Below are 143,182 nucleotides of genomic sequence, written 5' to 3' on the forward strand. Positions count from 1 at the left end.
CACACATAATGAATATAAATCTCAAGTTGATCTTCAAGTGCCAAACGATCTTCATCCGAAAAGTCTTGAGGATAAAATTGAGCAAGACGAAGTAACTTTGGTTTATCAAAAGCTACAAATGAATCTTTCGGACTCAAACATGTCATACAAATAAGCAACTCGGTATTTACCTCATTAAAGCGATCCTCTAACTCCGTAATTTGCTCATCAATGACATAAATAAAGAGCTCCACACGATAATGATGACGATTTGTCTTTATTGGAGCATAACGCCTTGACCTCCCTGGAAGTATAAATGCCTCTTCCATGTTAGGAACATCAATATGATGTTTTTCACAAAAAGAAGATACTTCATCAACCAATGCATCGAACCCATTATTCCTCATCCAATATAGCTTTTCCTTGCATGATTTCACTAAAGCCATTGCATTCACAATTTCTTGATCTTTCCTTTGCAATGCTTGTGACAAATCATTTGTGAGTCCCAATATGACTTTCATCAAGAAAAGGTGAAACACAAACTCAAAAGTAAGTATCACTCTCATTAACGTATTTGCTTCACCCGCACTTTCATTAGGATTATCATCAATAACCATTTAAAGCACATGAACCACGGATGAAAACATAGAAATGATGCTAATCAAGGTACCATAGTGTGAGTTCCATCGTGTGTCACCGGCACGTTTGAGACTTGTTTCTTGATTTAAGCCTCGCCCCGTTATAAGACAATCATTTTCAAAAGCTATCACAAGCTCTTCTTGAAGTTGCCCTCTAAGTGAATCACGCCGCTTACAAGATGCTCCAACATGATTAACCACATTATTAGCCATTGCAAAAAAAGAGGCAATGTCTATATTATTCTTTGCTACGGTAACAAGAGCTAGTTGAAGTTGATGAGCAAAGCAATGAACATAATATGCACAAGGTTGTTCTCTCAATATCTTTGTTTTAAGGCCATTCAACTCACTTCTCATATTGCTAGCACCATCATAACCTTGTCCTCGTAGCTTGGAAATGCTCAAACCGTAGCGAGAAAACAATGTGTCAATAGCATCCTTTAGTGAACTTGAAGTAGTGTCGGTAACATGTTGGATACCCACAAATCTTTCAATTACATGCCCGTTGTCATCCACATAACGCAACACCATAGCCATTTGCTCTTTCACAGACACATCACGTGCTTCATCCACCAATATTGAAAAGAATCTATCTTTTAGACCATCCATGATAGCATCAAGTGTTTCAAGGGCACATGAATTCACAATTTCTTTTTGAATGGAAGGAGCTAGTAATTTGAGATTCCCCGGAGCATTTTCCATCACAACTTCTCTAACTTTATCATTATTATCTGCAAGGAATTGCAATAACTCCAAGTAATTTCCCCTATTGCTTGAAGTGGCACTTTCATCATGGCCACGAAAATGAAGACCTTGTCGCAATAAAAACTTAGTGCACTTGATTGAAGCAATCAAGCATGTGCGATAAGCCTTACGAGCTTGGTCAGAGTGTTTGCTCACTGCCGTTTCAATATGTGTAGCTTGATTCATCAAATTTGTAGCAGCTTCTCTAGCCTTATTATGAACACTCCCAACCGGTCCAACATGCATCTTAAATCTTTCTCTCCCTTTCTTCCAATTCTTAAATCCATCTCCAGTGAAAGCTTCACTACCCACTTGTTCAAAATTGGTTTTAAAGAGATAGCAATAGAGACAAAATGCCGCATCTTTAGATACACTATACTCCAACCAATCAAACTCATCAAACCATTGGGGAATGAAGCGTCGATTAATTCCCGACATATTAGTTATTGGGAAATTATGACCTCTAGGTTGACAAGGTCCTTTTTTGTAGATATAATCTTCGGACCTCATCTCTTATATTAGCGTCATAATCTATTATTCGAGTTCTTAATCCAGGATCCGCTTGAAGATTACCCAAAACATCATCTAACTGACTTTGTCTTGAACTTGGAGTTCTTGATAACTACCGACAGTATTTGAACTATCAACATTATTCGAACTACCCGAACCCGATGATGACTTTCTCTTAAAAAAACCGTTCCATAATAATGCTTGCTACATATGCAAAATATTCAAAATAAATACTCACAATATAAACAAACCATAAACATAATCAAAATAAATATGAATTGGATTTCAATTAAATTAAATATCTCATCTTGCATTCTACATATACAAAATAATGAAAATAAAAACTCACAATATAAACAAACCATCAATATAATCAAAATAAATATGAATTGAATTTCAATTAAATTAAATATATTCTACATATACAAAATATTCAAAATAAATACTCACAATATAAACAAACCATAAACATAATCAAAATAAATATGAATTGGATTTCAATTAAATTAAATATCTCATCTTGCATTCTACATATACAAAATAATGAAAATAAAAAATCACAATATAAACAAACCATCAATAAAAACTCACAATATAAACAAATCATCAATATAAACAAACCATCAATAAAAACTCACAATAAAAACTCACAAAATAAATATGAATTGAATTTCAATTAATTAAATATATTCTACATATACAAAATATTCAAAATAAATACTCACAATATAAACAAAGGGAGGAGATGGAGTTGGAGCCGCCAGCAGAGGAGCAGCAAGGGAGGAGATGGAGTTGACGTTGAGGGTTTGGGAGCAGCAGCAGCAAGGGAGGAAAGGAGTTGAGGGTTTGGGGGAATTGAGTTAGGGTTGGAGGATGAAAAATTGGGGCTTTTGATTGTATAGGAGTCGGGTAGGAAGGCTGGGACTGGGGGGGACACGGTGGGAATTTTTTTTTTTTTTTTTTTTGTTCGGCCTAGCCCAAAACGACGCCGTTTTGGCCAGGTCATTTAAAAAAATTTCCTGGGCCAAAACGACGCTGTTTTGCCCGTCTGTTTTGAAAAAAAAAAAGCGCGCGCGAGCGCTGCTTCTTCTTCCTCTTCCTGCCGAGCTTCGTTCAGGATTTTTGTCGAACACTTGGCGTGCGAGTCCGACCCCGACGACCCCGACGACCCCAGCTCCAAGAGGTCGCATATGGGAGCTTCAAGGTTGTTTCCATGGTTTCCAAGGGGTCGTGCGACCCCGACGACCCCACTGTGGATCCGCCCCTGGTAGCAGTTATTGTTTTTCACGTAAATAAAAGAGAGGTTCTTGGTCTCTCTTCTCGGTGTGATTCCAAGAAGAAAACCAGTCCCATTGAAGGTTGTATTGTATCAAACACCAGAGAAGAGAAGGCTAATCCTAGTACCCATGCAAGATGTCTTCGACTATCATTACATGTTGATTGTAGTTCAATGGCTTAACTGATCATGTTTTGGCTGTGAAGTAAGAAATAAGTTTACACAGATCCCTTCACTTATCATCTTATCAAGATAAACCAAGGCCTCATCTAAACCTACCCAATTACAAACGCCCCACACAATATATACTGGAATAAGCTACTCCATCTGGTTGCCACTCCTTTTCTGCACCAACTTTGTCGAAACTCTAGCAGTGCTTATCGAACCTTGCTTGCAATTGGCATATTTATCGTGTTATATGTGATGGCATCAGGCTTCGTTCCCTTACCAGCATCTTTCCGAAAGCTGCATAGCCTCCTTGGTCATTCCAGCGTGGCAAAAACCATTCAAAATGGTATTGTAAGTTACCAAATTCAGTCCACTCCCTATTTCCTCGATCTCCCTAACAATTCCTTAAGCTTCTTCGAATCTGTTAGCTTTGAAGAGACCGTCCAGTAACTCATCATACGTTGTAAGTTAGGCAAACACCCATGTTTCCTATACTATCGAGCATCTTGCCAGCCCAATCTACCTTTCCATCGGCGCATAACCCTGTGATAAAATGTGTTACATGTAACTGTATTTGGAGGACAACCTTCAGCAGACATATCTTCTACAGGATTATGAGCTTGATGAAACATAAAATTCCTACAAAGAACGTCCACCATGCTGGTATACGCTACAACATTAGGACGGCAACCACACGGTTCAACATGTTGTTCCAAGTCTCAGATGCACCTACCAAGACATTTACCGACGAAGTGGAAGCCAGGGCCCGGATAACTCGATTTTGTTCCATGAACTATGTGTGCTAATGGCTTAGTTCGACCCAAAACTTGAGATAATGAGTGTAATCTGAAAAATGATTCATAAGTGGTTGTTAATGGGTGTAATCTGAAGCAAACTTCAAAACCCTAATCAAATGACCGCTAAAAGATCAATTTTTTGTGTTCTGGGACGCTCGATATCCAATTAACGTTGAAGAATTTGAGGGCTTTTTATGGTTGGGTTGCAGAGAAGATGGCTCCAAAATACAGTCCAAGTGAAGAAGAGGAGGACAGAAATGGGATTTCATGTTCAGTAGGTGGGCAAATTATGAAATTTGTAAACTTTCGGGGCAAGATTGGAAAATTAATCAAAAGAGGATTGACGGGTCGGACACTCCGACTTGGACTCGGTTTCCTTCAAAGACCCATAAACCCAATTAGGCAAAAACAAAGCTCTCATTCGTTCTGCAAACTGGAAGAACAGAGCCCTCCGATCGCTCCTCACTGTAAGTTCATCTCTGCAATTTCTTCAATTCCTTTGTGTTGGATTTCAGCAAATTGGATGATAGTTCACAAATATCAGATCTTGTACCACTAGGTTTTCGATAATTACACTGAATCTGGAGTTTGGGGGCAAGGTTTTAATTTTTGTAAATTTTAATTCCAGAACAGGGGGGGGTGGGTTTTGAATTTGTAGAAGTTCAGGGTAATTGTTTGGAGTTTATGTGACTCTGTTTCTGTTGATGTGTAATTTTCATGGTGTGCGATGTTAGTGGTTGACTTAATCTGGTTACTTTACTGTGCCTATACTATGAAAAACCCTAGACCTAGAAATCTTTGGGACACTAATGGCTCGTTTACTAATCCGTAAGCACACTGTGCCTATACTATGAAAACCTTAGACCTAGAAATCTTCGGGGCACCGAAAAAACCCAGTTCAGTTCCTGCTGAGTGATCGATATCAAGCGTCTGATTTGGATTTCAGGTGCGAAGATTGGCAATTTGCGGGACTTGTTTTAGCTGTTTATGTGCTGTTTATGCATCGAATTCTCGATAATTTAGTTCATCGTAATCTTGCAAAGCAGCAATGAGTCTTCTATGTGATTGTAGAACTTGTACTCTATAGATTTCCCCTCTGGTGGAAATTTCAGATTTGCGATATGTTTGTGAGTGTAGCAAATTCCTGGGAGTTCCGTACCATGTGTTCTGAAAGTTTTGTGTATATTTGCTTCCTCCACAGTTTTACCTGTTTGAGCTTGTGTTCTTTTTCCCTATTACGCTATGGTCTGTGTTTTTATGGACTAGCTGCTCTGTTGAACTTGCATTAATTACTTATTCCAATGACATTAGGCTGATGGTTTATACAAAACTGAGGGGAAGGTTGGTTCGTTTTTGTCTTTTTCTTCAGGAATTAATTCTCAGCTCACAGAAAGAAGAAGGTATGGGTGCGTCTGAGAAGAAATCTAGCGAGGCCGCATTTGATGTGCCAACCCTCAACGCTGAAAATTTACAAAGCAACATGAAAATTATATATTACAGGTTTGTTTGACAACCTCATGGCCCATCATGAAACCTATTCTATGTCTCCCATGTGTTGTTATGTGGACTTGTTAAGCCTCAAAATGTTGCTTTCTATGTCAATCCATCAGTAATCGATGATAAATTATCTTGCTAAATGTTGGGAGGGATCACAGTTCCATGTATTACTCATGTCGGTTTCACGTCTGGCTAGTGTAACTGTGTGACATAATGACCTTGTGGATGAATCATATAGCATGCGGGAAGATGTCAAACCAAATGATTTTTTATCTTCAAAACGTTTTCATGCTAGAAAATACATTCTTATAACTTTCCAGGTTAATACTTAAATGTCTCCATTTTTCCTTCGTGCAGCCGAACATTTATGTCTATCATCGGTGGGGTCATTGCTGGAATTTTGGGATTCACTGGCCTTACTGGATTTATTTGGTATTTTCTTATCATGACCGTCACCTCGGTTGGACTCATTGCCAAGACAGGGTTTGCAGTTTATTCATATTTTGATAGCTGGAACCAGATTATACTTGATGGCTTTCTGGGCGGGCTTTTGTCATTCGTGTTGTTCTGGACATTTGCATATGACATTGTGCACATATTCTGAGGGATTATCAGCTACACCTCGAATGAAAGGTACCCTGTGCTGCTGCTAACTATTTTCTATTTCAAGAAGGGTCTGAACCCAATGCTGCTTCCTGCAATGTAGTCTTTTGCTGCCCATTTGAAAATGGTCTTTAGTTATTTGTACCAAACGAATGTCGTTGTAGGCTTTGTTCACCCTTTCCAATGATTACCGCTTAGCTAAAGGGCATAGGCTGCTTGGTGATTTCTGGAGAACTTTTTGTTTTAGGTCATGTTTATGAAAGCTGTTTTTATCTTTGGATTTAGTTTTCTTTTAACCAATTTGAATGTTGGACAAAGGCTATTTTGAGGCCGCCTTTGAGCCTTAGAGAGCACAGCGGCAACTTTTCACGGGTGATGAATTATTTAGGACTAGGGGCTTGTTTGAGATTGTATTGGAAGAACGAAAAGCGCTTTTTGCTAATAAAAATGCTTCTTACGTTAGTAAAAGTGCTTCCTACATAAGCAATTTCAAACAGGCCCTAGTTACTTTGCAGGTGTTTAAAATCTTTATAACTCCAATATTTAGTTTGTCTCATACAATATTGTATGGGAGAGATGGAACATACGTGCTCGAGTGCAGAAGCGAATGCTCTGTTCAACTCCGAATGCTTCAAATGTTTGCCGCAAGTTGCACTCCATAAATTAACGGGAAGGGAGTAAATTGCACTCAATAGTTCATATCTACACGGTAACAGCCATGGCTCCAAGTATTTTTGCAGTAGCAAACTAGTAAAAACGTCGACATTTGGTAGTATTAAGTATGACAAAACGTATATCCTCCTGATTGGAGGTCAAATCAATTCAATTACTCACCCTTCCCTATACAATTTAGGTACCGAAATCTAATACTATTACAACGTAGACAAAAAAAATGTAAAACAGAACTGGTACAATCATCTGCATTTCGATTAACAACCCAGTGTTCTCATTAGCAGCCGATGAATTGATATCCCCACCGGGCTACGGATGCAAGAACTCTTGCGGTCGAACAGTATTTTCCCGTGACACAGACACCTTGAGAAGCAACTGGCCTTGTTTTGTTCTGTATCTTTTACATATTTGATTGCTCAAGCCTGTGGAGATTGAAGAGTAATAAAATCGCAGAGTGAGATGGGAACCATGTGAGAACTTTTGGTCTAAACAAATGAAGCAGGGAAACACCCGTACTACCATTTTGAACAATGTGAAATGGGCTCGGACTTAATTAACTAACCAATTCGGAGGCATAAAACTTACCAGTATTTGGGGGATTTTTAGGAAGACGAAAGAGATGAAGTACAACCCACATGAAACTGCGGTAGCTGTAACTATGTTGGAGACGAGGCGCTTGTTATCTTTACTAGGTACAAATGCTATTTTCAATGTATTTGTCAGGTCGAAGAGCCTGTAAGAGATCTGCATTATAGCAAAGTTTGAACCATGAGAAATAGAGTATCTTCTTCTGATTACAGCAAATAACGTCATTTACTTACAGCAACGTATATGGCAGAAGTGAGCATGAAGTTCAACATTGGGTAATCCGGGATGATAGAAAGCAACAACTTAGGCTGAGCATCAGGGGTACTTGATCTGCAAAGTCACACAGAAACCAGAGTAAGAAAGGTATCTGCCAACATAAGTATGTACATAATCGGAAGTACGTATACAATGCGCCACCACTTCTCATTGACCAAATATTTGCTGACAAAGGGGGGTACTTGAAACATTTGCAAAGCCGGTCTTATTAGTGAAACCTCAAACGTGCTGCAGGAACAATTAAACGCTTACCTTAACCAGACGTGGAATTGCAAGATGTAGGTCTCCAGGGTGATCTTTCCAAGCCATCTGATAAACCAAAGACAATGTCACAAGGACAAAAAGAACAGAAATTTTAAATATAAAAGAACCTTCAGAAATTACAGACAAAGGCGCATTTTCTAACTAAAACTAAAAACTGAAGCTACCATAATGTTTTAGAGTTAAACCTGATGCTGTCCAAAGCAAATAATACTCTAATAGGTGAGATAAAATAGATTAAAAACAGAGATATCACAAGACAGCCACTCACGCGAAAAGAGTCAAAGAGTAGCTGCGGAATTGCTGCGTGACATTTCGCAAACATATGTAGACCCTGATAAACAAGAACAAGATGCTATATTAGTAAATAGGATAACTTACATACAATACAATTTGTTAAAGCATTGAAGGAGAGATACCATACGTTATAGGAATCCATGAGGTAAAAGGATGATATTTATTGTAAGTAAGCTTGTCCATCTTGTATATATACTCAAACCATAGGTATCCCACCTGGAAATTCAGACTGTCAGAGATCAATATTTAAGAAGCAGGGATTTTCCTGAATACGACATTATAATACCGTTAAGGCTATCAAAGAAACAGCTGATTTGATCGATGTTTTACGCTTCCATTCTGCTTCCTCCAGTTTCTCCATCCATCTCTCAACCTATAAAGATATATGCCAATTGGTTAGCTACTGACTCAAAAGAATGACAAAACCTAAACAGATGCTCTCATATTGAATCCACCAGTCAAGTACGAAAAATTACACCAATGACAAAACTGGACTGGAAAATGGGGGAAATGGACAGGATTTTAATCAAGACTTACAGTTGGATGATAGTAAGCATATATCATTCCAATTATCCATATGTATCGATCAAGGCCCGACCGAAAATGCCATTCATGTAAGAGGGGTAAACCTGGTTTCGCAGGATCTGTGTAGCCTGCAAATTTGTTTAGCAATTTTGGTCAGTGGTCTGCACCATTTGACATGGTAAATAAAGCTGTACCAGTTACTTACCAAGGAGGAATGTAAATGGCCACCAAAGCAATTCAAACACTCCAGGTATTTCCCACACCAAGATAACAACCAAGAAGCAAGCGGCGATTTTCACACCTATCACTGACCCAATTTCATTGTACTTGTTCATAATACCAAGTGCCCCATAAACCATAAGAGTGAATAGAGTGTGCATCGGACAGATGTAGTACAGCACGTAACTGTTGTTAAGGATAACGCAGCAAAACAGTACCAAGAAATTAAGCCGCCACATCATCTACACAACAAAAAGGAATGAGATGAGTTATATAAATGCTAAATATGGCAAACTCACCCACGCAATCTTAGAGATCTAGGAAACCCCCAATACCTGTGCAAACCTTGCTAGGCTGAAATCTTTGCGAACATAATAATAAGAAAAGTTTCCAAACCCAGTCATCCAGACATATGCAGCAATAAATACCCGGATTGCATTATAAATTTCTGTTGCAGCAAAATAGTGGTACAACAAAAATAACACCTGTGACATAGAGCAAAGAAGAGTTAGACCTCAATGATGATAAGACCGACATGGAAAGCCAGATGACTTGTATTATTAATCTCTATGACAAAAGCATGGTTTGGTGAACATACGTAAAGACCTAATGGTTTTTATATTGGACATAGGTACCAAAAAGTGCACATTTAACAAGTAAACATCATAAAAGATTACAAAATGACCAACCTGCATCCAGCCTTTCCACTCTTCAGTTTGATGCCTATTCAAGTAAAGTATAGCTTTCCCGGTTAAGGGAGACTTCTCATTATGTATCGTGAAAGAAGTCATTGCTGAAACTATGATGAGAAGGAAGTATAGAAATATGAAAAGATCCCGATTGTAACTCTGCACAAACAGAAGACATTCAAGAACATAAGGCTCATCACAGAAAGATATTTAAAAAAAGTTTAAATATAGATGATTTTTGGCAGTACTTTCTTTTTATCAAATATTTTGTTGAGAGACACTGCTTCGTTCGAAACCAAACATTGCCGATAATGAAGAGTGACATGTTTAACATAATATGACTAAGTTATCAATGTCACCTTTGTTGATGCATTGAAGAAATCCGTACGGTCGCATAAGTAGAAGTATGCTAACAGGACACTAAATTCAGATCTGTAAGAGAGACACAGAGAGGCAAGGTCATCATTCTGATACATTAAAAAAGGATATACCTTTTATTCAAGCCATGAAAAAATTCACTTACATTGCCCTAAGCGTCAGCCGATTATCAAGCAAGAAGGACGACTCCATCAACATGAACCTAAACACATATAATGACCGTTAGGTGTTAGCACATGGCTTAGCAATCATTAACTAACAACTCGGGGTCCAATGAGTGTCATTTACAAACCTGAAAATTGGCGGATATCCAGATGGAGTTCGAGCTTTCGGGGAGGCAGATTGAAGACCTCCTCCCTCCAACAAAACAGCTCTGTCATCCTCTTTAACCGCCTCCTTTTCCACTTCAACCAAATTCACCTCGGAGCACCTACTAATGTTAAAAACCAATCTCACTCAGCACAAACCCGAACGATCTCATTTCGATTACTCACATCCACAAAAACTACAAAAAATTTACACATACATATACATACAAAGTTTGAGCTTTCGGTAATGCAATGCTTAAATGCATAGAAATTAAATGAGCTAAAGCGCAACAATTGTTCAACTCACAATTTGGAAGAAAGTGAATTCTTCTTGTACTCCAAATACTCGGCATAAATCCAAGCTGAGATTATCGGAATAACTCCGAGCAAGAACGAAACCTGCAACCACACGGAACAGAATCATCACTATCTTTCAACAAAAATCACCACTTTATACCAAAATCAGTGACAAAATTACACTAATCCGAGAAGCAAGGGCTTGAATTCGAGCAAGATCTGGAAGAAAACAGTAGAAGCTGAGAAATCGAGTACCTGGCCGACAGTTACAGGGCTAAAGATCATCATCATCTTTGGAAGGCCGTGGATCGGACGGAGAGGAGAGATCAATGAGCAAGCATTTCACAGATCCGATTCGATCAGCGGCTGAAATCTGAGGACGCAAATGCAATGTCTGCGTTGTAATATACGCTGCGATGCAGAGTATTCAATTTAGAGAGAGAGAGAGAGCGTCGGAGGGAAGAAGAAGGTGAAAAACTACTGAGGAACAGAGACGCAGTGTGAGAGAGAGAGAGAAGAGAGAGAAGAGAGAGAGAGGGTGCGAGTTAATGAGTGACAACTGACAACCATACATGCTTGCAATTGTTTTCTTCTATTTTTCCTTTTTCTTTAGTGATAGCACCATTTCTTCTAACTATTAAATCGTTTCATTAATTAAATTTGTACCTTTCGATTTTTATGGGGCGTTGGATTTGGATCCGACGGTGTGGATGTGGATTTGCGGGTCTCACTTCTGATTTTTCATGAATTCTGCCTAAACGTGTAAATAGATCGGATTAGACCAAATACAACTTCATACAGAAAGAGATGGTAGCGTCCATGTCCATTGTTGCATTATCATGCGAGAGAACACCGTTTAGTAGCATTATAAAACGATATCGTGGTTGCAAATCATATCAGAGAACACCGTTTAGTAGCAAATCTAACAAACTTGATCCACTCACCTCCAGTTTTCCACTAGGGTACTACCAAATCGACCTCACATTGACCAAACTGGCCTAAAGGGAGGCTTGACAACTCATATTGAATTTTTATAATTACTGCAAACTACAAAGACAACTAATTTGATTTCACATTGCACAGAACGAGCTAAGAGTGATTTTCGGACGAATCATATTAATAACTAGATTTTCAATTTCCATTCCAAGATCAAATCATCTCACATTTTTCAAACTCACCGTAAATTTCCCTTTTTGTGTTGGTTGTCTTATTTATGTATTCAATTTTGAAGAGAGAGAGAGAGAGAGAGAGAGAGAGAGAGAGAGATGCAACACTAAACTTGTACCATCCAACCTTGCAATTTGGGTAATATCCACAAAATTCTATTATCTATTTAGTTTGAGGAAGCACTTGATTCAAGTAAATGGAACCATAATGCTTATAATAAATGTTTCCAATTTTGGGCTCTACCCACCTATCAAACATGTCCTATCATTTTTTTATTATATTTTTATTTTTATAGTCTTATCCTATTTCTATATTTTTATAATTTAGAGAGGTTTTTAAAACAATATGAATTAAAATAATATTGATAAAACTCCATATTTTAATACAAATTTGATTGGAGGATCCAAGGACCGACCATCGTCAAGATTCGTTTCCATATTTTAAGCAATGCCATTGCCATTGCCGTCTTGGATATTTTTATCAAATTTCTTTTCCTATTTTGTTTTTTATTTATTTTTTTTAGATTTTCCTATTTTATTTGGTCTACTAATTTTTGTCGGCGGATTTTGAAGAGTTCGGATCATTTTTGTTCACTCAACAAGGCCCAACAAAATCGTATTGTGCGACGAAATCTTAATAAAAAATATTTTCATTTTTTTTTTTAACTTTTCACGTATTTTTATTTATTTATAATTTTATGGACATAAAACTAAAGTAATTAAATAAAATCAATTCATATTTAACTTCAAATTACTCATATGTTATCAGCTATTATTCTTTAATTTGCAAATATTTCCTCTCAAAATATACTAATTGTGTTTTTATTTATAAACCCACTCTATGTCTAGTCATAGTTTAAACAACAAAAGCTCTTACTCAACGGATAATTATAAGAGCTGCACAAATCATAATCAGCAAATCTACTCGACTATGAAATTCATGGTAATCTAAGAAACTATTTTTTTTTAAATATTTTGAATTCTAAAAACACTTCATGCAAAAAAACACCAAATATATACTTCTTGATGCTTATTGCAAAAAGCATTTTGAATTTTTTTTTTAAATTGACTTGCATTTTTACAAAAAATTCGTGCCGAAAATATTTTCACTAAAAACAATTTTAAAAAAACTTCCAAACCTATACCTCCCCGTTTCAACTCTCAATCTCATCAATCATCATTACAATTTACAATGTCATTTGTGCAAAAATTCATATAAATTGATGATGGTTTATTCATTCACAAACTAAAAATGACGGTCCACCATTACATATAGAAATAGAATCAACCATCATCGGATTAGACATTCAGATCTACCAACCTTTCAAGTTCCAAGTCTCAACCAACCAAAAGTTCAAGAGTTCAAAAGGGTCCTACCTAATAAACCTGCAACCAAACCTACCAGATAAAAAACACAAGAGAATACTGAGAACACTATCAAGCTTAATCAAGTTTCTTAAACTTAAACTTACATTAACTTCTCTAACACCAACCTCTTTCAAATTGACTGAGCATTAACCACATATGAAAAGCTTCTTGTAAACCTACGAAATTTACTCCACCATCATACTACTACACCAACATAAACAGCACCACAGAATTCCGAATTCATCCTATCCTTCTTTCTACATGCGTGACGATGAGTTTAAGCGAGGGTGAGAGAGAGAGACTGACCCATTTTGTTAATGGTCCGTCCTCTAACCCCTATCGTTTGGAGGGTCTCTCATCGTCCTCTCCTCCATCACCATCGTCGTCGTCATCTGAGTCATCTTTGTCCGATCTCTTTCTCTTTGGGGGAGCCTCCACCTTCCCACCAGCATCATCGCCCTCCTCTTCATCTTCGTCAACTCCATTCTCTTCGGGCTCAAAATCGCTTGCATCTTCCTCATCCTCAGCGCGACCTACTGGGCGGACGAGGTACTCAGTTCCTAGCTCATCCTGCAGATTTTCAAAACATGTCAGCAGCAGTTGAACCAGCACATACCATAACAAAACAGAAACATACACAACGGACAAATGAACCGATAACAGAAGCTGCCATTCAAACAATTACAATAAACGAGCAACTACGACAGTCGGCATAAACATAGCTGGTAGCCTGACAGATCCGTTAGGCTTGTCGCTGTCAAATTCCGACAACGGGTAACTACGAAAGTAGACATAATTTGTGAACGAAGAACGGTAATCTCAAACGGCTTTAGGCCGAAAATCTTTTCGATTTAAAAGCAACACTAGCCACAGCGACAACAAAAACATATAAAAAAGCCAAATTTACACAAGGGTAAAAAGGAAAAGCTCTTCGATCTACTGAAAATAAAGGATCACATCAACAAGCAACAAAGAAACCAAATTAATCTGTACCAAAAAAGAAGAACAAAATTAATAAAAGGCTTTAAGAATAATTTTAAAAAGTTTTATGACAAGCCTAGCAGAGGCAGAGAAATAAAAGCTGCAAGAAAATATGATGGAGGACTTTTCTCTAAATTTGGCTAAAAGAGAAATCTTCTCACTGGAGGAAATAAATATTTAGAAATCTCAAATATAATACAAATTAATAAACTATATAGCCATGCTTCACTGCAAATACACAGACTAACAGATCGCAGAAAAATATTGGAAATCTAATTAAAATTAAAATATATATATATAGGAAAAAATCAAAAGAAAATTTAAATCCAACTTGAATTTCAAGGCCAGACCGCTAGAAAAATCATATTAATAATATCAAAAATTATTTCTTCATATAAACACAACAAAAACATATAAAAATACCAGATCTGTTGAATCGAAACCATAAATGAATAAATAAAAAAGAAAAAAAATCGAAAAATGTAAAGCTTGTGTTTATACCTCTTCCTCAGGCTCCTCGTCGTCGTCGTCGTCGTCGTCGTCGTCATCTCCCTCGCCATCGTCGTCGTCGTCACCGCCTTCGTCGTCCTCGTCCTCGTCATCGTCGTCTTCGTCGTCCACCGCGTGAACCGGAGCGCCACCAGACGACTGTACGACCTCCTGAACATCGTCGTCGTCGTCCTCTTCGTCGTCATCGTCGTCCTCTTCGTCGTCATCCGCGTCGTCGTCGTCGTCCTCATCCTCGTCAGCGTCCTCCTCCTCATCGCCTACGCTGTCGTCGGACTCGGACTCAGATTCGGACTGCGACTCGTACAGCTCCAATTGCTCGGCAGTCAAAGGCTTAACTTCGTTTTCCTCCACAACTTCCTCCATAGCCTTCATCTTCTCAAAGCTCACACAAATTTCCAGAGAAAATATGCTCTTTGTATTCTCGAGAAAACGAATTGGGATTCGATTTGGAAGAGGGAGTGAGATAGAGGGAGAGAGGAACGAGAGAGGAGCTGCTTGGTTCGCTCAAGCAGTAGCTCTGCAACCAGCGATCTGAGCCGCTGAAACGCGGGTTGACGCGGATAGGTGACGTGGGGGGAAATCGGACGGTCCTGGTGAGCCAATTTGTATTTCTGCGCTAACAGGGTAACGTGCTGCGGCGCTTCATGTTCACTTTTGTAATCAGATGCTTTGTCACGTGCAAGGAATGGGGTAGTCTGAGGTCACTAGGGTTAGGGTTTCTCTTTGGGTTCTCCAGATTCTGGGCCCATGTTATTGGGCTAGGCTCTTGGTCTATTTCGATTATTTTCTGGCCCATCGTTTTCAGTGGGTCATATGCTGTGGAGCCCCCACCTCCTCCTCGCGTTGTCTTTGTTTGTTTTAACTTTTGCTCAAGTTTTTTTTTTTTAGATATGAGATTGAATACTTTGGTAAAAAAAATTGAGATTGAATAAATAAATAAATAATTTAAAGTTGATATCAGGAGAAGTGCGTAGAAGATGAAAATGTGTGGATAATTATTTCCCTTTTTATTTATATTTTTTTGGGTTTTTTTTTTGAGGTTTTTATAGGCAAACTAGAATAAATATCGTCACTTAGTACTACATTATAATGGTATTTCTCTTTATTTGTAAGTGAGAGATCTTAGCTTTGGTTTTCATTAAAAGCAATTTCGAACCTTATTATTGGTTAAAATTGAATTTGAACCATATTATTGTTAGTTATTGTAAGATTTAGCTCTCTCTTACTTTTTTAGTGTAAATAATATCGTTTTGAACAAACATCATGTCACTTTTTTTTAAAGGAGTGTGCTATCCACACATCCCAAATTACTTCTCGCACACCCCTTGTTAATTTCTGTCCGTTGATCTTCTTCAAGTCATCCGATCCGACGGTCGAAAATTAGAATGGTGTGTGAGAAGTAAAATAGGGTGTGTGGATATCACACCCTTTTTTTAAAGTGCGGATATACTTTGTAAAAATCCAATAAAAATGGCAGAAAAGGCATGCATTATATGTTGCGCACTAGAGCATTTTCTCATGTGTACTTTCACCCATCGAAGATCCGTAGACAGTTTAAGGTAAGAATTTTGTTTACGACAACTTGCTTTCAAGGGAGCAAAAGATACAATATGTCCTTTTACCAAAAAAAAAAAAAAAAAGATACAATATGTCTCACGAGCATTAGTCAAAAATAACCATGACATGTTCACACTAAACACATGAGTTTAGTGGTATTAAGCTGGCAATATTTTATTTGGTTGCATTTGCACCACTTGTAATAATCTAAGCGCTGCAACCAAAAAAATATATATATATATATATTTATGGAGTCGTACACTTATTATCTATTAGATATGATTCATCAATGTATGTAGATTTCATCTATATTAGAAAAATGATATAAATAGACGATAAAAATAATATTTTAAGCATTAATATGAAAGAAAGCATGAATCTTTAGATGTGGTGGATATTTTGAATCAATGCCAACTAGGGTTTGTTAAGTTAAGGATCGTTCTCCTTATTAGGCCGAAGTTTGAGTATAGCTATTGGCAATCTCGCTTCGTAAGCGATCTGTAAAAACCAAGAAATGAGATAAGTCCCCATTTGTAAGTCCTCATAAAAACTTATAGTGCGTCTTGACCTTAGAATAGGGTAGCCTCCCCTCTCTCTAAACATTCTATCATTAAAATATTTTGAACTAGTTGAATTACAATTCTCTTATGAAATAATAGACAAATTACTAAAGTTATATATCAGTGACATTTCGTCTTTATTTGGTTGTTCATGAATAGTCATATGTTTATGGTTTGGTTTTTAATTGTTAGTTACTTTTTGGGTATTTCAATCAAAGGTCTTCATGCTCTATTGACATTTTGGTTTATTGGTAAACTTTCTTTTGGTTTACAGCTTACTACACAAAAAAGTCCCTACGAGCCACATGTCGGTGTCCTTATCTAACTTGCAAAATCATGGCAAAACTAATTAGTGGGCAAAATCTGGCTTTTTTGTGGAACATGGCCAAAATTTTAATTGTTGCTTTCTTCATAGCAACATCGTACACGATGACGAGAAGACTAACATGACAATAATTAATAGTGAAGATTTCTGGTTCGGAAATGCTTCTTTGAAAAATATCATCGTTATAAGCGGTTTTGGTTATATTAAAAGATTTTTAGCCAGCAAATTCTAAAACTTAATGAGAGTGATTTATTTAGGAGAAGTTATATTCGTGAAGGAATTTGCAATGTCTTCTGCCATTCAAACCCGATTAGGTGAGAATTCCAAATTCCTCTGCAAGAAAAAGAAAATTCAAAATATTAAGTATAAAATAAAATAAAAGATTGAGAATGACAGGGTATGGTGTTCAAAGCCTTAGCTACCATAGTAGAAAACCTCCGAGATGAATCCGGATCCTCTTTGGATTCTCTCTTTTGTAATTAAACTCATGTCCATCTAGCAAAGTTGCATGTTGCATTGCATGGGCGGAGCCATGGGACTCGGATGGTCCCATGCCAATCCTGACTTCTTCTTTTTTCACATAGAAAAATGGGAACTTTAACGAAAAGCACCCGGTACTGTTCACTTTAACGAAAAACCACATTTTTACACTAAAAAGTCAATTATGGTACTATTCACTTTACCCTTTATTTTGTCCTTATCATTAAAACTCAAAGTTTTCAAGCCATTTTCATTAGTTTTCCTTAGAAAAATTTGGTGGCTCCTATAGAATTTAGACAATCCGTTTCTTGTGAGTTTTGAAGATGACTTTAGGCTAGAATCAACGGGGGAGAGAAGAAGAAATCATAATGGCTTGGGGTTAGGTTTAAGGAAAAGGATAATGAGAACGAAACTGTACCATACCTAAACGACGTCGGTCGGTTGCTCAAACACGACAAAATAATTTTTGTAAGATCGAGAAAACGTTACAGACTAAGACATTTGTGCCCTTTCTATACAAAAATTATGACTCCACCATTGTTGCATTGCGAGAACATCTTCTGTTTGGGTGCCCTTCCCATCTCATCTTATTTGTGCGGTTACGGTTAAGCCACGTCAATATGTTATATTATTATTATTTTTTATCTTATTATAATAATATAAAATATTAATATAACTTAACCGTGATTGCACAAAATAGTAGAAGATAGAAAAGGCATCCAAATAGGAGTGTAGACAATCTACCTCCATGATATAAACGGAGTAGAATCTATGTCACTGTATGTTAAAATTGATATATATGTAACCTGACAGTCGTCCCCACATCAAATTCTTGACACCACCCAAATAAATCGTAGCTGGAACACGTGTCAATAATAATATTACCTAATAAGCATATAATATAAGACATATCCTACTTAATATTCCAACTTTGTTATGAACATGCTAGAAAGCCCTCTGCCAGAACAAAGAAGTATTTGAGAGAGATCATCTGTTAATCCATCATGTGCGCAGCAAGGTGGTACTCGGCAGCTTTCAGCTGTCTGGATTTCGAGTTCTCTATGCCGTCAGTAGGAATATTCCGGCGGTCGTGGACCGAAATATTCAACCTGTCGTACTTCACTTCTGGGTGGAGTTTGAACTTGCAGAGCTTCGGGGGGTTCGGCTTCTCAATACTCGATGATGTGCTGTGGACGTTGATAACTGTGGTGGAGTCTTTGGCCTTGGCTTGTATGCTTTGCTTCTTCTTTCTCTTCTGTGGTTGTACCCTTTGATTAATCCATGTTAATTTCTTGATTAGTTCTTATTTATATATATGCAGATATTTAGGTTGTGAATGTGTTAGTAAAATTTGTCGGAATTTGCAGAGAGATGTTGGGTTCGTTGGCGAAATTAAGTTGATTAATCAATACAATTTTGCGATATTTGATTGAGATGAGTTGATTCTGGAATTTGATTTGTGTTAGGAGTGCATTTGTTTGGAATTGATTTTACATTTCTTTGTCCTTCAATTTTGTGTGTGTAAATTCTTAATTCATTGCTAATATAAACTTCCTGTAAACTTGTTAGGGTTAGCTCAAGCGATTAGGGAGGGTGAGATAATGTGTTAGGAATATGATAAGTTAGGTTTGGTACTTGTATTATATGCATACGTACCGTATCACATACTGTTGCGAGTGAATCTCACATCAAAGAAAGAAGGGGCTTTGCATCTTGCATGCTTATAAGGCGTTGGTTTTATGTTGAAACTTCAATTTTTTTCATTATATCAGAGTAGGTTATCCCATGTGTCAAGCCCAATGGTCACATATGCTCCACGTTATCCGATTTGTGTTGTCCACATGATATGCTTGAAAATTGGCAGCATGTGAGGGGACGTGTTGAGGGTGAATCATTTCCCTGCCTTGCTTGTGCTTATAAAGAGTTGGACTACCCCTATTGCCAATTGATTTTATGGTGGAAACTCAATTTCTTCACGCACTATACCTGTTTCATATTCTTAATAATTATGTTTGGTATTATAGAAATTTTGATGCCTATTTCTGTATGTTGCATTGCCTTCTATTGATCTAAGATGGTGTGTTTTCTTTAAAGTTGTAATGCAAACCTCTTTACCAAGCTGCTACCCAAAAAAAAAAATATCTCACATTCTTATGGTGATAAATATCTCATTTAACACCACAAAAAGTTAAAAAGTTCAAAAAAAAAACAGGGGAAGAAGAATGCTTTTCCCTGTTAATGCTTTAGCAGCCTACTATGGTCCCTTTTGATTGCTTTAGCTATAGATGGTCGTGCCTCGAGAGAATTTTTGGTAGGGCTACATGACTGTAAAGAACTTTTGCATTAGAGAAAATCAACTTGAGATCAAGTGAGAAAAATATATATAAAGTTTTATATTTTTGTGAGATGTGCTTGTAAATTAGCGTCCTAGAAAACACGGTCAAGAAGTAAGATTAGACTTGGATCCAAGCTTCGTGACATCTTCTTTCACCATTTTTCAAGGCGTAGATTGCTAAGCAGTTCTACGACCACCTCCTCGAGCGATGGTCATGCCAAACACACAAAGTAGAGGAAATGGACAAGATATTCTCTATAACAACTCAAAATTACCTAACCCGTGGCTGAAGTCTCCAACTTCATTGACTTGCGTAGCAATATCATGTTATTTTGTATGACTTAGGGTACGCTTGAATTTCATCGACAACGAGCTCTTAGTCTGGCGATATCCTTGTTTTGAAATGGGTCTTTTTAAGATTCTCTTGATCCACCATTGATTGATTTGGGCTTAGGGAAATGGCTTAGGGGGCTTTTGAAACTTGAAGTTTGCTTCTCTGTTGTTTGTGGTCAGTTTTGCGCCGTGGAAAGCAATTGTAGAGGCCTTGAAAGTGAGGGGCGTTGGAAGGAGATAAGAGGGTGGAGTGGAGTGGAGTTTGTTTAGTCATTCCCTTCTTAATCATGGTACAAAAATAAACACAACAATTATTCAATTTGTTTTTTAAACGAACAATCGATAAAAATAAACGGTTGAATAGTTGAAAGATATTCTTATGATCGTTGTAAATCTTAACAAGGATAACTGCACTGACACAGTGCATTTGCGCGGCCAAGGCTCTCGTCACAATATCCAACCCCATTAGAGTATGATAACCTAAACAATTTTTCACACAGCAATCTTCATCGCACTGCTCATTGCAACGGCCCAAACCATCATTGCATCTCCTCTCCTTTTGAGCACCAAGGTTGCAACCTGTCCCTTCACATGAACTGACGTTGTCTTGCAATATTTCTGTGTTCACCAACATCACCAATATTGCAACTACATGCATGCATTGAAAGGTATTAAATTTTTATCATATATGAAATCTCGGTGATCCAAATACATGAAATATTCTATAGAAATATCAACAAATTATCGAAATCTATAAATTGACAATAAAATAAAATAAAAAATATGATCAAACCCACAAAATAATGATTAAGATAAAGATGGTGGGTTCAAATCATTTAGTTCAAGTAGATCGGTCAATGTATACCTGGCAGGAGATGACAAAACTAAAAGAAAAAAGCATCAAAAATAAACTTTTACAAAAAAATAAGGGAGAAGGATGCCACAACTCATAGCTTAAAAAAAAACAATCTTTTTAAAACAATCCAAAACAAATAAAATTGTTTAGAAAATAAATTTTAATATAAAGGGAAGTATAATTGCTTGGTTAAAATTTGAAACATTAATCAGGGACGTATTGGAAAGAGAAGAATAAAATTCTCTACACATTAAATACATAGATGTAAGTGTAAGTTGATTCCACATGGCATAAATTGAGAGGAGAATAGAGTATTTTTCTTTAAGAAATGCATAGGAGATTCGTTCAAAGTAGAACATTTTATGGACTTTATGTAAGTTCACAATTTAATGTTAATTTTTGTAATCACATTATAAAATGGTAATGTTAGGAAGAAAAAAAATTATTGAACCAAATTTTGTAAACCAAATGATGTCGATGTTAATGATTGGATTATTACTTAAGTATTGATTAACGTGCTTATTTTCTAAGGAAAAATAATAAAAATGGCTTGAAAATTTTGAGTTTTAAAGATAAGAACAAAATAAAGGGTAAAGTGAATAGTACCATGATTGATTTTTTAGTGTTAAAATGTGGTTTTTCGTTAAAATGAACAGTACCACCAGTTTTTCGTTAAAGTTCCCTATTTTCTATTGGTGACACATAATTTAATTTGCAAATTTGGTTTAAAATTTTGGTCTCCCTAGCATTATCCTTATAAATAGAGTAATGCTAGGTAAGTAAATTTGTAGGGAAGATGATCCTCTCCAGATCCACTTTGTGGGAATTCTAGGGATCCTCACATCCTAGCCGTTTATCGTACATCGTGCGATCAGTTTTTGTCAGGTACTATTTGTGTTTAATTTTAAATATAAATCATTTGATTTTTTTCAGACTACATAATGCACGATGAATGACTAAGATGTGAGGATCCTTAGGATCCTCACAATTTGGATCCTGATGGCATCCAAATCCAATTTATAGACTAAATATGCAAACTGAATAATGTGTCACCAATAAAAATAAGCACGTTAATTAACACTTAACGGGATGTCACAATATCCCAAACCAAAGGCACTGCTATGTCGAAAAAAGTAAATTTCTCTCAAGTAGAATATGTTGAAAAACGTAAGTTTTTATCCTATATTCAATGACAATTTGAGTACTTCTGTTTTCAACCATTTAAAGAAATAGGAATTATAGCTCACCAAATAATTTCCCAGACCAAAAAAAGTACACCAAAGAAGGCATGGTTCATATATATAATATATGGTAGCCAAAATCAGCAAGATTTGGGAGCCTGCTATTTTTCTGTTTTCTGCCAATATTTGCATTGTATCTATACAAAACAAAATAGCCAAGATATCTCGCACTCCCTGTATATAAAGGGACTCACGCCTTTGCATTTTATGTGTAGAACTCATTGATCTCGAGCAAAAGCATCTGCCCGAATTCTCACAAACCCTTTTTCCTGCTCGCAAAGATGACGAGTTTCACATCTCAAACACTGATCATACTTCTCATTCAAGTTGCCCTTCTTCCAATGTTGCTCCACTGCAGGGTTTTCTTCCCAATGGATGAGAATCTCATCACCCAAACATGCCAGAAAACCAAGGACCCCGCAGCTTGCGAGGGTCTTCTTCGATCAGACAGTCGAAGTCTCGAAGCAAAAGATGCCACGGCCTTAGTCTTCATCGTGACTGATATATCCCAGACTAAGGCAAACCAAGGCCAGAAAAAAATTGAGGAGCTACTTCAGGCCCCAGGAGCGCCAACAGACAAACTTAACTCTTGCAATGAAAACTACCAAAATGTTATAGAAGATATTCAACAGGCCTCTTCGGTTTTAACCAACGGTGATTATCTCGCTGCTCAAGACCGCATACTGGACACCGTCCATGAGGCTGATTTATGCGACGAACAATTTGCAGGGTCCGATAATCCTCTGTCAGGTTACACCAAAGCTATTCATGATACCGGGACTGTAGGTTCAGAAATTGCAGGGCAGTTGACTTTATAAGTTTGATAAGAAATGTTGCCGCAGTATTAAGCCGATAATAATTCTTGTCACGCATTAATTTCAGCATTTTCTTTCCCAATCAAAGCAATGCTGTTGATGTGAGGTTCAAATTATGATTTCTTTTGTTACAATGTTGAAGGAATTGAACAACAACAACAACAACAACAACAACAAAGCCTTTTCCCACTAAGTGGGGTCGGCTATATGAATCCTAGAACGCCATTGCGCTCGGTTTTGTGTCATGTCCTCTGTTAGATTAAAGTACTCTAAGTCTTTTCTTAGGGTCTCTTCCAAAGTTTTCCTAGGTCTTCCTCTACCCCTTCGGCCCCGAACCTCTGTTCCGTAGTCACATCTTCGAACCGGAGCGTCAGTAGGCCTTCTTTGCACATGTCCAAACCACCGTAACCGATTTTCTCTCATCTTTCCTTCAACTTCGGCTACTCCTACTTTACCTCGGATATCCTCATTCACAATCTTCTCCTTTCTCGTGTGCCCACACATCCCACGAAGCATCCCACGAAGCATCCTTATCTCCGCTACACCCATTTTTTGTACGTGTTGATGCTTCACTGCCCAACATTTTGTGCCATACAACATCGCTGGTCTTATTGCCGTCCTATAAAATTTTCCCTTGAGCTTCAGTGACCTACGACGATCACACAACACGCCGGATGCACTCTTACACTTCATCCATCCAGCTTGTATTCTATGGTTGAGATCTCCATCTAATTCTCCGTTCTCTTGCAAGATAGATCCTAGGTAGCGAAAACGGTCGCTTTTTGTGATCGTCGCTAGATTGCTCCGGTCATTAGTGTGGATAAGTATATAAATGGATAGAGATAGGAAAGCAAACACCAGATGTACGTGGTTCACCCATATTGGCTACGTCCATGAAATAGAGGAGTTCTCATTAATTGTGAAGGGTTTACACAAGTACATAGGTTCAAGCTCTCTTTTAGTGAGTACAAGTGAATGATTTAGTACAAATGACATTAGGAAATATTGTGGGAGAATGATCTCGTAATCACGAAACTTCTAAGTTCTGGAGTGTGGTATCGTCTTGACTTGCCTTATCTGTCTCGTAGGTAGATGTGGCATCTTCTCTGGAAGTACTCTTCCTCCATCCAGGGGTGGTATCTTTAACTGGTGGAGATGCACAAGGTAATGTATCAATTTCACTTGAAGCTTACTTGTAGTTTCAGGCTTGGTCAAGCGCGATACAAACCATGTAGTAGGAGTCCTCCAAGTCGCCGAGCTAGGGGATCTGCTGAAAGAGGTGACAGACAAGGTAAGCAATCAGAGCTCCAAGCAATCAGTCCCAGATCAGAACTTTGATTTCGAGTTCCGGCTGATTGTTCACATTCTCCCTATCTTGCAGGCAGCATGAAGGATAAAGAGAAGAAAAATGAGAAGAGATGATATGGGATACTTTTGCTTTTGAAGAAGTAACTTTCCACAGGCTTATTCTTGAACTGGGCTGGAGGGTTTTCTGGTTTCCTCCAGAGTATAAGACCGACTGAAGAATTTGAGGGTCAAAACAAGTCCATCAAATCTATAGTACGTTCGACCCTGCTGATATGGGATACTTTTGCTTTTGACAGAGTAGTGGATGTATCAGCACGTGTGCTGTTACGCTTGTCTCCACATGCTTCCTTGTATCCTTCTCACTTGCCCTATATGTTCCTCAGGCAGATGCGGTATCTTCCTTGGAAGCATAAGATGTTGAAGATGAGTACTCGAGAGCAATGCCAGGTAAGTAATCAAGTAAGGGGTTCCAGGCAGTCAGTTCCTGACTGGAAGCTTGATTCCAAGTGCTGACTGATTGCTCTCTTTCTCCTTGTCTTGTAGGTAAGAACAAGGCCAAAGGAAAAGACAGGGAAAAAACATGATATGGGATACTCTTGCTTTTAACCCTGATGATATGAGATATTCTTGCTCTAGTATAGCTTGTTTGCAGAGGTATTATCGGGGGGAAAGAAATCTGAATATTTCGAAAGGCTTTTTTGGGAGTGCCCTCTCAGATATGAGGAAGGGTTGAGCATTTTTGCAGGTCTGCTTGTCTGTTGGGGATGGAGGTCAACATATATAGGAGTCTCCCTAACAACAAGTAGTAATGCTATTCCCTTACCCTGCTTGGTCATAACACGGTAGTGGGAGCTGCCAACTTCACATGTTTTAACTTTGTCAGAGCACTTTGAAAAAGTGGTCTGTGGTATCTGGAAAGCTGATGTTGCGTGTAAAGATTACAGACAAGCTTTATCCAAGGAGATCCGGCTCTTGAAGTTGGGAAAGTGGTGCCTCTTCGGTTTTCGAACAAGCAATCATGTCGGAGATCTGGCTCTCGAGATTCGGAGAACGATGCCTTTTCGATTTTTGAGAAAGCCATCCTGCTAGGGGTCTGGCTCTCGAGATTCGGAGAGCGGTGTCTCTTCGATTTTTGAGAAAGTAATCATGTTGGGAGTCTGGCTCTCGAGATTCGGAGGGCGGTGGCTCTTCGATTTTGGAGCAAGCAGTCTTGTTGGGAGTGTTTTCTCGAATGTGAGAAAAGGTTGGGCATGTTTGCTAGTCTATCTTGCCACGAAGCACAGAGGTTGACACACAGGGACTTTCCAATTATCCAGCAGTGGTACTGTTCCTTTACCCTTGTGGGTAATAATATGGTAGCTAGACCTTCAAAATTTATGTGTCTAAACTTTGTTAGTGCTGTTTCTTTGCTATTCTTTTACCCTTCTTGGTCAGAGCGGTGTAGTGGGAGCTGCAAGCTTCACGTGTCTCAACTTTGTCAGAGAACTTTGGCAAAGTTATCTGTGGTACCCATGAGCTAATGTTGCGTGTGGGAAGTGGGTGATTGAACAGTAAGATTCATGTGCTTTCTACTTCATCAGAAATCTTCGACATAATGCCCATAATTTCCGCAAAGCTGACAGGTGCTGACAAGGCTGGAAAAGTAGGTGCCTCTTCGATTTCTGAGATCGGCCCTCGTGGTCTCTGAGCAGCCCAGCTTTTGAGAAAGCAAGCGCCTCTTCGATTTCTGAGATCGGCCTTCGTGGTCTTTGAGCAGCCCATCTTTTGAGAAAGCAAACGTCTCGTGGTCTCTGAGCAGCCCTGCTTTTGAGAAAGCAAACGCCTCTTCGATTTCTGAAGCTCCGTCGAGTGCAGATTTTTATAGAGGCTGGCATTAAGTTCCAAAGCACACTTGAATCTCCACCAGTAGAAGCTCCATTCTTGCACTTCTAAGATCTTGATTTGTCCGACCTCTTCTCTCTTCAACACCTTTGAAAATGTTTGGCCCCTCCGACCGTCGTTTTGACTTGAACCTTGTTGAAGAGGCAGCCACGCCTTCTCCAGACAACATATGGCGCCCATCCTTCGTCTCCCCTACTAGTCCTCTTACTGTTGGGGATTCCGTGATGAAGAATGATATGACCGCTGCGGTAGTGGCCAGGAACCTTCTCACTCCCAAAGATAACAGACTACTTTCCAAACGGTCTGATGAGTTGGCTGTTAAGGATTCTCTGGCTCTCAGTGTTCAGTGTGCAGGTTCTGTGTCTAACATGGCCCAACGCCTATTTGCTCGAACCCGCCAAGTTGAATCATTGGCGACTGAAGTGATGAGTCTCAAACAGGAGATTAGAGGGCTCAAGCATGAGAATAAACAGTTGCACCGGCTCGCACATGAGTATGCTACAAACATGAAGAGGAAGCTTAACCAGATGAAGGAATCTGATGGTCAGGTTTTACTTGATCATCAGAGATTTGTGGGTTTGTTCCAAAGACATTTATTGCCTTCGTCTTCTGGGGCTGTACCGCGTAATGAAGCTCCAAATGATCAACCTCTGCTGCCTCCTCCTTCTAGGGTTCTGTCCAGTACTGAGGCTCTAAATGATCCCCCTCCAGTGCATGCTCTTTCTGGGGCTCTACCGACTACTGAGACTTCTCCTAAGCAACCTTTGTGAAGGCTCCCTCTTGTTTGTTTATTTTGATTCATGTATATGTACATATTTGTGACTTATCGGGGATATCAATAAATAGCTTTCCTTCATTTCAACATATTGTGTTGAATACACCAAAGCCTTCTTCGCTAAGTTCTCTGAATTTTCTTTTGTTGAAGCTTGTATGTTGAAGCTTTGTGAGTGGAGCATGTAGGTTGAGGTAGTATTCCCTTAATTTCCCGAGTGAGGAAAACTTCTCGGTTGGAGACTTGGAAAATCCAAGTCACTGAGTGGGATCGGCTATATGAATCTTTGAACGCCATTGTGCTCGGTCCTGTGTCATGTCCTCCGTTAGATCCAAGTACTCTAAGTCTTTTCTTATAGTCTCTTCCAAAGTTTTCCTAGGTCTTCCTCTACCCCTTCGGCCCTGAACCTCTGTCCCATAGTCGCATCTTCTAATCGGAGCGTCAGTAGGCCTTCTTTGCACATGTCCAAACCACCGTAACCGATTTTCTCTCATCTTTCCTTCCATTTCGGCTACTCCTACTTTACCCCGGATATCCTTATTCCTAATCTTATTCTTTCTTGTGTGCCCACACATCCAACGAAGCATCCTCATCTCCGCTACACCCATTTTGTGTACGTGTTGATGCTTCACCGCCCAACATTCTGTGCCATACAGCATCGCCGGCCTTATTGCCGTCCTATAAAATTTTCCCTTGAGCTTCAGTGGCATACGGCGGTCACACAATACGCCGGATGCACTCTTCCACTTCATCCATCCAGCTTGTATTCTATGGTTGAGATCTCCATCTAATTCTCCGTTCTTTTGCAAGATAGATCCTAGGTAACGAAAACGATCGCTCTTTGGTATTTCTTGATCTCCGATCCTCACCCCTAACTCGTTTTGGCCTCCATTTGCACTGAACTTGCACTCCATATATTCTGTCTTTGATCGGCTTAGGCGAAGACCTTTAGATTCCAACACTTCTCTCCAAAGGTTAAGCTTTGCATTTACCCCTTCCTGAGTTTCATCTATCAACACTATATCGTCTGCGAAAAGCATGCACCAAGGAATATCATCTTGAATATGTCCTGTTAACTCATCCATTACCAACGCAAAAAGGTAAGGACTTAAGGATGAGCCTTGATGTAATCTTACAGTTATGGGAAAACTTTCGGTTTGTCCTTCATGAGTTCTTACGGCAGTCTTTGCTCCTTCATACATATCCTTTATAGCTTGGATATATGCTACTCGTACTCCTTTCTTCTCTAAAATCCTCCAAAGAATGTCTCTTGGGACCCTATCATACGCTTTTTCCAAATCTATAAAGACCATGTGTAAATCCTTTTTCCCATCTCTATATCTTTCCATCAATCTTCGTAAGAGATAGATTGCCTCCATGGTTGAGCGCCCTGGCATGAACCCGAATTGGTTGTCCGAGACCCGTGTCTCTTGCCTCAATCTATGCTCAATGACTCTCTCACAGAGCTTCATTGTATGACTCATTAGCTTAATACCCCTATAGTTCATGCAATTTTGTACGTCGCCTGCAATTTTGTACGTCGCCCTTATTCTTGTAGATAGGCACCAAAGTGTTTTTCCGAAAGCAGCAGCTTTTGAAGCATGCTATATATGCATTGCATTGTTATGGTAACAAAGATTTACCTGCAGAAATTAGATGACACACAAATTTACGTGTTATAATATAAGTGAATTGGTAATATCAAGTAGCGGTACCACTATGTAGAAGTCTCTATTGTTACAAACACCACCAATATTGCATTGGTGTGTATATGAATAGTACAACATTTTTATATTTTATAGTTATTTCTAAAATTCAAAATATCTCATTCTCCCTCTTTTCAATGGCTAGATTTGAAACTAACATTGGTGCCATTCATACTCATACGCACACCAATCCTATGTGTCTATATTAGTGTGGAGCAAAAAATATTCACAAGGCGACACATGGGTTTTTGGATAAAAATGACAAAAATACCCTTGCAGTACAACGAGGTTCCTACGCGCAAGCAACGGGCAACACACTTTCAACCAAGACAGAAGTGCCCAAAATAGGTAACAATTTAAGGCATATTTCATCAAATCCTTTCTATAAGGTAATTCCCAAAACCTAATTTATTTAATATGTTTTATATTCCATTATTTAGCTAATCAATTAGCTAAATAATATATTTCTTTCAAATTTCCTAAAAATTGACTAATTAAGGGATTAATTACCTAATCAATCCCTTAATTATCAAATTGAAACACCCATTCAAACCTAAAAGTCACTAGAGGGCCGGCTATCCCCATTTCAAAACCTAATCGATCAATTTTTTCTACCTTTTTTCACCATTTCTTCCTTTTTATTAGCCAATAAATTCCATAACCACCAAAACATTTCCTTTTATGTTTAATTAGCCAATTAATTGCCTAATTAAACCAAAACAAAACCTAAAAACCCTACTAAGTGGCCGGCCACATTCCTCTCTAAAGTGAACCAACCTAGTCCTATAAATAGGCTCCTATTTTCACCAAATATTCATTCCAATTCTCTTACAAAAAATCCCAAATACTCTAAACACTATTTCTCTCTAAAATTCTAACTTTGGCATCGGAGGTTCTTCGGCCAAAGCCCCCCCATTCATCGTGGGTGCGTGAGGCTTTTGGCCTTAACCTAAGGTGCTAGTTATTTTGTAGGTGCAAAATTGTCCAAGATCGAGGAGGAGAAAATTTGCATCCACAAATTGGTGCTTTCATTGAGAGTTGAAATCCATACTCGTAGAAGACTCTCGCACAAAAAGGTTTTTTCTTTTTTTTCTAGTCCATTTGAATATTTTTCAAACGTTCTTATTATTAGAATTTTTTACTTGCAAAGGTTCTTTGATAAAACGTATAAGAAAAATATAATGGCTAGAAATTTAGAAAATTCCACAAGTGAAAATTCTAATATTCAAGAAATGGGATTATGGAGATCCGTGAGGCTAAATGTGACAATAAGTGGAGCGGCACCACCACCACGAGTTTCCACCACGGGAACCACCACGGTAGCTACCTCGGTAGCCACCCGTGGCGAGGTCCATGGTGCCTTCACCACGGCCCGAGCCGTACCATCCAAGGCTCACGGCACCAAGGCCACGACCCAAGCCATGTCACTCCAAGCCCAACGCGAACTCAACGTGTTGCCAAGCCAAGCCCAAGCCTCGTACCTATGTGCATCACACTCTGAGCAGCCTGCTCCCGCCGAGCAGCCCACTCTCGCGGCCCAACCTGTTCTCGTGGCCCAGCCTGCTCCCGCCAAGCAGCCCACTCTCGAAGCCCAGCCTGCTCTCATGGCCCAGCCTGCTCTCATGGCCCAGCCTGCTCCCGCAGCCCAGTCTGTTCCTGTGGATTTCCAAGCAGCCCAAGTTGGCCCAAGATTATCTCAACTATCCGGACCTACCATCAAGCCGGGGGCATTCTCACCACATTTTTTTGCGGATTTGACATTTCCCAACTCAAATCTCTCGCCCGGAGTCTACCACCCTTCCACTGCCCAAGGAGGTGTATTCCTTCCAAGCTCTTCCAATCCAAATGGCGAACAACACTTGTCTCGACAAGTCATAGAGTTGACGAACGCCCTTGCACAACAGACAACCTTGGTGAATCAACTTTTGCAACGCATCAGGATCCAACGTGCGCCGAACGAGATATCCCGAAGTAGGACAAGGGCAGACGAACCTTTCCAGCAACGTCCCGACAAGCAGCCACTCGACCAGCCACGAGCCGAGCATTCGGGCAGTATACATTCCCGATTGGGCCCCCGAGATAGCGTATACTTCCGTCTTAGCGTGCGGAGGAGTGTGAACTCTCGACTAGGCCCACGGATGAGCATTCATTCATGGTTGGGGTCACACTCCGATAGTCAACATGAGCAACCTTCAGGGTAAAGTGTTCATTCACGGCTAAGCCCGCAAGGAGCATCATCCACCTCACATCGGAGTAGGCAGCACGACAGACAGAGAGAAGCAGTCACTCAATCCAACTCAAGTTCAACCAATAGCCTGCGTAGAACTCGCTCGCCTGCTAGGAACGCACCACATGCATTGCATCCGCGGTATAGACGAGCCAAACACATGGACGAGCAGCCTAGACCAGCAAGTCATGGTTGGGGGCAGCCGAGAGCTCTGCTACCCCAACAAAGGCAAATTCAGGAAGAAGTAGAGAGACTCTTAACCAAGCGATTGCACGATTTCCAATGCAACGAGGTCACCGACGAGGCACTACGACAGAACATGACCAACATAAGCAGATCACCCTTCACGGACGAGATTGAGCAGAAAGAGCCTCAACGAGAGTTCAGCATGTCACATTTCACATATTTCAAAAGAGATGAAGACCCGGAGAGACACTTAAAGCGCTACCGAAGCGCAATGATCCTTTATCGAAACAACGATGATCTCATGTGCAAGATATTCGCCACCACTTTACAAGGCGAGGCGCAAGATTGGTTTTACACCCTACCACCATAATCCATCAGGAATTTCTACGAACTTTCTTTGGTTTTCACCAAAGAATATTCATCTTATCACTCGATCAAAAAGAAGTCTGACCATTTGTTCGATGTCAAGAAGAACCCAAAGGAGTCGCTTCACGACTATGTGAGGAGGTTCAAAGTAGAGAAGGCAAAAATAGTCGGATGCAACGACTCGATAGCTAGAGCAGCCTTCCAAAAAGGACTTCCAGCAGACCACCCATTGTTCAGAAAACTGATAATGAAAGAAGATCTAACTCTGGCAGACTCTTTCGCTCTAGCAAAGAAGCATGCATTTTGGGACGAAATTCGCCGATACCCATTTAAGGAAAATCCAAGCAATCTTGAATATGAAGTTCCCCACTACTCTGAAGGAGATTCAAAGTCTGACTGGAAAAGTAGTCGCATCTGAAGCAGAAATAAGCTCTACCATCATACGAGAAGAGCTGGGGGCCCGACTACCTGTATTCCACAGTTTAAAAGCTCTCATCAATGCTATCAGTTGTATTCCACAGTTTAAAAACTCTTATTGATGTTATCAGAAATTCAAAAGCTAACTTTGGCGATAGTTGTTGTAACCTAAAAGCTTAAGTTTTACCCTCAAACGCACGCAGTCATCATCATGATGCATTATTCCACCGAATCCTAACGAACGCAACAACTAGGCCCAAAAGACACGCCAAGGGTAGACGAACACTGGAAGGAACATTCAAAAGCAAGTTTTATCCTCGTCGCCCCAGAAGATTCTACATAAAAGCAACATGTACCGGCAGTTAAGCACTACCTCCTGCTACGCGTCACACGGCCCTAGCCAACCTTTGCTCCATTATTCAGTTCTAGAGTGGCCTAATACCAGAAATTGAGCATTTCCTACTACATGTAACATGGCCCCAGCCCCACGGCTCCTTACCGCGCCTTCACACCTAGCCTTGACAAAGCAACAGAGCGGCCCAACGACTCCCCGAAGGCAGCCGAGCACACTTTAGCTGCACCTGCTCCCTCAATGGAGATTTCTGGCATTTGCATGTCGATGACGTAATACCTAGAGAAAGTACGCAAGCAGCTTGAGGCATTTCAGACTTAAACTCTCACTCAAGTTCCCCAGGCAGACAACGCCCATGCAGACGTACTAGCCGGCCTAGGCTCCGCACTCGATCACCAACTCAAAACGCTCTATTCCGGTGGAATATCTTAACAAGCCAAGCATAGAGATGGAGCCAACAACCTAAGTGTCATAGCATTCTCATCCAAAGATCCCACACCGGATCACATATCCGCTGCCTAGCACCTCCCGACGACTTGAAAGTTCTAAGATCAAATCCAGGAAGGTGTATGTGGAAACCACTATGGATGCCAATCCTTAGCATAGAAGGCTCTTAACGCAGGCTACTATTGGCCTACCATGCACCAAGATGCTAAAGAGTTAGTACAAAAGTGCCTTAAGAATATGGCATCTAGTAGCACATGTCCACGCCAAGATATCTTCAAGGCGATGGGCAGGCCGAAGTATCTAACAAGACGATCCTCGACTGCCTCAAGAAATCCTTCACCAACAAGAAGGGAAAATGGCTAAACGAACTCTTCGAATGTCTATGGGCATATCGCACCACCAAAAGACGAACAACCGAACGGTAAGGAGATGGTCACAAGTTTAGATTTGGCAGAGGAGAAGTGTGAGCAGACCATCACTTGAATAGTAGCCTACCAGCAGCAATTCCTCCCCAGCTACAACAAAACCCGAAGACTCAAGAAGCTCGACGGGCACCACCTTACAAGCCGAGGACTATCTAGTTGTTATGCAGTTCCTACCTTACAGCTAAGTTCTCGTTCGTTTCACTCGTTTTTTTTAATGAGGAATTCAGAAGTAATCACAACTTGGCTCGGCTACATGCTTACAATAACTGATCACTCCTGCACTTCAAAATAAGACTGCGCCCTACTCAGGGACTTATCGCAGGAATTGCGCCCATCGAGGGACCAACCATGCTCTCTAGTGCGAGAGGGTAAACTAATTGCTCTCTAGTGCGAGAGGGTAAACCAATTCCCCGACATCCATATGGGTCAACTCTCCAAGACGGGAGGATAAACTTTACAGTCCGATTATCCAGACGTGAATGAGTCTGGCTGCCCTAGTATAACTAGATGCACGATGGCTTACGCCGGGATTCCTAGAAGTAGCCACAATGGTCTTTTTCAAGGCTTAACTAACTGAAGGATTTTGGGTCTCTTGGCTTAATCTGTAGGGAATCGGACCTCAGAGACGGAGGGGGCATATTATGCAGTACGCCCTACAGACGGCTGCCCTGGAACCCTAAAGCTGCTACCAAGTGCACTAAGGTAGCCTACGGATTCCGGAAGACTGCATACGGCTTGCCCTTCGAGCAGTAAAGCTGTGCTAGACTTATACAACTGCACATTCTTGTGAAAGGTTAAACAAGCTAGTGCGCATATACGAAGTTTTATCCACTGCCGACATGCTACGTAGTCGATAAGCTTCACCTACCAAGCGCGGAACAACCTACACCAAGTCCTAAAGTGTTGTGATACTTGCTACGCAACCTACAGAATTTGAGAAAGTCAAGGTTAACAGCCTAGTGGTTACGCGAACTTGTCTGCTTCTGTAAGTAAGGCATCCGGCTACCAACCCAATGGCTAACAACTTTGCAAAGTTCTACACCAACACATACGGCTGCATAAGCTACACGAGCTTGTCTGCTTATAAACAAAGTAGCATGCATGCCACTAGTCTATCAAGTTTAAAGGTTAGAGCATGAACAAAAGAAGCGAAGATGAAGAAAAGCGAAGGAAAACATGTTTATAAACAACTAGCAAAGGCCGAAAGAGTTCAAGCAAAACAAGAGCTACAAGGAAAAACAAAGAAAATCCTAAAGGCTACCTAAAATACTACACTACAGCAGCTTGGACATCCCACGACTACTCGGTCGCCACACCTTCAACAGCCGTAACGCTCTTAGCAGCGGCATCATCCGGCGCTTCACTCCCGACTGCTCAAGCTTGGGCACTAACGTCTCTAACTACTTTACCAATAGAAGCCTCAAAAGTAAAAGCAAGCAAGTCTTCCGGAGAAATAGAGAAACCTCAAGCCCATCCTTTTCACCCTTCAAATGCTCATTCTTCTCAAGCAGACTAACACGGACGCGCTGCAGCTCATCCATTCTTTTCAAAACAACAAGCTCATAATCCAACCTTTTGATCTCTTCGGCTGAGGAATAAGCTTCAGCTACCATAATCTTCGCCACCTCATTGGTAGCCTTGCTATATATGCATCATAGCAAGCAGAGCAGTCATTTTATATTGGGTCGTATATTTCGCAAAGGAACTTGGGTAAACAACTTTTCTACCACCATTAACAAACTTGGCACAAGCGTCCATGTCTTCAAGCAGATCTAGTTTCAAAAGCACAATGATCTCAGCAGCCTCCCTAGAAGCGGGCTTAGTGGATTTCTCACAGGCCCACACAAGCAGTATCTTCCTTCCTAGCAGGCGAATCAGTCTCAGCAGCAAAGGGAGTGGGCATTGGCGCCACTTTAACAACAAAGTCCACCTTACCACTCTTCATAATAGCAAGTTTCTCCAAAGGTGAACCAGACTTGGCTCCAAACGAACGTCCTGATATAGACTTCGGCACATGGGGCATGATAAAACCTTTACGCTGAGCAATCTTATCAACAATTGTACTAGCCATTCTCAACATGGAATGCGCCACATGCTCAGATCTAGCAGCCTCATTTTTCTTCCCATTGGAAGAAGTCATGCCAATCACAGGTCTCTCGACAGCAGACAGATCATCATGAGCAGCAGTGGAGAAAGTCTTCAATTTTTCTCAATCGACATCTCTTGAGTAGGCGGGGAAGATCTCTTCTTTCTATCTTCATTCATAGTAGGCTCCACGACAGCGATTAGACGATCCAATGCATCCGCCTTAATCCTCTTTACCTCCTCTTTCGGGAGCAGCCCACCTTTCTCTCGGTAAAAAGAACTAAGTATCCAACGCCATTCACGGTACTTAACAGAAGAGCTCAACCCAGCATTCTAGCAAGTAGAAGGCCTGCATGCCCAGCATTCCAGCAACCCATGAGGCCCACGACCTCCTCATTTCTTTCAGTCGCCAGTTTGGCCCGAGTAAGGTCCAAGAGCCCAAAGGACATGAGTCATGTGGCTCGCCTAGCATTGCACCCCAACGCCACAATCCGCGACCCCAGCCACACAAGTTGCCCTTGGTTCTAGCCAAGTCGAGCAGCTTAAAACAGTGGTCCCTGCCACAATATCTCCTCGGCCCATGCCGAGCCGACTCCTGACCCATGTCAGCCGACGTGCCGCACCACCCCGACGGCTGCCCCGCGGTAGCACCATCCAATAAGAAGACAAGGAAAATTAATTTTTTCTTACCTCAGTGCGGTACGAAGAAGACGAAGAAAACAACGAAAGACGATCCTTTGCACAGGCAAGATGTAGAAGATTGCTAGAGGAGGGGGAACAAATATCATCTAAGCTATCTCTCTATTGTGGGGTAGAATAAATGGCTCTCCAAAGTTGATTTAATAACCCACTTAAGGTGGACTTAAATAGGCTTTGAGAGAAATTTATTTCCCTTTCCTAGAAGGATCTAATTTCTTATTAAAGAGAGAATCTACATCAAAATAGGAAGCAGTCCTAAGTTTCCTAAAGCAAGAAGATCTCTACACCTGCTGCCCTTTTCTGCGAATAGCCCAACAGGTGTGGGGGCATTTGTGGAGCAAAAAATATTCACAAGGCGACACGTGGATTTTTGGACAAAAATGACAAAAATACCCTTGCAGTACAACGAGGTTCCTACGCGCAAACAGCGGGCAACCCTCTTTCAACCAAGACAGAAGTGCCCAAAATATGTAACAATTTAAGGCCTATTTCATCAAATCCTTTCTATAAGGTAATTCCCAAAACCTAATTTATTTAATATGTTTTATATTCCATTATTTAGCTAATCAATTAGCTAAATAATATATTCCTTTCAAATTTCCTAAAAATTGACTAATTAAGGGATTAATTACCTAATCAATCCCTTAATTATCAAATTGAAACACCCATTCAAACCTAAAAGTCACTAGAGGGCCGGCTATCCCCATTTCAAAATCTAATCCATCAATGTTTTCTACCTTTTTCACCATTTCTTCCTTTTTATTAGCCAATAAATTCCATAACCACCAAAACATTTCCTTTTATGTTTAATTAGCCAATTAATTGCCTAATTAAACCAAAACAAAACCTAAAAACCCTACTAAGTGGCCGGCCACATTCCTCTCTAAAGTGAACCAACCTAACCCTATAAATAGGCTCCTATTTTCACCAAATATTCATTCCAATTCTCTTACAAAAAATCCCAAATACTCTAAACACTATTTCTCTCTAAAATTCTAACTTTGGCATCGGAGGTTCTTCGGCCAAAGCCCCCCCATTCATCGTGGGCGTGTGAGGCTTTTGGCCTTAACCTAAGGTGCTAGTTGTTTTGTAGGTGCAAAATTGTCCAAGATCGAGGAGGAGAAAATTTGCATCCACAATTAGGATCAATGGCTTTGAAGCACCAAAGTGGGTGTTAATTACAACATACAGATATCCAAATGGTTATATTTTGAATTGTATTACATGCATTTTAGTAATAGCTATGTACTATATTAAAACACATGTTCTTAATATAAAATTCACATGGAATTTAAATTTGCAAAAGGATTCACATTTCCAACCAACCACACTTTATATACAATAGATTTATCAATAACAAGGTTTGTGCTACATAAGAAAGCATATTACATTCAACGATATTGTCCAACACAACCAAGTATCCAAGGGTGATGATAGTGCATTTTATCCCACCTATGTAGCTATGCACATCCAATGCACATCAATCTGATAACTAACAAAATCCACCCAATTGGTTCTATGCTTTCCCTATGGCATTTCTAGTATATACATCAAGTAAAATTCATAAAAAATGATCATAGTTAACTTTTCACTTACTGATGCCAGTGACATTGACCATGCTCCACTGCACCTCCAGTCATCCTTCCTACCTGAAGCTGCCACATAAAGACACCATTTTAATATATTGCATATAACACCAAATCAAAAAACTAATAGTCAGGGCAATGCTTGGTTCAGGATTGAATGTCAAAATATACAAATATTTCCATATCCTACAATACTTTCATCTAAACAATACTTCCTATAACTATTACCTTAATCAAAAGTGAGATGTTATTACAGGAATTCTTCGAAGTCTTGGGCGTCTACATCGCTGCTAACTCGAACCTCATCATTATCACCAGTTGCATGTTCCACATTCTGTCTATCGCACAAATCATGATCATGTGTTGAGGATATATAAAAGAAATCACGTGGTCTCGTTTTGATTGCAACATGCCATTTAATATATGTTGGATCTTGTACATATAACACTTGTAGTGCTTATGATGCAAATGTAAAGGGGTCACTCGCAAACGAAATCTTATTCAAGTTAACCAATCTAAAGCCATATTTGTATGTTTTTACTCCCTAACCAGTATTTCTGGAAGTGTCATCAAACCAATTGCAGTTGAATAATACCATTTTGCGTTCCATATGGTACTTAATTTCAAATACATCAGTCAGAACCCCATAGTAGTCTACCAACCAATAACAGGGTTCGATCACGTGGGCTAGCATAACTTGGAACATATCTTCACTGGTGTGTCAAGACATGTAAAGCCTTTGCAAGCGAGGTGTAATAGGAAAATATGTTAGCAAATTCCGAGGTATTCTCTTTTTACCGCTTGGCACTGTGTCATCTACCTCGGTTGTATATCTGAACACACCACATGTATGACAAACATCTAAACCATTGTTATGTTTCCAATACAGCTGCAGTCATTTTCACATGCATGGATCTTTTGGTGAGGCAACATGAAATTTTTCAACAATGCCTTTGTACTCATCAGCTTCTTTGGTAACGAATGACCATTTGGGAGTACATGTTTGAAAAGCTAAAGATTAGCTTGCACTACATTTTCGATGGACCCATATAAGCACTTGTTTTGAAATACTCGTATAAGGAAATCCATTTTCTTCATACCACAACTCGGATATAATTCCATGTTGGCGTCTTGCACCATGGCTTGAAACTTACGTGCATATGCAAGTATTGGACTTCCTGACTAGTGTGATTATTAATAGGCATGCCAGCCATTCCACTGGGACCCGAGAAAATATCTTCAAGCAAGGGGCCTAGTTCATAATGAGGAGTATTAACACCAGCAATTTGTTGTGTAGCTTGGCTACTTGGAAGAGGGTCGCCAAATGTCTCTCCATGCCATACCCATGGGCCTTCCATGTATGAACGGTCCATACCTTCAACAATTAGATGCGCTTCGACTTCATTGTTAATCAACCAAAACCTATTCAAGCATTTAGCACATGGACATTTGATGTTGCCATCTTGAGAAGATACTTCCAATGAGTTTGAGATAAATTTTGCTAGCCCTATTTTGTAATCCTATGTAAACAAATTCAAAGTGGCCCAACTTTTGTCCATCTTTCTTAAATATAATCAATAGTTTCCAGAATTGGAATAATAAGGTGCCTACTGATTAAGAAGTCAAGTAAAATATGTAACTAAAACAAATTAAGTAAATATAGTATGCGAATAAAGAGACAAAAATTTACAAACGCAACTACAAGGGAGAGTATATATTGTACGAAAGAATCATTGGTAATAGGAAAATAAAAAATCAATCAATTTTATGAGTGACATTGTATGTATGAGACTTGCAATAGATTTTAAGGTGCATGGGATAATAAGAAGTTCATATAATTCACCAGAAGAAGGAAGAAAATATTTCATATACTCAATATTGTCAGTCAGGTAGTCATTAATATAACGAAGCTTACAAATGGGGAACAAAAGGGGCCAGAAACTAGAAAGCTGATAAGAAATTCTTTAGTTGAACCCTAAAACGTGAGTAATTGAAGAATCAAACAAATTAAGAAGCATGATAAACAAATTGAATAGTTTGACATGAATTTTATTGAATATTAAATATAAGAAACCAAAAATTACCTGCTGAAAATCCCCTAAATCACTTCTATGTCTTGCAACCCCAATTTGATAGTACGAAACCCAACTGAAAAAAAAATGAACCGAGGAGCTGTATCTGTTGAGGAATTGAGAGGGCAAGGTTTGAGAAGAAAATAACCAGCATCCTGCAAGTGGAGCTTCCGCTGCCACGCCTATCGCCAACTAAACAAGGCCGCTCACCGTCTTGCTCACTACGTCATGTTCGTATCCTGCGAGTGCTCCTAGTTCGAGGAACCGCCCGACTTCATCACTGATGTAATACTGGCCGAGAGATGCTATTAAGGTCGAAGGCTCTGTCCTTCTATAGGTTTTGGCCTCTATCTCCCTTTTGTTTTTCACTTGCATCTATAGGTTTTCTTCTCCCCTTGCAATATATATCGCAACTTTCAAAAAAAATAATAATAATAATAACCAACACCACTTTGATGCTTAAAAAATAAATAATAAAATTAAAATGCAGAAGAAAAGTATTTTTAAGAAATAAAGTTATTTAACAGACACCAATAGTTGGTGTCTCAATTTTGAAGGCCACCAATATCAGCGGCATCCAACTATAAAGACACCCAAAAAAATACTAAGAGTGCATGCTTTATGTCTGTGGTCACCAATTACAAATGGTGTGCAAATATCGGTGTCCTATAGCCATAATTCTAAGTAGTGGACATTTACCAAAAAACAACTTGGGAAATTAGCCAAAATGATCATATTCCAAATCTCAATTACTGAAATTATTAGTTTTCCAGTACTTCATGGATATCTGATCACTATGTCATCAATCTCTTATCGTTATACATAAATATCTAATTGATACATTGTCGATATTTAGTTTTTATCAATTTAACAGTTGAGATTTGATTTCTAATCATCTTAATTAATTTCCCAAAAAGGGGAAATCTTTCTGTACAAAATCCGGTTGGATTCACTCTTTGTATAAAGTGACAGTCACACCCAAAACTTAATGTCTAAATGCTGGTTTGGTATTACTATGCTTTGAAAAAAAACTGCTTCTGCTGTGCTATGAGAATAAGCTCATTTTTGCTGCTTCACGTTTTCAGCTTTTTTTCACCCAAAACTGTAAAAATAAGCTGTTTTTAATTGTTTACCAAACACATTTTTAAGCTCAGTTTTTTTTATACCCACTTTTTATAAAAGTACATCAGTACCAAATTAGTCCTAACCACCATTTAACTTCTCAAACCATTTATCCTGAAAAGATGAAGAGTTCAACCTCTCCAACACTCATATTTCTCATTCAAATTGTTTGTCTAGTTGTCTTTCTTCCAACAAGCCATTGTCGATCGGTTTTCTTCCCAAGGGATGATGCCAATCTGATCGACCAAACATGCCAACAAACACCAAATTACGATCTCTGCGTCTCTTCTCTTCAATCAGACCCTCGAAGAGCCGACGCAGATGTCAAGGGCTTAGGCATCATAATGGTTGATGTAGTTAAGGCTAGGGTAACTGAAACCCTAAACCTAATCGAGCTGCTTAAGAAGAGCCCGGGAGCTGAAGCCTTAAGGTCTTGCAACAGAATCTACAATGCAGTTTTAGGAACTGATATCCTAGTAGCCAATCAAGCTTTTGTTAAAGGTGACTATGACATAGCAGGCAAGTCATAAATGTTGTTGGCGTCAAGGCAGATGCTTGTGAAAATGGTTTTACCGGCGGCGGTGGCGGTTCTCCTTTGTTAGATATGAACAAAGCCATCCTTGATCTTGTAGCTGCGACAGCAGGAATTGCCAGGACATTGTTTTGATCTATTAATTTTCTGTTGCAATAAAGTAAATTAGATAATAATCAAGTTTCTTGTCTTCTAAAAGGGAAAAATAAATTTAAATTTGGTTCTAATTTTTTGAAACCTAACCTTAGTATGGAAATAAATTTTCGATTAAATAGCAATTAAATATTTTTCCTATAAAGAATAAACTATTTGAAAAGAAAATCACCAACTTAAAAAATGAATCAGAGCATTTATTGATCCTATCCCTATATATAATGTGGGTGTATCCGTGTATATATATATATATACTCTTATTGTTGACGTATTCGCTAATAAAGGTCGGCCGCATTAAAGAAATAATTAATTTTGTGTATTTAAATAGTGTTATTATTTGTATGATATTAACAATAAAACAGATTTTTTGACCAAAAAATAAAAGGTAAATTAATAAAAATAGCTTGAAAACTGTGAGTTTTAACGATAAGGACAAAATAAAGCATAAAGTGACTTTTTGGTGAAAAAATATGGTTTTTCGTTAAAGTAAACAGTACCGGAAGCTTTTCTTTAAAGTTCCCATAAAAAAAACAATACAACACATTTAAGCTGCTGGTTACCTTTGTCCACTAATTGATTTGTGCTGATATGCTAGCCTTTGCGAATAGCAGTAGATTTTGTGAGCATCTTAAAGACGACACACATAGGAAGCATCTCACAAGGCATGGTAAGAATCATGTCGGATTTTCTCATTAAGAAAGTTAATCAAACCAGATTTTTCACCATCCAGACAACAAAGTTTCATACTACTATATAAAGAGACTCACATCTTACCAAATGTTGTACTAATTAATCTGTTTCTCCATATATCATCTCCAAATCAAGCATCTACCAAAATTTTCTAAACCCTTTTTTCTTGCTTGGAAACATGAAGAATTTAATCCCTCTAGCACTCACTTTTCTCATACAAATTTCCCTTCTTCCGGTAAGCCAATGCAGGCCGGTTTACGTGCCAAATGACGCCACTCTTATTGACCAAACATGCCAAAAAACACCGGATCACAACCTTTGCGTCTCTTCTCTTCGATCAGACCCTCGAAGCTCCAGTGCAGACGTCAAAGGCTTAGGCATCATAATGGTTGATGTAGTTAAGGGTAAGGCAACGGACACATTGAACCAAATTAATGACCTTCTTAAGCAGAGGCCTGGTGACAAATCATTGAGCTCTTGTGCCGAAGTGTACAACACAGTTATAACAGCTGATGTGCCGGAAGCCAGTCAGGGTTTTAGTTTGGGTAACCCTAAGTTTGCGGAGCAAGGCATGAATGACGCTGCCGGCGAGGCTGTTTCGTGCGAAAATGGTTTTTCGGGGAGCTCTCCTCTGACGGATAAAAACAAATCTGTTCATGATGTTGCCGCTGTGGCTGCTGCAATTGCCAAAACTTTAGAATAGTTTGTTCCTTCATTTAGTTTTGTGTTCATCTATGGCGCCTTGGTAATTAACTCAATAAATCATTACAGTATCTAAAACCTTTTGTGTGATCTAGCTAGATCATCATTATCATTAACTTTATATGAACATGTTAACAACTTACCACACTCGAATCATTACATATTAATTTGATAACCAAAATTGCATTCCTTGGACTTGCAAATCAACGTTATTGTTAGAATGTGAGCATCCAACTTAAATTCAAGTGGCAACGAGGTGAATGCCCCAACATAGTTGAGGCTCTTATGACTTATGCCAGACTTCCATCCTTCGATGTGGGATGCTCTCAACACCCTTAGTTTTGTTGTGCCTAACACATGAAAAATACATTAGTTAGAACTTAGAACATGCTTTGGAACTGGAGAAATATATGATACTGATGAATAGAGTTTATTAAAGAACGGATTATGTTGCATTACTTGAACTAGTCCAACTATATATGGAACAAACATCAGTTGGTTATCAAAGAAATTTTCCATATGCTATTGATTATTTATTTGATATTATTAAACAAATCGACATGTTATCAATATATTTTTCTGCTTGTTGTTTAGCTTTGTTCCTTATTATTACTATTTCTTTCCATTGAGGCCAAAACTTGAGGAAATTAAAAATGGTGCTAATAACCGAATCATATATATTCCTCCAATTTTCTCATTACTTATACTTGAGCACCAAAGAAGAAGAATAACTTCCTGCTCAATGGTGACAATATTTCAAGCCAATCACGTACTGTCGTGTGAAAAAAATTATATAAAAAAGTGCCAATTTGTGATTGACTTTTCGAACCGTCTCAATAGCATCTTAGGCGTAGGTAAGTTTTTCTTGAAAATAGATGGCAATGCCAGAATGACACCAAAATACTAGACATGTGAACCAACACAAATGTAGACGCAATTGGAACTCATAGGCACATGATTACAAAAAGCGCCTACAAGTGGCAATCAATCAATCTGCCAATTGATGAAATTGAAACATGAGTATAAGTTGACTGCCAACAGAATCAGAACAAACAATCCCAACAAAGTTTCCATTTTTCTGTTCCCATCTCAGAAGATGAGTAGCTCAATCTCAAGATTCTCAACCCTTCCTTTTCTACTCATTGTTTTACTCATTGCACCCCCAACAACCCAATCATTTTTTCTTCCATCAGATGAAGGCAATGATCTGATACAAACAACATGCAAAAAAACACCCCACTATGATCTCTGCCTCTCAACCCTCCAATCAAACCCCGACAGCTCAAACGCCGACGTGCCGGGATTGGCCCGGATAGTATCCGATGCTCTACTGGCAAATGAAAGTGACACACTGGATTACATCCACGGCCTGCTGAAGCAGTCCCCGGAGGCAGATTTGCAGAAAGCATTGGCAAACTGTGCTGAGTTGTACATCCCAGTTGTGAAGTTTAGCCTGCCGCAGGCAATTGAAGCAATGGGAAATGGGCACTTTGGGTTTGCAAAGTACGGGATTTCTGATGCTGCAAAGGAGGCTGAGGCATGCGAGAAGGGTTTTGGAGGAGTGAAGTCTCCTCTCACTGATAGGAATGCTCTTGTGGATGATCTTTCTGGTGTGGCTGTTGCCATTCTCAATTTATTAAAGGGTTGATTTTTCCCTATCTTATTATTAGGAAAATGATAAATGATAACCGCACGTTCTTTTTCTCCTTCTACATGCTTTGGTTTTATCTATGTCAATTTTTCTTTAATTTGCTCAATTCAAAGATAAAAAATAAAAACGAGATAAAAAATAAAAACGAGTGTGCAGAAATCACTTTCCTAATATTATAGTTAGTGAGTATTTGTGTGATGTTGCTTTTCTTTTGCAGTTTTTGTTTGTACTTGTACCTGCTGATTCAGCCACTGAAATCAGAGTTATATTCTCTTCATGTTCCTTTGTGGGATAAGATGAGATGCAAACTTTTTTTCAACTGTTTTGAAGGGTAGGTTTGAAGAAGATCTTATATGAAATGGACTTATAGTTACGTGATATTTTTTATTCAATGATGCATTGTTTTTCTCTACGTGATAATGTGTTGTTGAATCAGAACGTCTTGTGACTGTAAATCCATTTTATGTAAGTTATTCTCGTAAATTCTAAACTGGATTGGGCCGAGTCAAGTTTCCGTAGTGACCCTATGTGGTCATGTCAGGTGCGAGGACATGACAGGCTATTAGGTGCTAGATCGTACGTGGCATGAACGAAGAAAGGTGAAATGCCTTATATGTCACATCTTCATTGTAATGAGGTGTCTGAGGATGAAGGCCCAAGAACATATGAACTCAAATTATAGATCAAGTTTTTTGTTTATCCATACGATTGAAAATACAGTTTCAAATTAGAACGGTAGAGGAAATGCCATACGCAGAAAGGAAGAGACACATAAAATGGTAAAGGAAAATAAAGCTTTTTCACACTTTCATTAATCCATGAACATGGTCGATATTGCAAGGTCGAGAATTTGAACATCGAGTGGAAGAGTAAACGCTCTTGCAGACTATAGCCTAATTTTCTGCTTAACTGGATCAAGATTTGCCATATCCTTGAGAATTATTTGTGATTTGCATTTATACATGTTGTATCATCTCAAAGATTTCCAGATTAAAAGATTTGGTTACTGTATACATGTGAAGGCAAATGGTATCTTGTGATGAATTGGGACCCTTCCTACTTATGTACAATTATTTGCCGGAAACTCACGGAGCAATTATACTGAGAGCCGCTTGACTACTAGAAGAAGCGAACACCCTGTGAAATCACATGTTATATGTGGCACCAATGCCTCAAAGCATGTTAAAAGCACACCCTGGCCAAAAGCACATCAACAAAAAGAAAATAAAAAGTTCAATGGGGGAACCTTAGCATGCTGCATGCACCCTAAGAAACGCAACATACGCCAGAATAACAACTGACACGTAACATTGTATTATTGGTCGGAATTCCACAGTTAGGGTTTATGCAAGCCGTTCCAGTTAAATGGGGTTTTCTATTGCCAAGTTTCCACAATCTTTCCCTTGCTAAAACTGTTTTGTAGCCAAAATGTGTACAAATTACATACCGGACAATGAAGAGATTCGTATTTTGGTGCAAAAAGAGGCACGCTAGCCTGACTAACTCGCCTCATCCACACATTACCAAAGCATCCCTCAAAGAACCAAAATTGACGTATCCATTCTACATTCATGGCATTCCATTCATAGAGGAAACGTTTGCATCTTTGGAGACAAACCAAACATCCTAAAACCCCAAATTCATAGATGGAAAATGCTGTTTGGATCCGATGCCTGCAGAACGGTAACAATGCGAATAAAGTATCACTTCAAATTCCGGCCAAAATAATGCAGCATTCGAAATGAAAAAGAGTCAGATTTAAGTGACTTTCTAGTCGGATAATTGCCACAACTTTATTAGAGGCCAAACCAGTTGCAAAGAAGGCAACTTTATCAGTATGCATCACCTACAAAACACAAAATGGTACTGTAACCTCTCTCTCTCTCTCTCTCTCTCTCTCTCTCTCTCTCTCTCTCTCTCTCTCTCTCTCTCTGTACATACAGGGTATCAATTACCTAGCTAGATTCAGCTTCTGTAATCATGCATACAAAAAAGTGCAAGCATCGATGGCTTGCACGAGGATTCAAAGGCATGTGGAATTTGTTGCTCAACATAGACTAGGCAACAACATTGTAATATCACCCTGCCCATCTTTTCAGCTTCTCCTGTGGATCCGAACCAGCAACCTGCTCTACGATACTGCAAGGTGCAATCAAAGTGGAACATTTTACTTCAGACCGTGAAACCAACATTGTTCATCAAGTTAGAAAAGTGTATATATCGATATTTATTCATACACATGAAGATGCCATAAAAACCAAAAAACAATAAGAAGCATTTTTTACTGAAGATAAAATGAATTTAACATACTTGGGGGACGCAGAACCAGGTTCGTTTGATGATGGATTTGGATAGTACTGAACTGAGATCAAATTGCCCTCTGCTCCTCCTGCAGACACTGGAGATCCCTCAAAGTTTACAGGTGAGCTTCTTCTATACGAAATTCCTGCATATAAACGCCAATAGAATGTGAATGTCAAGTAATGGGTAGGAAAATAAATATTTATAAATCCTTAATACAAAAAAAGGCACCGAGAAATTGTCCAATATAAAAAATTAAAATAAGAGAAAATAACCTTCCACTTCCATCCAAGTGTTTCAAAAGCCTAACTATTTCAATTTGATAAAGCCTAATGAGAATTAAGTAACTATTTAGTCTCCCTATGGTTGTCGACCATATGTAGTTAAGAGATTACGAATATCTGCGATATAATAACCTTATTTGACAACAAGACAAGCATAGTCTCTTGTTTCCTACTTCTCAGTTCTCACTAACAAAGAAATTAGTATTACACCTATCAAGAAAACAAAGGCATATCTCATTTAACAATATCGAAACAAATCTAAATAATAGAATAACAAAAATAAGAAAGTTAAAGGAAAAGTCTTGGGCTTTAGGGATCTCTAAAACAACAAATGTTGAGAAGCTTATTGAAGGTAAATAGAGTTTAATAAATATCTTCAATTGTAATAAGAAACAAATACGAATTATTTTGTGAATCACCTTTTTAACTAAAACATGCATTGCAGAAACAAACCCATTATTTTTCTGGGAATAACCAACAGAAATGTTAAAATAAGCATTGATGAGATACAAAAGTTCAAATTGTCAATCACAAAGAGCAAAAGTGATATGCACATCGCAAGTTCACCTTAACAGTTTGAAACTGTTTAAAACCATAAAACAACCAACAAACAAGTTAAGAACTATCAAATACCACAGATCTCGAGTTCAATAAAGAAATATTACCTTGTAAGATTAGCACGAGACAGAAGAGAATGGTGAGCAGCATGGCAAATGTGCTGCTATTGGAAGACGATGCCTTAGAAGCTTTCATCTTCTTTAAGGCTTTCATCCGCTCAATCCTTGCACGTTTCCACATGGCAATCTCAGAGAGTTCCTTGATTAACTTCTGGTCAGCCGCATCCAATGATGGGCCTCTTGGAGGTCTGGGAGGTTTAGGAGGCTTTTTATTGCTTGTCTTCTTCCGCTTGTCCTTCACCCGTGACTTCCCTACATGATCTATGCACTCATTCCCCTCCAGCACCTTGTTTGTTGCCACCTTCAAGTTATCGGGGCACACCACGCTGGAGTTGGACCCATTGCCACACAAACCGATTGTATCTTCAACTTTAGCTGTTCCATCCAACAGTCCGCCACAAACCTTAGCAATCAATGTCTTTGCCTGCTTCTTAGTACTCGAAACACCGCTATCACTTGAATCTTCTTCACTAACTACCACCCCATTTTCAAGATCAACTTCAAAGTCCTTTTCCCTTGGACTCTTTTGATCCATCACAAGCAACCAAACTCAAGTTAATTGCTAACTCCCTCCCCAGACTCCAAATGCGCAAAGCCACGTTACACCCCTCCCAAATGGAAACAACCAAATTTTGAATCTTGGAGTCAACCCATTAGAAGGAATGGCCTCTTCACAATATATATTATATTCAGAGGTGAAACTTGATAACAAATATATCTAGCTTCATCAAACAACAATTTCCAAATTAACTTGCAATTAAATCGAATACAGCTTAATTGAATGCAGTTTTACTTGTTTGACACGGCTCGGCGCTTTCCCAAAGAATAATCAACCAATAAACAACAGTGTCTCCCTCTTTTTTCCTCCCTTTCCTGTCAATCAACAAAACCCTCAAAGCATTAACAACAATACAAGCAAAACACAATACAATATACTAAAAACCCAAATGCAATGTGCATTCAATACTTGTCGAAAATCAAGAAATTAATCAACTTTATTCAATCCGAATGCGTCTCTCAGCTTCCAATTGCTTAAATGTACAAATTTAAGATTAAAAAGCAATGCTAAAATGAACCAAACCTGATCAAACAAAACTACATAATGAAAGATAAAGCAAAACCCATCAAAACCACAGCAATCGACACCCTTTATTATGCATCGCCATGAAATTTAACATTGCTTTCGAAAACCCAAAATTCAAAAAATTAAGAAATGATGGAAAAAAAATGCAAAAACTAAAGAAAAAGGAGAAAAGAGAAAGTAGAAACCTTCAAAAGAAAGCGAAGAAGCCCCAGATCCGATGCGGAGAAAGAGCTTACAGCGAAGATAGCGTCAAATATGGAAGCTTCAAGTGCTAATTAAAGAGAGTCAGAGTGAGAAGAGAGAGGGGGGGAGGGGAGGAGAGAGAGAGAGAGAGAGAGAGAGAGGAAGAAGGGAACGGACACGAGGAGTTTTAGGGGGATCACCGAGAAAGTGCAGGGCTTTTATATAATAAAATCAAATTTTGATTTCTGATTAAATATTGTGGCGCTATATCTTCGTCGGTTAAATACCACCGCAAACGACGCGCATCTCATGTTTTTCTTCTTCCTATTCCTCGCCCGCTTCACCGACACTTGCATGCCATTTTTTGAATCTTTGACTTCTCTTGTGGGGTTTTTTTTATTTTTTTTAAATCCCATTTGGCTTATATTTGGGCCAATTAAGGTTGTCCTTTGTGATTAGTGATAGTGAAGAGATCCGGTGCGGATCTCTCCCGTCAAAGGTCCAGAATCAAGTGATATGGACCGTTGAAATTTGATCAAATAGTTACAATTATTATAACTTTTATGAAGCTCCTGTTTGTAGCTGTTGGATCAAATTTCAACGATCCGGATCACTTCATCCTAGACCTTTGATGGGAGAGATCCGGACCCGATCTCTTCCCTTAATGATAAACACACTTCTTATTTTGAAACAAAGTGATGATCTTTATTGATTTTATAATTTGATTAGCATTTAAATCATGGAAATGGGTTTATGCTATACAATGTTTGTGGAATATTCTTTTGTTAGAAAGTCAATTAAGTTTACTTGTATGCATATTAGTCATTATGAAATCGTTTTAACGACAAAACGTATTAGAGAGTGTCTGATTATCCCAATAATCTTGTAATGCTAAGTTTAGGATTATATGTAGTTATGTAACTTTACCTAAAAGACATCGTTAATCTTATCTCTTTTTTACCAAATTCTCCTTTTTAATGGTAAAATCTCAATGCTAATGACGCTTTACAACAGTGTCAAAAAACAATTTATACTTATGCATTCTAGTACGGGTGATCTTCACTGATCCTCCTCCCCTAATAACTAACAAATGTTGGGAGACTATCTTAACGAAAAATTCTTTGGTCCTTGTATGAAAAGTTACCATCTCAATTATAAGATTAATTCAACAAGGTGTTTCACATACCATGTCAATAATGGTGTCTACAACTAAGAAAATATACGCACTTTCTGAATGAAAATTATTTATTTTTGAGATGACTAAGTATTATTTATTTGTTATACTTATACACTCACGATAGTTGCAATGAGCAAAAAAAAAAAAAAGGACGAACATAATACAATAAATAGACAAGAAAAAAATGTTCTTAACAACGTAAGTTATGCATACGAAGTTTTAGAATGGGTAACTATGAAAAAACCCCTTAAGGCAAAAACAATAGTCATTGTCCAAATATTTGAAAATGAGCTCAAGTTCTAATCATATTTGAGACTGACTTACCTACACCCTCAAAACGTGCATCATCAATGTCTCTTGAACCAATGAACATGATAATATGTGTTTTAAGTTTTTCACGCGCGCTCTTATATGATTGATTTAAGCACCGTCACTTTACCATCTTTGTCTCATATAACTTATTTTCTAGTGATGATAAGACATTGTAAAGAGAAAGACAACCGTATATAGTGTGGCTGGATTGAGATTTGAGAATTGAGACTCCCAATTTCTGGCAGTCCTCCAATCCATACGATTCAGAGAAGAATCCCTGCTGAGTAGTGCTGTCACCAAAACTTGATGAACAGAAGAAGATAAAAATGGAGGAGGGATAGGGATGGGTTATGGGGTTGGCCAACCATCTCACTCACTCACCAACTCTCTCCACGCCCACTATCTCCACGTGAATTAAAAATGGTGACACCCATTTTGTTTATACGTGGAGTTGTTTTTTTTTTTTTTAATTTTTAATAATTATGTGAAGTTGATCTGTTGATAATTGAGTTTATGTCCCATCGTTTAACATAGAGGACCCATTAGCAAAAGATATGAAACATTCATATGGATTTTGTGCTCCCTCATGTATGGTGCATGCATCGTTTAGGCGGGTGATTCCCCACAATCATATAAACATGATGATAAAATCTTTCGTATCATTGATTATAACTTGAATCTAATTATAAGTTTATTTTTTATTTTTTTATCACGTGATTAGACGATATATATGATATATCAAGTTGATAGTATAACTTGCTTACACATATGTTTGACATTTTATGTTTGTGCACAATCATGAGTTTATCTTTCTTGTGATATGACTAGTCACGTGATGAGAGAGATATGTAAGAGAGATATGTAAGAGAGAATTGAAGAAGTGGAAATGAGGAACTTGGGAGGGGAGAAGGGGTCTCGAGATCATCTCCGCTCATGCTCCTATTTGTAGTTGTACTCAACTAATTACGCATACGAATTTCTCATCACTACCTACCTTTGTTCCAAACCAAAACAACTTGTATATGTAGTAGTTGATGACAGGTTTTTGTTGAAGTTAGTACAAGCTGCTTTTGCGGGAGTGCTATTGTTGTAGCTATAAGCTGCTTTTGCCGGAGTGCTATTGTTGTAGTAGTTGATAAGTTTTGCTTTTTTACAAGAAAAGCTTAGGAACTTAAGACCATCTCCAAATGAAATGTCAAATTTTAAGTGGAATGTTATGTAATCAAATTTGAAGGTAAGAGCAAGCTTCAACCGATATGTGGATTGACATATGAGTTTTCATTTGTCAAATTTGACATATAAGAAAATGTGATGTCAAATAATTTTTAATTATTTTATTGGGTGGGTTTCATTAATGTACCAATTATAGATCTTGAAAATTTATGTTAATTGAATTTTTTTTTAATGGGTCTTACAAATATCATTTATAATAAAAAAACATATCGGTTGAAAAAAAAAAAATCTAACATTACCACATCAACCATCAAATTAACATTTAATATTTATTTTTTGACATCTCCTTTTTGAGATGCTCTAAGACTTGAGATTAATGATATGAAAAGGTTAAGAAAAATGGTTGTTGTTGATGCATAAAATCCGAAGGATCTTGGACCAACGTAAATCCGGCCGTGAATCACACAAACACATAAGAACACAAAGATGTATCGTGGTTCACCCCAATGTTTGGGCTACGTCCACACTGATGTTGATTATGTATGTATGTATGTATGGATTACAATAAATCGGCAAGGGAGCTCTCTGTGGATGCAGCCTTTGCCATTTTGCTCTCTATTTGTCTGATAGGGTATTGCCCTCTATTGTTGTGAGGGATGTATGTGAGACCCTGTGGATCTTAGTGAAGGGTGAGCCCTCTCAATGAGGGTGAGGGAGAGTTCCTTTTATAGAATAAGGGCTCCCTCCCCTTTTACATTTGTCATGGGCTTAGGGATGAGACCCAAAGACGAGGCCCAATATATGGTACCAACAGTTGTAATCCTCGGAAAGTGATCCTTTCCGGATCTCTTCCACCAAGGCCACTGAATCAAGTGATCCAGGCATTTGAAATTTCATCCAACAACCCACCTGTTTTGATCTCTTAATCTTAAAAGCTATAATAATTTTTTGCCATTAGATTAAATTTCAAAGGCCCGGATCACTTGATTCGGTGATCTTGATGGAGAGATCCGTCCTCAGCCATATTTAGGAGTCAAAAGGTCCACGTAAGATTCTGTCTGGACAAATATTAAAGAGATTATCTCAATTTTTCGTTGAATTTCTGTCACCTCATATTGTTTGAAAAATATTTTATATGATAGGAAAGTTAACGTTAAACTGTAAAATGGCAAAAAATCCATACAAAATCTTATTTTAAGAGAATCTCGTTAGCATTTCTCTTGTGTTAAAACTGCACAATCAATCTAAACAAATAGATCAGTTATATTGACTAAAATGTTAGGCCTCGTTTGTTTGACCTCCTTAGCTAGGACTGGATTAGCTAGGACTAATAACCCATGTTTGGTGCAAGCCGGGATTGAGTTTAGTGGGATTAAGTCGGACTCGTGCCGACTAAATCCTTCCTTAGCTGGGCTTAGTGAGACCCCCCGAGAAGGAGGGGATTGCTAGTCCCGTTTCCCTGTCTTCCCTCTCACGCCGCGTCCTCGTGCTCGTCCTGCACGACTGCACCATCTCTGACGACGACTCGTCTTCCTCCACCCATCCCTTGCCGTCTGCACCTCCAATCCCTGCCCATGCCCATACCTAGCCCCACCCACCCGTGCCGTCTGCAACTTCAATCCTCACCCATGGAAGAATAAGTGAAGTTGGACGGGAAAAAAGGCAAAGGGAAGAGAGAAAGGGATTTGAACGGAAAAACAGAGGGAAGAGAGAGGAAGCTGAACAGGAAAGCTCACCATGGTTGCCATTAAATTGGCGATGCTAAGCTTGAGAGGGAGGGGGTTGGGGTTTTTTGGGGAAAGCCGGTGGTACTGCGAAAATGAGGGAGAAAAGGCAGAAAAAGGGGCGGAGATAAAAATGAATCTGGGAAGAAGATGATTCTTCAAATGATAAAATAATAATAATAAAAAATTAGTAGATTAGATTAAATTAATGATAAAATATTGTATATATAGATTTAATAATATAATATTAGAGTCCTGCTTCTTAATCCGGCACTGCATCAAACGCTTCACTAAGTCAGTCTAGCTTAGTCTAGTCTAAGCCAGTCCAGCTTAGTCCCTGAAGCTAATCCAGTCCGAGATAGTCCGGTGCAACAAACACACCCTTATAGTCTTAACCTATCGAGCTAGCTTCGTGATAAAAAGCAGTCACCACTCACCACCCTCACACTAACACTCACGTACGGCCGATACATATTCTCTCCGCGGCACCTGAATATACCGAGGCTTAGGCCTCTTATCTCGGGTCCAATTAGCTTGGATACATTCATAACCATTCAAAGGCGGATTGGCCCATCAAAAAAAGGAGTTGGAAACGACAATTGAAATTCAAACTGTTCAACTGTTATGATCCTTTGCCATTGGAAATTTATCAACTTAAGCAGACATTCATGTTGGTTTATCGACAGAAATTTTACTAAAAACAGAGTACACTACAGTTCAACCCGATATATAAAAGCACTGCACAAATTGACATAGACTAAAACTTGAAGATAGCAGCGCCGCTCGACGGCTTGGAAGCAAAAACATATAGGCCGAGATCGTTATTGTTTATGACGCCTCCGTCAATTCGCGACTGGTAGAAGCGTTCCTGATATGGAAAAAAAAAAACCCCAAAGGAGATTTAGGTTCAACAAAATAAACAAACAAAATCGACAATGGAGGAAAGTACCATTAAGGATGTTAGCAGATGTGCAAACCTTTAAGTTGAGGATAAATTGTGGGACGATACTATCTTTTACCAAAGCAACTGCACAGCCGCCCCATCCAGCTCCCGTAAGCCTTGCCCCAAGAGCACCATTCTCCCGACAAATATTTACAAGTTCTTCCAACTCCGGACAGCTAGTTGATTGAAAAAGAAAGATGGTAAAGATAAGATTGGTAAAATTTACAAGATGTGATCAATTATTATTGCGAGTGTGTATCAGTAGTGTGCATGTAAATTCAAGGGAGATCGAAATTATAAATTTGTACCTGCACTCATATAACACACTGCAGCTGTAGTGGCTATCATTCATAAGATCCCCAAGCTTCTTTAGCTTATCCTCATCACTGCAAAGACAGTTCCAGTGTTAGAATAAAACCTTATATTTGTTCCCGGCACTAACAAGTTCTATATCGTACCTTAACCACACCCTAAGCTACCACCACATACAAAATTCCCATGTTTACTAAAGAGAACATAGAGTTAAGTTTAGTACCGATATGCCAATTCCATTCTATATCTTAAGCCATATTTATTGCATCATGGGTAGGGGGAAAAGAGTTCAAATGAACTAAGATAGTACACCACTGGCTCTAGTAACACGTGGTATCCCTCCCTACTTATTAAATGGCGGTAGGTCTCGAGTTTAAACCCTGAGAGGGGTATGATATAGAAGGGGGATTGCTATCCCTTTCTAGTTCTAGTAACCAACAGATTGGCACTTCCGCAACCAATATACAAACCTTACTGTTGATGAGACGGTGTCCTTGAAAGCATGTACCCGCTTGGCTTCAGAGTACACATGGGAGGCTCTCTGGTAAACAAGAGTTTTTCAACATTAAAACAAAATTCCCAGTTTTTAAGAAAAGAATCGACAAATTTAGCAATGACTCGATATAGCTAACAACAAAAGAAGTACCTGAGATAACTTGAAGTTCTTTGCAACGTTCAAAACATCCAAAGAAGACGAGGAATCTTTCAAGATAGAAGGCAGACTCTCCCTAAGGATTTCCTCTATTTCCCCAGCTGTATAAGGTTCTTCTTTTAAATTCTCCTGTAGATAAAGACAAACTGTTATTTAATTGATATAGATAGGGAAGCGATTAATACAGACCTACAACGAAAATAATCAAATGTATGAAGCACCGATTGACAAAATTTTGGCAGGCAATGAATAAAACTACCTTTACAGCCACGACAGGATCTGTTGACCCACGAGTACTAGCAAATGATATGCACAACCCTTCAACGTCGGAAAGAGTTTTGACACTTGATATTGCCTCTTGCGGTTTCATCCCCAACTTTATCCCAAGCACAATCTAAAAAAGTTTCCAAGTCCACAATGTGAGTACATAATATTTCCAACAAAAAAAATTAGTACACCCTTCTTGTGAGCTGAAAACCCAGGTTGATATTTACCCCCTGTATTAATAGCTCATAAAAGAATTTAGGATTTGGAACATAAGTTTTGGGTCGAAGACCAAAATATATCAAACTTACAGCAGCCAGACGACATTCAACAACTCGGTTATTGTAATTTGTGGCAGCAGTTACTGCTTTCTGAGAAACTGCCAAAGAATTGGCCACAACAAAAGTCCCACCAGCCGGAAGTTGCACATCAGTAGCACGAACAGGGTTGAAATCAATTAGTTCTGCAAACCCAGTCTTGGCCATCACAGAGATTGCCTGCAATTTGAACCAATATCAGGACAACCAAGTACGTGACAGATAACAGATTTAAATTAATCAAGAATGAAAAATTTATCGGACCTGATCCATTCCACCAGATTGTGTGCCAATGTGACGCTCACAATCACATGTAAGTTGGGCAACTACTTTCTGCACACAAGAAACAATGTCAGCATTGGAAACTTATCTATACAATATGTACAGCACCGGCACACAGACCACTAAAATACCTTGGGGAAATTCACATCAAAAGCAGCCATTATCGCAATCGTAGAAGCACAAACTAATGCAGCAGAGCTCGATAGTCCGGAGCCTATACAAAACAATAAATCTCAAATTTTACTCCACCATATGAGAAACTAGCTGCCCTGTACTTATATATAGATATTATCAATCTAATTAACCTTAAAATTTACAACATTAATTGATGGGAAATGCACCTGTAGGAACTGCTCCATCGATAAGAACATCAAGTCCAACTGATCCAACATTTTCTCCCTTCGATTTGGCAAATTCGTAAAAACCTTTGTACCTGAACAACAACATAAACCATCACTTTCTGCCGTACATTCAGAAACTGATAGTTTTAACGTTTGACCATCAAAATGTTTTCATCATCAAACAAAAAGAAAGGAAAAAAACTAAATTTATCCAAACATACAGATCAAAGCATGGATTTTATGTCTTACCCACAAATGAAATAGTGCCCCCATCTGCGATTCTTCAAGTCAATTTCCTTCAACCACCAGAAAAAGTTAAAAGTCAAAAACTTTGACTAAAATTGAACATCGATATCAACGGGGATGATCATGTCAAACAATTTGGTACCTGGGTCGGGTCGGCGGGATAAGTGCAAATTTGGTACTTGTCGTTGACATTGGCGATTCTGAGAACTTTCTCGGTGTCTCCGTCGTCGCGCTTCCGAATTGCGACAATGGTGTCCTGTCGTATGGCCATCGGCAGCACCGAGTAGCCCTCGTAGTCTATGTGCTCTCCGATCAAGTTCACTCTCCCTGAATCCACCGTCCGATCACAAATTCAAACACGTGCACAAACTCGAAAACTGAAAAATCCCCGAGAGAGAGAGAGAGAGAGAAAGAGGGACCCACCTGGAGAGCGAGCGAAGAGTTGGGGAGGTTGACCGAAAACCTGCTGGAACTTGGACTTCAGCCGGTGGAATCGGAGCCTGGCCTCGTCGAGTTGGGAGGAGTCGCCGTAGACGGCGTCGAGGCTGTCGTGAATTGGGATGGGGAGTTCTTCGTGTTTTGCCATTTGTGCCATCTACTTGATTACCCGAACGCTCTGCAACCACTTAAAAGAAAACTCAAAGCCCCCCGTGACGGCGACGGCGACGGCGACGCAAGCAAACAAAAACTTTAAGTTATCCAATTATTATCGAATAATTAATAATTAGAGAATAATTTAGGACAGTTTGAGATTCGGATTAAGGATGAAGGGGAAGATATAGGAGCGAGGAGTCGGAGGAGTCGGAGGAGTCGGAGTTTTAGAACCCGCTAGTTAAGGAAGAAGATTTTTTTATGGGGACGAGAATTAAGGAAGCAGATAAACATCCTGGTAAGATTAAGATTTAGATAAACCTGTTTTATTGTAACCACGTCGTTTGTTACCTTTCGAAGTGGTTTTATATCGAGAATCTGGAACCTTGATGGGTAGTTACGTGGGATTTGGATAATTCTGGATTCAGATATAGGAGTGCTCGTTGTCGTTTCGGATTGGTTTACTCGTTTTGTGAATATATTTTAGGATTTTTTATTATTTTATTTTGCTGTTACATTACGTGGGGTAAGGTGTAACCGCTGCCGGTATGCTTTTTACGGAGTGGGCGGCGAGGCACGGGAGGTGCGGTGGCGCGGAGGACTGGCTGGCAAAACAACAACAATCCTCATATTAAATAATAGAGAAATTTTATTTAAACCCATCTAACCTATTTTTACACCCAACTTATTCTTTGCACCCATTTAATTTTTAACTAAACTATTAACATCTCTTTAAACCCAAATTTAATATCAAATATACCCCATAAACCCAATTCAATATGTGGATTTATTTTTACACCCATTTGATTTTTAGAAGCTAAATTTGATGGGAGGATTACAACATTGTCAAGTGCAGAATTGCTAATGCAAATTTAGGTGCAACAGAAACAACGAACAAAATTAATAAAAAGCATGTATAAGAACGACAGATCTCGATGGAGGGATCAAGGGTTGAATGGGACCGGGATTAGGTTAAGAGGAGCTTTCTTGTGGACTGTGAGTCCGTAAACTTCATCGGTGTCCATGGTCTCGACCAATTCCTTACCACCACCAGGCAATTTCCAATCAAACCAATACAGAAGGTTGGAAAGTACATATTCAGCAGAAGCAACCCCAAAGCCGAGTCCAGGGCATACCCTTCTCCCAACACCGAACGGGATGAGTTCAAACTCCTGACCTACGAAACCAATGGACTTCTCCTCGAACCTTTTAGGCTAAAACTCATTGGGGTTGCCCCAGACTTTGGGGGTCCCTTTGTACTGAGTATGCGCTCACAAACACTTGCGTTTTTGCAGGGATGTTGTAGCCTCCCAATTTCACGTCTGTACTTTTTTCGCGAGGAAGTAAAAGAGGCGTCAGAGGATGAACTCTCATATTTTCTTTGATGCAACATATCATGTAGGTCATTTGGGGGATGTCAACTTTCTCATCTACAAATCCCTTGTTCCCCACCACCCTTCTTACCTCTTCCTGGACTTTCTTCATCACGCGTGGATTTTTCGCAAGCTATGTCATCAACCATATCATGGCAGTCCAACTAGTATCACTTCCTCCAATAAACATGTCCTGAAATCGTAAAATTAAGAATCCAAGTCAATCTTCAGCTATGCAGGATTGATAGAAAAAAAAATTGAAATTGAACGAACAAAAAATTCATAAATTGAGTCATACCTTGGTTGGAGGATTCAAAACTTCAAAATCACCACCTATCAATAGAAAAAGTTATTTTTCTCTATGATTAGGGTTTTAGCTAGAATGAACGCAGGATAAACAAAGAATGATCGTAGGGTTTAATTATAGTGTTTGGGTTTATTGATAAATTTGAGTTTTATTATTAATTTCATTTTGTACTTAATAGTAATTATGCAATAGGGTAAAATAGACAATTAACATTCAAAATTTTAAGTTGGGTGTAAAGAGGTTGCATGACACACCCCGTCCCGAAGGAGTGCATGCTGGCCGTCACATGAGAGTGACGTAACCATTTACACAGTTCGGAAGCTTTTAAAATACAATTATTAAAATGGAAACCCTCGAGGGTGAGTCCTACTTTTGTGAATTCTGTCAGAATACCGTTGGATTCCTCGTGGCCACCAAAACTCTGCTATCAAGAACCTGGAGGGGCGAAAAACAAAATTGAGTGGGTCAGTAAAACCAAGCTTTTCAAAAACATTTCGCCAAAAATAATTCTAACCCCTCACTGTAAAACCTGTATACTTTTCCCAGAAAATAGTATAATAACATAATACTTTTCATAAATCTCGAATCATCAATTTTTCGTTAAAACCCGAAAGTATGCCATGTTTTAATTTCGAAAACAAAATAAATGATGCATCAATGTAACATGTGAAAAGTTGAATTAACCGGAGACCCTGCAGTTGGTCCTGTACGGTTAATTCCATAGCTCAACATCCAATCCAACCGGAGTCACCTCGATGACCTGTACGGCACTACACTGCAGATAAGTCGGAACTACCTGAAGTAGTCTGTACGACATGGATGGTGTAATAATACGCTCTAGTGCTTCTCTCATCAATCATCTGTGCACATAATCTAAGGTCACCCACTAGTCGGAATCACATCTAGTAATCTATACGACTAGCATGTCGGAACCCTCACTTGGTCTGTACGACATCCACCTACTTGGATCCAAGACGAGCGTGCGGTGTGGTGAATAATATAAGCACTAACACCATGATTGCAGGTTATGAGCTATCCACAATATACACATCAACAATGCACATGAATAATATAAAACTCACCTGATACTTACCTGTGCGTCCACAGCACCAATTCACATATATATATGCATCATACATCAATTCATGCTTTTCATATACTTCTATGCATGGCATTTCAAATCATACTTTTCATATAAATCTATCCATGGCATTTTAAATCATACTTTCATTTAAATTCAATTTCTGGGAAAACTCAATAGTATATAGGTAATACGAAAACAAAACTGCCCACTCACCTGGAGTTTGCCCTACAACTCCCTAGCACAACACATCAAGGCGTCATGACGATCGCCGCCTAGAACAATAATCAAATCCAACCTCAGAAATCATATCGATAGAATATAACTTATATAAAACACATCACTACGCAGTTCGATCCGAAAGATCTGTAACTCAGATTTTAAATCCATAACTTCCAGAGGTCCACAATATATCTCTAGGACAACATCCTGAAATTTCATTACCATCCAACGGTCGGATCTCCGTCAATTTCCAAAACTAAGTGACGGTTAACATTTTATTTTATGAACTTACAACTCCAATTCTGGAAGATCCGTAACTCGGATTCCCAATCCGTAAGTTCCAATAATCCTCAAATATTACGTATTACAACGTATCAAAGTTTGGTGACGATCCAACGGTCGGATCGTCAATTCACATTTTCACCTAAATGCGAAAACTATAAAACGTTATTTAAAGCACCTAACCAATAATCGTAATAACTTTCTCATACGGTGCTCAATTTGGGTATATGAATATACCACAGTGATCTACTTGACGTCACGAACGTCGACATATTTTTAGATTATTTTTTTGATGTGCCACGCGCCCCCACGCGCCGCACGTGGCACGGGCCTACGCGCCCCCCACGCGCCCTTCTTCTTCCTTGGGTCGCCGGCCTGGTTTTTCCGGCGACCGTTTTCCGGCCAATTTTAAAACCTCTTGTTCTCCTTCGTTTTTCACCCATTTTCTTCGTATTTTATATCAAATTGAAGCCCCAAACATGTAGAATCACGATAGACTAGTTTAAGGCTCTAAAAATCAAGAAATCTCACCGGAAAATTCCCAAGAAATTCGGCCAAAATGGAACCACGTGATCCCGACGTCCAAATCCTTCAAACGAAGTACTCCGAACCTCCTTAGGACTTCACTAAGCTCACTACAAGCTTAGAATTCCCTGAAACACGACATTTTACGTGTGCATGAACAGTAACTCAAAAATGGAGGTTCGGGTTTCCCGTGATTTCGAGGGTTTCACTTCCTAAAACTAGTACCAATGAACTCAGAACGTCGAAAGGATGAAGATGCATACCTTGGTTGCCTCGATCCGTCGAGTTTTTGGAGGGTTTGGGTGTGTGCCGTACACATTGGGTGTGTGTGAGGTCGAGGGAAAGAGACAGAGAGTGACAGAGAGTGCTACGAGAGGGAGAGAAGACAGGGAGTGCGTGTGTGTGTGATTGTGTGGCCCAACACAATCCTCACCATCCATCCAAATCCCTAACCACAAAAATTCAAATTCCAAAAGTTTAATCCCAAAACTTACAAAATTAATTCAAATAATGTCACACACACACGTACCTTAATGCCCGCCAAGGGTAATTACGTCAATTCACGTCCCAGATATAAAAATCCCGGGACGGGCTGTGACATTGCATGGGTTTAAATAAAATTTCCCTAAATAATATAAGGGTTATTAGTTAAAAATGCCCCATTGAAATTGTCATTGAGTCTCAGTTCATCCATTGAAACTGGTTTTGTCTCATTTTGCCTCTTGAGATTGACAACTTCAACTTTTTTGTCTCATTTTACCCACTTCCGTTAATGGATCCTTAAATTTAAGAGTATTTTTTACATTTCAGATTTTACACATTTATTTACCTCTAGTCCTCACACTAAACAAGTCTCAATTTTATTTTTGACAACTCTAATTCAAATGCATAAATTTTAGGCATTTTTAAAAATAAATCATCCAATCAATAGAGAAATTCCGACCAACAAAATCATTGTATCAACTAAATTAAGGGTTACATTTGTTTGAAAGTTGCAAGATATCCATGTATTAGGCTAAAACTTTGCAATTGAAAAATATTCATTACAACAAAATCATTATACCATTAAGCTATCCTATCCAAAATACTTCCCAAACCAAAAAAATCATTTTAACACAGTTTGAACAAGCTCATGCCTAGTGGAATCAGTAACACACTCTGAATCGAGCTGTGCTGACCGACACTGGGAAGGTGACAAAGTCATAAAATGTGGTGATGTGGTAAATGTGAATGAATTAAAACCTAAAAGTGACTAAATGTAAGAGTGCGCATGTGAGCGGAATTGAACCCATTTCACACGTGATATCAGAGCATAAGTAAAGTACAGTAAAATTAGAATAAGAAATATACTATCGGAAGTGATTTCCGATACCAACTTTTGTCAGGAATCCTCGTTGCCACAAGAGTTCTGCCACTAAAACCTAGAGGGACGAAAAATAAGGATGAGTGGGCTTGAAAAATAAAGTTTTGTAAACCATTTTCGAAAAATGTAACCCCTCACTGTAAAACAAGTATATGATTTCTCAACAATATTATAATAATAGTATGTACTAGGTACCCTGCAACAGAAGTGAGCTAAAGGATATAGGCACAACAGCAAGGTATCTCAACATCAAATCTCAATTCATTATTACAAGAAATCAATGCTCATTAATTTATGTAGGCACACTAGTCCATTGGAGAGTTATTCAACCAATGGAACAGGCTGAGTGTAGGTTTTACATTCTGGTACTACATCACGTGAGATGCGCTAGTCGCATCACACAAAGGGACAGGCTGACACTTAACTTTGGATCCATAGCGAATGTAAACGGTGCATGTGAACTACACGTGAAGCTGGTCTTGGGCCTAGAACAGTACAAATAACTAAGAGACATCGTGCAAACACATAATAATGAGCAGATAAAATGCAAAAATGTCATGCCACAAGTTTATGTTCACAAATAATATTAAAAACATAAAGTGTACGAAAAGTTTATTTGTAATGCTAAACATGACAAGTCACATCATAATATATAAAAGCAGTTGTTAGAAAAAAATCACATATACATATATATACATAAAAACAAAAATACCCACTCACAGATATATGTAGATCGTAATCGTCCAACTATTCTGCATGCTGAACTCCTCCGAGAGGACTAATTAATAAACCTAATTTTCTTTAGTTTGCTCAAGAACATAATTTTCGTTGGAAATTTGGAAATAAATTCAATTGCCCCGTTCGGAGCCGTTACACAACCGAATTTGACCTATAATATATCAAAACAAAACTTAGGACAAGAGAAATAAGATTATACCTATTTTAAGGCCAAAAGATGGCCGAAGCTCGTCGAAAAATTCATTGAAAGTGACGGCCCGAGTTGGAGTTCTTCGTTTTCTTCTATTTCGAAGTAGATTCGAGCATGCAAGCTCAAACCGGTGGTCTAGGGAAATCATCATGTGCCTTCAACCCAACCAAACCAACGGGGTTTGGCCAGGTTTCGCTAGGGAATCCTACAAACTTTAACAGAAAAACAGAGTGAGGAAATTGTCCTTCAAATGCACTAACAAGTGTATGCATGTTAGTAAAATATACTGGAAGGTCAAGGGAGAGCTTAAGGATGGAAATCCTGAACATACCATGGTTGGAAGAGTGAAGGTTTTGTCGGCGTTCGTCGAACCTCGAAAAGTGGACCTTGTCTTCCTATAGGTTTTCTTACAACCAAAGGTTGAGGACGAGTTGCAGAGAGTCCTAGGAAATTTTTGGAAGAGTATGGGCAGTGTTGGTGGTGATAAGAGATGGATGTCTGGGTTGTCCAAGGGGAAGAAAAAAGTGCATGGAAAGGAAAAGGTGCATGAAAGAGTTAAGAGAGGAAATGAGATATAGTCTGTGAGTTGTGAGGTTGAGTGAATTTAGTGGAAGGAGAGAAAGTAACGTGAAGGTTAATGTGGGAGAGATTGTGTGAGAGTAATGATGACAATTGTGGTTGTGTGAATTGATAAAGAGACAAAGGGAGAGATGTGAGGGAACCGGCCAAAATGGGAGAAATAGTGAAGTGGTGTGATGGAACAAGTGGGAAAGAAATAGAGTATTAAGAGTGAAAAAAAGACGGGTAAATATCAGTTTACTACCATCAAGTTTTGTGGTTTTCAACATTTGGTACATGAAGTTTTTTTCATCCTAGAGTCATACCTAAAGTATTAATTTTGGGACAGTCTCATACATCCATTAGTCTGTCTATTAAATCAGCCGTTAACTGATGATGTGGCGCCCATGTGGACAATGACTGGACGTCATGTGTCAATATAAGCCCACGTGGATATTTAAAAAAATTAAAAAAAAAAAAAACCATTCTTGTTCAACCTCACACCTCGACCCCCCTCTCGATCCCACCCAACCCTCTATCCTTTCTCTTGCCCACCTAACCTTTCGTCCCTTCTCCCTCCACTGTCGATGATGGCGTCCATCCCACTTCGTAACTCTCCATCCACACCCAACGGTAGATAACACACTCCACATCTTCAGATCCAAAAACACACTACAATCCGCGATCTGCAACACACTCCACATCTCCAGATCTAGAAACACATTGCACATCCGCGATTCGACCTTGAAGATGAGAAAAAAATTGAGATATAGGAGAGAGAAAGAGAGAAAGTTCAAATCTGAGGGAGTTAATCGGATTGTCGAGTTGTACGGGTCGGCAGGAGGTGAACCGGCATCAGCCGTGGAGAAAGAAATGACGAACGATTAGGTGGGAGAGAGAAGGGATGAAGGGTTGGGTGAGATCAAAGGGATGAAGGGTTGGGTGAGATCGTCGGGGAAGGGGGGAGGGGTTGGGGTGTGGGTAGAAGAATGATGGTTTAGAGGGTCGAGGTGTAGGTAAAAGAAGAATTGAGGGTTGGGAGACGACGACGATTTGTCTGGGAGCCTGAATGCAATGGTTGATGAGCTGCGAAGGCTGAGGGTCAAGGAGCTCTGACGCGAGGTCTACCGTCACTTCCCACATTAGCGAAGAAGGAAAGGGTGGGGTGGGGGATGTAGAAAATGGGGGTTTTTTTTTTGTATTTTTTTAATTTTTTAATATTGAAGCGGGCCTATATTGACACGTGACGCCCAATAATTGTCCATGTTGGTGCCACATCATTATTTAACATAAGTTCTAACATAAAACTTAACAAATGTATGAGACTATCTCAAAATTAATACTTTAGGTATGACTCTGGGACAAAAACAAACTCCATAAAAAAACTCCATGTACTAAATGTTGAAAACCACGAAACTTGAGAGTAGTCAATTGATATTTACCCAATAAAGAAAGTGAGAATTTGATGAATAGTGTGGGGTTTTTAAGGAGGAAGATTCTCTTCCTTCCTAATCTGTGACAGCCCATCCCGAATTATTTTTATCGATGGCATGAAATGTCAATTTCGTCCTTAAGTGTTGGATTGTGAGTGTGTGAAATGGGCCAATTATCTTAAGTCCTAATTGTTTGGACCTAATTAGGACTAAGATTACTTTTGTTGGTTTTGGTTGGTGACCAAGTGAGGACCACACACGCACAAAACACCCCGTGCACTTTCTCTTTCTCTCATTCTCTCGGCCTTCCTACCATTTTCGTACAAAACGTACGGACGAACACCAAACTCACACTTCATGCACGGATCGACGTCAACCAGGTAATATTCGAACTCCTTGTAAGATTTTGAGTTCATCTGAAACCTTCGTATTCTTAAGAAACCACAACCGCCGAATTCATGCATTGTTCATGCACTCATAATTGTGAGGTTTTTAGGAATTTTTAAGGACTTAGGGAGCTTTGGATCATCCTTACGGAGCTTGGAGAAGAAAAACCAAGAGAATTGAACGTCGGGAAGTGGAGATCGACTAGTTCAAGGTTTGGCCGGATTATCGAAAGATCTCCGGCGAATTCTTGAGGATTTCAGGTCCCAAAATTGGTAAGGTTTTGTTCCTTATGTTGTAAGCTTCGTGTTGGTGAAGATTTCGTGGAATTTGGTGCAAAAATGAGGGAGATATGAGGTTTTATATATTTTTCTAGTTTTCGACGACTGCGGCAGTCGCCGGAGTTCGAAGGTAGGGGACAACGAAATATTCCGTCGATTTTGACGGAATATTCCTAACGCGAATAACGACGTTAGTTGATTTTAACGGAATATTCCTAACGGCAGTTAGGCCTCAGTTAAGATTTGGCTGCACGTGGCGGCGCGTCGGTGGTCGAAAAAATTTTCTAAAAATATGGGGATGTTTGTGAGGTTGTGTAGATTACATTGGTATATTCAAACATCTCATTTGAGCAATGTATGAGAAGTTATTAACTAATTTTGTCTATGTGCTTTAAATAACGTTTATTCAGTTATTTTGCATATAGGTGAGACCTATCTCGAGGACGAGCGCAGTCAAGGGCGACTCGGGGGCTATGACCCTTCAACATACCAATGAGTGGGCTTTTAGTTTTCAGTATATATTTATATACTTGATATTTTCCCAGAAAATGTGTTTAAATGAAAGTATGCTTTGAAATGCCATGCATATAAATTTATATTCAGCATATGAATTAGTATATGATGCATAATATGAATTGGTGTTGTGGACGCTTAGGTAAGTACCAAGTGAGTTATGTTTTGTTATATGAGATATTGATAATGTGAGACGTGATTGAGAGCTCATAAACCTGCACCCTGGGTGATTGTGATTTAGTTAGAGATATGGTACATGTCTGTTTATGATGTCACTGATAGGGATTTTACTACTCATGTGAATGCGATAAAAACTCCTATAATACTTGCAAGAATCACAAGGTTGTTGTAGTATAAACGGATCTCATAATGTCATTCTCCACATGGATTATTAAATAATTCGAAACAAATCAAATTCCAATTAATTATTGTAAAGTAGAAATTGAGATGATTAATTTTATAACCTACTTAAATTAAAAACAAATTTAACTATTAAAGATAAGACAATATGCAATATTAAAACTAGAGGGAAAAGAAAATAGTTTTGGGAGAAATCATATTAAGAAAGCACTAGGGTTCCACCATCACCTAGCAATCCTATGAACTTTTACCAATTACTTATGATCTACACATGCCACTTTGAAGGTTAGGTTTTCCTAATTTATATTCTACTTGGAACCTCCAACATAGAACGTATATCTAACTTGCAACCCGTTCGGACATTCGGATCAAATATGAACATGAAAGACTCATTATGCTTTATGAAAACCCTTTGAAAAATCATGCAACCCTTAAGACGTGGTATTCATCCTAAGTGAAATTACAATTATTAATCACAAGAAGCCAACGTCAATTTCAGGGAACCTTCCGACCAAAATTGCATCAAATTACTTTTCTAAAGATCATAATGGTGATCAGGCATTAAGACAATTAGATAGTTTTTATCCCGGTGATTAACAATTCAAAGTATGCATGCAATCAATTATAAGCAATTAAATAAAAATCACATATTCATGCTAAGGCTCAAGGATGCGCCCTAGCAAAAGAAATTAGTTACGCATATTCATAATTGAAATCATAGAAAATATTATTAAGAAAATGATTGAAAACACTTTGAAGTAGAAAATCTCCAAAACCCTAGCACTTCTCTCTATCTCCAAAATTGCATAAAATAAAGCGTAGTGAAATATGGTAGACGGCCAAGCAATAAATCTGCCAAGGCCCCCACACAAACCCTAAAAACAGGTCCTTTATTCCCCCTAGGAAACTAAAATTAATAATCCAATAAAATAGGAAACATAACCCTAAATTAAATGGTAAAATTCGCCTAAAACTGAACAGCCGCATTTTGGACCCATAATCTGCTCCAAAACTGGCCCAATATAGCTGGATTTAATGTTTGGAATATTCTGAACACTTCTCCAGAAGGCCACGAACCCATCCGAGGTCATCTTGGGCTCCAAAAACGCAATTTAAGCCCAAAAATGTCATTTTCCAGCACTGCACATATCTCATTTATTTTATCGCTAGAAAATAACCGCTTGGTGGAAAAATCCCAGATTTTGATACGATCAAGCTAAGTGACTCACAAACGTCCTCCAACTGAAATTACTCCAAAATTCGTCCATTTGATCCTGTTTTGCTCAAGAGGAAGTTGAAAGTCCTATATTGAAAATACAATTCAAAGTATCAAAATTCTTCTAAAGTATTAACCAAAATTTACTAAGATTAGGGTAAAATATATAATATAAAATCTACTCATCAACCTCCCACACCATATGCTCACATTGGATCCAATTTAGGTGCACAGTCTTGTCGTACATACCATTATAGGTGGTTCCAACTCGTAGATGACTAGCGATTTATCGTACAGCTATCATAAGAGCATAGCTTTGAGCATAACTATATTACACCTAATCTTGTCGTACAAACCCTTACAATGGTTCCAACTCGTGTGCAGTGTAGTGCCGTATAGGTCACTTGCGGTGACTCCGGCTAGATTGACTAATGAGCTATGAATTCAGCCGTATAAACCTCTGCAGGGGTTCCGGCTAATATGTTATTTTCCATGAATTTATTTTCACCTGAGTTACTTATTCTGTTTTATATTTTTGGCATGGCATACTTATGAATATGGATATGTGAAGCATGTATTGAAATATATATATATATATATATATTCCATTTATGGGAAAATTATACATGTTTTACGACGAGGGGTTAAAGCACTTGATAAATGAAATGGTTTTGAAAAGCTTTGTTTTTACCCACTCACACTTTTTGTTTTGCGCCCCTCCAGGTTTTAGATAAGCTTGTTCGTTGGTGGCTACGAGGATTGATTGGAGGTTCTGACAGACTATCACAAATGTAGGGCATCTTTGGGTGTCGTTTAATTAGTACTTGTTTTCTGGACTGAATTTAGGCTACTTACACTCTGATTGTGTATTCACGCATATTCTAACACTTGTCTTAACTAGTACTCTTATGAGTTGGTTTTCGTTTACTCGTATTCTCTATTATCATTACTGCTTCTATACTGTGCACATGGCTACGTCACCCTCACATGACGGCCATCATGCCCTGATTCGGGTCGGGGTGCGTCATAATCTTTTTCCCCTTCAGTCCCCTCCTACTTAATAAATATTATATTAAGGGGCTATTTGCCCACCATCCATCTATGTTCAAAATTTCTAAACTATGCATGGATTTGTTCTGCACGAGGACCATCTGTCAGCAAAAGCTGAATTTAGTCTGTTTGTACCATACTTGACTAATCCCGAAACTACTGAGCACCGGTCAACATTATACCGTCAAGGACCCAGAAGAGTTTCCCTCCAACCAGGAGGCCAATCACAGCGCAACACGTGTCAACATCAGAAGCCAATCATAGCGCGACACGTGTCAACATCAGAAGCCAATCATAACACGACACGTGTCAATGTCAGAATGAAACTAGAAACTCTCTTCTATAAATAGAGATCATTCTCTCACAATATTTCCTAATGTCATTTGTACTAAATCATTCACTAGTACTCACTAAATGAGAGCTTGAACCTATATACTTGTGTAAACCCTTCATAATTAATGAAAACTCTTCTACTCCGTAGACGTAGCCAATCTGGGTGAACCACGTACATCTTGTGTTTGCTTCCCTGTCTTTATCCATTTACATACTTATCCACACTAGTGACCGGAGCAATCTAGCGAAGGTCACAAACTTAACACTTTCTGTTGTACCAAAGTCCTCACCGATTTTGTGCATCAACATTTAGCGCCGTCTATGGGAACGACACTTATTCCCACTCTCTTCAGCTTTGTTAAGCTGGTTTCCACCATTCGTACACTCTTTTTTTACCAAACATCCCTCTCCAACATGGGGAGCGAAGGAAGCCACAACATGCAGAATGACACCCCTCTTGCACTTGGTGCGAGACAATGAAAGAATGAAGGAAAGAGGGTTGCTCTTCAAGCTAAAGTCGATAAGCTAGAAGCTCAGAACAACAAGATAGCAAGAATGAGGTCCTCCAGAACCAGTATGAGAAGCTTTTGTACTCAAACATGCGAGCTCGTTACCCCTATGGACATCAACCATCATCTGGGTGCCCCCCAACACGGAGGGTCACCGTCATTCGACATGGGTATCCCTGATGAGGAGCGAGCTAATCATCAAAACATTGATCAACATAAGACTTCTCTCAACCCAGCTGCTTCGACCCGAAGTATGGGAAGTAGAGGAAGACACCTTCTTACAGAAGGAGTGGAATGATCGAAAGCCGTTTTTCACGACTGTCGAGATTTCCTAAAGCAACATTGAGACAATCTCATCTATGTAAGCTCGAAGTTCAATGACCCAAGGGTCTTTGAAAGACTCGGTCCCCTCCCATGTCCTAGGCCGGCTGCCAATTTGGGGAAGGGGCAACAAGTCCTAGAGAAACACGAAGGTATAGGGGACTCGGAGATGTTCCGACAGACATACCTTGGAAGTCAGTACGACGAGTCCAGGGAAAAACCACATGCTCTTGATCAAACCTTCCTACTTCCAAAAGAAGATAGAGATTTACCAAAGAAAGCTCCAATGGTACATGACTCCACTCAGGACCTTCTTGTCCTACAACTCCTTAAGGAAGTAAACAAGTTGAAGGTCAAACGACAAGCTGAGATACCTGATTGGAACCAACCTAGGCCTGGCCCTCTTACAAGAAGGATCCTAGACACCCCCTCCAAGCAAAGACAAAGCAGAAGTTTGGCTTGCAACTCTATACTGGAAATGAGGACCCGATTGAACACCTTAACCTTTTTGAGTCCACCATGGCATACCGGATGCACACCGACGAAGAGCGATGTCTTATCTTCCCTTTTACCCTCTCTGGTAGAGCTCTAAACTAGTATTGCCGTCTTCCACCTGAGACGGTAGACTCATTTGAGGAATTGAGAAAACTATTTGTTTCTCAACACATTTTCCAGACCGATCGCTTGCACTCTGCGGATGACTTGTATACTATTCGCCATAAGCCAAACGAGTCATTATGTATGTATGCTGGCCGTTTCAGCCATGAGTATTCCTGTTGTGCCGAGGCAGACGACAAGACTGCCCTTAAAGCCTTCACAGCAGGCCTACGTGACTGTTTCTTCAAGTACATGATCAATGTCAACACTTGGAAGACTTACTCTGAGGTGATGGCGTAGGCTTACAACCATGCCTCCGTCGAGGTAAGAACATATCAAGGGAAACCCCCCACGGCCACCCTTTATTAACAAGTAGGGAGTGGAAGTCAGATCCAACCAAATGAGAAGACCTCGACCTTCCAAACGGCAGCGGTGTCTCCCTCTGCCTTACTTAATACTTTGCCAAGTCAACAGACATATCAATCTCAGGGAAAAAGGAAAGATTTTCATCCTCACCAATCTTATTTTAGTAAAATGAGTAAAAGACACTACTGCGATAATCAAGGGTATCACTATGATAATCCCTAACCCTAGGTAGTCAACAAAGTGGGTCAAGCACATGTCAGGACAACCCCTACCCCGAGGTATGAGGCATACACACCTTTGAACGCCACATGCGTGGCCATTTACCCCAGCATAACACACTTGATACCGAAGCCAAAGTCAAGACACCCGGATTACAAGCCCACGAAGAACACGGGCACGTTTTGCTGCTACCACGAGCATAACGGCCATGACAGCGAGAAGTGTATCACCCTTCGTGATCATATTGAAGCTTTGGCACGTGAAGGAAAAATTGATCAATTTCTCTTTCACCCTTCAAGGGGTAATCGTAACCAACGCCAGGTGAATATGATATATTCCATAAGTGGTGGCACACCCATATCTAAATCTTCCAACAGGGCCATGAAAAATAGTGAACGAGCTTTAAGGTCTGGCCACCAAGTGTTTCACGTGGAAGACATTAGGGGAGGTAAGTATCAAAAGCCTAACTGGGATCCAATATGTTTCTACCCTGAGGAAGAAAGAGGTATCATCTACGCTCACAACGACCCACTAATCGTGGAAGCTCACATAGCCAACTTTGAAGTATGACGAATCCTTGTAGACACGGGGTCTTCGGTCAATATCATGTTTGCTGAAGCTTTCAGGGCACTTAATGTAGCTGAACACTTGCTCGATCGCTCGATCGCTCGATTTCCCCTCTGATAAGCTTCTCCGGTGATATCGTGCAACCTTTGGGGAGCATACATTTACCTTTCACCATTGGTACATGCCCTTACACAGCTACCATTACCACTAACTTCCTAGTGGTTGATTGCCCAACGGCATACAATGTCATCTTAGGATGCACAAGCATCAATGATCTTAAGGTCATGGTATCCACACATATGTTGTTGATGAAATTTCCAACCATTTATGGCAATGGTTACATCAGAGGAGATCAACTTAGTGCACGATCATGTTACAACACTTCGGTCAAGCAACAGCACCTGCATGTGCCCAAGGAAACCCTTTCTATACATGACCAAGTCATAAAGACCAGCCCAGACGAAGCCAACTTGGATCTTCACGGTGGCAACAGTCAACCCGACGATCCTCGAGATGACTCTTTCACCCAGCAAGCACAACCCGCTGAAAAGTTGGAGAAGGTCTTTATCTCAAAAGATTATTCGGATTGCATGGTGAAGATTGGCGCCACCTTGTTACCACCTATTCGGTTGGCATTGATCTCTTTTTTGCAAGAGAACACTGAGGTCTTCGCCTAGTCATACGAGGGCATGTCAGGCATCTCTCCCGATATCATCTGTCATCGCTTAAGTATTGACCCCAAGACTAAGCCAGTGAGACAGAAGCGAAGATCCTATGACGCTGAATGGTACGAGGGAATGAAGGCAGAAGTTGAAAAACTCAAAGGCATAGGCTTCGTCTGCAAAGTCAATTATCCAACGTGGGTAGCAAATGTTGTCCTTGTTAAGAAGAATCCGACAAAGGAAAGTCTCATGCTCCAAAAGGTCTTGTGGAGAATATGCGTCGATTACACCTACCTAAACAAAGAATGCCCAAATGATAGCTTTCCTCTTCCTCTCATAGACAGACTTATAGACTCTACAGCTAGGTGTGAACTCCTGAGCTTCATGGATGCTTACTCAGGATACAACCAAATCCTCATGAACCCTCCAGACCAAGAACACACAGCCTTCACTACTGACACGGGACTATATTGCTATAAAGTTATGCCCTTCAGCCTAATGAATGTAGGAGCGACTTATCAGAGACTAGTCAATTCAATGTTCTCCAAACAGATTGGGAAGAACATGGAAGTTTACGTTGATGATATGCTAGTCAAGAGCAAACATGCTGACCAACACATCACCAACCTATTTGAAACTTTCACCATTCTGAAAAGGTATCGAATGAGGTTGAACCCCAACAAATGTTCCTTCGGTGTAGGCTTTAGCAAATTCTTAGGCTTCATGATAAGCCAACGAGGCATTGAGGCTAATCCCGAAAAGATCAAAGCAATCCTCAACATGAAGGAACATGTAACTTCAAAAGATATCCAAAGCCTTACTAGCAAGGTGGCAGCCTTAACTAGTTTCATCTCTAATGCCATAGACAAATGTGCTCCTTTCTTCAAAGTACTTAAGGGAAGTAAGAAGTACATTACATGGACTGATGAATGTGCTGAGGCATTCAAGAACCTCAAAAACTACATGAGTAAAGCCCATCTGCTCTCTAAACCTGAGATTGGTGACACTCTCATTATCTATCTGTCGGTATCGGCTTCAGCAGTAAGTTTAGTTCTCATTCGAAATGATGGTAATGTCGAACGGCCTGTCTACTACGCTAGCAAGGCCTTACAAGATGCGGAGACACGATACTCCAACATTGAGAAATTGGCTCTAACATTAGTCATGTATGCTCGAAAACTTCGCCCTTACTTCCAAGCACACTTCATCATCGTGCCTACCAATCATCCTCTTCGACAGATACTCTAAAGTCCTGACACTTCAGGGTGAATGATCAAATGAGCGATAGCATTGGGTGAGTTTGACATCTCCTACCAACCAAAGCCAGCTGAGAAGGGCCAAGCAATGGCAGACTTCATCGCCGACTTCACATATCATGTTGACATTTTTTCTACGCTTAAAGAAGTGGTTTCATTACCCTCAGAAGCTCAGAAAAAAGAACCAACAGCCCCAGCATGGAGCCTATATGTTGATGGCTTGTCCAACCAATAGGGTTGTAGAGCATGACTAGTCCTTACGACCCCTGACAAAGTGGCAATGGAGTATGCTCTTCGTTTCAAATTCAAGGCATCGAACAATGAGGCCGAATATGAAGCCCTCCTAGCAGGCTTACGTTTGGTCAAACACCTTGGGGTTAAACGAATTGATATCTTTAGTGACTCCCAATTGGTGGTTAACCAGGTCACCAATAACTTTGATGTTAAGGATAGCTCCAGGGCAGCATATCTGGCACAAACACAATTGTTGCTCAAGCACTTCCACTACCAGATCACCCAAATTCCTCAAGCGGCAAACAGTCATGCAGATGCTTTGGCTCACCTTACCTCAGCTGTGGAAGAAAAGATTGGGAGAAAAATTCAAGTCGAATTGTTGGCAGCACAAAGCACCATGGCTACGGAAGTGTGCAACTTACAACAGCGGGATAGTTGGATTACCCCGATTTATAGATTCCTTACTTATGGCACCCTTCCAAATGACAAAGTCCAAGCTAAGCAAATTCGACACAAGGCTACCCGTTACTTGATCATTAATGACAAACTCTACAAGCGGGGTTTTAACCTACCATGCCTAAGATGCCTTACGCTCGCAGAGGCGGAAACTGTCCTTCGGGAAATACATGAAGGAGTCTGAGGAGATCATGTTGGATCTCGATCCCTATCACACAAGGCTTTTCGCCAAGGATATTAATGGCCAACACTTCACCAAGATGCCATCAGAATATCCCGCTCATTTGATAAGTGTCAACGCTACGCAACTATTCCTCACTCCCTTCCTGAGCCGCTCACTCCTATGATCAGCCCCTGGCCCTTCGCCCAATGGGGACTTGATTTGATCGGCCCAATGGGCAAGTGAGAATGATACAAGGAAGCATGTGGAGACAAGCGTAATAGAACACGTGCCGATACATCCACTACTTTGTCAACAGCAAAAGTATCCCATATAATCAAGGTCGAACGTACTCTAGATTTGATGGACTTGTTTTGACCCTCAAATTCTTAAGTCGGCTTTATACTCTGAAGGAAACTAGAAAACCCTCAAGCCCAGTTCAATAATAAGCATGTGGAAAGTTACTTCTTCAAAAATAAAAGTATCTCATATCATCTCTTCTCCATTTGCTTCTCTTTATCCTTGTTGTTGTTTACGACACAAGGAGAAGGAGAACAATCAACCGGAAGCCGAAGTCGAACCTCCGATCTAGGTTGCTTGCTTGAAAGTCTGATTGCTTACCTTGTCTGTTACCTCATTCGGCAAATCTCCTAGCTCGGCGACTTGGGGGACTCCTATTATAGGCTTTCCAAAACTACAAGTAAGCTTCAAGTGAAATTGATACATTACCTTGTGCATCTTCATCGATTAAAGATATCACCCCTGGATGGAGGAAAAGTACTTCCAGAGAATATGTCACATCTACATATGAGACAGATAAGGCAAGTGAAAATGATACCACACTTCAGTACTTAGAAGTTTCGTGATTACTCAATGGCTTGGATCTTGCAAGTCCCCAACTGAGGAGCTTCCCTCACTCGGGAACTTAGGGGAGCACTGTTTGTACCATACTTGACCAATCCCAAAACTACTGAGCACCGATCAACGTTATACCATCAAGGACCCAGAAGAGTTTCCCTCTAACTAGGAGGCCAATCACAGCGCGACACGTGTCGACATCAGAAGCCAATCATAACACGACACGTGTCAACATCAAAAGCCAATCACAACACGACATGTGTCAATGTCAGAATGAAACTAGAAACTCTCTTCTATAAATAGAGATCATTCTCTCACAATATTTCCTAATGTCATTTGTACTAAATCATTCACTAGTACTCATTAAAGGAGAGCTTGAACCTAAGTACTTGTGTAAACCCTTCACAATTAATGAGAACTTCTCTACTCCGTGAACGTAGCCAATCTGGGTGAACCACGTACATCTTGTGTTTGCTTCCCTGTCTCTATCCATTTACATACTTATCCACACTAATGACCAGAGCAATCTAGCAAAGGTCACAAACTTAACACTTTTTATTGTACCAAAGTCCTCACCGATTTTATGCATTAACATAGTCAGCTGTCTCAAATTTTCGAGGTGCAAAATTATCATTTTGCTCTCGGTTTTGAAACGTGCATAACTTGTTTGTTATAACTTTGAACTGAGTTCCGTCTACAGCAACATGTTCGTAAAAATGAATATTGTTCAGAATTAGTTAAATAAGAGTAAAAATTTGAAAGGAAAATTTGAGGTCCATGTGGAAGGCCTACGTGGCATTTCAGGGGCATTTTGATAATTTCATTACTACTGAGAATAAAATACAGTAAATTTTGGGACGGAATGTCACAATCAGTGCTCAACAATGTGAATTTTTTTGTTTCAAACTGTGAACATTTGATTTAAATGATTTTTTTGTTTTAGGATAGCTTAATGGTATTATGATTTTATTGTAATGAATCTTTTTCAATTGCAAAGTTTCGAGCCAATACATGAATGTCTTGCAAGTAAAATGACTTTACGAACTAATGTAACCTTTATTTTGGTTGATACGATGATTTTGTTGCTTGGAATTTTTCTATTAATCGAATAATTAATTTTTAAAAATGCCCAAAATTTATGCGTTTGAATTAGAGTTGTCAAAAATAAAATTGAGACTTGTTTTGTGTGGAGCAAGAGGTAAATAAATGTGTAAAAACTGAAATGTCTAAAATAGTTTAAATTTAACAATCCATTAACGAAAGTGGGTAAATTGAGACAAAAGAGTTGAACATATCAGCTTCAAGGGGCAAAGTGAGACAAAACCAGTTTTAATGGGTAAACTGAGACTCAATGATAGTTTCAGGAGCATTTTGACTAATAAGCCTTAATACAATTCTACGGCTTACTTTTTGTCATACCTAGGGGGTGGGCAAAGGGGTACAGGAACTGCGGGTTAGGGCGGGTAATTAAGGTTCAGGACTGGTAGGGGCCGATTTCTATTTTGTAAAAAAAAAAAAAATAGGGCGGGGTGGGGCGAGCCTTTGAAATCAAGTACCCGGACCGGCCCGTTTGTAGTTAGAATGGACGGATGAGATTGAAGAAATCATCTCTCCATCCAATCTGAATCGTTGGTTTTAGGTTTGCTCGTCCTTAAACCTATCGAATTCAATTATCACTCTCACTCTGTCAATCGAGTCGCCGTCTCCAATGCGTCGTCCCCTTCCCTTCACCACCCTGACAGCACGACAGCCTGACAGCCCAGGCGACCATCATCTTCTCGATTTGTCACCTCTTTCTCACCTCTCTTTTACCTCTCTCTCTCGGCGTCTCGATTTGACATCCCAGGGACCCAGACTTACAAAACCCCGCCACCCTACACAATTTGTCACCTCTCATTCGCCGTCTCGAGTGCGTCGTCCCCTCCCCTCATCGAGAAGGACGGGATTTAAATCCTGCAAGTTTACTTTAAAGAGATCAGCAAGCGCATGCTCGACACCGTCAAGTCCAAGAACGCCATTGCTTCCGCTGCTCAAAAAGGCACCACGAAGTTCGAGACTGCAAGCTCTGCGGTGGAATCTACCGCTGCTGCCGGCAGTAAGGATGCTAAGGCCGAAGAGTACTGATCTCTCCATGTGTGTTGGGTCACTTTTAGCTTCGTATTAGGGCTTTCATATCGAGATTTGTTCGTATTTATCATGGGTTTCTTGTGATGCCTATATACCTAATGACCTACTAAATATTTAAACAATGTTAATTTCGCTATGCGCTTCAATTTTCTGTGGATTATATTATTTGGGTTTCTGTTATAAGTATTGATCTACTGAGTCTTGATCTGCTTTGTTAGGAGATGTTTATGCTTAAGATTTTATAAGGACGTGGGTGTATTTGGAATTGGAAATTTTTCGAAATCTTTCCTCTTTCATTATCTGGGTTTCCTATTGCATAATCTGCTGCACTGGTGAATCTGTGCAAATTCCAGTTTTTTTTTTCATAAAAAAAAAAAAAAAAAAAACCAAGGACTCTTGGATCCAGCCTGAACTGGTCCGTTTTAACCGGGCCGAGTAAGGTCCGGTTCCTATATAAGAAAATGTAATCCCCGACTCGACCCTGCCCGTGCCCACCCCTAGTCATACCCTTTAAAATTTCCCTGTGATCTTACTTTGCATTTTGAAACTAAATTAACGTCATTTTGTCATGTAACTCAACTTTTTTTGTCACTTTGTCAGGTTTCGTGGAAAAATCCGTTAAATCTCCAACCTGGCATAATCTTGACCTATCTATTCCTCCTCTGATTACATGTCATTGTCATGCAAACAACGTAATATCACAAAATAGTTTAATATTTTTGAAATTGTTGTTTGCATTTCAAAAATTGCATTATATAAAAAACAAAAACTCTCTTTCTTCTTTCCCTCCCCCATCGCTGCACATCCGTATACTTTGCCCTTAATCCAAACCACTCATCCACCCCATGGCATTCTGATTACTATGCCAACGACCAAAATCAACCTCTGTAATTTTTTTTGTGTTCTCTCTAGTGGCTCATCTCTACCAACAAGAGCCAAGAGTTTAAAGAAATCCCAAGTCCAAAACGGCATCGTTCCAAACTCGAACCGGCAATCAAAACCGAAAACCCATATTTAAAACTCGAGAATTACTGTGACGTCGAGTTACCAGACGACGACCCCCCGTTTGTCTTCGATGCCCACGTAGTAGTCAAATCATGGAGGATACATTCCAACTTGAAGCCATTTTGGAGATTTGATTCCAAAAATATATCCGCTAAACCAATCATTTAGTGAGCAGAAACTATGAGAATACAATCCAAAATTATCTCCATACACCTTTATAGCTTTCATGATATTCCAGGATAAACATTTGATGGTTGATAAGTACAAGCGGACGCGACCATATATACACAAACCGGCAAACATTAGCATGTCGACAGTTAACAATATGCCTAAAAACTACTAAGTTTACGACACATCATTCATCTAAATACTCTAATTTTCATCAATGCCCGCCCCAAGTGATATTGTCCAATCCCTTTTCCTAACTAGTGAGTTAATACTTACAATCCAAAAGCATCAAAATGTGAACCTTTCAGCCTCTTCATCTTCATCTTCGTCTATACCGTCCTCATCTTCGGTGAACATCTCATCTTCCTCTTCAACTTGATCTTCCTCGTCCTCATCCATCATGGCTTTGCCCCTCTCACCTTTGTCCTTCAAACCAGTGCTCAAGACCACAGTTTCTCCCCCGGACTTCTCCATATCCTTCCTCAACTTCTCCATGTTCTCCTTTCTGTGTTCCTCCTCCAAACGTTGCTTCTCTGCCCGTCTTTTGTCCAGATCAGCCCTACACAAGCAAGAAATTGTGAAAACTAGATCAATTATGCACATCCATATTCCGTGGCACTGTAATATATGGTGAAGAAAAGTTGGTTGTTGAAGTTCAGGCCTTACTTATAGCTGTCCATGTACTCCTCAGCACTAGCTTCAACGGCCTTAAAGAAATCCTTCATTCCAGCACCAGAAACTGCAGAAACTCCAACAGACCGCAAGTTCTTATAGAATTCATCCAGCACAAGGGAGAGGCTCTGAGCTAAATTTGAAGAGTATGAACTATCTGCACTCACTGCTGCTTGAAATGTCTCAAAGTCCTCCATCCACTGCATCAACAGCAGTTTTCAAGAGAACAATACACAAAAACGAAAAGTTATTTCATATTTGATTTCACACTTGAAATCGAGAAAATTTTGATGCTCAAGTTAGTGGAGGTGAAAGTTGAAACAGCTTGGTTATCCACTATGTACATTGAACTACAATTCTATATAAATTTTGATTTTTGTATCATTTCAATCAAACTACTAAAATGTGGACAAATAAGAATTAAAAATGGTATTCCAACTATTGAATCATAATGGGCTCGTTTGGATGTGCTTTTAAAATGACTGAAAGCGCTTTTAGAGAAAATGTTTTTCAGTTCCAAAAGCACTTAAAGTGCTTTCTGCAAGAAGCACCAGTTATGTGCTTCTCCCAGGAAGCACTTTAAGTGCTTTTCCAGAATTTACTTGCATATTTACTAAGGATTGGTTCCAAAAACATTTTCACCAAAAGTGGTTTCAATCATTTTAAATGCACATCCAAATGAGCTCAATAATATGAAACGTGAAATCAGGCTAAATTGTCAAGTAGAATTCTTGACAACAGAACCGGTTGGACAACATCAATTCCACTAGAAAAATAAGTTAAATAACATAAAATAACCTCCACGTTGTGTTGTGTTCTGCTCACTGTTACTCATAGACTTCTCATGGCAGACTGCCCCTATAAACATTTTTTCTCCATTTTTTTACATCAATTTGGTAATTTAAACTTTAAACCTGAGTTTGAGACAGATTCTACTACTAAGCCCTAGCAATATATTCGGGAACCATCTACTGCTAATTTAGCGGGAAACCAACTCCAATTGTGGTTTTCCCTAAAAGCTTCCAGACCCACCAAATTCAAGTATATTCAAAGTGGGTATGTCATTGAAGTGCTTATGTATGGGGGGGACGACCGCCGAATTTACATCAGAAATGGGTGTCGGTCTATGTCAGCATGCTCTGTTGTGCTTGCATTCGCACACATATTACATATATAAAGCATACCTCCAAAGCAAACTGATGTTGAGCCACGTCAATCTTGTTGAATGCCAACACAAGAGGTAACCTTGTCTTGTAAAGGATACTACAAGCATAAAGCATGTTGCTCATAAAAGTAACCGGGCTAGCAGAACGAGGTGTATCTACCACATAAGCAATTACAGTAGGAAACGTTGATGCAAACGCTTCTGTGATGATAGCACCAGAGGCAGACCAAGTGAATATCTCAATCTGACCCGGAGTATCCACAAGAACATAATCAAGCTGATGCGCTCGCTTCTCAATGACTGAAACAACCTGAAATTGGAGATCATGATGATAATTTCATTTTGAATACGTGAGAGAAAGAGAAAGAATGATACAAGCCAAAGCATGAGCTACAAGAACCACTTTAATCAAACGAATAGAACCATTATTCCCAAAAATGCAATCAATGCTTATATGGATGACTTAGATAAAAACAAAATGGCACCAAGTCTCATAGGCAACGTTCTATAGAACAAAATTATTTAAGACAAAGATTCACAGGCAACGTTTTACCTCATCAAACTTGGTAGCAAACAAGTTGAGTGAAGTCAAAATCCCCCCATTTGGTCCAAGATTGAATTGCTTCATCACCTCCTTGTACCGAACGGTATCCCTTATGTCAATATTTGCACCAAACGGTAAAGTCATCACAGCTGGGTCAAGGTTCATCACATAGCCACGAATGTCGGATTCACGAGTGTGTGAAACCAACTGCTGCATAAAGGTTGTTTTACCACTCCCTAATCAAAACACACAACACATTACCATCATTCAACTTCAAGCACTCACAAATAACATAACTATTCATCAAATTCAAAACCGAAATGAATCAGGTAGAACGACCACATTGCTATAATAAACAAAGAAACCCCAATTAAATTCGACGCAATTACCTGCCATGCCCACCACAATTATAATAACAGGTTTTCTCTTGAAATTGGACCCCGACTGCCCTGACGATGATTCCTCAACTTGCAGTTTCTTCATCGAATCAGTAAGTTCCTCATCTTCTTTGCCCTTATTCTTCAGAACAAATCAAACAAATCCCAGCTTAATCCAAAAAAAAAAATACCAACTTAATTCAAACAAGTTAGAACAATGACTCACTACAAAAAATTAAATTAAAAACCCCAAATAAGTTTGTAGTTTTAGGGTTTCTGTGCAGGAATTTAAGAGCACAATAAAAGAAACCCTAGTGCGCGAAAGAGAGAGAGAGAGAGAGAGAGAGAGAGAGAGAGAGAGAGTACCTGAATGGTGGAAGAGTCTTCGGAGTCCATGGGTATCGGCGCGCCACCTCCTTCCTCCTGCGATTTGATGTTAATTTTCTGGAAATCTGAATCGATGTCCATTCCGGCGAAGGGGATTGCTGGGTCCCACCTCTTTCCTTCCTGCGCCGCTGTGGGGTGTGGCGAGAATACGGGGGTTTATGGGAGTGCTGGGTGTGCGAGGAGAATATTTGGAGACGTTTATGGGCTTTTCTATGACACTTGTACACTGCTTGATGAAAAAAGAAAAAAGGCAGTTCTCAAATACTTATTTCGAGAGATTTTCCAGTGTAATCGCCGTATCACATATCATTATATAAATAGTATGATATATGTGTTAAAAATTTAATAATTTAAAAAATATAATTTTCCACCACTTATATAAAAACACGAAGTGTACCACCCGTGTTTCTTTCACAATGAAAATTTTCTCCTTTCTTAGAGCATCTCGCGCTATACGGAGCTGAAAAAATGGTGAATATAACTTAAAGCCTCGAATATCGTGGAAATATCAATACTAAATTAAAAGTGAGAGATATTACGTTTGAATCTCGTAAATGACGAATTTGATACCAAATTAAACTGCTCATTGTGTGGTTTAGTCGAACTCCCCCTCCTCTTAATGTAAAATTATCAATGTACTAAAATAAATAAAAAATAAAAAAACTTAGAGCCTGATTAATTTTTTAGGCTTTAAAATATAATCTCGCTCAATGTAGGGCTATATATCATTCAGACTTTATATGCGGCTATCTATTTATATAATAATTTGATTACGCAGTAATTGTTTTGTGTGCAAACTTCTCTTAAGTTGATTTTTGAAATTGAAAACTTTTTTTTTTGGTTAACTTTTCTTTAGTTGTTTGCTTATGCTTTCAAGTAACTAAATTGTAATACCCTTACAGTTTACGTATGTTGTTTGTTTATGTTTTCGATTTAGGTCTGTAACCTAGGGGTGAGCTCAAAAAACTGAAAAACCGAACAATCGAGTTGAAAAAGAAAAAACAGAACCGAACCAAACCTTATTGGTTTGGTTTCGATTTTGGAGGTTCGGAAACCGAACCGAACTAAATCCCTTTATACTTTATGAATGTATGCCCATGATGTTTCTTTTGTGAAACGTTGTTGCCAGGTTTGAAACTAAGTCCAGGACTTTTTCAAGGAGTATACTTGGTTCCATTAGGGAGAATATTTCGTTGGTTATAGAGAAAAGTTTTGGAAGGCTTTGGAACTTGGAAGAGTATCTCCTATTTGTTTGCTTTTTGAATGGATACGATGATCATTTTTCTTTTAATTGAGGTTGTTGGTATAACTTGACCTTCCCACTTTCCCAATTTTCTTATTATTAGTCTACCAATGCAAGTCTCTTTTCTAAATTCCATATTAAAGAAAAATTAAGTTTTATAAAATAAAAAAGCCAAAACCGAACCAAACAAAATCAAACTGAAAAAAAAACGGAACCCAAAAAAAGGGAAAGAAAATTGAACCGATTCAGTTTGATTTTGTTCGGTATGGTTTCGGCAAAAAACCAAACCGAATGAAACCAAACTCACCCCTACTATATTCTACCAATGTCATTTCAATATATAGGGTGTTTTTAATTTTGAAATTAATAAAAGTAAGCTCTTTTAGACCATATCCAACATTTGGGTTAAAACCTAAAATTTTTAACCCAAAAAATTTAGGTTCTAACCCAGAAACAGTTTCTCTCATCAAACCATTATGAGTTAAATTTTTAGCCTGAAATTATTAAAGAATGAATTTAGGATAATTTTTTTTTCTTAAAGTAATTTTTTTTATAAAAAAAAATTATGTAGACTGTCCTAATTTAATTTTATAAACATTTTAACCTAAAAATATTTAGATTCCGATAAATATTAAAAAATCACTAAACCAACACCATGAAACTCGTGGGACACTACAAAAGAATATCAAACAAATAAAATAAAAAAAAGTTCAATTACTTTAGCTGTTGGATTTAAATTTGGACCGTTAGATATATTTTTGGGTTAATCTCAGTTTACTACTTTGAAATTTTTTAGTTTTCAACATTTGGTACATGGAGTTTTTTTCATCCCAGAGTGGTACCTAAAGTCATAATTTTGGGACACTTTCATACATCCGTCAAAGTTGCTATTAAATCAGTTGTTAACTAGTGACATGGCATCCACGTAGATAATGACTGGATGCCACATGTCAATATGCATCCACATGGATATTAAAAATATTAAAAAATAGAGTAAATTGTAGCAATGGTCCGTCAACTTTAATTAAATTGTAGCAATGGTCCCTCAACTAAAAATCAACTACCATAGCTGGACGTTTTGATAAGTTAAGGGACCAATGGTAATGCAATTTTAGTTGATGGACCATTGCTCCAATTGAGTTAAAGTTAAGGGATGAATGCTACAATTTACTCTAAAAAAAATAATAATAATATGGGCTATATCCCATCCCTCACCCACACTACCTTCTTCATCCCTGATACCTACCCCGACACTCCATCCCTTTTCTCTTTTGCACTTACCCCTTTCATCCTCTCCTTTCTCTCTTATGCATCCACCCTCTCCCTCCTCGACTCCCCGCATCACTAACGAGAAGATTATATCCCTCCCCTCCTTTCTTTATGTCTCTCTTCCTTTTTATTGACTTCCCTTCCACTTCTTTCCAATTTGCTACCGCCACTGCCGCCCACTGCCGCCCTAATGGATCCCTCGTTCCCAAATAGAGCCTAGAATTTCCAATTTCCAATTTCAAATTTTGAAGAATCCTAGGGGTTTGGAAATTGGATTTCTCCAAAATTTCAAGGGTTTCCATTTCAATTTGTGTTGAAATTTCTTAATTTGGTGGTGATTTAGAGATTATTGAATATGCATAAATTGAAGAATTTATGGGAGGTTGTGGATTTGGATGAGAAATGAGGTTGATTGTGTATGTGTTTGTGCTAGAATGGACTTCGGGCTCGTCGCTTGGACTAGTGCAAATATGGATGAGAGACGACCTATTTTGCCGCAGATTTGTACTGTAGGGAAGATGACGGGAGGGAGAGCAAGGGAGGAAGATGCCTTTGTAATTTTTAAAATTTTAAAATTTTATTATTTATTAATTTTTAATAATCACGTGGGCCTCATATTGACATGTGGCGTCCAGTTATTGTCCACATGGATGTCACGTCATCGGTTAACAGAGATTCTGACAGAAAAGCCAACGGATGGATGAAAGTGTCCCAAAATTATGACTTTAGGTACTACTCAGGGATGAAAAAAACTTCATGTATTAAATGTTAAAAATCGAGAAACTTCAGGGTAGTAAACTGAAATTAACCCTATATTTTTTTTTTACCATTGGATTTGATCAAATTATATCTTAGCCGTTGGATTTAATAAATTTATAAATATAAAACTAAAAAAAAATACACATATATAGTGGCCCAGGCCCACTAATCCATGGGGAATCATGGGCTAAGTTTGCCCCATTATGTTTTAATTCATATTTGCTCCAAGGGTTTAAGCAAGTTGGGGTAAGTTTAAAACCTAAAATTTGAGTTTTACTCCAAATGTTAGAATAGGTCTCAATAAAATAGCTTATATTATTTTATGTCTTAAATATTAAATATACAAACAAAATGGGAGACAAAGAAACTCAACGAGAATCACTGCTATATAAACTTGACTTGGCGAGATGATGAGCCACTCCATTACAATTCCACTAAATATACGAAATATTGCACTCTTATAACTTGAAAAACAGCTTCTTAATATCAGAAGCAACAAACTCGAGACTTGAAAAATCCTTTGTCCTTCCATTGTAGGCAGCCACAACCTCCAAACAGTCAGATTCCACTTGTAACCGATTGCATCCAACATTCCTTAAGCCTGCTCAAATTGCAAATAGCTCCACTGGAAATCTCCACTAGCCTGGCAATTGTTGCAGTTATGCTACTAAGGTCATGGAAAACTTTGTTCTTATCGGTAAGTGGGGATTTGCCAGAAAATTCCTTTTCACATGCTTCAGCTGCACCGGCAGCATCGTTCATGCCTTGCTCTGCAAACTTAGGGTTACCCAACTTAAAACCTTGACTAGCTTCTGGGATATCAGCCACCAGAATTGTATGGTAAAAGGTAGCACAAGATTTTAAAGTTTGGTCACTGGGGCTCTGCTTAAGCAGCTCGTTGATTCTGTTCGCGGTGTCAGTTGCTTTAGCCTTGGCCATGTCAACTGTGATGAACCCTAAGCCGGCCATATCCGCTTTCGTGCTTCGAGGGTTCGATTTGAGAGAAGAGACCCAGAGATTGTAGTTTGGTGTTTTTTTACAGGTTTGGTCGTTAGATTAGCATCCATTGGAAAGATCACAGCCCTACTGCAATGGCTTAAGGGAAGAAAGATTAGAACTAGACAAGCTAGTTGGATGAGCCATGTTGAGTACCTCATTTTCGCAAGACAAAAATTGGTTTAAGAAGTTTGTTGTTGCTTATGTAAGAGTTGATGACGTTGAGAAATTGAATGGTGTGTGTGACCTCAATTTGGATGCTTATCTCTAACTAGGCCTGTTTGATTCGCGTGAAGGAATTGATGGGAAATTAAGTGCAAAATTTGGTTAGTCATGTAAATGGCACCCCATTAAAACAACTAATTGTGAATGAATATACATTAGAGTTGTCGTGTATGCATAATTATTCATCTTTGAATTTGATAATATTAATAGCGCATTCATTTATTTTTCATTTCTAATATAAATTTAATGGTAGGTAACAATGATTTGTGTAAAACAAGAATATAAGACACAAATGTATACTGCAACTTTTCCTTTTAGGATAATTTACCCTAAAAAAGTTTGGAAGCTTTGTAATAACATGTATCCACCCGCCTCCATTACCAATATGAATGATTGGTTGATGAGGATGTCAGCTTTAGATAATGATGATCTTTTTTATCTTAGTAAAATTCTAATTATTTGTGGCAAATGTGGAATGACACAAATAATTTTATTTTTAAACATATTAAACCTCATCCAACTTGTTGTTTGATGACAACAACTACAATTGGTAAAGAGTTCTAGAAGGCTAATTTGAAACAGAAACCAAGGAAGACTAAGATATCAAGCAACACCATTAGTAGGAAAGCACATGCTGAAGACTTTTATAAGCTTAATTTTGATGGGTCGGTCGATGACACTTCTGCTGCTGCGGGTTTTATAATCAGAAATTATCAAAGGCAACCTTTTCTCGTGTGCTTGGTAGCTTGGACCAAACACTATCACCATGGCTAAAGCTCAGGCTCTCTGGGATGCTTTGGCTTTGGCCAAACAACGTCAAATCAGAAAAATTGTGGTGGAAGGGGACTGGAAAGTTGTCATTGATGCAGTTTTTTGGAAAAGTGTGCAGTTCCATGGGGAATTAGCTTCATTGTTGATGACATTAAATGGCTTGCCTTATCATTCGAGCTGGTAGAATGAAATAATGTCTACATGGAAGCAAACTTCACAAGGGACGCCATCAATTCCCTTCGGCATAATTGTACAAATTTATATATTTGGGATGGGTGTGTTCCTACCCAAGCAAAAAAAGCTCTCTTGTATGATTCTTGAGGCCTTAGGGGTCTCCAAGGTTTCTCTTTATTTTAATATTCTTTCTTCCTAAAAAAAAAAAAGCCATGTGATGTGCACATTACAACAAATTATCATAAATAATGTAGTCCAAATTCGTCTTTGGTGAGAATCGAACCTAAGATATTTCACTTACAAATAAAGATAAATACTACTAGACCGTAGTACTAAGTGCCGAAACGTTGCACACTATTTAGTTACCTACAAAATTAACCGCGGAAAAATCAATCGGCCTAGTCTGAAGATTTTCACTGGCCGCGTAATGTAACAAAAGCCCATGGGAAGCCTGCCATTGCGGCCCAATCCTACCCGCGCAAGTCCCGATTGGATCCTATAAAACTGAAGTCGGATCCGTTGTGATTGCTCATGACGGTCTGACCCGAACCGACCCGATTGGAACGCGTCGAGTCTCGACGCAGCAAACAGCAGATGGATAATCTGTGCTTCCCTCTGAGTTTTACTCATTACACTCTCACAACGAAAGGACTTCACTTTGTCTTTAATCTCCAAGTCTTTCTCTTCCGAAATTCAAGCTCCAGTCTTGGCGCTAGGGTTAGGGTTAGGGTTAGGGCACGCAGAACTTCGTAAAGCTGGATAGGTACAGAGTAGACCGCTATGGCGACAACGACGACGGCGACCACCACCACCACCAGGACTCGGTCCCCTACCGTCGACCCTCTCGCTTCTCCGACGCGCCCATGAACCACCAGAGCCACCACACTCGCCGCAGCCCTCCTAACTATCGCGGCGGAGGAGGTCGTGGTAGTGGTGGTCCACACCGTGGCTTCGACACCCCGCCTCGCGACTCTTCCGGTGGGTTCCGGTCATTTGGGGGCGCCGGCGCCGGCGGTGGAGGGTTTGGCCCGAACTACCAGGACCCACCTCCGCTATCGGGTCAGAAACGAGGTTTTACTCGTGGAGGTTCTCCAGGTGCGTTGTTCTGATTTTCTTTAATTTTCTTTAATTGGGATTTCACGTTGCAGTTTTCAAGCCTCAGAGCACATTAGAAGTTGGTGAAAAATGAAATTTATTTGCTGCAGCTTTGATGAATTTTGTTGCATTTATGTTGTGTTTTGCTTAGAGGTCGCACTTGGTGCGATGGCAAGTGCCTTCGCCCATGAGCGGTAGGTCTCGGGTTCGAGACTTGGGAGCAGCCTCTCCATAAATGGGGTAAGGCGAGCCGACATTCACCTCTCCCAGACCCTGCGTAAAGCGGGAGCCTTGTGCACTGGGTACGACCTATGTTGTGTTTTGCTTGAGCTAAGTTTATTAAGCAGTTTCAATGTACTTAACTCGTGGGAAGATAGATTGTAATGTTAGTCAATAGCAATTAATGTTTGATTTTTGCCCTAAAATCTTGCTCAAGTAGCTAAAAGGCTGTATCTTTTGGTTTTGTTTATGCTGTAGTTACTTTCTGCGTTGCTCATGAGTTTGAATATCTTTCAGATCGTTTCGATAGAGGCAGCTTTGCCAAACTATTTATTGGATCAGTTCCTAGGACAGCCACCGAGGAAGATGTAAGTTAGCCTAATTATTACTGTACCAAAATGCCCGATATATGTTGTTGTTGGACTTTTCCGTATGTATGAAATGGTGCTATGTTTAAATTGAAACGTTTACACCATGGTGTTTATGCATGTTGGTTTTATACGATGTCAGATTCGTCCTGTGTTTGAAGAACATGGAGAAGTGATAGAGGTTGCTCTGATCAAAGATAAGAAAACAGGACAGCAGCAAGGTACGTGTGTGCGTAATTTTATTATATAATTGTTATCAGGAATATCTTATTTCAGGTAATCTGAGAGGCAGATGGGAGCATGCCAAAGCTCACCTTATCTCACTTTGTTTTCGCAACAAGTTTCACACTTGTTGGTTTTGCTTGCAACCTTTTATTCATGTCCGTCCTCTCAAAGAAGAAGAAGGCAAGACATGTAAACCAACTAAAAACCAGTTTTCGAATAGCTGTTGGGATCTTGGAAGACACTTAGGTCATGCGCTTCTGATAGTGGCTGCAGCACCGGTGGCATTACCTAACAAATTATTTGTAATGGGAGTGTCTGTTGCCATAGCTGTTGCTTGTTTATGTTAGGATGTTTAGAAGTGCAACTGTTGTACAGAAAATTGACTCAGAACATACATGGTTTATTGCTTTTGACTAGTATTAATCATAATGTAATTTGGAGGATTTCTTTGGTTTATTCTTATCTTGGTGAACGCGGGAGTGCTTTGTGTGAATGACTTGGAATGTCATGTATCACTTTATGAGATTGACAGGATGTGATGGATGTGAAGTTGGATGTTCTGGAAGAGATGGATGATTATTGGATGGATTGTGTGAGTTTATTGGTTTTACATCTTTCACTATCTAAGTTTCAGCGTGTTTTCATGTGTGCACATGGGGATGGATATTTCAATATGGTGGTTTTATGCCCCCCTATTTGTACACATTTTAAGATGTCAATATGTGGCAGAACTAGATTTATTTATTTGTTTATTCCTGGTACGGTCTCATGATGGTTGTATGCATGGCTAATACCTCCTTTTGGAGCATGAGATCCGATTTGCATTTGGATGTGTTAGTTGAAACTTAGTTGTCTCTTTATGATGCTGATGTGCCACCATAAGGAAAATGTGGTTGTGTGTTGTTACCTTATTTGAAGTTGGTACTCTTGAGTAGGTCTCATGTGGCTCATGTTTTGAGTAGTGTTGACTTAGCAAGACACTTTCAGCACCGGACTGATGTTTATTCTTGTAAGGTTATGTGTGGTTGAGGTTTGTAATATTTCTAGGGCAAGTATTTTGTTTGGCCTTGTGGATTTTTATATTAGTTTTATCTGTCCTTGTAGTAAATTTACTTTGTAGAATTGAGGGATCTTATTGTGTAGTGCAACTGAGTTTTCTGGTTATGGAATTCCATCTCTAGTTAGGGATTTCCAACTTTAGAACTGATCTTGTTCCCACTCCCAAGTGAAAGGAGGCGCTGAGCAAGTATTGCCTTTGTTTTGTATCTTCATAAATTAGTATTCTCTATAATTTCCTTATAGTCTTTTATTGAAACTTACCTCCCCTGTGAATGCATGAAAGCGTTGGAAAAACAACTCTGAAGGTTTGGTATAGGAATATTGCGTCAAATCTTCTACACTTTCTGATGCTGTGTATATCTTGAGTTTGTAGTTTTCCATTTCTGTTTGTGGGTGAATGTATGAGTTTTTTTTGAGTTGCGAATTTCGGCCATCAATCTGGCTGATTTTTTTTGTTTATCATATCCATGTGGTTCTGAGTGTCAAGACTTGCATTGGGCAATACAATCTCATTCGTCGACTTGTTGGTAATGTGAAAGTTCATCATATATTTGGTGAAGTTAGTGAGGCAATGGTAGACTTCTGATTTATGTCTTTGGTTATGGTGTAGCTGAACAGTCTTTCTCTGGGATTGGTTGTATCGTAGGATACAGTTGTTAATGGCAGAAAATGAGTTACTTTTTCTTTCAATTATTGGTTTGCTTGAATGATCTTGTCATCCCTTATTGTGCTGAGGTTTATCACCTACAATATTAGTATATAGAGGACTCTTGGCTTGTCTAGAGATTTGACTGGTAGTGTGACGTGGGAGGTGGAACTTAATCCAAGTTTTCACATCCAGAATCATAGTAACAAGGGCATACTCAAATAGTTCTCACGCAAAGCTTGTATAATTTCCTTGGTTTGGCTTCTGAAGATTGTATTTGTGGCCTCCAAATTCCCCAATCGATGCTTCATAATTGTTGGTACACTCATGAACTGGCATGGTATGAACATGTGCATATATTCGTTCCAGACTTGTTATTGATTGTTCTAAACTATTCCTATGGAGAGTTCCTCAGGTCTGATTCTTCCTGGACATTGCTTTGATAATGTCTGCTAGTTCATTGTAAACTAAGCAGGGGACTTTGTATTGGCAGATAGTTTACGGTGTACTAAGCAGGGGCCTTTACATACTTGTTTGTAATGACTAAATAGGATGTTGAATAAGCAGTGATATTTATCATATAGGACGCTCTTCTGAAATCAACTTTTCGTTTAAATCTGACTGGTGTGTCAGATGAAAGATCTTACTTTTGAGACAGCCAATCTGGCGTGAGATGGCTTGTGTGGTGGCTGTTTTATCAGGATATTCCTTTCGAGGATGCTTTCTGATGTAAAATGCTTGGGATTTGATATTCATCCATATCTGGATTTACAAAACTTTTGATGAATGGTGTATTTTGATGGTATATGAATGTTACTTTGATGTTTAATTTTGTGATTTATTCCAATTAGAGGACAATCCTGAAATCAAGTTTGCATTGTTGTCCTTTTATTTTTTGATGTTATAGTTTCTTTTGGCTCTTCAAGCTTCCCACCATTATGAGCCAAATTTGGTACATGAGAAGCATATTGAAAAAATCTGATGGATGAAGCTTTTTTTTTTTTTTTTAATGCACTTGTTCTACCTAGCTAAGGACCTCTGGGTTTAATGATTGTGCCCCGTGTGAATGAGCCATTAATATTATTAAGATAACAATCTTGTTTGAAGCTGTAGTATTGATAACTTATGTTATTTGGAAAGAAAGGGTTTGACAAATACCTTTCTTTTATACCGATATGATCTTGAAACGCCACAACCATGGATTGTTTACGTGTTTTGGGTTGTTCCTAGATGTGTGGTTTAAGGTTATGGGTTCTCATACCGTTTTTCTAGCCAATGCTCTCCCTCTTGCTTGTACATGCACTAAGGAATATGATGTGCGTGATATATCATTTATATTTTTAGTTGTTTCTTTTGAAATGATAGTTTGACTAGCTTATTAGCTTGTGAATACAAGGTTCCATGTGTGTGTTTTTAAAATTTTTCAATGGGAATTTTATTATGGATATCGACCTAGCTACCAATCTTTGGCTTTTTTACAAGGGTATAAGTTGCACATGCAGGTTGTTGTTTTATAAAATATGCAACCTCAGAAGAAGCTGGTAGGGCAATTAGAGCTTTGCATAATCAACATACTCTTCCTGGGGTAAGTTTGTTTTACCGTTTGATTTTCAATCGTCTTGTAACTAATTTATGGTTGTTCCGCACTCTTGTTACTCCAGGGAACGGGTCCTATCCAAGTCAGATATGCCGATGGTGAACGAGAACGCCTTGGTAATTGTCATCTCAGCATGAATGTTTGATTGTTCCATTTTATGTGCAAATTGTATCATGAAATGTGTATAGCCTTTTTAGACACACTTTCCCAAATATTAGATACAGTGCTGGGTCATATCTTGGCTTGAGTTGGAGCCACTTCTTAGAGGACATGATAAGTGAGAAGGAACCTCTTTCAACATAACAGTAATCTTGTGCTTGATTTTTCTTGATCTCTTAAGCCCTTACTAACCTATGAGTGGTCCTCAACCAATTATGCTGTTACCTTTGGTTTTATATTTTTTCATCAAGACCATAGTGTGAATGAGGTGGTATCCATGGGGGAACTTTTGTATATCCTCTGTATTTGCACACACATATCTAATTAATTTATAGTTTTTCCCTTGTTGATGTCAACCCTTTTTTGATGGCAGGTGCGGTTGAGTACAAATTATTTGTGGGATCACTGAACAAACAAGCTACGGAAAAGGAAGTTGAGGAAGTATGTTGTACACCAATATCTGTTATCTTCTAGCATTATTATTTTCCAGTCTTCTTTTCTCATCTTGAAACAAATTAGATCTTCTCTTTATTTTAGAACCACAATCCTATTTTTCCTTTATAGACATGTCCATTTCTAATTCAGAGGAGATTTATATACTCTCAACTTAAAGCAAAAGAATCTTAACTTCAGTTTATTTTAGTAGAGTAAATGTTACAGTTGGAAGTTATAAATGCAGCTGGAAAAAGAAAGAAACCAATTGCTGTTTTCTGTTTGCAGATTTTTTCACCATTTGGTCAGGTTGAAGATGTTTACCTCATGCGTGATGAATTGAAGCAGAGTCGTGGTGTGTTTATTAGTCATATTTAAAATTTCAAATATAAGGATAGCACTTTATATGAGATTTATGCATTCTTTGAACTGTTCATGTTTAGGATGTGGATTTGTAAAGTACTCCCAGAGAGATATGGCATTGGCAGCTATAAATGGTCTTAATGGGATATATACAATGAGAGTGAGTGTTTTCTTGTCTTTTTCTTTGGAATTACTTTAGTATAATACCGTGTTATTAAATGCTTTCCTATTATATCACACATATTTCTATTCCTGCACCTCAGGGTTGTGATCAACCACTAACTGTCCGGTTTGCTGATCCTAAAAGGCCTAGGCTTGGAGATTCAAGGTTTCTTCCTCTTTGTTTTTCTTAGACGTGCCTTGAGGCTTCTCTATATTTTTTTGGCCACTGGTTAAATCTTCTTGAAGTATAAACTTTGATCTTATTGTTTGTTGGAGTGATTTAATTGATTCTTTTTTATATTTAGCAATGTGCAGATATCAATTTTTGTAACGGATTCCTAGATGCTTCTGACATTGTTCTTGTTTAGGGGTCCTGCATTTGGGGGTCCAGGTTTTGGTCCTCGATTTCAAGCCCCAGGGCCCAGGTAATCCCCACAGTCATCTGAATACTGTTGTGAAGTTTTTTGTGTGCATTCTCTTTGTTGTAGCCATTTGCATTCTTTGTTTCTAACTTACTCCAAACAGACCAATGCCTAACTTTGGCGATCCTATGCGCGATCAAATTCCAACTAATACTTGGCATCCAATGAGTCCACCAAACTTAGGATCATCCACCAATCCTGGTAGTCGTGGCTTTGGGGGCAATTTGCTTCCTTGGTCTGGAGACATGCCGTTTCCCTTGAATTCAGTAAGAATAATTCAATGATTTTGCAACATTGCTCCTCTAAGAAATGTCCCTTTTCTTGTGTTCACGTAAGACATCCAGGGAAGGCATACAGATGCCTTAAGTAACGCATCTGTAGTGATTCTTGATTGGATGGTATTACCGTAACCTTTTCATACCATCTGCAGCTGAAGATGAAAGGGTGGCTGCTGGGGCGTTGTGATTTTATTGTTTATATTCATGATCTATATGATGCTAGTTTCTTATTAGAGTTTTTTGTTTTAAGTGTGCTTAATGCCTTTAAAAATCTAATTATTTGCTCCTCGAATTTTTAGGGTGGCCATGGCGGCTCTGCAGAGGGTCCTCTTCCTGGAATGGCTGTTTCGTCTTCTTTAACATCACAAAAGGTACAAGGTGTTAGAACTTTATTTTAATCTACGTGGTAGTCTAAAGTCGAAATAATTATTTCTTATTTACCCGTATTTCAGTGTGGTTTGATTGGATCTGTTTCAGAGTTTTAACCAGTCTATGCCACATGTTGGCCAGCAAATATCTCCATTACAGAAGCATATTCAGTCACCTCAGCATTTGCCACCACCCCTCCAACAGCACCGTCAAACTTCGGCATCATACACACAAACACAAACAGTACGGCAGCTTGGTCAGGCTCAACTTCCTCATTCTGCTGGTCAAACACCGTTTAGTCAAGCATTACCGTCACAACAGTTTCTTGGCTCGGGTGGACAGTTGTCTGTTCCTCAGCCTGAGGCTCAGAAGAATGCGCCTTCTGCTACAGCACTACCAGCCCCTTTGAATATCAGCTTACAACCTCGGCCCATGCCCACTGCATCAAATCAACAGCAGCCTGGTTCTGCTCCTGCTCAGCAACAACTGATTCAGCCTCTTCAGCAGTCACCCTCTCCGTTAGCTCAGATGCTGTCGCAACAGACACAAACTCTGCAAGCAAGCTTTCAATCATCTCAGCAGGCGTTCTCCCAGCTCCAACAACAGCTGCAGCAAATGCAACCTTCAAATCAGGGGTTGGCAATGCATCAGAATCCCCAGGCTAACAAACAGCAACAGGTATTTGAAAATTAGTCAATTGTTGTCTTGTAGGAGTATGTGGTAATTGGATGTGCCAGATGCGCTACCATGAGGATTGTAAATTTAGTTGCTTAAATGGATTGATTGCACAACTTGTGGCTATAGAACTGTAGAACAATGCTGTTTTGATTGCCAAAATATGGCTAAAGCTAGGTCGTCACCTGTAAGTGGTGCGATGTGTGGCCCGAGCATAGTGATAAGTGAGCAAGGGTCGCTGTATCTCCATTGGCACCTGAATGCAGTGTTAAATGAGCAAGGGGGCTGTAGAAACTTATTTTTGAATGACTTTACTCAAAGTTGTTTGGAAGCATCTGCTCACATCAACAAGAGAGTGGAATACACTTAGGAACGTGGAATATAGGAACCTTAACTGAAAAATCTATGGAAGTAGAGGTTCATTTTTTTGCCACTTTGTTTTTTATTCGTTTGTATCTGTAACTGTGGTTAGCAAGCTGTGCTTTTTAGCTTCTGCATACATTTGCCCCACAAGTATATGTTGGTTGCCTGTCAACCGGATAATCATTTTGACCTGCCTGCTGCTGATTTTATAATACCATTCGTATATCTCAGAGTTTGAAGTTTAAGCCCTATACGATCTTTGCATTTGGCTGGTTGCCTGTCAACCGGATAAAATTGTCTGTGATGCTCTATTGCTTCTTCTAGTTGTCTTAACCAACTCCAACCTTGGAAGCTGAACATTATATTTGTTCCTGCAGTCTCAGTGGATTGGGGTTGCATCGCATACAGTTGCCAGCACTACTGCTTCCACACCGGCGGTGGATGTGCTTTCAACCGCATCTGTTGCTCCAGCTATTCCCGGATCCCAGGCTATAGCTCCTGCAAAATGTGTTTGGACAGAGCACACCTCCCCAGATGGATACAAGTACTATTATAATAATGCAACTGGTGAAAGCAGGGTAAGGATTTTGTCACTCAGATTCCCTCTTTTCGGGCTTTTGACTTCAATTAATGCTGCTCATGTGACTTGTAGTGGGAGAAACCTGCCGAACTTACATTGTTTGAGCAACAGCAGCAACAAAAGGCGCCAGTTCAGCAGCCTCATGTCCCATCGCTCCCTCCAAATCGGTCTGCACAGCAAATTTCTCAAACGCAACAGCTGCATCATCAATCTCAGCTTCAACCACAGCTCCGGACTAACTTGCAGTTACAACAGCCCTCATTTTCTTCATCGGTCAGTGTTTCCCCATGGTTTCTCAAATGTTGAAGATTTGATTGTGATTACTAACTCATTACTTTGAATTCCAGTATCAGGCCTCTGGAATTATAGGTCACCAAAATGTTCAGGTAAATTTCGCACCTACTATTACCCAAATAATTCACATTCGCAAGAAAAATAAAAATATAGAGTTTTCCCTAAACAGTCCATTTTTTAATTGGTTCTTTTCATCATTTGTATCTCCAGGAAGGAAGTTATTCACAATTATCCACTCCTAGTTCAGTCGGTGATCCTTCACGCTACCAACAGGTATTCGGTTTTTAAATCCAGGTGCTCAGTGTATTTTAAGCATCACAAATTAACTTTAGTTCTCTGTTTCTGCCAAGGGGCTTCAGGCTGCTCAGGAGTGGATGTGGAAGAATAAACCAACAGGTTCTAATCAATTATTTTCGTTCAAATTCTGATGTCAGTTTGGGTTTTACTAGCCGACCTAGCAAGATAATGGACTCGTAACGGTTAAATTGGAAAATTCCTAGAAAGGGCTAGGTTTATTGTGTCTATTTAGAATGAGAAGAAATGTCAAATGTTCCTTCATGGCTGGTCTTGTGCATGGTCACAAACTGACACTCAGATTCGGTTCTTATGCGCTGAGCATTTGTCTCCTGTTTTAACCCCTTTCTAAATTGGTGAACATATTTTCGATCTCCAGGGGCTTGAAGTGGTCAAGCAGAATGTAAGGTGGCACGTCGTCAGCAAAAGAATTGATGCTTGGAGGAAGCCGAGCGATAGCATAATTGTATGAATTTTGATCACGATGCAGCCAAGGGTCCTTGTTAGAGCTTGAAAATGTTGAGTAGGATGTGTGTAGTGTAGTGGAAACGTTCTTCGGCCCTTCAGTTCCATTTTTGTGAGCCTTTTTTTTACTGTTTACAGTTACTGGCTCACTGAATTGAACGTGTACCGTTAGCCTAAAATCGAGTTGTAGGATATAATTGTAAAACATAGAAATCCGATAATTATCAGATAAACATTAGTTTAGCTTGTACTTAAACCCAAAAAATAAAATATTTGGTAGATAATATGTCATTAGCTTTGCCATAATTAGCATTACAAAGCTAACTAATTGAGCCTTCCACTGTAGGAAAGTGGTTTACCACTTTAGGCTAAGAGGTCAATTGACACTTCGGCAAATTCCTACGAATCTCTCCGTTCATCCCAGTAACTACTCCCAAGCTTCCACTCTTCCCATTTTTACCATAGAATCTTTGAAGTCTCCGAAGAAGGCGGACGGGTCTTGTGCGTAGGTTTCTACCAGTTCACGCGTTTGATCATCTCTGGTCGTGATATTCTGGTCGGAAAGCAGCAAACCCTCCCCGGAGAGAAGGTTAAGATAGTACTGGTCGTCAAATGTTGCTGGGGTTGCAAGGTCAAGGTTTGCCAGCGTGTTGATGTCGGATTCTGAGCACAGCTGCCGCAGCAACTGAATGTATTCAAGAGCCGTGGTGGAGCCTTGTAGGCGGGCGGTGAAGGTGGTGCAGCGGGCTTTTCCCATCGTATGTGCACCTGCGGCAAACAGAGGAAAATTTCGGTCTTATTTTTTCACTCAGATGAAGCACAATACAAACAAACAATCAATTGAAGCAAGTTGAGAGTACCAGAGAGTGCAACCATGTCCTTCAAGGCTTCAAGCAAAGGTTTACATTGCGGAACTTGGAAAGCAGTTGTGCAACAGTAGAATTTGGGCCTGTATGTTGTTATTTGCTAACGATTGGCTAGCAGTGAAGCTGCCCTTCCTTCCCATTTGACCATCCTAGCTAGGTCAACCAGACTGCAGGTTCAAACTCAAATTTTTAGTCGAAACTCGAAGGTAGTATATCTAGGCTTCCTGAATAGTCTTCCAGTTGCATTGAAACATGAAATATGTAGCTCTTAGCGCACACACCACAACGATGGAGTCTCGGACAGCAACTGCAACAACGTCAAACTGTTTGAGGGCAAACAAGTTCAAGATCCTGTTTTATCGCATCAATCGCTTCAAAACCCCTCAGAGTTAAAGTTAGGCGCTGCTGTTTTTTCACCAACAATGTTCTCATTGTCATCTAGCAATGCTGAAGCATCGCAGCCCTGCACAATTCACATCATTTAAAAAAAAAAAAAAAATATATATATATATATATATAGCAATATGATAATGTATAAAATAGTGGAAACAAGAAAACATGCATTAGCAAAGCAGTCGTGGAAATGGAGACGAAGCAGAGAGGCTGGCATTCTTGGGTCTTCAAACACATCGGGTCTGACCCCAGCAGCTGCATATATTATGGCCTCTGCTTCCGGGCATCTATTGTTGTACACATCATTTCCCAAGAGGTCACCACAATCCTCATCTCCATATCCTCCTCCTCCTCCTCCTCCCATGGTTTTCAGCATGATTGCAAGAACAATCGCAACGTTGAGAATAGTGAAAAGAGAGCCAACTTCGTGGCCATATTGTGTTCTAGCTGTTCTCTATTCTCTCAGTACTTTAGGGTGTGTGAAAAGGGGAGTTAGGGTGGTAGAAGTTTCTGTATGATAAAGAAGTTGAATGGGAGGGGTTTAGTAACATCTAGCAGAGATTTGGTCACTGAGGTTTGGTGTTTGAGTCTGTGAAAGAGGTCTGAAGGGTAAAATGGGTACGGACTATTATCGGTTGTTTAAGTGTAAAGATTTTGTTGATGCACAAAATCAGTGGGGACTTTGGTACAACAGAAAATGTTAAGTTTGTGACCTTCGCTAGATTGCTCCGGTCACTAGTGTGGATAAGTATGTAAATGGATAGAGACAGGGAAGCAAACACAAGATGTACGTGGTTCACCTAGATTGGCTACGTTCACGGAGTAGAGGAGTTCTCATTAATTGTGAAGGGTTTACACAAGTACATAGGTTCAAGCTCTCCTTTAGTGAGTACAAGTGAATGATTTAGTACAAATGACTTTCGAAAATATTGTGAGAGAATGATCTCTATTTATAGAAGAGAGTTTCTAGTTTCATTCTGACATTGACACGTGTCGTGTAGTGATTGACTTCTGATGTTGACACGTGTTGTGCTATGATTGGCTTCTGATGTCGACATGTGTCCCGTTGTGATTGGCCTCCTGGTTGGAGGGAAACTCTTCTGGGTCCTTGACGGTATAACGTTGATTGGTGCTCAGTAGTTTCGGGATTGGTCAAGTATGGTACAAACAGTGCTCCCCTAAGTTCCAGAGTGAGGGAAGCTCCTCAGTTGGGGACTTGCAAGATCCAAGCCATTGAGTAATCACGAAACTTCTAAGTACCGAAATGTGATATCATTTTCATTTGCCTTATCTGTCTCATATGTAGATGTGACATCTTCTCTGGAAGTACTTTTCCTCCATTCAGGGGTGGTATCTTTAACCGATGAAGATGCACAAGGTAATGTATCAATTTCACTTGAAGCTTACTTGTAGTTTCGGGCTTGATCAAGTGCGATACAAACCCTATAGTAAAAGTCCCCCAAGTCGCCGAGCTAGGAGATTTACCGAAGGAGGTAACAGACAAGGTAAACAATCAAACTTCCAAGCAAGCAACTTGGATCAGAGGTTCGACTTCGGCTTCCGGTTGATTGTTCTCCTTCTCCTTGTGTCGTAAACAACAACAAGGATAAGGAGAAGCAAATGGAGAAGAGATGATATGAGATACTTTTGCTTTTGAAGAAGTAACTTTCCACAGGCTTATTCTTGAACTGGGCTGGAGGGTTTTCTGGTTTCCTCCAGAGTATAAGGCCGACTCAAGAATCTGAGGGTTAAAACAAGTCCTTCAAATATAGAGTACGTTCGACCCTGATAATATGGGATACTTTTACTGTTGACAAAGTAGTGGATGTATCGACATGTGTTCTATTACGCTTGTCTCCACATCCTTCCTTGTATCCTTCTCACTTGCCCTATCTGTTCCTCAGGCAGATGTGGTATCTTCTCTGAAAGCATAAGATGTTAAAGATGAGTACTCGAGAGCAATGCCAGGTAAGTAATCAGGCAATGGGTTCCAGGTAGTCAGTTCCAGGTAGTCAGTTCCTGACTGGAAGCTTGATTTCAAGTGCTGACTGATTGCTCTCTTTCTCATTGTCTTGCAGGTAAGAACAAGGCCAAAGGAAAAGACATGGAAAAAGCATGATATGGGATACTCTTGCTTTTAACCCTGATGATATGAGATACTCTTACTCTGATATGGCTTGTTTGCAGAGGTATTATCGGGAGGAAAAGAAGCTGAGTATTTCGAGAGACTCTGCTGAGAGTGCCCTCTCGGATGTGAAGAAAAGTTGAGCATTTTTTTTATTTGCAGGTCTGCCTGGCTGTGGATGATGGAGGTCGACATATATAGGAGTCTCCCTAACAACAAGTAGTAGTGTTATTCCTTTACCCTTCTTGGTCATAGCAATGTAGAGGGAGTTGCAAGCTTCGCGTGTTTTAACTTTGTCAGAGCACTTTGAAAAAGTGGTTTGTGGTATCTGGAAAGCTGATGTTGCGTGTGAAGATTGCAGACAAGCTTTATCTAAGGAAATTTGGCTCTCGAAGTTTGGAGAGTGGTGCCTCTTCAGTTTTCAATCAAGAAATCTTGTCAGGGATCTGCTCTCGAGATTCAGAGAACGGTGCCTCTTTGATTTTTGAGAAAGTAATCCTGTTGGGAGTCTGACTCTTGAGATTCAGAGAGCAGTGTCTCTTCGATTTTTTGAGAAAGTAATCATGTTGAGAGTCTGGCTCTCGAGATTCGGAAGGCGGTGCCTCTTCGATTTTTGAGCACGTAATCCTGTTAGGAGTCTGGCTCTCGAGATTCGAAGAGTAGTGCCTCTTCAATGTTTGAGAAAGCAACTTGTTGGGAGTCTGACTCTTGAGATTCGGAGAGCAATGTCTCTTCGATTTTTGAGAAAGTAATCTTGTTGGAAGTCTGGCTCTTGAGATTCGGAGGGCGGTGTCTCTTTGATTTTTGAGCACGTAATCCTGTTGGGATCTGGCTCTCGAGATTCGAAGAGCGGTGCCTCTTCGATTTTTGAGCAAGCAATCTTGTTGGGAGTGTTTTCTCGAATGTGAGTAAAGGTTGGGCATTTTTGCTGGTTTGCCTTGCCATGGAGCACGAAGGTTGACACACTTTGGGACTTTCTAGTTATCAACCAGTGGTGCTGTTCCTTTACCCTTGTAGGTAATAATAGGGTATCTGGACCTTCAAAATTTATGTGTCTAACCTTTGTCAGAGATCTTTGGCAAAGTTATCTGTGGTACCCGAGGAGCTGATGTTGCATGTAGAAAGTGGTGCCTCTTCGATTTTTGAACCAACAGCCCTGTTGCCCTTTCTTTTATAAGGGCACCAATTGTGTGCAAGAAATACATTCAGAGAGTTATTGTTTGTACGAATTTTCCCCTTACTTCAGAGATTTATTGCACCTCATTTCTCATTCATCATTGCTGAGAATGTCTGGCCCATCCGACTGTCGTTTTGACTTGAACTTTGGTGAAGAGGCAGCCATGCCTTCTCAAGACAACATATAGCGCCCATTATTCTTATCCCCTACTGGTCCTCTTACCGTTGAGGACTCTGTGATGAAGAATGATATGACCGCTGCGGTGGTGGCTAGGAACTTTTTCACTCCCAAAGATAACAGACTACTTTCCAAACGGTCTGATGAGTTGGCTGTTAAGGATTCTTTGGCTCTCAGTGTTCAGTGTGCAGGTTTTGTGTCTAATATGGCCCAACACCTATTTGCTCGAACTCGCCAAGTTGAACCATTGGCGGCTGAAGTGATAAGTCTCAAATAGGAGATTAAAAGGCTCAAGCATGAGAATAAACAGTTGCACAAGCTCGCACATGACTATGCTACAAACATGAAGAGGAAGCTCGACCAGCTACAAGAATCTGATGGTCAGATTTTACTTGATCATCAGAGGTTTGTGGGTTTGTTCCAAAGGCATTTATTGCCTTCGTCTTCTCGGGCTGTACCGCGTAATGAAGCTCCAAATGATCAACCTTCGGTGCCTCCTCATTTTGGGGTTCTGCTTAGTGCTGAGGCTTCGAATAATCATCCTCTGGTGCCTCCTATTTCTGGGGCTCTGCCGACTGCTGAGACTTCTCCTAAGTAACCTTTGTGAAGGCTCCCTCTTGTTTGTTTATTTTGATTCATGTATATGTACATATTTGTAACTTATCGGAGATATCAATAAACAAGCTTTGCTTCATTTCAACGTATTGTGTTAAATACACCAAGGCCTTCTTCACTAAGTTCTTTGAATTTTTCATTTTGTTGAAGCTTGTATGTTGAAGCTTTGTGAGTGAAACATGTATGTTGAGATAGTGCTCCCTTAATTTCTCGAGTGAGGAAAACTTCTCGTTTGGAGACTTGAAAAATCCAAGTCACTGAGTGGTCGTGAGACTTCCGAGTATCAAGGTGTAGTAGCATATGGTAGAAGTCCCCCAAGTCTCCGGTCGAGGGAGTTGACGAATAAGGCATTTCCTTTCTAAGTGGTAGCCCAAAACTCTTTCTTCATATATATTTGTTATGAAAGTTGTTAGACCCAAAGAAGAGGAGGCCAAGGCAATTTATTTTCGAATTTTTTAATTTTTTAATTTCCGAATTTCCAAATTTTTTAATTTTTGAATTTCCGAGAAAGAAAAAAAAATATATATATATATATATATATTAAAGCTTTGTAGGTGAAGCTTTGGTGTTGAAGCTTTGTATGTGAAGCTTTGTAGGTGAAGCTTTGAGGTTGAAACTTTGTTGGGCACCATGAATTGATTTTGCTTCACACTATCTTGATCAAGATAATGTGAAGCTTTTGTGGGTGAAGCTTTTGTGGGTAAAGCTTTTGTGGGTGAAGCTTTTGTAGGTCAAGCTTTTGTGGGTGAAGCTTTTGTAGGTCAAGATTTTGTGGGTGAAGCTTTTGTAGGTGAAATTTTTGTGGGTGAAGCTTTTGTATTGAAGCATTTGTGGGTGAAGCTTTTGTGTTGAAGCTTTTGTAGGTGAAGTTTTGGAGTTGAAGCTTTGTAGGTGAAGCTTTGGAGTTGAAGCTTTTGTTGGGTACCATGAATTGATTTTGCTTCACACTATCTTGATCAAGATAGTGTGAAGCTTTTGAGAATTTGTAGTTGTCCTTCATTGATGAAGCTTTGTTGAATTTCCCTTTTTTTTTTTGGGAAACTAGAAATTTGAAAATGTGGGAGAGACAACATATACAAATTTTGCTTCCACACTGTTGAGCAAGAGATTGTGATGCAAGCCACACCTTATAGTAGTCGAAGGTTTGGATGAACCATATAAATTGAATTTGCTTCGAACAGTCTTGAATTTGCTTCGAAGGTTTGAGAATTGTAGTTGCCTTCTATTTATGAAGCTTTTGTTGGCACCATAAATTGGTTTTCCTTCACACTGTCTTAATCAAGAGTGTGTGAAGCTTTTGAGAATTGTGGTTGAACTCCTTTGATGAAGCTCTTGTTGGCACCATAAATTGGTTTTGCTTCACACTGTCTTGATCAAGAGTGTGTGAAGCTTTTGAGAATTATGGTTGCCCTCCATTGATGAAGCTCTTGTTGGCACCATAAATTGGTTTTGCTTCACACTATCTTGATCAAGAGTGTGTGAAGCTTTTGAGAATTGTGGTTAAACTCATTTGATGAAGCTCTTGTTGGCACCATAAATTGGTTTTGCTTCACACTATCTTGATCAAGAGTGTGAAGCTTTCTACGAGTTGTAGTGTTTATATTGTTACAGAGGGGAAATGTTTGAAGCAGATGCAATAGGGCTGAATAGCTTGATTTTCGTACGCCATGCATTGAAGTTGTTGTTGGCTTGCAATAAGACTTTGTTGGTGACTATAACTCTTGTTGGGCATAAGTGCTCCCCTAGTTGAGTTGTCAATCTTGAGGGTTTTTTTATTATCTGTGAATGCTAGGAGTTCACATGTACAAGTTGTACCACTCGTCTTCTGGTAGGTGGAATGAATGGTGAGTTGCTTTCATCACTTGGTTGGTGGTATGAATGTGAGTTCCTTCATCACCTTTCATCACTTGGTTGGTGGCACGAGGATGAGTTCCTTCTTCACCTGGTTGGTGGCATGAATGACGAGTTGCCAAATGATATTAGAGTACGGGTTGTACATTTCATCACCTAGTTGGTGGCATGAATGAGAGTACGGGTTGTACATTTCATCACCTGGTTGGTGGTATGAAGATGAGTTCCTTCTTCACCTGGTTGGTGGCAAGTTGCCAAATGATATTAGAGTACTGGTTATACATTTCATCACCTGGTTGGTGGCATGAAAGAGAGTACGGGTTGTATATTTCATCACCTGGTTGGTGGCATGAAGATGAGTTCCTTCTTCATCTGGTTGGTGACATGAGTGGCACGGTACCAAATGATATTAGAGTACGGGTTGTACATTTCATCACCTGGTTGGTGGCATGAAGGAGAGTACGGGTTGTACATTTCATCACCTGGTTGGTGGCATGAAGATGAGTTCCTTCTTCACCTGGTTGGTGGCATGAGTGGCAGGTTGCCAAATGATATTAGAGTACGGGTTGTACATTTCATCACCTGGTTGGTGGCATGAAGATGAGTTCCTTCTTCACATTTCGTCACCTGGTTGGTGAGAATAAGGGCAAGGTGTCTAGGCACATTGTAGCAAGTGTCGAATGACACAAAGTATGTTGAACCCTTTCAAAGCACATTTGGCTTATGTATGGATGTGTTGGAATGTATGATGTTTATGTATGAATGTGTTGGAATGTATAATGTTTATGTTAATTGATATGAGTGATGCTTATGAATGTTTTGCTATGTATGAAGGGATCCATGCTTTTGATATGTGAACCATGTTGGTTGTAACACTTAGTATCACACACTTTGTGTCAAAGTACGCATGTTGAAGCTCTGAGTTGGAGTATAAGGGTAGGTAAGCGTAGACCAAGTGTTCCAGTGCTAGGAACCCAAAAGACTCAGAAGAAGTTGTCTGAATTCCTTATTCTTTAAATATTTGCCAAATGGCTTATGTGACAAAAGATCCCAAGCAGTTGAGAGTCAAAACATTTGTAATGTGTATGCCTTATTATAATAGCATTTCCTTTAGTACCTAGTCATCCACTTTGAAAGAGTAAGGCTTGGCCCCATAGTCATAATAGTCGACGGTACGTTCACCCCTGGTTGTCTTGATACGAACTTTTATCCCTCTTGTTGTAATGGGCTTGCTGAAAGTAAAAATCATTCCTCTTACCAAGAGACAGATACGTTTGGTGACTTAACGAGTAGCTAAATGAGGCAGGAGATGATGCAATTGGTGTCTGAATGGCCAATATCTCCTCACTTGGTAGAACTTGACTTCCACTTCCCATTTGTTAATAGGGGTTAACCATATGGGGGTTCCCTTGATATGTCCTTGCTTCGACGGAGACGTGGTTGTAAGCATGTGCCATCACCTCAGAGTAAGTCTTTCAAGTGTTGGCATTGATCATGTACTTGAAGAAACAATCATGTAGGCCTGCTGTGAAGGCCTTGAGGGCACTCTTGTCATCTGCCTCAGCGCAGCGAGAATACTTATGGCTGAAGCGACCGGAATACTCTCGTAGTGACTCGTCTGGCTTCTGGCGAATAGTGTACAAGTCATCAGTTTAGAGCTCCGCTAGAGAGGGTGGAGGGGAAGAGAAGACATTGCTCTTCATCGGTGTGCATCCGATATGCCATGGTGGACTCAAAGAGGTTAAGGTGTTCAATTGGGTCATCTCTTCCAGTATAGAGTTGTAAACTAAGCTTTTGTTTTGTCTTCGCTTGGAGGGGGTGTCGAGGATCCTTCTTGTGAGAGGGCCAGACCTGGGTTGGTTCCAGTCAGGTATCTCAGCTTGACGTTCGGCCTTCAACTTGTTTACTTCCTTAATGAGCTATAGGACAAGGGGGTCCTGAGTAGAGTCATGTACCACTGGAATTTTCTTTCGTAAGTCTCTATCGCCTCTTGGAAGTAGGAAAGTTTGAGCAAGGGCATGTGGTTTTTCTTGGACTCACTGTACTGACTTCTAGGGCGAGTCTGTCGGAATACCTCAGAGTCCCCCGTACCTTCATGTTCCTCTGGGACCTGTCGTTCCTTCCCTAGATTGGCAGCTGACCTGGGTCGTGGTAAGGGACCGAGTCTTTCAAAAACCATTGGGTCATTGATCTTCGAGCATATGTAGAGAGGATTCTCTCGACGTTGCTTTAGGAAGTCTCAGCAGTCACGATAAACGGTTTTCGATCCTTCCAACCCTTCTACAATGAGGTGTCTTCCTCCACTTCTTCTACTTCAGGTCGAAACATCTGGGTTAAGAGAAGTCTCATATTGATCAATGTTTTGATGATTAGCCCGTTCCTCATTAGGGATACCCATGTCGAAGGGAGGTGACCCTCCGTGTTGAGGGGCACCAGATGATGGTTGATGTCCACAGGGGCAACGAGCTTGCGTGTTTGAGTATGCCTAGTTTCGTGGAGCGTCTCAAAGAGCTTCTCATACTGCTCTTGGAGAACCTCATTCTTCATTGCTATCTTGTTGTTCTGAGCTTCTAGCTCATCGACTTTAGCTTGAAGAGCAACCCTCTTTCCTTCATTCTTTCGTTGCTTCGCACTAGGTGCAATAGGGGTGTCATTCTGTGTACTGTGGCTTCCTTCGCTCTCCATGTTGGAGAGGGATGCATGGTCAAAAGAGAGTGTACGAATGGTGGAAATCAGCTTGGCAAAGCTGAAGATAGTGGGAATAAGTGTCGTTCCCACATATGGCGCCAAATGTTGATGCACAAAATCAGTGGGGACTTTGGTACAACAGAAAATGTTAAGTTTGTGACCTTCGCTAGATTGCTCCGATCACTAGTATGGATAAGTATGTAAATGGATACAGACAGGGAAGCAAACACAAGATGTACGTGGTTCACCTAGATTGGCTACGTCCACGGAGTAGAAGAATTCTCATTAATTGTGAAGGGTTTACACAAGTACATAGGTTCTCTCCTTTAGTGAGTATAAGTGAATGATTTAGTACAAATGACCTTCGGAAATATTGTGAGAGAATGATCTCTATTTATAGAAGAGAGTTTCTAGTTTCATTCTGACATTGACACGTGTCGTGTTGTGATTGGCTTCTGATGTTGACACATGTCGTGCTATGATTGGCTTCTGATGCGTTGTGATTGGCTTCCTGGTTGGAGGGAAACTCTTCTGGGTCCTTGACGATATAACGTTGACCGATGCTCAGTAGTTTCGGGATTGGTCAAGTATGGTACAAACAGATTTGTTCCTCATTGGTTTGATATGTGCATAATCTTTTCTTTTGTGATTTTAAATATACGGGTTAGTTTTTATGATGATACTTGGCTTATTCCATTAGAAATAGGCATTCCTACGTGCATTTCAATCGCAAATTGACATGTGTATTTTGATGAGTTATTTATATATATGCGTCAAACTGTGATTTGCAAGAATGAATAATGACTCATTCTTAAGATGGTGCCCAACAATGTCCTAATGTTTTTTTTTTCTTTGATCAAAACAATGTCCTAATGTTTATGTGTCAGACTATGACTCATACCTAAAGAGAATATTCCTTACATATGAACAGTCAAGCATGTTCGGAGGGTAGTTAAGAGAATAGTCAATTAAGCTTTTAAAAGAGGTCATTGTTTGATGAGCGCATATGTACGTGTATATCAATATTTGGGATAATGGAAATACCATGTTTTGATTTTCAAATTAACTAATTAATTTGGTAATTAAGTGTAGATCACTCTAATCCGATTGAAGGTACATCATTAACTAGAAGAATGAAATCATGCAGTCTAATTGGATAGGGTTTGAATAAGTTCGTGCAAGGAATGCATGAGGGAGTTTTACGGCTGCAGTAAGGTTTTCTCTTTGGGCTCCTTCTTTTTTAGTGGCTGAGTCTATTGCGATTCTTAGAGGTTATGAGTTGGGTGCCAAGTTGGGTTTCAGCTCTGTTATCATTGAATCTAATTCTCTTCAAGCGATTTCTTGTTTAAATGGTTCTCTTGAAAATGGCAGTTGGGAGGCTTTCCTCATTTTGGCTAGGGCTCAAAGGTTAGGTGAGGCTTTCCAGAATTGTCGCTGGTCTTGGGTGCCAAGATCAGCCAATATGGCAGCGGTGTCCTTGCGTTTGCTGGTCTTATGGAGATGTGTGATTTTGTGTGGGTTGACAGACCCCCATCTTCGTTAGTGCATGTTTTATGTAATGATGGTCTTCCTTGTCCTCATTAACTTGGTGTGGTGCGTTTGGGGTGACACTTTAACTTAGTTCAAGTGTATGTGGCTTGTATCCTTGCTCACTGCTTTGCTTTGGTTTAGTTTTCGTGGTGTTTGCCTCTGTGTAGGCTTTCTTGCTCTTGTTCGGCTTCTTAGCCCTAGAATGTGTTTTCCTAGTTCTCAAAAAAAAAAAAAAAAAGGTTCGTGCAATTTCTTACCCTAAGGGCCTTAAAAGGCCGGTTTAGAATAATATCCTATGAGCAAAGAAAGTGACTGTGCGCTTACACTCAATGATTAAAATGATCCATAGTGTTTATATTTCTGTGATGCCAGGTTCTAAGGGGTTTGATATTGTATGCCCGAGGGATGCTGGCAAAGGGGGCTGAAGAAAATTGAGATTATCCAAGGTGGTTAATGATGGTGGGAAATGAGTTAAGGATTCGAATTCCTCCAATATAAGTGACAAGGCAAGTGGGACAAACTGAATTTACCTTGTCAACTCAGTACATGCAAGGTAACTTTGCTTCATATAGCTACCTCAGTGATAAATTTTGAGCAAGTAAATGTTGATGGCAAAGTGGCACGTAGGCCATCAAATTGCACATCACATATTAATTAATTAGGTATTGGTATAATGATCTGTATTCTAAACGTTTGAAGAGAGATGTCAAAGTTTGATTTTCCTTACCCCTTTATTAAGGGAATAACTTACATAAAACGAATTTATCATCACGTGGTGTTCCGATTCAGTAGTACATTGTCATCTGGATAAAAATTTGCTCACGGAAATGTATTATTGGACAGAGGATGGCACGTGACTGTGAACACGTTACATATAAGTCATTCTCTTTTTTTTTTAAAGGAAAGCATACAATTTGCTCAAACGTTACTTTATCCCACAAGGCCATATATGTATGTATGTACATACGTACGTATGTATGTTTGAATGTATGTATGTATGTATTTATTTGGGTAAAAAATGGATATTCTGCACAGATTTTTCCCCCTCAAATGTACATGACTTAAATGTTTGTTAGACGCATAATATCAAGCCGAGTTCTAGTGGGTTTGGGCTGTACATTTAGTTTCTGCATCTGCATGCTTTGTATGGGTTAATTTTAGCTTTAGTTTTTGGAATCCAACCAAATTTGGATTCATTTGCTTCTCAAGCACAAATATATATGTATCTACTTTTGACTAATTGGTTACTTAAAAAGCATTTTGTTCCCTTTTCTCTAATTTCCAAATCTCACGAAATTAAAAGAATGTCATGCACGGAGGGAATATGATATGATATTGGATATCTTTTTACATGATTTTGTACAGCCAGACAGACCTTGAAGACGCACTCACAAATCACAATTAGCTCAAATTCGATCGAGGTCGGCATGCAGCAGTGAATTAATGGGAATCGAACTGTTCATATTTTTGAAGCATATTCCCCTGCTGTTTGAATTACACAAAGAATATCCAAATATTATTACACCTTTTTTTTTCTGATTATATAGAGACACACTTTTGGAGTTCCTTTAGGCATCTGATTATCTGGGTAGCATTCAACTTATTGCACTGCTGCATGTGGAGCCAATGTTTAAACTTTTCTGAATATTTAGTTTATGTGCTCAACGGTTTGAAGTTGCATTTTGGCAACTTGTCGCGATGGCAAACACAATATGTACAGTTGCTCGTTTAGTTCTATTAATATTAGATTTGATAGTACTTTTGGACTCCTGAAATCCCTGAATGTGCAAATGCGTGCAGACAAATCTATTGCAAAATGCATTGTTTGAAGAAACCAAAACTCGAAACTTGAAATGGTAGAAAAGCTCTATATAGTGAATTTGCCAAACTTTTGCCAGTTATTAGATCCCTTGGTATGGACGCTGAGAAAAGCACGAGCTAGACATTTTGTACAAGATGACCTGTAAGATCTTTACGAATTTTCAACATCCTGCTACAAACGTGCGGTTCTCCAGTTTGTCTAAAGCATTAATTCTACTAAGAAAATATCAAGTTTAAAAGATACGCTTAATCCTACATTTGTTTACTTATTATATGTACATGTTTGTTTTTTATTTTTTTTTGATAAACGATAGCATTAGTGGATTAAATTGTAAGTTGTTAGAATGAAGGAGAATCGGTAGAAATCGAGCCCACACGGTAGTGCAAAGGCATATTTTGCTTTCACCACCAGTTAAAGCGCTGCATGTTTATATACTTTTATACAAGATCACTTGTATTGGTTTTTAATTTGTAGTACTAATAAGAAAACAGTATTACTAATGCAATTTTGCTCACTGCCCTAAATTAGTGGTGAACATCATCACCGGACTGATTGTTGTTAGTTAAGTATGATTAAATGTATTGCACAAATGTTAAAATTAAACCCGTATAACAGCACTTATGGTCAGAAAAATATATCCGAGGAATCATTGGGATAAGGGTAGCTACACATGCATGCATGGCGCAATTCTGAAAGCTCGCATCTAATGCTTATCTCTTGTACATATAACTTACACAAGATTATGTGGCTTCAAGTGCTGTATAGCTTTAAGTAGCACAAGAATTTAATACCATCCCCTAGCTAGCAAAGACAGCACGATATGGAGGACTTCATGAACTCCAATGGGTAAGAAACCCCATATTATGTTCAACAATCCTAAAAGCAACCCACATTGCACCCCAAAATCTTACACCATCCTCTCAAATAAAAAACCCAATCCTATTCCTTGCCAAGAAGCTCACTCCATTCTTAAATGACAGACAAACCTCACTTCTTTTAATCAAAGAGGAAGAGAATGTCATTAAATAAAAAAGTTATAGCACTGATTGTCACACTCCTTTTTTCTCCCCCTACACATATTTGTTTATTTTTTTGTTATTAAATGAATAAATCAAAGAGAATTCATGGATAAAAATAATCGAGGGTGTAAAAAAAAAAAAAGAATGTGTGTGTCTAAAAATCAATTCTCATATATGATATATCTATCTATGCATGCCCTAAGGTATTGCATTAATTTGGCTATGTAGACTTTTTCAAAACCATCTTATACCTTCTAGGGTTTCATACCATTACTGACCGAAAAGTATAGGATCAAGTTCCCATGTTCATTCTAGATTCCACCTTTTCCCCATAAAGTCCTAGTGGTAGTAGACATGGAAAAACAAGGTAAACATTTCCAAACCTAATCACTTTGCTGATAAATATGAAAACCCTAAACCTATTTATAATTGTGATAAATTCAACCCCCGTCCCCTTCATTATATGAATGCGAGGGTCCAACCAAATTAAACACGAAAGAAAACGAAGATTAGGAAGAAGAAGAAGACAGATGAACATATATAAAGAAAAATGATGTACAAAAGCATATAATAATTTAAGTAATATCTCCACGCCGATATATCTAGGTACAAAGAACGCCATTAAAAGCTCAAAGTCCGTACGAATGAGAACCTGAATGGTACACTAGCTAGCTATTCAGTTAGAGATCGAATTACTTACCATGACAGCAATTAACACATAAAACGACAATTAATATTATATGATCCTTTCAAATCTGCGGTACCATATCCTGAAGAAGTCCATGGTCTTTAAGAAAATTGGAAGCCGAAGAAGAAAACGCGGGTCCTTCCAAAATATCTCTCTCTTGAAGTAAACCAGTAGAAAATGAGGAGATATTAAAAGGACCACCATCAGAACCACCACCGTAAGGGGATGAGCTGATATTCAAAGAAGGGGAGGATTGATACATATAACCATATTGCTGCTGCTGCTGCTGTTGTTGTTGTTGATAGTGACGGTGATGAGGTAAAAACTGCTGAACAGCAAAGGGATTTGATGAAGCCGCAGCAGATATAAACCCAGTAGACTGATCCGGCAGCCGTGCAATTCCCATTGTGCCACGCTGCGTAATGGGACTTGGATGCGTGTGTTGGCCTTCGTATGTGGTGACCACAGTGGAGGGGTCGTCGGACAACCTCTCCACCCTCTTCTTCACACCACAGCCCGCAGTGGTGCAACGATAATAGCTCCTGCGTACACATAACAAACATTACAAAATTAATTAACATTATTAATCATTACGTGCCCCATAAGAATTGAGCGTGAAAAATCAATACACTGAACCAATGAATGAATTTATTTATTTATTTTTTGTTAACAAATTGAATGAATGATTGAAATAGGGGGATGAGAACGAAGGTAAGCGATTTGGAGAGATTTTTGTTTTAAACAACCGGTAATCTACTCTAATTTAATCAAAACTTCAATCTTGGGTGCTGAGAGAGCAAAGTTTTTAGTCAACTTGACTAAGTTCAGGTCTGTTATTCAAGATATTTGAGTTGAGGGTTTTGAGAAAATAATATATACCTGGGATAAGGGCTATTTTTAACAGCTTTTTGGCCGTATTTTCGCCATCGGTAGCCATCATCTAGGTTATCCACCTCACTCTTTGTCATGAACGCAAATCTCGGCTCCCTCTGCCTTTTTTGGTTCTTCTTTTTCGGTTTCAATCTGTTTTTCCATCATCAATCACAAAAATCAGAAAAGGAAACAACAACTTTCAGTGACCCATCAACAAAGAAAAATCAATATCACACAAAAAAGTTGATATTAAAAAGAACGTTAAAAAAAAAAACCAGAAACTATACTAGCTATATGGTAGCTGTCTGCACTATATTAGACAGGACAAAACATACACATAAACCTTAGAAAAAATCAAATGAATAATTAACAAGTAGGTGTTACTGTTTCTGGGTTTTCTCCGGATCTTGCTCATCGGCTTCCTCTTCCTGCAGTTTTGTAATTTGTCCCTCATTATTATTCGCCGCAGCTTCATTTGACGACGAAGAGATCGAAGACGAGTTCGGCGTTGTAGGCGCCGTACTACTATTCAAAATCTCCGAGGTTGTATTAGTAGTAGTAGCACTATCTCTCTCCGGCAGCGCTACTACTGTAGAAGTAGGTGGGAGTGATTGTTGTTGATGGTGGTGTGGTGGCATCATCATGAGCGACGACGTGGTTTGAGTGAAATCGAATAGAGAAGGAGCGTAGTCTGGGATTCCATGCAAGTCCATGAACCCTCCCATAGAAACCTTTTGATCTTCGCCCGAAGATGGCATGTCGAACATGCCGGAAAAAGAAGGAAAGTTGGTCGGAATCTCGTCGGAGAAAACTGTCGAATATTCCATGCCGTTGCTACGATCGGTGGTCTTTAGCTCTTCTTCTCTACCATCCATGGATTGTTTTGAAATCAGAAGCACATATTCCCCATTTGAAGTTGTTCTCCAAGTCTCTCAGATATTGAGATATAAAGAGAGAAAGGAGAGAGAGAGAGAGAGAGAGAGAGAGAGAAATGTACAAAGGAAGATAGAGAGAAAGTGAGTGATATTTTCATTTGCTTTATTTTATAAAACCAAAATATAAAAGAAGAAAAAAAAAAGTTTTCTTATTTTTTGAAAGTGTGAAAGGACTTGGGCAGGGATTTTGGATAACAGCTTGGCTCGGAGACGTTTCTCACCCAAACCGACACGGGTCCGTGGGGTTCCAGCGGACGGGGAACGTCGACGGGACGGTGGCCGATTAACGGGTGCTGCGTGGGCCCCTTCCGGAGCGGAGGAGGGCTCATAGTCGTTTCTAGCCGTGATTTTGACTGGTGCGGAACCGTTTGAGTCAGAAGGAATTTACTCCGTATCACTATATAATGAGTAAATATTTGTATTAAAATATTAATAACTTAAAATATAATCAGGGCACAATAGATAAAAAAGTAGTATTGTATGCTCTTCTATTTTTCATGTCCTGTTTTATATTACTATTTATTTTTATTTTATTATCTTTATAAAAAAAATATAAAATATTGACGTAACTTAATTGTGATCACACAAAACAAAAGAACATGAGAGAGCACGAAAAATGAGACGACAGACAATCCTTGTCAAAAAAAAAAAATCGTGAATGGGGGCTTGGCTTTAACTTTTGCAGGTACACGTGGGCTACCATAAAGGTTTCACTTCTCTGCATGCATGTGCAGCTATCTCGAAACCATTCTTCAAGTTTGTTTCGTGGCTTTGCCTTTTAACTTTCAAACGCCAAATTCTAAAACAATAAAAAATGAAGGATAAATTATATTTTATTTCCTCAAGTGGTAGTCCATTGCAACCTCATACAATATTTTTAAAACATTTCAATCTCATATAATTAATATTATTTCATGAGTAATGTTAGGAAAACTAAATTTGTAAACTAAATAATGTGCCACAATATACATGAACACATTTATCAACATTTAAATAATAAACAAATCATCAATTTTTATGTCTTTTAGTTTCCTCAAACTTGAGCAAGGCTCTTGGTACGCTTTGACCTAGGAAAACATGCATTTAGACTTGAACAAAGGTCATTTCACTACCATGTGTCAACTAAAGGATAAAGGAGTAGCTAGTAAGTCATGTTTACGTACTTGGTTCATTAAATGCGAGAGCGGTGGAGTTTTGAGCCCAAAGACTTTTGGCTCATTGATGGCCAATATAAGAGGGATAAGTACCTCTTGTAATGGGTTGGACACACGAGAGAAAAGAAAAGGATTTTTTTTAGACTATACCGAGCGCTTCTTGTAACCTTTATTCAATATATACGAGCACCTCAATGCATGTAACACATTTTTTAGGAGTGAACTACTTAATCCTTGTTGTCACAGTTCTTATTGTTTTAACCCTTAGCATGCCAAGGGCCGATCGTAGTGGTCTTTGTTAACCTCCCAAATTTGAGAGCTAACATTAGCGAAAAGGAACCACAAAGAAATACAGCACCATCCTCTGATGGTATTACAATTGTCGACCAAGAAGCATTGCAATGAGTCATCTCAAACAAATCCTCATAGTCATTTTTCATGCACGCAAACCACTGGAAAGACTTAATCCAACACCTCAACTATGAACAACAATCGCCCCTCAAAGCTCCGAGTATGACTTACACAAAAGCTCTTATCGATAGAGGAAGAGAGCGACGATAAGTACAAAAACTCTTCTCGTCGGAGAAAAAGCGACATGACCGGAGGATCAAGATGATTAGAAGAAAGGATAAAATGACAAGAGAGAGAGTGCAAAAAGTTAAATAAAGATTGCCGCCGATTACAAGACAAGGGGAGATATTTTTTTTCTTTGTTTTTCTCTATCCTTGGAAATTACTTTTCTCTTAAGAGATTATGTATTTATCACCCGTTAATATCTGATAAGCGGCTTGGAAACTTTTCAAATTTAAACAAACTTTCAACAGCAAGGTAAACGCCAAGTTATTCAGTTTATATGACAATTATGATAATATGAAAACCGATATCTCTTTTGTATGAATCCATTTGTTGTCTTGTTTATTAAAAGACAAAGTTCATGATTGTTTTGGAACCATTTTTTATTTTATTTGAAGGAGAAAATCTTTTCTATTATTTTGTTTCAGTCACTAAAATCTTTTCATCAAGATAAGTATATCATTTGGACATATATATATCGCTGTGTAATGAAATAGCTGGAGCGTCAAAAAGTGTCGTAACTCAATGAAAAGGATAGTTAATTTTTAAGGAAAACTAATGAAAAAAGTTTGAAAACTTTGAGTTTTAACGAAAATGACAAAAATGTGTTGTAAGTGAATAGTACAAAGATTGATTTTTTAAAGCAAAAATGTGGTTTTTTGTTAAAGTAAACATTACAGGGAGCTTTTCGTTAAAATTCCCTAATTTTTATTCCATTAAGTTGTTGAAGCATGTTACTTAATAAACTCACGCTTATTGGACGTCACAAGTAGTTCTGGATATTAATTAGTAACAGACTACTGGACTGTTTTTGGAAGTTGAGAAATGTTAAGGGCCTTCTCAAAATGAGATTCTCTGTCAACTTACAGTTTAACATTAATTTTGTGCTAATATTATAAAATATTGTGTTAAAAGTATGAGGTGGTAGTAAGTTCCATGTTTGTAAGAGTCTCTTTATTATTTCTCTTAGAATTTTGACAGAAATTATTTACTGTAATTATACTAATTTATTGCCACGACATACATAGGCCCCTAATATAATAATTCATACGACACCCTTGCAAAAAAAAAAAATCATGTATTCGTACTTAATAATGTTATATAAAAAGTTGTGGAGCATAGACTACGTAGAGGGATGCTTAGAGATCAAATCGAAAGGCTCACCTTTATTTGATGGAGAAATTCTAAAGAGATTCTCTCAAAGTAAAATTATTTACGAATTATCTGAAATTTCATGTTTTTTGTACAATATTTTATAATATTAGCATGAAAATTGTGTCAAAAAACAAGAACTAACAGAAAATCCATAATATTGGCATGCTAAGGAGACTCTCCTTAGCATTTCTCTTATCTAATCAGGCTTCCAAGTTTCAAATCACATGCACTTTACGCGGTTTGAGTAATATATATTCTACGATAGCTTCCATTACACGCACTCCAGTGTCTGGAGCCTTTGTTCCTTCTTTTGTTTATTTCTCTTCATTTCTTTTCTTTATCCTATTTTCTTTCTTTCCATGATCAAGTTTTTAATATTTAATTATATTTTTCATATTTTCTTGTTGTTCTTCAGGCTGGTTTGATATTACTATGCTTTGCAAAAAAAAAAAAAACTGCTTTTGTTGTGCTGTGGGAATAAGCTTATTTTTGTTACTTCACGTTTTCAACTTTTTTTTATCCAAAACTGTGAAAATAAGCTGTTTTTAAGTGTTTACCAAACACCTTTTTGAGCTTAGCTTTTTTTTTTTATACCCACTTTTTATAAAAGCACCTCAGTACTAAACCAATACTGTCTTTTGGGAAATTTCTATTCCGTATTTGAATTTTACAGGAATACACCAATGACTATTGTGGTTTACTTTATGGTTCAGCTACGTTATAGAAGAAATGTGTAATGTTATTCATACCATGTTTTTATACCACATTTATATATTACCTTAGGTGACATTTGATGTAGACAGCCATATCATTTGAAAAATTTGCAAACCCCAAGGAAATGAATGAGAAAGACTCCTCGTATACTACAATCATCATTTAATTAACTAGTTTTTCTTAATTATTAGATTGTTAAATAATGAACTGAATTAAAAAATTTGATTAATTCAAATGATGTGGCTGTCCACATCAAATGCCACCTAAGGTGATATGAAAATATGGTACAAAAACATGATAAGAATAGCATTACTTGGAAGAAACAGATCTATCTCAAATGTCATTGATAATTAATGATGCATCATCCTTCCTACAAACTAATTGAAAACCGTTGAACTTTGTTGACTTTTTCTTGAGTTTTCCAAATTTGGTCTCGAATTTTCATATTTTGGTTTCCATGTTTTTTTTTTGTTTTTTTTGAAAACAGAAAGTAGTTACCCAAAAAAATTTCAGTTTTCAATTTTCAAAAAGGTGAAATAGAAAACCAAAAACTAAAAAACTGAAAACGAAATAGTTAGCAAATGATTCCTTATTGATTTATTATTATGTAATTAACTAATGTTTATTCTCATGTCCATATGACAGTGACATATTGTGTTAAGCCTCCTAGAAGCACATATCTTAGATTGCTAACTTGACTTAGGATGTGTTTAGAAGTGTACAAAACAACAACAACAACAAAAAACATTTTTCATTGGGTCATCTATAGAAAAAAAAAACTAATGAAAAGGGTTTGAAAACTTTGAGTTTTAACATTAAGGACAAAATAAAGAGTAAAGTGAATAGTACCAGGATTGACTTTTTAGTGTAAAAATGTGATTTTTCGTTAAAGTGAACAGTACCGGGAGCTTTTCGTTAAAGTTCCAAAAAAAAAAAAGGGCATCGGTTCCTTTGTTTAGTGGACGTTATAAAATTACCAATCATCATTATTTACTTTTGGACTCAATACATTCAAGTTAATATGATGATAACATCAACATCTGGATTACAACAAATGTAGTGTTACGCTACAATCGCAAAGGTTACAGTCTAATTAAGGTTACATAATGATAAAAATGTTATAGTTTACCATGTCATTCAACGACACTTAATATTGTAAGAAGATTGGTATTTACATTGTGAACATTCTATTTATTAGGAGTATAGGATCAACGGTTGTAAGCTTGACACTAGTTAGTAGATTACATAGGCAGTTACAAAGTTAACTCATCTTGGAAGCTGTTAAAGTTTAGACATGTATATATGTTAAGCTTGTAAGAAGTATTACGGTTAATGTGAATGAAATACATTTCCTTTCTTCTTCTAAGAAATCTCAATAACTCTCTCTCTATCTTTTTCTCTGATCATCTTTCTCTCTGGTTTCTATATTTTGTGATTGATTTTGGTTGGTTTACATGGTATCAGGGCCAGGTTGGTCCACTTGTGAAGCCTAGCAGCCATATGTGCTCCTCCATGTCACCCAATTCATGTTGTCCATGTGTTTTGCTTGACAATTCGCCACGTGTGAGGGGGCGTGTGAGAATGTGAAGGTAAAAGAGCCTCACATTGTCACCAGAAGAAACCTTGCAATGACTTATAAGAAGATGGACGATTCCCCATATTGCCAATTAGTTTTACGGTGGAACCTCAACTTTGTAAGGGAAAGGATGGCCAAGAAACTTCTGCAAGTTCAGTGTGTAAATTCCAATGAACAATTTGTTGATATTTTGACCAAGGACTATCTGCACCATTGTTCCAGAAGCATTGCTTCAATCTCAGGCTTCAGTTTTTAGCTCCTGAGCTTGAGAGGGGATGTTAGGAGTATATGATCAATGGCTATAAGCTTGATACTTGTCAGTAGATTACATAGGCAGTTACAAAGTTAGCTTATCTTGGAAGCTGTTATAGCTGTTAAATTTTAGACATGTATATAGTTGTTAGCTTATCTCTATGTAATCTCAAGAATTCTCTCTGTCTCTCTTTCTTTGATCATCTTTTCTCTGGTGTTTGTATTCTGTGATTGATTCTAATTAGTTTACATTGGTACACTATCACTGTAAAGTGTTATCTATGAACATATTACAAAATCATCGTTCAAACTAAAAAAATACCAATAACTTTTTTTATTAGAAGTATCGTAGACTAACTCTTTTTATTTATTTTATATATTGTGTGATTTGAAAAAAAAAAGAACAAGAGTATATGGATGTCATGTCTAATTATTATTTTTTAGCTAGGCTATGTCAGTTGAATATGCTTTTAACAGAAGTGTTACAAATTAAAACATACCTAACCAAGCAAAATTGCTTGACATGTACAAAGACACTCCAAAATCAAACTTTTTTTTTTGTTTTTGTTTTTGTTTTTTTTGGAAACAAAACAAACCTTTTTTGATTGATTAATTACAGTTGTAATTGATTGTGAGGGTCGTCATGCATGACATCACTTCATAGGTAGCTAAGATATTTTCCCTCATTATATAACACCTAATTTACTGAAAAAGTTTTCCAAATTTGCAATATTCCACGAGATTTGACGTATATGCATATCATAAAACTTGCGTAATATGTGGGCGTTCTTTGTTTACTTTTTGGGTGTGTTCGTAACTAATTACACTCAGATTAGAGTTTTCTTTAGCTAACATTTTAGTTACTCTGTATTAATAGAATTGGTGGCTGTCTAAGGAGTGAGGAACTAGTAGCGGGAACAACTTATCTACAACGAGATGTATATCAATTTGTATTCATTTTTTTAAGTGATTAGTCGTGTGATGAGCCAGACAAATACATAAGGATATACAATATCCATTGAAGTAAGATTCTTCTGTTAGTGTATGTATTTTTAAAATCGCATCACAACACTTTGAAAAATAAAATACAACATTGTTATATTTGAGACCTAGTTGACTCTGTTTTGCTTAATAGGTAATCTTGGGAGAACGTGAGAGACCGAAAAACAAAGGGTAAATTGAATTCCTAAACAGTATCTAGGGTTTCACATATATTCCTTTCACATGCATCTCAACAGCACCAAATACCAGAAACCCTACTATTTGGAGATCGTGTAAAGCACGACATGCATTGGGGGCGTGGTGACTCACTGATTATCTGATAGATGTTCATAGACTCCCCTAGGACACATCGAAGGTGACCCATAATTTAAATTTGACTAAAGGGTTCCCGAGTCACATGCAGTGGGGATCTGAAAAACTCAAAACGCAATAGGTCAATAGTCAAATCTTTGAATATTTGTTTGCTCAACGACACCAAACAGCGTTGTTTTATCTTCTCCTTTTTATTTGTTCTTGTTTAATGCACAGAAAACAGCTTTTGTTTCGAGCCCTTTTACAAGTGGGATTTGGGGTGGCTTGTTATGTTTTCCTTGAACTTACAAGGCTTCTATGATAACCATATTTCATGCCATTACATCTATGTTGCATTGCATTCTTTTGGTTTCTTTTTAAGCCAAAAGTCAATGAGCAAGTTATTGGGAAAATGAAAGAGGTTAAGGGAAATATAGCTACATTTTATATAATTCTCAAAACTAATACGAATGACTCATTTGAAAGTTTTTTAAAAATGATTAAAAAGCTTTTGGTGAAAGAGTTTTTAGGTTTCAAAATCTCTTGAAGTTCATTTGAAAAAAAATATTAGTTATGTGCTTCTTGTAAAAAGCACTTGAAGTGTTTTTTTCTTCAGGATTCACTTATATTTTTACTAAAGTTGGTTATAATAACACTTTCATTAAAAGCTCTTTCAATCATATACACCCGAAGTTAGTAAGTTAAAGCATAGTGATTGTGTCAAGTTATCCAACATGAGTAATTAAACATGTCTAGTAATGTCATTTTGGAAAGTAATGTATGCATACTCATCTCTTTGTGTGCACATTGCTGCTTATTTTTGCATTTGAGTTGAATAAATCAACAATAAGTTAGGTAAGGAACAAAAATAAATAAGGGCGTCTGCATAATGATAATAGTGTACATAAAATCATTTCGCATTCGATCAAACAAAATGGTCCATACAATTCATTTTATAGAGAAAGAAAATTTTCCAAACTAATGAATATAACTCTTGCGTCTTCTACTAGTATTCGTAATAATTGTTTGTGTGATTGAAAGTTGTCCCACATCCTATATGAGAAGGAGAGACAAACCTCCAAAAGTTTATGCGGCATCATTTTTGTTCATACAATTGCATGTTTACTGTTCATTACTACCAAGAGCTTTTGCACTATAGGATTTGATACAAAGAACAGTCTTGGAGGAAAATTATAATTTTAGATTATGTGGCAGCTGAAATTTCTTGTAGGTATTTTTCCTCAAGTTTCCAATTCTAAATTCCTCCAACAAAAAAATTATAAATTCCAAACTTGAATATATACCAGGAACAATATTATTCCCTGTTCACGTATATAAATTAATTAGTACACAGGTATATAATTCATTAATTGTGCCTTGAATGTATGCAACTTCAATAAATTAATAAGCCCTAATTTTTTTTCTTTCAGCAAATTCTTTTATTATCTTGAACTAAAAGGCATCAGATATTGCATGCGGTTGCCCTTTTGATCACTAAGAACGATTCAGACCACCTTTGTAGTGCATTCTCTATTAAACAAAAAGGGCTAAGATTATCTTTCTCTCCGCATTATTGTTTATAAATGCAGAAGAATCATTAGTGACCGCTGTCTTATTGCGGACTTGCTTTATGATTGGCAGCAATGACCGATCAAACCCTAACTTCCAACTGCCACATTTGAGTTCTATCAAACCTGCCAACATATATATATCTTGTCACTGACCACTTTATTATACTTCATATCTTATATATGTATGTGTTTCAGTATTTAAGGTGTGAACTTTCGTAAGGTTTATACGGCTTCACTTGTTTTTTTTCATAGAATTTTAAGTATGCAGATAGATGGGACTGAATTATTGACATGCATATGGTCAACCTGCAGTTTATATATTTATATTTATATTTTGGAAATATTGAATGGTTGTGGACCTTGTGGTGCATACGGTCGATAGTTCTATTGCCTTTAGATTTTTCTGTTAAATAGTCAAAGAGCATACTTCAAAACCAAATGTTTGGAATCGGCTTACTAAATGAGTTTTACTCGGTCGATGTCTATGAAATTAATTTACAATTTTCTGAATGCCCATTGGTTCCCATTTTTGACAGAATAAAATTATATCAAAGTAAAATCATTGTGGTGATAAGAAGTTTAAATATGACTAATGCTGATCATTTAATTAAGCATAGCCCAAATCAAATTTGTTTGGTTTAGATGTCGCATTCTAGGATTCGTTTTCTACATTAATGTTGACATCATCCACTAATATATGGTGCAAATTGAATTTGGAGCTTAAGTTATACAGAAAAGCAATTGTTTTTAGAGGATAATATTTAGGTACTAACGGGTGAGTAGTCTAGTACCCACTTTCTGGTTTAGCATAATGAAAAAAAAAATGTATGAGTTCCTTATTTTTAAAGTCCAAGAAAAATCAATAACATGTCCATTATCTTTAAAAGAAATAACATGTGTTAAAATATCATTGGACAAGATTAAAAAGTAAGTACTCACTAATGAGTAACCAAGTTTTTTTAAAAAAAAAAGCATATATGGAACTACCATTTATTCTTCCTTCATTATATAAATTGCTTAGTTAAGCATAAGCAGGATCCTGAAAGATTTTCCTTTATTAATTAACATATTATATATTAGTTTAGGATCCAGAGATATACGATTTTGACACATATTTTGATATTAATTTTGTAAGACCCACTTCATAATGTATTTGAAGGATCTAAACCGTCTATATTTTAGTATATCATTAATATATTATTCATGTAAAAAATTAAACAAAATCATTAAGACATTTATTTAGAGTGAAGAAAATAGAAGAATACGGTTTTACGAAGAAACACTAAATTTTTCAACAGTCATTGATTTCAGATTTGAGTGATTGTTGAAATACATTACAGAGTGGGGCTCACAAAAAGTATGTCAAAAACGTGTGTCCCCGAATTCTAATCCGTTATATATTATTCAAATGGTATGAATATTAAATGGAGTATGATTTTCTCCTCTTTTTTTTTTCCTTCCCTTCCTTCCCCTCCTATTTAAATAGTCACGGTTAAGCCACATCAACATCTTAAATTAATTTTTTATAGAAAGATAAAGATAAAATAGAGAATATGAGATGAGGCAATGGAAGGGGATGAAAAGAGGAGGGGGAGAGATTCATAGTCCATATTAAATTTATAGTTGTAAGCCCCTGAACTTATCCTTTCACTAGGTCAACATATCTTCTTAGAAGTTAGAAGTTAGAAGTCTCTGTCCCTCCAACCCCTCCGATACCAGAATAAGACCGTTGTCTAAAGGTCTTGATGGTCGACCTAATGACCCTTGACCAACAATATAATAAATTTTGCTGATCTAGACATCCACAAATAAGTCCTCTCCAGTTTCTGGGACCAATTAATGGTGATCATGAAATGTCAAAAGTTAAAGCCCTTCGGAAATTAAGATGCAAAGATCATACTAAAAGACATACGTGTCATTTTTACAAGCCATGCATCCATGTATAGAACTAATTAATCATCGATGGTAATAGAAAACCCTCCTTTTTCTGTTATTATTAAGCTAAATTCTAACTTGAAATCTCTTCTAACAATTGTAGAAAATAAATATTATTCTTTTAGTTGTATACCAAATGGAAACTTCTTCACACATTACATATCGAATTAAGAAATAAATTATCAACATAATCATAAACAGTTTAAACCTCTATCAAATTGCAAGGATAAATGGCTCAAAGTCGATATGTTTTTAAGCACGATAAAAATTCTAGAAAAAGATAAACAATAAAAGTCAAACTCTTATTGTAAATGTTTGAAATGTTTAAAAACATTAAAATCAATTTAGAATAACAATAAAAAATTGACAGCTCTAAATACGTAATCTTAACTGCTATCATAGATATATATATTATTTATAAGGAGCTTTAATGAAAAGGGTTTGGGCCAACGAATATTTAACCAAAAACCATTCTAAAATGTTATTTAACCAAAAGAGCTCAAAGTTTAATAAAAAACCATCCAAAACTAGTGTCAACCTTTTTCGTGCCCTTATCCTCCTCTTCCTCGTCATTGTCCTCATCCTCATCCTCTTATCTACACCACAAACAATTTATAGTGTTAGTATTTTATTCCAATCAAATCCAATAAGGACATACGGTCCCGGTGATGTATGTAACATCCCACATCGCTCAGGGGAGTGGATCCTGTAAGCCTTATGTATATATTCCAATCTCTACCTAGCACAAGGCCTATTGGGAGCTCACTAGCTTCGGGTTCCATCGAAACTCCGAAGTTAAACGAGTTCGCGCGAGAGCAATTCCATGATGGTTGACCCACTAGGAAGTTCTCGTGTGAGTTCCCAGAAACAAAACCGTGAGGGCGTGGTCGGGGCCTAAAGCAGACAATATCGTGTTACGGTGGAGTCGAGCCAGGGATGTGGTGGGGGCCCGGGCTGGGATGTGACAATTTGGTATCAGAGCTAATCCCTGGTTGGAAGTGTGCCGACGAGGACGTCGGGCCCTTAAGGGGGGTGGATTATAACATCCCACATTGCCCAGGGGAGTGGATCATGTAAGCCTTATATGTATATTCCTATCTCTACCTAGCACGAGGCCTTTTGGGAGCTCACTGGCTTCGGGTTCTAACGGAACTCCAAAGTTAAGTGAGTTCGCGCGAGAGCAATCCCATGATGGGTGACCTATTGGGAAGTTCTCGTGTGAGTTCCCAGAAACAAAACCGTGATAGGGTGGTCGGGGCCCAAAGCGGACAATATTGTGTTAGGCGAAGTCGAGCCCGGGATGTGGTGGGGGCCTGGGCAGGGATGTGATATGTACGTACATGTCAGACGTTTGTAAATATGAAAAAAAAAAGGAACCAAAACATAAAACTGTTTTTGGAGAACCTAAAACATAACACTGTTTATAGAAAAAAAAAATTAGATACAATGTTTGTTTTTTCTTTGCACAAACAAACATTGTATCTGGAAAGAAAAGAACCAAAATCCAGAAATAGTGACTTAGATTCCAAAAAGTCTATGTTTTAACCTTTGATTGTTTCTTTTCTTTCATGCATCATTTGATTATATTTAAGAAACATGATGCTTATTTTGCTTTGAATCCAAATATAATGAATTTCACTATTTCTTTTCTAGCTTACATTTAAGAAACAGTGTGTCTATTTCATTTGGATCCAGAAACAGTGACTTAGATTCCAGAAACAGTGACTTAGATTCAAAAAACAGTAACTTAGATTCTAGAAACAGTGACTTAAATTCCAAAAACAATGTTACTTCAAATCCATAAATAGTGACCCGTCGTTATTATTGAATAACATGCAGATCTCAATTATATTTTCTGGAGAAACAAACGATGAACTCCACCAACGAAGAAAAATTGAAAAACAGTACCTCGAATACTTTAGGAATAATAACGACGATCATGTTTCAACGAAATCATACAAAATATAAATTAAATAGCATGAGGATCTATATTTTTGTTTCAAAGAAAAAGAAGGTCTGCAAAATAACGATGAACTCCATTAACGACGAAAATCTGGAACTCAACCTAAAAAAAATAGGGGTAAAATCGACAAATCATAATTTATTATAGTTAGACCATTTTTAGTTGGACTACTTTAATATGGATCTTGTACTAATCATTAAATAAAACTTATAACATAGTTTTTTATTAAAACTAAAACTTTTCAATCCATTTTCATTAATTTTTCTTTATATATATGTTGTGTGTGGAGACAATTCCAAGCCGTTCACTTCTAGAAGTTTGATGTGAGTGAACACCCAACGATGATTGCGGCAGCTTAAAGTTTCTCTAATCCCTCTTTGCAATTCTTTAAATCACCCACTTTGAGACACCATATTTTTATAACATTTTTTTGGACTCGTATTTTGATCTCTGTATTTTAAGATCTCGGCCGCACATGGGAGGTCAAAGTCAACAATTTTATTTCATTTAAAAAATAAAATGAATATAATTAAGTATTCTAATTGCAACAATGCTAAAACGCGTTTATAGAACAAAACGACAAAGGGACTTGAACTACTAGGCAATAAGCACAAATCCACCTGTGTTTGCGTGCACGGCTCTATAAAAATGGAGAATATTTTTGTTCGAAGCCCTCAAATATCTGTGATGTTCAGCACTTACGAGTTTTTTTTTTTTTTTGGTCGAAAATCAAGAATTATTAAACATGAACTGAGATATTTACATAAGACATTAGAGTGTTAAACAGTTACTCTGGTTCAAAATGAACCCACATATGATAATCCCCCACACGCGTAGGAAGCCACTTGATACACAACCCCATTACAGGCACGAGGAGTAAACAGAAACTCTACTGAACTCAATTGTTGTCGAAGATAGTTCATATCTCATAGGATACCCTCCAGAGTTGCCTCTGGGGCCAAAACCCCATTAAGCATTTCCACCAAAACCTTCGAGTCTGTCTCTAACTAAACCAAATCGAATCCCAACACTACTACAAAATTCTCCATAACTGGCGGTCCAAAAACCGACAAAAAACATATCTTATTGTCGGATTTTAAGCAAAATCCGACAAAAAATGGATGCAGTGGCGAATATAATAAGCGACAGAATTGCCAGCGTCAGGAAATGAATTTTCCGACAGAAAATACTCTAAAACCGACATAAATTGTGTCGGATATAACCGACAGGATATATATTTATAATAAATAAATAAGAGTATTTATGTCGGATAAAACCGACAGAAACTACTAAAACTGCCAGAACTTCTGTCGGTTATAACCGACAGAAAATTTATTATTAAGAATAAATAAAAACATTATTGTCGTCTAAAACCGACAAAAAATATATTAATAATAAAAAAATATAAATCACTTTCTGCATTTTCCATATCCAGCTTGATTCTGCATGTGTTTTCTGTGCTAGTCCATAAAAGCTCAAGTCCTTAACAGTGTTTCCTGCTGCGATAGAGGCTGTCTGATTTCCATGACCGATGTCATCCCTTGCAGATTCAGATATGTAATATCGAGCTCCGATGAGCTTGTTGCAAAATATGCATTTCACTCTCATATAATCTTAGTATACGCAGACACACCATTTTACTCCTTTGTAGTGACATAATAAATTATATCAGAGTGCTCACTAGCAAGTTTTTCCCTTTCCTTGTCAGTGAGTTTTGCTGCAAAGCCTTTGAAACTCCTTTCGTAACTTCGTACCAGTAAACTTTCCAGCGAACTGAAAGAGTGAGAGAGGATAAGAACTAGGTTTTGGCTAAAAATGGAGTGCCAAAGCTTCAAAAAAAAAATCACACAAATCAATTCGAAATACACGAACACGTTCAATAAATTAATAAAATTATCAAAATTGCCGAAAAATTAAAAACGTATGCACACCTCAAACAAAATTCGCCGAACTGAATTTCCAATTAAAACTATCAAAATGAAAAATATGGCAGAAATATGTACATATATATATATATGCTTGCCTGGGAAATGGAAAATCCGGAGGTCGTGATCTGATTCGGAGGCCCTCTGCCCACAGGATGGCGCGATTACAGAGACGGAGAGAGAAAGGAAGCGAGAGCGTTTTTCAGATGGGAGGAGAGAGAGAGAGAGGAGAGTTTCGTTTTGGATAACCTAGAAGACATGCAGAAAGGGATTCAGTAATGGCGCAAGGAAATGAGGAGAGAAGAGAAGAGAAGGAGAAGGAAATGATGAGGAGGAGAAAAGGGGGAAGGGAGAAGCACCGGTGCAAGGAACGAGAGGGGATTTATTTTGGAAATTTTTTTATTACTGTCGGTTAAAACCGACAGTAATATTTTTTAAAATAAAATCCGACATAAAAATTTTCATTTTTGTCAGTTATAACCAACAAAAAACCAATGGCGGCAAAAATCCCCCCATAATTCCCTCTGAAAATTTTAAATTTTCCCCCAAAATTTTAAATTCCCCCCAAAATTTTGTTACGATTTTAAAAATTAAAATAATAATTGTTTGGTTTGAGAAATAAATAAATAATATGTATTTAAATATAATATGTTTTTAAAAATTAAATAAATAATTTTTTGGTTTAATAGATAATTTTTACACTTTTGGTTTAATAGATAGTAATCCATGTAAAATATGCGATAAAGAAACAAAAAGAGAATAAAAATGTCATCAACAAACTAAATATTGTTTAATCAATACTTGAAAAACATAAATAAAAATTTAGCACAAATTACTTTTCCCACTTCAAAATTTTGGCAAATTTAACGGAGATATACATACGTAAAAAATCGTTTGTAAATACTACAAGATCACATACATAAAAAATCGTAAAAAACAAACATTCAGAGATTACGTAAAAAGTAAAAATCGTAAAGAACAAAAGTTTTCGACAATTATAAATGAAAATTCACAATTTAACGGTTATTTTAGCTTCGATTTTAATGATTTTTTACAGTTACACTTCTCGACCCTATAAGAATGTAATGAATAAATTTGATCTTCAGTTTAAAATATTTACACAATTGGTTATAACAAAATCTTATTTTATACTTAATGGAAGTATAACATTAACTCTAAGTGTTTGTTTAATCTACAGTTTTGATGCGATACGCATTCTACGAAGCGTTTTTTAACGATCTAACCGTTAAACTTGTTTGTAGATAATACAAGATCACATACGTAAAAAATCGTAAAAAACAAACATTCATAGATTATGTAACGGAACAAAAAATTTCGATGGTTATAAACGAAAAATCACAATTTAACGGTTATTTTAACTCCAATTTTGATGATTTTTTACAGCTACACTCCTCGACCCTATAAGAATGTAATGAATAAATTCGATCTTTAATTTAAAATATTTACACTAGTGGATACCACAAAATCTTATTTTATACTTAATTGAAGGATAATATTAACTCAAGTGTTTGTTTAATCTACCATTTTGACGCAACATGCATTCTACGAAACTTTTTTCAACGATCCAACCATCAAACTTATTTGTACACACTCTGAGATTGCATACGTAAAAAATTGTAAAAAACAAACATTCAGACATTACGTAACGGAACAAAAAATTTTAACGGTTATTTTAGCTCCGATTTTGATGATTTTTTACAGTTACACTCCTCGACCCTATAAGAATGTAATGAATAAATTCGATCTTTAATTTAAAATATTTACACTAGTAGATACCACAAAATCTTATTTTATACTTAATAGAAGTATAATATTAACTCCAAGTATTTGTTTAATCTACCGTTTTGACGCAATATGCATTCTACGAAAAAACTTTCAACGATCCAACCGTCAAACTTATTTGTACACACTCCGAGATTGCTTACGTAAAAAATCGTAAAAAACAAACATTCAGAAATTAGGTAACAGAACAAAAGTTTTCGACGGTTATAACAGAAAAATCATAATTTAATGGTTATTTTAGCTCCGATTTTGATGATTTTTTACAGCTACACTCCTCAACCCTATAAGAATGTAATTATTAAATTTGATCTTCAATTTAAAATATTTACACTAGTGGATACCACAAAATCTTATTTTATACTTAATTGAAGTATAATATTAACTCAAGTGTTTGTTTAATCTACAGTTTTGATGCAATATGCATTCTATGAAACTTTTTTCAACGATCCAACCGTCAAACTTATTTTTACACACTCCGAGATTGTATACGTAAAAAGTCGTAAAAAACAAACATTCAGAGATTAGGTAATGAAACAAAACTTTTCGATGGTTATAAACAAAAAATCACAATTGAACGGTTATTTTAGCTCCTATTTTGATGATTTTTTACAGTTACATTCCTCGACCCTATAAGAATGCATTGAACGAATTCGATCTTCGATTTAAAATAATTACACTAGTGGATAATTTTTATACTTAATGGAAGTATAATATTAACTCTTAAGTGTTTGTTAAATCTATCAATTTGATAGGATATGCATTATACGAAACTAGTTTCAACGATCCAACCGTCAAATATGTTTGTATATACTCCGAGATAGCATGTGTAAAAAATTGCAAAAAAAAAATAAAAACATTCAAAGATTAGGTAACGGGACCGTGAGTGAAAAAAAAATTAAACCATTTGTTTATTTATTTTTAATTAATGTAACATTTTAAAATAATAAAATAGTCAATTTCTGTCGGTTATAACCGCCACCATTAACTTAGAAACCGCCAGAATATGTTAAAAATATTAAAAAAAAAAATTCAAAAATACTGAGCGTTATAATAATTTTATGGCGGTTAAATCCGTCAGGAAAAATCCGCCAGGAATTTATGTCGGATATATCCGACAGAAAGTAACTTTAATCCGACAGTAAATAAATTATGCGTCGGATATCTTTTATCCGTCAGAATGACTTATTAACCGCTAGGATCGTTCGACACCTAAAGCTAATATTGTAGTAGTGCAACTCCACACAACCCATCAATGCCATTCTCATTGCTTCCACTTCCGCCATCAAACTGGATCCGTAAATTATACCTCCCATACCACTACCCGCTTGAAAGATTCCGGCAAAGTCCCTGGCAACCCACCCACAGCCCCCCACACTCGTTTGCTTACACCATGCCTCATCATAATTCACCTTGATAGTACGAAAATGTGGTTTCACCCACCGGACCTTAACCTCCTCCTCAAGGTGTTGACTATCACCGTGCAGCTACACAATCTACCTTCCACTGTTAGCAATCTCCCACACCTGCTGGCTTAGAAGCTCCAGCGCTCTGCTCGGTGTGGTTAACATCTTCTCGAACACTGCAATATTTCAGCACTTCCAAATCCGCCATAGTCCACATATCACCCACCGCATGAGTTGTTATGTTCCCTTCGCCTCACCATATTTTTTACAAAGCCACTTCCAGCACTCCAAAAAATCTCCACCCTCCACCCTAACTACATCTAATTGAAGTGGGGAACCAAACCAAACTACCCGCGCAAACGGGCAACGGAAAAATAAGTGTACCTGTGTTTCCTCCTTTTCATCACATAATGGACAACTCGTTTCTAATTGAATACCCCATCTTCGTAAATTGAACGTACTGCCAAGATGTTTTTACAACCCCTCCAAATAAAGTGGCAAAGCTTGGGAGGAACCCCCAAACGCCATAATGCCCACGAAGTCGAGTCCTTGGTGTCTTCCATACTTGATTGCCTAACACCTTTCCGCCCCAACTCTCAATTCCTATTCATCTCTTGAGCAACTAGATACCCGGATTTAACCGAATACATCCCATTACGAGTATAATTCCAAATAAGGCAATTAGGACAACCATGTTGGCCAAGCTGCATGCTTAGGATAATACCAACTTCCTCCGGACAAAAACACCTTTCTATTGTCGCCTTATCCCATTTCGCATCAGGGGTTACAATGTTAGACACCCTACTAGGCATGTCAAGGTGTCTCCACAAAGGTTTGGATGTTCTTGGTATAGGCAACCATGGATTTGATAAAATACGAACATTTTTACCATCTCCCTCCCTCCATCGAATACCCGCCTTCAACACTTTCCTTCCCTGCAATATTCCTTTCCATCCCCACGATGTTCCACGACCCACCGGAGTATCAAGAAATGATGATGAAGGATAGTATTTAGCCTGGAGCACTTTAGCCAACATTGACTCCGGATTGCAATCATCTGCCACCCCACTTTAGCAAGCATGGCTAAATTAAATGCAATGATTTCCTTAAACCTAAGCCTTCCTGCTGATTTTTTCTTTGCAACCTTACTCCAAGCCACCCAATGTACTCCCTTATTAGTCTTTTGATCACACCACAAAAACCGAGCAATAACCTGCTCAATTTCCTTCGCTAATTGTATTGGGAGTTAGAAGCACAACATTGTATAATTAGGCAACGCAGATGCTACATTGTTAATTAATATCTCCTTCCCAGCAACAGACAAAAACTACTCCGCCCACCCATTAATCCTCTCATCCAATCTATTTCGTACATCTTCGAACATTTTCTTTTTTGATGCGCCAAAATCCACTTGTATGCGCAAATATTTTCCAAAGCCTTCCTGGTGTCTAATTCCTAACTCCTGCGATAATCAGTCTTTCATAGTCTGAGAGCATCTCACACTAAAATGCACCGAGCTTTTCTCCATATTAACGAATTGGCCCACTCCTTCGGCATATTGATGCAACAACCCCTTGACATTCTGAGCCTCAGTCTCAGTAGCCCGGCAAAAGAGGACTAAGTCATCCGCAAAACAGACATGTGAGATGGGTTCGGCAAAAGGGTTCACTGTGATTCCTATTATACGATCAACCCTTTCCTCATTGTGAATTAGTGATAAGAAACCCTCGGCACAAATAAGGAATAAGAACGGAGACAATGGGTCTCCTTGTCGAAGACCTCTACTCGGAGTAATATAGCCCGTGGCCTCACCGTTAATTACCACACTATACGACACTGTTTGCACACACTCCATCGCCCATTGACAAAAGACATTATCAAAACCCAACATATGTAACATCGCATTCAGAAACGACCATTCAACTCTATCATATGCTTTAGCCATATCCAATTTAAGTGCCATAAAATTAGTTCCTTCATCATTATTGTCTCATCGAATGTAATAGTTCATGAACCACCAAAATGTTATCAAAGATTTGCCTTCCCGCTCTTCTTCGACCTTGTTGTAATTTAATTTACACCTGTTCCAAATTTTCAACTCGTAAACTAACCAAGAATAAAATAAAAGCTACTGGAAATTAGTCGAAGGTTATTGGCCATAAAAAAACTTGATACAAAAAACTACCTAGGGTATGAAAGATATATTCGTCTTTCTGGACAATTGCTACAAATAAACTGCCCAGTTGTGTTATGTAATTTCCTTCTGTTTATGATAACTTGGATCTCTAAGTTTATCCAAGTTTTGTGACGCAGCCTGACAATCAATAGAAGAATCTAACCATGATTTTAAAAGAACGAATGTCTGGAATTCAGTTGTTGTACGAATATGAAAACCTCAAAACTTAATGTTGTACGAATAATATGCAGATAACAAGATGATAATATATGTTTTTATACCTACCTCAACTCCAGACTCGGTCAGAATCCTAATTGAAAGAAATTTAGTATAATATCATAGTTCCAAAAATACGCCTAAAACTTGAAAATGCATTTTGACCTAGTAAACAGTAGAATTTAAAAGTATAGCAATATATTTTATTAGTGACATCATTCTCCTCGTATATTATGGCCCAATCTGCAAAATCTTGAATTTTATTATTTTTATTATGTCAAGTTGTTCTTTGATCGGCTTCGCCATGAATATATTTCCATCATTTACTTGATAAGATTTTTATCTATGTGAGGCCTTGAATTTTTTTTTTCGGGTGAAACTTGAGGTGCTTGTTTTGTTGGTATCATTTGTTATATACATTTTAGCTTTCTTTTTTTTGGTATCGTTGGTTAGATATCTATCAACTTACATGGTAAGGACGGATAATTACTCAATTTTTTGGGATGATTTCAAATTAGTCTCAATCTTTTAAAACATTTTAATTAACTATCTAACGTTTTAAAAAATTAATATTTATTAGGTCACTGGCATTAAATTGTGACTTTACCAACATTAAGTGAAGCATTAAATGATGAGGTGAACAAATACTTAAGTTAGTTTTCACTCATCTCTGTCTTTGGAGCTCTACTCCTCCAAAATCGATCCTTTTAGCCAAGTTAAACCGTAAGTTTGCTTAGCTAAAATGTGTCGATTTGGAGATTCAAAGCTGTATAGATGACTGGAGAGTTAAAACACATCATCACTTAACACTAGTAAACCTAACGTGTGTACATTTTTAAAAATATTAGGTAGTTATTTGAAATGTTTAAAAAAATTAATGACTAATTTTTTTTAGCCAAAAATTAATGACTAATTTAGAATTACCCCTAAAACTTAAGTAATTATTCAAACTTAACCATAACTTTTATTTCACAATATTAATGTAGAGTTGACCTTATATATTCTAATGTGATTTCAAAATTTCTGATTATTTATAAGAATAAATGAAACAAGGATTGATATTAAAGTCCAAGTCATTTTTATAGAAAACGAAAGTCTCACAAGAACAGTCCATTAACTTGCAACCTGTTTTCCTGCAAAAGCAGGAGAACGAAACATTTAAGCCCTGCCACAACGCGGATTTTGACGGAGTCAAAACTAATTAAAGCTCAGCTTGTAATTTAGTCCAACGGAATGGACTGTACATCTTATTATATATTTTGGGGTGTGTTATCCACACACCCATTTTTTTTTTCGCACATCTCTTATTAATTTATGTCTATTAATCTTCTTCATTTCATCCGATCCGATGGCCAAAAATTAGAAGAGTGTGTGAGAAATAAAAAGGGGTGTGTGGATATCACACTCCTATATTTTTTATAAAAAGAATTATTATTAGCACTTTAAAATTTTCATTTTACATTCTAAATTTTCTATAATTAGAAAGAAAAATATATTTGTGAGGAGTGTAGAATGAAATTTTTGGAATGTTAATAACAATTTCCGTTATAGATATACAAACATATACATATACATATATATATATATATGTATATATAAAATTAAGCAAAAGGATGGATGGATGAGAATGTTAGAAGAAGAACGTGAGATTTGTTTTGTTGTTGGTTGTTGGATTATTCAGATCAAACGGCAACGATCAATTTATTACTTGGGGTCCCTTCTTTGCAAGGTCAACTAAGCGTGAAAATAGACCTAGCTCCAAAAGCCAGAACTCCAACTTGGTTCTCGTCATGCTGAATTTGGCACCCTAAAAAAGAAAGTAAAATAAAACTTAAGTTCTTAATTTTATGGACGTGGAATCTTGACTTGGACTAAATATACACATGAATGTTGTTTAATTTGAGTTATAAATTATGTGGTGGTGGTGGTTCACGGGAACTAAACTCTGTGATCCGCTGGATTTTGTGTAGGTGTTCTTGGTTTTGTTATCCCAAACCTAAACTAAACTAATCCACAGGACCACCAAAAGTTTTTTTCTAATTTATTTATGGGGCATTTATTTGGCAATGCTAAATAGATCATCTACTTAAATCATATTTTGTAGGTCACATGATATAGCGGTTGATAGTTGGATTCTTTCTTTTAACTATTAATATAAAAAAATCCAATCATCAACTGTCATATCATGTGGTTTACAAAATATGATCTTAAAACATGGCCTCTCTTGCATTTTTCTTAATTTTTATTGTAGTAATAAAATTTTCTTGTTGGCTGATCACGGCTACAAACAACCTCAGTCCTGCTAAGTAATTTAAAAATTTTCCACATACTCGTTTATATTTGTTTTTGTAAGAAGTACTTCAACTCATATGTGCTTTTTTTTTTTAATAAGAAACGCAACAAAAATTTATGAAAAACCCTAATGCTTGTAGAAAAATATTGGAAATTGCTTCCTAAACTCTTTTTGTTATGTAATAGAAGATGTTTTACGATTGAGAGTTAATTTAGTTGATTCCGGCAAATATTTTTATAAATAAAGTTTTGTTATCTGAACGTCTTTATTCATTTTAAAAGCATTGCAAAACACACCGTGTCTGAAATAGTTTGGCTTTTCAAATTCTAATCGTCTATTACAAAGACTCGAAATGGTGGAGAACTACAATATGCAAAGGAACAGAAATGACCAGATAGGCAATGAATGAACTTGTATGAGTTTATTAGCTAACTCGTTACGCAAAAGTACAAAACACAAACCTTACAAGAAAAATCCTATCTCAAACCTTCTCATGTATAAAACATTAACTTAAGAAGTGGCTTGATTTACCTAAAAAAGTAAAAATGAAGAATTGCTAATGCTTTCACATTAGATGCTCAATGACATGCTTATTTTGTATGCTTTACGAAGGTCAACAAGAACAGCGGTGATTTCTTCCTCCCTACTTCACGATGAAAGATGCTAGTATCAGTCGTCATGATAAGTGCGGTGAAATTTTTACCATTAGTTAACATGAGTTTCACACAAATCACTAGCAAATATGCATTGTGAAAGATACTAGCGGCAATCGCGCATGGAAGCCTGACGCAATATGTCTATTATTGATTAATGTGAGTCTCATATAAATCAGAGATAGCACTACGACTGATATTAACATGACTCTTTCATCATTCCAACTTTGACTGTGTCAAGCTAGCAACAATAATTCGGCGGAAGATCATCAAGTGCGATCACACCAACTTGTTTGAACTTAATCAAGAACAGAAGGGTATTAATTCGATAGTTAAACTGATGAATTGCATGAGAGGAAAACTTTTTCCTAAAAATATACAAACAGAAACATAATTTTCCTTCTTTCAAAGGCAACTAGGGTTTTCTTCAAAAAGTAATCATTGTATGAGTTGACTTCTTCACACATTAAGGCGTTAAACATCATGTCATTTATGACTAAAAGTGTAGGACTGCAAATATTATATCAGAAACCGTCCAGATCTACGGAAAATGATACTCTTCAGATTCCTTCCACCAAATTCACCCTATCAATCAATTCGAATGTTTGAAATTTGATCAAACAACTAAAGTTATTATAACTTTAAAAGAAGCCTTTTATTTTTAATCGTTAGATCAAATTTCAAAGATTCGAACTGATTGATAAGATAGATTTGGTAGAAAAGATCCGGATAAAATCCCTTTTTCCAGATCTACGACCCTTTTGAGGAAGGATAAGATGTGCACTGACATCACTACAGACCAGCGTTACACCACCTCAATTTCTGCTTGGGTTTGCCGACCAACTTCTTTCACATTGGAGTTTCCGTGGGTCCATAACATAATTTTCCATCCTAATGTTTTAAATTTAAATCATAGATTAATGTCGGTTAGTTAAGAGTATTCACCTCATGCACCGGGGTCTTGAGTTAGGTCTCGACCTTTCCCCAGTATCGCTTGTATAGAACGACCATAACTGGCTGGAAGTCATCTTAAACTACTGGTTAACAAACAAGAAAATGAGACACGGGTTGAAACACAACTGAATATCTATTTAACAGCAAAGCATGCCCTATCAATCGAGAGTTGTAGTGATTTCACACATTACAGAACAAGCATAAATATTCCATCGATGTACCAAAACTGGTCCTAATAATATTAACATCTTCTGCCACAAACAAATGTTCTCTAACGAAGCAAAATACGGAACTTGAAGCATGACTACGAAGAAAGAGTACAGTTCTTGCAAATATATAGATGGTGGTCGATTCGGTCACTAGAGTTTAGAATTGAAGCATACTCCCAGTTGGTGGTGGTTAAAATTCAATTCATGAATCCTTGGGGGAAGATTGTCGAATCCTGCGCTGATGAACATCCCAGTTGTACACCCGAGCAATTGTTACCTGATTGATAGTAGTCAAAGCATCACGATTACCAGCAATAAGAAATATATGTTGGTTACTAAACAGACGCATATAAGCATTACAATTTCAGAATTAATTTCTTTCTTCAGCCTCTAGTGCAATTATAGACCTTAGACTTTAGCAAATTTCACACACTTTAATGCCAATAACTAAAAGACGTGAAAGCATAAATCCACAAACTGATTCTTTCAAATTTAGTACCTGGGTTATTGTCACTTGATCTCTCAAGAATTGTAGATCAGCAAGAAGAACTTCTAAACTGGCTCTAGCATTGTCTAAGTTCTTTCGTAGAAGAGCTGTAGCCTGCATCAAAGTATTACAGAAGAACTGATGCTCGCGTCCTAAACTCAAAAGTATTAAACAGCTAATATAAGAAGTGGCATACCTCTTCACAAGAATACTCCAACATGACGTTCGCACCCAGCCATAAACAGACTGAATCGGTATCGTCAATGCTAGCTTGTGAATATATCCCTTCGGATACCTCAAAATCTGTAATAAGTTCCTGTGTCGACCCAAGGAAAAAGGACCTAATTAAGAACACTTAGATTGAACTAACACCCTAACGGAGGAAAGAAACCTCAAAATATTAATTTAAAGCTGAAATTCTTTATATTTCAGGAAATGAAGTGCACTCTACATTTGTGATCAATTGACATAATCAACATGTGAACTGACAAGATACCCACATTTCATGTTTAATGACCCATGACTACAGCTTCAACTATTTGGACAATAATTGTTAGAACGACTATATTCCCAACTGCAAGGGAGAGTGCAAACTGCAAAGGCATTCTGTAATTTTAGAGCTAAATATCTTGGATTTCAGTAAGACTCACAGGATCTACCATACTGATATCTGAGTTTTAACTACAGGTTACAAAAAGTATAGAAACAGCATTCCTCTTCCACAATCCACCCACACAACCACCATCTGAAGCACACACAGACACACACATATCTCTAAAGCACTTCAAGTATAAGCAACACAAGTCCGATCTCAAAATATATAAGAACCTATCTATGTCTCTCATACATAGCATAGGCATAAGTTAATTACACGAGAGCACCTATTTGGAGGAAATAAGGAACAGAAAATATTTCTCAGTAAGGAAGACAAAATGATTTAAGGACACAAGTCATGAAACAGATATGGTAGGAGAGATCCCTCACTAAGAAAGAGAGAAATGAAAGAAAAGCGGAAATGGAGAAGAAAAATAAGCAGTACTTAATTTTAACTTAATTAGTCCAGTCTCCACGGCAACTGATAATGTTAAGTAAGAAACACTTAAAGAATCAAATTATAGGGAAAACAAACTCTCAGTATCGTGCAACACCAGTTCGGGTGCTATAACAGTGGGATGCAAGGATTTTTTGAGGGGCAATATTTGTAAGGAACCCTTTAATTTTTGCCATAACTATGCTCAGGTATAAGAGGAAACTTCAAGTCATAAATCAAGTGAAACTAAATGTGTTTGAGGATACATGCTTCACAGATAGGAGTCCAAACAATATAAATGGGAACGTTATTGGGGGAAAATCATGCTGTTAAACATGTCATTGAAATAGAGATAGTTTATGCTATTACATTTGTTACTGCAAAAGGGTGCTAAAAAAACAAACCTCACCAGTACCCTTCTTAGCTTGCAAAGTAGCAACAACATCTAAGCACTTCTCAATATCAGGAATCTTTGCCTGTTAATCAAAATGAGAAAAAATCACAATCCAATATCAATACATAGGCAACCAAAGGTTGGAGACCAAAAGTTGATATGCACATAGTTGAGTCAATCTAATTAGTCAGATGCTTAAGTTACGGGTAGCATCATGAGTGAAACAATTCCATAACATGTATACGTAAAATAATATGATAGAACCAATAAAATCATTTTGTCTCATACCAAGAATTTATCCTTAAAGAGGGTGATCAAAATGGAGTCAAATTAACTGTGAAAACTTGGTTATATTTTTAAGCATAAACTCGGACCCTGTAGCTACAGCTTAGGCTAAAGGCAAACTCCAACATGTTACTATGCCAAGTTCAATTTCATGAGTACCGTCGGAAAACTATAAATGGGCTAAAAACTATGTCAGATACAACGGTGCTGAGTCTGCTGAAACACTTGTAGTTGGGTACTTTTCCAATGAACACTCAAGCCACTCTAACTTATTGAATAAAACAATGCTATGATCTAAAGAAAAGGGATTTGCTGACCAAACCTGAAGATCTCTCTGCTGAGCTTGAAGCTTCATTTCAACCAATTTGTATTGCTGAAGTCTGCAGACACCAATCACAAACAGGGAAAAAACAAACATTAACAAGCATCCAACAGTTCTTATTCCTTGAAGCAAAAAAAGAACTTTTTTTTTTTTTACTGAAATATTCGTTCTTTTCATATATTTCAATCCAAATTAAAAACATACGAATAAAAAATCAGATCACAGAATCAAAATTATTTTAAAGGGTTAATAGAAAAAGGTATAAATCGAAATGGGCAAGACCTTTCTTGGAGAAAGGCAAGGGCAGAGTTAACATCGAGGCCTAACTGAGTGAGATAGGTCTGCACGTCCTCTACGAACTGAGCTCCTGGTATTCCTCTCCGCTCCGTCACCGCCGCCGACGACGATGATGACGATGCCGTAGCCATTGCCTCTCTCACTCTCTCTCTCTCTCTCTCTCTCTCTCACAGACTGATCGCAATTTCACAGACAGAGAAACGACTTGTAGCTGTTTGTGGATGCTCCGGCAGTTCGACTGAGCTGAGAACAAGTGCAGAGATGCAGGAGGGACACTAAAACGACGTCACTTTAGTTTAGGGTAAGTGTTATTGGACTGGAACCTGCAACCTTTGAGTCCAGTGTGGGCCGATGGTAGTAAACAAAAAGTCCATAATTCATGTTTTCTCAAGCCCGTTATTAGGGTCCAATAAGTATTGGCAATTGGACTCCATCCAATCATCTCACTTATTGCATGTGTAGCACCCAAAAGATATTCCACTGTCAAACTTCATTGGAAAATTGGCTGAACGATGAAAATACAAATTTTAATGGTTGGAATTATTATTTTTCGAGATTTTGTTGATATGTTATCAATATTTGATCGATACTATTGTCAACGTTTGATTGTGATAATTTCAACAACTAGGATTTTTCATTTCAACTAATTTCGAAACTTCTTTTTGCGGTGAACTTTTGGCTTCCCCCAATCTCAAAACTATGACTAAAATGCATAGCCCAATTTATGAGAGAGAACAAAGTTAGGATTATAATAGGCAAAGGCTGAACAAAGAAATTTTTGTGAGGGTTTCATCATGCCAAGTAGGCCTGGCATTTTGGACCCAACCCGTTAATCCGACCCGATCCAACCCGTTAATATTTGTATTTGGGTGGATGCTTAACGAGTCGGGTCGTTAACGGGTGAACCCATTAACAACCCGTTAAATAACGGGTCACTTTGGGTCATCCCGTTAGACCCGTTAGCACCCGTTAGTTGAGGATATTTTAGTAATTTTAGTAAAATCTTAATGACAAAAAATAAACTTTATGCAAAAAATAAAAATAAAAATAATTGTTAAGGGGTGTTAATGGGTGAAACGGGGACCCGTTAGCTTAACGGGTCGAGTTTGGGTGACCCGTTAACTTAACGGGTCGGATTCGACCCGACCCAAACTCAATAAATCCGACCCATTTACAGGTCTAATGCCAAGTATATAAAATAAGTTTTTTCTTTTCTTTTCTTTACACATACTCGGTCGATGACTGACTAACTTTGATAGAGGTCAGTGCATGGTGGGATAACTTATGCTAGATCGAGCAAATGTAAATTTTTTTCCCTTAAAACTTGCATATGGGATACAATCCAAGCCACCCCAACTATACTTTTCCTTTTTTGTCGATAAGTTAAGAGTTTGATTTCGCCAAATGTGACAAAAACTTCAACGTGAAAAAATCTACTTGAAGGGTTCCAAGTGAACGAAAGTGAAGGTCAAATGAATGAGCTCCATAGGCTTAATACTTGACGCTTTGCCAAGCATCTAAGACAAGATAGATTATTCATTCCCATCTTTTATCAAATTCAATGCATATGCGATATGAATGAATTTGGGATAACAAGAATGCGACACTAGTATTGGATTCATATGTATGCATGATCCTCAAATTTAGGAAGTCATCCTCCTCCTCTCTTGTCAATGTCCACAATGCTGTTACTTTCTAATTTTCACAAAGCTTTCAAGTAAATATTATTCAAACTTGGCTCAGCACGAAGACTGCGTAACAATAATATGTATTGGTCAACGGCGGCTAGGGCACTTGGATAATCACAACGCATTACAGAGATTTTTCATGATGCTTCGGAGTATTTGAAATTTTAACCGTTAAAATTTTTTGCTACGCTCAATGTATACTCTAGAGCACCATATGATTTTTGCGCAGTAGAATCTTCATTTGTTGGCT

General features: G+C 38.3%; 12 protein-coding genes and 1 pseudogene across 18 annotated transcripts; 4 read left to right on the plus strand and 9 right to left on the minus strand.

Moving 5' to 3' along the window:
• Window positions 1-4,446: 4,446 nt before the first annotated feature.
• Window positions 4,447-6,496, plus strand: LOC103403517 (uncharacterized). Its single transcript, XM_008342358.4, has 3 exons — window positions 4,447-4,579; window positions 5,482-5,612; window positions 5,967-6,496. Exons 2-3 carry the CDS (start codon window positions 5,515-5,517, stop codon window positions 6,211-6,213), a joined length of 345 nt encoding a protein of 114 aa, XP_008340580.1. The 5' UTR covers window positions 4,447-4,579; window positions 5,482-5,514; the 3' UTR covers window positions 6,214-6,496.
• A 464-nt stretch (window positions 6,497-6,960) lies between these two features.
• On the minus strand, window positions 6,961-11,333 carry LOC103403516 (protein REDUCED WALL ACETYLATION 2-like). Of its 3 annotated transcripts, none has more exons than XM_017323694.3 (16): window positions 10,978-11,333; window positions 10,733-10,824; window positions 10,410-10,550; window positions 10,263-10,319; window positions 10,099-10,171; window positions 9,740-9,898; window positions 9,386-9,535; window positions 9,037-9,292; window positions 8,844-8,959; window positions 8,593-8,679; window positions 8,434-8,522; window positions 8,281-8,343; window positions 8,001-8,057; window positions 7,706-7,802; window positions 7,470-7,628; window positions 6,961-7,306 (listed from the first exon to the last, which is right to left on the minus strand). In XM_017323694.3, exons 1-16 carry the CDS (start codon window positions 11,011-11,013, stop codon window positions 7,301-7,303), a joined length of 1,638 nt encoding a protein of 545 aa, XP_017179183.1. In that variant the 5' UTR covers window positions 11,014-11,333; the 3' UTR covers window positions 6,961-7,300. The 3 variants fall into 3 exon arrangements, with proteins under 3 accessions (XP_017179183.1, XP_017179184.1, XP_028951297.1); XM_017323695.3 differs by having other exon boundaries at window positions 10,410-10,547; window positions 10,978-11,318; XM_029095464.2 differs by having other exon boundaries at window positions 10,410-10,622; window positions 10,978-11,235.
• Window positions 11,334-13,098: 1,765 nt separating this feature from the next.
• On the minus strand, window positions 13,099-15,702 carry LOC103403515 (acidic leucine-rich nuclear phosphoprotein 32-related protein). Its single transcript, XM_008342357.4, has 2 exons — window positions 14,739-15,702; window positions 13,099-13,826 (listed from the first exon to the last, which is right to left on the minus strand). Exons 1-2 carry the CDS (start codon window positions 15,117-15,119, stop codon window positions 13,593-13,595), a joined length of 615 nt encoding a protein of 204 aa, XP_008340579.3. The 5' UTR covers window positions 15,120-15,702; the 3' UTR covers window positions 13,099-13,592.
• Window positions 15,703-18,582: 2,880 nt separating this feature from the next.
• On the plus strand, window positions 18,583-19,102 carry LOC108169739 (uncharacterized). The gene has a single exon (XM_017323614.3). It carries the CDS (start codon window positions 18,674-18,676, stop codon window positions 18,941-18,943), a length of 270 nt encoding a protein of 89 aa, XP_017179103.1. The 5' UTR covers window positions 18,583-18,673; the 3' UTR covers window positions 18,944-19,102.
• Window positions 19,103-42,414: 23,312 nt separating this feature from the next.
• LOC103403628 (cell wall / vacuolar inhibitor of fructosidase 1-like) lies at window positions 42,415-43,055 on the plus strand. The gene has a single exon (XM_008342474.3). It carries the CDS (start codon window positions 42,454-42,456, stop codon window positions 42,976-42,978), a length of 525 nt encoding a protein of 174 aa, XP_008340696.1. The 5' UTR covers window positions 42,415-42,453; the 3' UTR covers window positions 42,979-43,055.
• A 3,330-nt stretch (window positions 43,056-46,385) lies between these two features.
• LOC103403519 (uncharacterized) lies at window positions 46,386-49,540 on the minus strand. Its single transcript, XM_008342359.4, has 4 exons — window positions 49,160-49,540; window positions 47,879-48,763; window positions 46,939-47,074; window positions 46,386-46,767 (listed from the first exon to the last, which is right to left on the minus strand). Exons 2-4 carry the CDS (start codon window positions 48,423-48,425, stop codon window positions 46,707-46,709), a joined length of 744 nt encoding a protein of 247 aa, XP_008340581.1. The 5' UTR covers window positions 48,426-48,763; window positions 49,160-49,540; the 3' UTR covers window positions 46,386-46,706.
• A 4,602-nt stretch (window positions 49,541-54,142) lies between these two features.
• On the minus strand, window positions 54,143-58,119 carry LOC103403520 (galactokinase-like). The gene is made up of 13 exons (XM_008342360.4): window positions 57,324-58,119; window positions 57,043-57,227; window positions 56,904-56,950; window positions 56,655-56,746; window positions 56,445-56,527; window positions 56,296-56,364; window positions 56,026-56,211; window positions 55,710-55,844; window positions 55,445-55,579; window positions 55,269-55,339; window positions 54,795-54,872; window positions 54,521-54,662; window positions 54,143-54,411 (listed from the first exon to the last, which is right to left on the minus strand). The coding sequence occupies exons 1-13, from the start codon at window positions 57,493-57,495 to the stop codon at window positions 54,301-54,303; spliced, it is 1,506 nt and encodes a 501-aa protein (XP_008340582.3). The 5' UTR covers window positions 57,496-58,119; the 3' UTR covers window positions 54,143-54,300.
• Window positions 58,120-79,224: 21,105 nt separating this feature from the next.
• Window positions 79,225-82,613, minus strand: LOC103403522 (GPN-loop GTPase QQT2-like). Of its 2 annotated transcripts, none has more exons than XM_008342361.4 (6): window positions 82,330-82,613; window positions 81,976-82,105; window positions 81,596-81,822; window positions 81,062-81,352; window positions 79,872-80,077; window positions 79,225-79,764 (listed from the first exon to the last, which is right to left on the minus strand). In XM_008342361.4, the coding sequence occupies exons 1-6, from the start codon at window positions 82,429-82,431 to the stop codon at window positions 79,494-79,496; spliced, it is 1,227 nt and encodes a 408-aa protein (XP_008340583.1). In that variant the 5' UTR covers window positions 82,432-82,613; the 3' UTR covers window positions 79,225-79,493. The 2 variants fall into 2 exon arrangements, with proteins under 2 accessions (XP_008340583.1, XP_028951854.1); XM_029096021.2 differs by having other exon boundaries at window positions 81,976-82,132; window positions 82,330-82,470.
• Window positions 82,614-86,179: 3,566 nt separating this feature from the next.
• LOC103403629 (cell wall / vacuolar inhibitor of fructosidase 1-like) lies at window positions 86,180-86,590 on the minus strand. The gene has a single exon (XM_008342475.1). The coding sequence runs from the start codon at window positions 86,588-86,590 to the stop codon at window positions 86,180-86,182; it is 411 nt and encodes a 136-aa protein (XP_008340697.1).
• Window positions 86,591-88,318: 1,728 nt separating this feature from the next.
• On the plus strand, window positions 88,319-98,143 carry LOC103403523 (flowering time control protein FCA-like). Of its 4 annotated transcripts, none has more exons than XM_008342362.4 (19): window positions 88,319-88,882; window positions 89,399-89,469; window positions 89,612-89,690; window positions 92,902-92,984; window positions 93,061-93,112; window positions 93,529-93,596; window positions 93,876-93,942; window positions 94,031-94,110; window positions 94,214-94,278; window positions 94,481-94,537; window positions 94,638-94,800; window positions 95,112-95,183; window positions 95,290-95,859; window positions 96,597-96,797; window positions 96,872-97,072; window positions 97,147-97,185; window positions 97,304-97,366; window positions 97,444-97,489; window positions 97,767-98,143. In XM_008342362.4, exons 1-19 carry the CDS (start codon window positions 88,651-88,653, stop codon window positions 97,772-97,774), a joined length of 2,217 nt encoding a protein of 738 aa, XP_008340584.1. In that variant the 5' UTR covers window positions 88,319-88,650; the 3' UTR covers window positions 97,775-98,143. The 4 variants fall into 4 exon arrangements, with proteins under 4 accessions (XP_008340584.1, XP_008340585.1, XP_008340587.1 ...); XM_008342363.4 differs by having other exon boundaries at window positions 97,453-97,489; XM_008342365.4 differs by having other exon boundaries at window positions 95,323-95,859.
• A 40-nt stretch (window positions 98,144-98,183) lies between these two features.
• Window positions 98,184-107,235, minus strand: LOC103403630 (peroxidase 40-like; annotated as a pseudogene).
• Window positions 107,236-112,624: 5,389 nt separating this feature from the next.
• LOC103403524 (probable WRKY transcription factor 48) lies at window positions 112,625-114,707 on the minus strand. The gene is made up of 3 exons (XM_008342366.4): window positions 114,061-114,707; window positions 113,683-113,826; window positions 112,625-113,345 (listed from the first exon to the last, which is right to left on the minus strand). The coding sequence occupies exons 1-3, from the start codon at window positions 114,549-114,551 to the stop codon at window positions 112,865-112,867; spliced, it is 1,116 nt and encodes a 371-aa protein (XP_008340588.1). The 5' UTR covers window positions 114,552-114,707; the 3' UTR covers window positions 112,625-112,864.
• Window positions 114,708-138,334: 23,627 nt separating this feature from the next.
• LOC103403527 (prefoldin subunit 3-like) lies at window positions 138,335-141,610 on the minus strand. The gene is made up of 6 exons (XM_008342369.3): window positions 141,230-141,610; window positions 140,948-141,005; window positions 140,351-140,422; window positions 139,113-139,232; window positions 138,929-139,030; window positions 138,335-138,706 (listed from the first exon to the last, which is right to left on the minus strand). Exons 1-6 carry the CDS (start codon window positions 141,373-141,375, stop codon window positions 138,632-138,634), a joined length of 573 nt encoding a protein of 190 aa, XP_008340591.1. The 5' UTR covers window positions 141,376-141,610; the 3' UTR covers window positions 138,335-138,631.
• Between the last annotated feature and the right edge of the window lie 1,572 nt (window positions 141,611-143,182).

The sequence above is a fragment of the Malus domestica genome, chromosome 16, assembly GCF_042453785.1.
Source record: "Malus domestica chromosome 16, GDT2T_hap1".
Taxonomy (NCBI): domain Eukaryota; kingdom Viridiplantae; phylum Streptophyta; class Magnoliopsida; order Rosales; family Rosaceae; genus Malus; species Malus domestica.

Coding starts and splice junctions, on each gene's coding strand:
- LOC103403517 (XM_008342358.4), top strand. CDS start 5,515: ATGGGTGCGTCTGAGAAGAAATCTAGCGAGGCCGCATTTGATGTGCCA. Junction 5,613..5,966: donor ATGAAAATTATATATTACAG/GTTTGTTTGACA, acceptor TCCTTCGTGCAG/CCGAACATTTATGTCTATCA.
- LOC103403516 (XM_017323694.3), bottom strand. CDS start 11,013: ATGATGATGATCTTTAGCCCTGTAACTGTCGGCCAG. Junction 8,960..9,036: donor GCCATTTACATTCCTCCTTG/GTAAGTAACTGG, acceptor ACAAATTTGCAG/GCTACACAGATCCTGCGAAA. Junction 7,629..7,705: donor CTTCTGCCATATACGTTGCT/GTAAGTAAATGA, acceptor GCTATAATGCAG/ATCTCTTACAGGCTCTTCGA.
- LOC103403515 (XM_008342357.4), bottom strand. CDS start 15,119: ATGAAGGCTATGGAGGAAGTTGTGGAGGAAAACGAAGTTAAGCCTTTG. Junction 13,827..14,738: donor ACGAGGAGCCTGAGGAAGAG/GTATAAACACAA, acceptor GAAAATCTGCAG/GATGAGCTAGGAACTGAGTA.
- LOC108169739 (XM_017323614.3), top strand. CDS start 18,674: ATGTGCGCAGCAAGGTGGTACTCGGCAGCTTTCAGCTGTCTGGATTTC.
- LOC103403628 (XM_008342474.3), top strand. CDS start 42,454: ATGAAGAATTTAATCCCTCTAGCACTCACTTTTCTCATACAAATTTCC.
- LOC103403519 (XM_008342359.4), bottom strand. CDS start 48,425: ATGGATCAAAAGAGTCCAAGGGAAAAGGACTTTGAAGTTGATCTTGAA. Junction 47,075..47,878: donor TCTCGTGCTAATCTTACAAG/GTAATATTTCTT, acceptor GTTTATATGCAG/GAATTTCGTATAGAAGAAGC. Junction 46,768..46,938: donor CCTGGTTCTGCGTCCCCCAA/GTATGTTAAATT, acceptor TGCACCTTGCAG/TATCGTAGAGCAGGTTGCTG.
- LOC103403520 (XM_008342360.4), bottom strand. CDS start 57,495: ATGGCACAAATGGCAAAACACGAAGAACTCCCCATCCCAATTCACGAC. Junction 57,228..57,323: donor ACTCTTCGCTCGCTCTCCAG/GTGGGTCCCTCT, acceptor CGGTGGATTCAG/GGAGAGTGAACTTGATCGGA. Junction 56,365..56,444: donor TTGATGTGAATTTCCCCAAG/GTATTTTAGTGG, acceptor TCTTGTGTGCAG/AAAGTAGTTGCCCAACTTAC.
- LOC103403522 (XM_008342361.4), bottom strand. CDS start 82,431: ATGGACATCGATTCAGATTTCCAGAAAATTAACATCAAATCGCAGGAG. Junction 82,106..82,329: donor AAGACTCTTCCACCATTCAG/GTACTCTCTCTC, acceptor TTTGTTCTGAAG/AATAAGGGCAAAGAAGATGA. Junction 79,765..79,871: donor GAGTACATGGACAGCTATAA/GTAAGGCCTGAA, acceptor TTGCTTGTGTAG/GGCTGATCTGGACAAAAGAC.
- LOC103403629 (XM_008342475.1), bottom strand. CDS start 86,590: ATGGCCGGCTTAGGGTTCATCACAGTTGACATGGCCAAGGCTAAAGCA.
- LOC103403523 (XM_008342362.4), top strand. CDS start 88,651: ATGAACCACCAGAGCCACCACACTCGCCGCAGCCCTCCTAACTATCGC. Junction 94,111..94,213: donor ATGGGATATATACAATGAGA/GTGAGTGTTTTC, acceptor CCTGCACCTCAG/GGTTGTGATCAACCACTAAC. Junction 97,073..97,146: donor AGCCCTCATTTTCTTCATCG/GTCAGTGTTTCC, acceptor TTTGAATTCCAG/TATCAGGCCTCTGGAATTAT.
- LOC103403524 (XM_008342366.4), bottom strand. CDS start 114,551: ATGGATGGTAGAGAAGAAGAGCTAAAGACCACCGATCGTAGCAACGGC. Junction 113,827..114,060: donor CCGGAGAAAACCCAGAAACA/GTAACACCTACT, acceptor ATGGAAAAACAG/ATTGAAACCGAAAAAGAAGA. Junction 113,346..113,682: donor AAAAATAGCCCTTATCCCAG/GTATATATTATT, acceptor ATGTGTACGCAG/GAGCTATTATCGTTGCACCA.
- LOC103403527 (XM_008342369.3), bottom strand. CDS start 141,375: ATGGCTACGGCATCGTCATCATCGTCGTCGGCGGCGGTGACGGAGCGG. Junction 141,006..141,229: donor CTTGCCTTTCTCCAAGAAAG/GTCTTGCCCATT, acceptor TGGTGTCTGCAG/ACTTCAGCAATACAAATTGG. Junction 139,031..139,112: donor TGGAGTATTCTTGTGAAGAG/GTATGCCACTTC, acceptor ACTTTGATGCAG/GCTACAGCTCTTCTACGAAA.